Raw genomic sequence first — 119,898 nt, forward strand, 5'->3', positions numbered from 1 at the left:
GAGGCTCAGAGGAAGAGACCGGCTTGCTGCATGCAGACTCGCTCTGAGTAGACGGGATTCTAGTGATTGACCTGCCACCGTGGGAATAAAGTTGGGTATAAACCCTTACACCCCAAGAACGTTCTGTCATTTCTTTGGTCTCATTGAATCCAAATGAACTTGTCCAGGGCTGAGACTCATCAGCAAGACATCTTTGTGGGGAAGTTGAGGTTCCTATGGCCAGGATCCTCACTGAACTTAAACCACCTGATGATGTAACTGGCCTGTTGCTAGGCTACCACTTCCACACCTTTAGGAATAAGCTATTATTGTGCTATGTAGAGAGCTCAGCCCAGTGCTCTGGGCAGATGCAGAGATGCTAGTGCTCGACCTACTGCAGGGAGAACCAGCCGGGTAATAAACCCTTTCACCCCAAAGGACATTTTGCTGTAAATTTCTTTGGTCACACTGAATCCATAGTGAACTTGCCCGGGGCTGAAACCCATTGGCAAGACAATTGGTGAAAGTCGGCAGGGTTTACTGTTGACCAAGGAAAAGGACAAGCTGCCCTTATGGGAGGGGTGCTTCAGCGGGCTGCCCCTGTGAATGGGGAGACAGTGGATCGTCCCCCAATGAGTATGTGGTCTGAGGTGGCTTGCCTCCTAGAGGGCTGGGCCCCACCCCAGGACTGGAGGCAAGTGGAGGTGACACCTGAGACTGTAGGGGTGGCCCTTGGTAGAGTAAGCAGATCCTTTGAGAAGCAGAGTGCCCGGGAGGCAGTGGGGACTGTGGGTTGGATGCTTCTCACAGTATTAAAGAGGTCTACAGAGGAGACCCAAGAAATGGCGGCTCGAGAACGTGAGCTGCAAACCTCTGTGGATTCCCTGAGGAGGGAAATGGCACTGATGCGAGAAAAAGGTGCCATCAGCCCCAGAAATGGAGGAGCTGGGTAAGGATGAAGGGGTGGTGCTGGAGGCACTGGTCCCTCCTGTACTGAGAGCATGCACAGTGGTTGTAAAGAAAAGAAAGACCCAGCAGCTGAAAGTTCCCCAAGGAGAGGAGCAGCCCCCTCCCCAGGTCGTGGAGCACTCTATGGTCCAACCCTATACTCAGGCTGAGCAGTGGCTGTGGGACTTAGGGGTAGATGGAATTGTTCTGTCAGGATCAGAGGTGGGAAAGCTGTCTTCCCTGACAGTGAAGCCCACCTTGAGGCAGCGATTACTAAACGCGAGGTGACACATACAGTAGCTGATGCAATGAGAACCCGGAAAGAAATAAGACCTGTTACTCATGGGAGGAATTTGAGGGGCCCCGTGAGGGTTATGATGACCCAGATGTGGGTTGATTTAATATGGGCAGGAGTAGATGGAAGGAAATTAGACAGGAAGTCAAATAGGACCTTACTGGAGCTATGACAACTGAAACCAGAGCAGCAGCTCCAGCCATTAAGACCAAAGAGGCAGAGGTCAGAGACAGAGCCACGAGTCTGGTCTGTGTGTCTGTAAGACTTTTTGCTGGAGAGGCTGGAGAACAATGTTCGAGCTTCCTTGCACAGGGACCATTGCAGAGGACTAAGGGCACATAGATTGAGCTGGACGTTCATGTCACTGAAGAAGGTTATGGCTGGGGTCTCTGGCAGCAGCTTGAACAAACTCACAAACCTATTGGGCTCTGGTCACAACTCTGGAAAGGGGCAGAGCTACAACACACTTTGATAGAAAAACAGCTGGCTGCCATGTATCATGCCTTGCTGGCTACAGAACCCATCACTGGAATGGCCCCCATAAAGGCAATAACCACCTATCTCATCTTGGGGTGGGTATGAGACTGGACCCAAAAGCCAAGGAGTGGTGTGGCACAAACACCCACACTAGCCAAGTGGGTGCTTACCTACAGCAGTGTAATGCCCTCTCTAGTAGCCCTTGAGTGAAGAACTCCAACACTTGTTGGGGCCAGTGACATATACTAGTGAAAAGCAGGAAGAACTTGCTTTTGAACCATTAGTAGCAGAGAGCCCCTATTAGGAGGGCAGAGCCCCTATACCCGAAGATGCATAGTACACAGATGGCTCCAGCCATGGGCAGACCCCAAAATGGAGGGCCACAGCTTTCTATCCTAAGATTGAGACAATATGGATGGAAGATGGTGAGGGGAAGAGCAGCTAATGGGCAGAGTTGCAGGCTGTGTGGCTCGTGATCAGCCAGGAGCCCTCCCGTATAGTTGTCTGCACTGACAGCTGGGCTGTCTATCGGGGCTTGACCCTGTGGCTACCAACCTGGTACCATGCCAACTGCCTGGTTGGTCACCAACCCCTTTGGGCACAAGAATTGTGGCAAGATTTATGGGCCTGTGGTCAGACTAAAGTAATTACAGTACACCATGTGACAGGTCATTTGCTACCGGCATCCCCAGGAAATGATGAAACAGATAAATTGCCCCAGATATGTTGGTTAGAAGGAAAGCCTGCCTCTGATGTATCAGCGTTTGTTGCATGTGGGGCAAAAGACAATGTGGGCTGTAGCCCGTTGGTGGGACTTGCATTTGACCTTCGAGGTAGTAGAGCCCAGCACGAGTGTGTCGTGTGCTCCAAAAGGGACTTACGTCAAGTTCCACAGCAACATGGGACAATAGCTAAGGGACCTATACCCCTCGTCAGGTGGCAAATAGACTATATTGGGCCTCTACCTGTGTCAGAAGGATATCTGTATGCGATGACTTGTGTGGACTCAGCTACTGGACTTCCGGTTGCTTTTCCTACCTGTTGTGCAGACCAACAGATGACCAAAAGAGGCCTGGAGCATCTCTTTGCTGCCTATGGCCAACCACAGGTAATTGAGAGTGATCAGGGCACCCATTTTACTGGACATACACTGCAGGAATGGGTGCGACAGCTGGGAATCAAATGAAAGTTTCATGTGCCATACAATCCTTCCACAGCAGGCATGATAGAGAGGCACAGTGGCTTGTCAAAACCCAGACTAAAGTCAGATACCAATAGTCTGCAGGGATGGTCAGTCCGCCTATGGACTGTGCTATGGTGTTTGAACAAGAGACCCCGAAAGGGAGCCCTGAGCCCTGTAGACATGTTAACACATATGGCTGCCTCCCCCTTGCAACTGCAAGTACAAACCAAGGAAGAATCACTGAAGCCAAGGGTTGGCCACCAGAATAACATCTTGCTGCCAGCACCAACTGCACTAAACCCCAGAGACTCCATTGAGTGGACGTGGCCTTGAACCTTTCGACACATGGACCAATGATGGCTGGCTCTCCTGGCACCTTGGGGACAAGGCCTGGAAGCTGGCCTCCTGTGTATTCCTGGAATAATGGCAGAGTGGCTGCTAAAGATCACAGTAATATGTCCTGAATGGCCAGAAGCTAGGATCATCTTACTGGGGAGTTTTGTTTTATCATTATGGCCAGTGCATGCACCTCCAGTAGCACTATATATAGACCCTTCAGTAACCCCCACGGGGAGAGGAGTAAAAGTATGGTATACTAGACCTGGAAGGACCCCCCTTCCTGCTACAGTCCTATCACAGGACCACTCTCTTGCATGTATCCTACCTGATGGACAAGATTTGCCTATGTTGGTGGCATTAAAACACGTGTCTTATTGCCCCTAAAGTCTTTGTGGATTGGGAACTTCCTCTGGTTTGAGGATTATTATAATTTTTGTTATTAGGAATCTCCTCTGGTTTGAAAATTATAATTTTTGTTACTTGTATCAAAATCTTGCTGTATCTTAATTTTTACTATCTCTAAGTTGTTGTTATCCTCTGTTGCTATTGTGGAATCTGGTTACAGTGCTCCAGCTTTCTCACACAGAGACCGTTGCGGAATATTGGAAGCGTGTAGATTGTAAGGTGAGAATCCTGGAGGGGTGGAGTGTGGGGAAGTTGAGGTTCCTGTGGCCAGGATCCTCACTGAACTTAAACCACCTGATGTTGTAACTGGCCTGTTGCTAGGCTACAGCTTCCACACCTTTAGGCAAAAATTATTATTGTGCTATGTAGAGAGCTCAGCCCCGTGCTCTGGGCAGATGCAGAGATGCTAGTGCTTGACCTACTGCAGGGAGAACCAGCTGGGTAATAAACCCTTTCACCCCAAAGAATGTTTTGCTGTCAATTTCTTTGGTCACAGTGAATCAATAGTGTAATTGCCCGGGGCTGAATTCCATTAGCAAGACATCTTCCACCAGCCATTTTCTCAGACACCGTAGTAGAATCTTCAGTTACCTTGTGCCAGGCATTTTTCATGCCACACATTCCACCTAGGATGGGACATCCCCCACCAGCCAGATGGTTGGTGAGTGACCTACTGTCTTGCTGGTGGGTTTCAGCCCCAGGCAAGTTCAGTGAGACTGAGAAAGGACAACAGAACATTCTTGGGGTGTTAATAACCGGCATTATTCTCCCAGCAAAAGGTTAAGCACAAGAATCACATCTGCATCCAACAGTCTGCAGGTCTATAATCCTCCATTTCTGCCTTCACCCAGAGCCCTGGACAGAGCTCTTTATATAGTGACTCAGTCAACAATAGCTTATTGTCTTCAGGTGTGTAAGCAGCAGTATAGCAGCAGGCCAATTATATCAAGTAGTTTAGGGTCAGGTGAGGATCCTGGCCATAGGAACTTCCATTTTCCCCACACCCACTCCCAAACCCCATTGTTTCATCTGCTTCTGCAGATGGTTTCCTGGTATTCGGGATCCAGCTCAGGTACCCTGATGTCTTGCCTAAGGGATATTGCCCTGGGAAAGTTCACTCTGGATTCAGTGAGGCAGAATAACAACAACAGAGCATTAGGGGAAAAAAGGTTTATACTGAGCTTTATTCTCATGGTGTCAGGTCAAGTGCTGGAATCACATCTGCCTCTGAGACATTCACAATTCATCTCAGTGTCTGCCTCCTGGCAGAGCACTGGGTACAGCTCTTTATATAGTAACACTAACAGTAATGGCTCTTTGCCGACAGGTGCATAACCAATTGCCTATGCAGTAGGCCAATTACATCATCAAATAGTTTGGGTCAGGTGAGGATCCTGGCTGTAGGAACTTTCATTTTTCCCTTCACCTGAGAAACAGATGCATGACAGAATCAGATATGCAGATTTATTTGGGTACAGGCTTTGGAAAGATAAACCAGAGGGTGGGATGAGAGGAATGCAGGTCTGATGCTATAGAATAAGGGGAAGGGCCAGCAGGAGCATTGCAGATGAGGCTCAGCTGCAGTGGAGCTCTGAGGAGAGCTGGGCCAGGCCAGTGGGGGCCAGAGCTGATTGTGCTGTAATCACCCTCCATGTTTCCTTGCTGAAAGGACTCATAGGGTTCCACCAGATTATACTCTTGGCTTTTATTGTTGTTAGACTTTATCTTTTAAAGCAGTTTTAGGTTCACAGCAAAATTGAGGGCAAGGTATAGTGACCCCACATGCCTCCACTCCACACACAGTACATTTCAACATCCTCATCAGAGTGGACATTTCCTACAACTGATGAACAAACAGCAACACATTATTACAGGGTCCACAGTGGATACTGGGGTTCCTTCAGCACAGAAGTTTTCTATAGGCAAAGGGTATGGGGCAGTGACAGCAGAAGTCATGCAACAAAGGGGCTGCAGATCTCAAGCCCAGGTTTCTTCATCCCCCACTGTGAGATCACACAGGATGGGCTTTGTCTCCAGGTCTCAAACTATCATTGGTGCATGTATCAAGAAATCTAAAATTGACTCAAGGTGGGTATCTTGCCAATGAGTTTCAGCCCCAGGTAAGCTCACTATGGATTCAGTGAGACCAAGGAATGACAATGGAATGTTCTTGGGGTGAAAGGGTTTATTACCTGCCTTGTTCTCCTGGCGATAGGTTGAGCACTAGAATTACACTGGCATCCAACAGTCTGCAAGTCTGCAATCCTCCTTTGTCTCTGTTCTCTGCCTACAGCTCTTTATATAGTGACTCAGTCAATAATAGCTCATTGCCCATGGGTGTGGAAGCATTAGCCTAGCAGCAGGCCAGTTACATCATCAAGTAGTTTAGGTTCAGGTGAGGATCCTGGCCATAGGAACCTTCACTTTATTCACAGTGGGAAACTCCTAGAGTGAGGTGATCATGTAGGCATATTCCAACTCCATGACCAGCCTCAATCATTGAAATCCCCAAAGTTCCACCAAAGAAACAACTAAACAATGTTGGCAGACTGGTATGTCCTGCTCCCCAAACAGTCTCCAGGCCAGTGGTCACAGAACATCATTTAATACCTTCCATGGTGTCTTACCTGAGGGTTTCAGCCCCAGGCAAATTCAGAATGGATTTGGTGAGACCAAGAAATGACAATGGAATGTTCTTGGGGTAAAAGGGTTTATACCTGGCTTTTTTCTCAAGGCAGTAGGTCAAACACTGGAATCATATCTGCATCCAGCAGTTTACAGATCTGTAATCCACCTCCATCTCTGCTCTGGGTGGAGCTCTTTACATAGTGACTCAGTCAATAACAGCTCATTGCTAACAGGTGTGGAAGCATTAGCCTAGCAGTAGGCCAATTACATTATAAGGCAGTTAAGGGTCAGGTGAGGATCCTGGCCATAGGAACTTCCATTTTCCCCACACCCTACCTTGGGATAATCTATCATAACTTTTTCATAGTTCATAACACAAGCTATCTGGTGAAAGAGGTTGCTTTTATTCCTTGAAGAACGTGTTGTTCTTCCTTAGCTTTGGCTCCATTTCCAGACTGAAAAAGAGACACCCCTCCCCCTAATCCAAACAACCTGGGGTACATCAGATTTTGCATAGCATAATGTCCTTAGAAGTCGTGTCTTCAGAAATTCAACTAACATTTAGTTCCTTCTGGGTACAATTTAGGGAAGCAGGGTTTCCCCCGCTCTCCAGCACCGCTCCCCCTGGCAGAGGCCTCACCTCTGACCGGCGCCCCCGCCCGCGGGCGCCCCCTCGGGCGCCCCCTCCCTCCCGTCCTCCCCGACCGGGGGGCCCCCTCCTCCCTCCCCCCTCCCGGTGGGCGCAGCCCGAGCGCCGCCTCAGCCGCCGCGGCCGCGAGTTCGCATTCGAACCTCCCTCTCAAAGCCTGTCCCCGCCCCACAATGCACCGCGGCGGGCAGCCTTTGAAAAAGCGGCGCGGCTCGTTCAAGATGGCGGAGCTCGACCAGTTGCCTGACGAGAGTGAGTAGCACCTCGAAGCGCCCCCTCCCCGCCGGCCGCCTGCCCCCGGGCCGCCCGTCCGGGCCGGGCTGCCGCGCCCTCCGCTGGGCCCGTGGGTGGACTGCCAGCCCTATCGCGGCCCCCAGTCCTCCCCAGGTGTGGCCCGCGTTGCCGCCTTTGTTATGGTGTCTGTGTGTTGGTTTCTGGGGTGGTGTGAGCGCCAGGGCCGGAAACCGAGAGCCCGGGGCCCGGCGGAGCCCGGGAGGCGGCGGCGGCGGCTCCCAGCCCGACGCGGGCCCACGGCCGCTGTGTGAGGAGCGGGCCCGGGCGTGGGGCTGTCCTGGCCTCCTGCACGCCGCCCGGCGCTTTATGTAACTCGCAGGGCCGGGGGCAGGGGGCTGTGGGGTGGGGGGGCTCGGGCCGGGCGAGGTGGCCACAGCCCCTGCCCTGGGCCCCGCCCCTGGGCTTGTCTTGTCAAGGTTCCTGCCTCCACAGGCACTTGTGATCTTCACCCCCACCTCCCCTCGCTGTGACTACCCCTGGAAGTGTTTCCGTGTCAGAGGGCTTGCCCCTTCACCTGGGACCACAGGTGGCTGTGGACCTGTGCATAGAGAGACCGCACTGGCTGCACAGGTATTCAGGTAGCCCCCATCCTCAGACTTTATTCTGTGTGGATGCGGCCTAAGAATCGTGGGGTACCCTTACACAGGGATGTGACCGTCACAGCCTGCACATGCAGTCATCTCCTGAGACCCGGCCCTGTGCACGCCTCACTTAACCATGTTTGCTCGCCCTGCCATCTCAGACGTGTGTGCTCACCCGTGTTCAGTAAGTAAAAGCACCAATTCTGTAGTTCAAGCACAACAGGACTTAATTTTGTAATTTACAGTAGTATATAAAGTATACGAAAAGGCAGATATTTTAGGTACTTATAGAATGGTCCACACTCACTATTCAGTTTATACATAACTCTTGTGTTGTGAGAGTTGTAGTATAACAATAACAAAATGTGCAATAGCTGTTAAATTTGTGCAAGAAGCATATACACACTTTTAAAATGAGAGCTAAACTCAGCCAATTCTGTTTTCTTTGTGGGATCATATATTCTTAATGTGTTATAAAATTAAAAATCCAAGTTTGCAAAACTGGTGAAAAGTTGTATTAAAAGAGTTTGTGTTTTAAATTTGCGCTAGTACTAAGTACTAAGTTACAATAGAATTTCCTTGTTGCTGGAAATGTTCTATTTTTCAGTGTCGAATAAGCTAGCCACCAGCTGCATGTGACTGGAACTCTTCAGATGTGGCTAGAATGACCAAGGAACTGAATTTTAAATTTTGTTTAATTTTCGTTAATTTAAATATCCACATCTGGCTAGTGGCTATTGTATTGGACAGGGTGCAACTGTAGACCATCCATGAAATTTTACTGTTTCTTGTTTGGAGAATACAGTTGATGCTGACTTAATGATGCTCCCAAATAGAAGGGGGGCCACTAAGCACAATGTGCTTGTCATCTGAAAATCCTTGCTATCTTTATTATAAAGATGTTTTATTATCTCTTAGAAGTCACAACCACTAGAGCTCTTACTTTGGTTACTGTAGTCATTCTGTAGAACTGAGGTGTTTTAAGTGGCTTTCTTTTCACTGTCATTTGGAATATTTGCCCATCATCATTAAACAGTTACTGTGCACTTATTTTCGTTCTTTGTAGAGACTTGGGACTCATACTAGGATTCAAATTCCAGCTAAACTCACAAACTATGTAACAGTCACTTATATTTGTGACATCTCTAATACATTGGGATATGTATGCATGCCCATGTGTTTGTGTGATACATGTCTTGTTTAGCTAGACCATAGCTTGTTGATAGCAGGGATTGCCTTACCTCATTTGTCACACAGTGCCACAAATCATGTATACATAAATACTTGATTAATATTGAGAGAGGGTAAGAGGCATTACTAATGAAACTAGAGCAGAGTCTTGATACTAGAAATAGAAATATGTTTCTTTGCCATTTTCAATCAAGGGGGCTAGTAAGTTAACCAATAGCCAGTATAACATTATCAGGAATAAAAGCTACCATTTTTTGAGTGCTTGCTATGAACCAAATACTGTGGAAAGTGTATGATATACACTTGCTCATTAAATCCTCATTTCAACTGAGGTAAGTATTCTTACTAGTTTGATTCTGTATATGAGGAAACTGAGGCTATCTTAACCCAGATCATTCCTCTGAGCTCCTGTTCTTGGCATATCGCCTCTTAGATGCCTCAAAGGCCACTCAAACTCCACAGGTTCAAGATTGACTTTATAATTCCACCCCAGGAAAGAGAGATTTCAGCAGTCCCTCTGTTAATGAATTGCTTCACTGTATATTCAGCTGAAACCTGGGTTATCTTCATACTTCCTCACTTCCCTCTTTTTCATTTCTCATATTTAAGCCTTTGGTAAGTCTTGTAACTTTTACCTTATAAATCTTTCTCAGTTCTACCTACTTCTCACCAGCACCCTAGCCCAAGGTGTCACCATCTCTTCCCTGCACTAATCTCTTCAGCCCACATGGGTCACTACATCCAGCCTACATACAGCCAGAGTGATCCTTTCAAAATCTTTATATGTCATACTGCTGCTTAAAACACTTTAGGACCTACAAGACCCTCTGTGGTCAGCAAGCCTCACCTGTCCAGCTTCATTTTGTACTCTCTTCCTCTCCTTCTGTCCCTCTGAGCTAAGTGGGCTGCTTTGATTCCCTGTACTCACCAGCTTTCCTTTTCGCAGAGCCTTACATGCTGCTCTCTGCCTGGAGTGCTACTTCTCCCCCTCGCTTCCGCTAAACTTCTACTTATCCTTTAGATCCCATTTTATGCTTCTTCAGAGAGCTGTTTTCTGTCCTCCCTCACAAAGATGACATTTTATTAAATCTTCTCATGCCACTGTGTACCTTCTTAGTGGCAGCTGTCACCATTGCGGCCTTATATTTGTTAGTGTAATTGTTGCTTAGCTTTGACTAGAAGCCCTACAGAGAAGGGACCATTTCTGGTTTACTTCATGCTTGTGTGCCCAGTTCCATACATAACACCTGGCTTAACTTCTCTGCCCTTGTTTAATACTGCTCTTCCCTTGCTAGCTCCTCCTCAAGCACAAGGGCCTTTTTTCCTGTTCCTGGAATATTCTAAACATTCTACCTAAGGGCTTTTATAACCTGTTGTTTCTTCTGCCCAGATGCGTTGTTTTGACCTGCTCTCTCATGACTAGTCCTTGACAAGTTACCTCCTCAGAGAAGCCTTCCTTAACCACCCTATAGAAGGTAACTCCCCCACACTGAGATGACCGTGGTGATTTTCCTTACAGCAGCTGCCATGAGTGTGATTATCATTTCATGTACTTGTTTATTGTGTGTCTCTTCCCACTAGAATGTAAACTCTGAGAGCAGAGCCTTTGTCTATCTTTTCCTTCACGTAATCCCATCCAGTAGAATAGTGCTGTGGCAGGCATGCAGTGAATATTTGTTGAATGAATAAATGAACATACCCAGTTAGAGTGGGATTCTAATTTAATCAAATTCACCTGCCTATAAAATCCATGTTCTTAACATAATAGGTTTTTTGATAGATCGAAGTAATAAGAACAGGCAGCATGATAGAAAAACTAGCCATATGCTATATGCATTTTTCTCTAAGCACTTTTACATATATTAACTTCTTTAGTCCCCATTTGACAGATGAAGAATCAGCTCAGGGAAGTTAGGTAACTTGCTAAAGAAAGTGGCAGATCCATAATTCAAACACAGTCTCCATGTATGCTCTGACCACAATGCTGTACTGCCTCTAAAAAAAGAAAAAAGGTTAAAAATGGTAGGTGAGAACCCCCAAGCGATAGTTCCTGCCTTCATGAGCAGGAATGGATATCCTTGCAGCTCACACATCTTTGTCAGATCTCTGCTCAGATACCAACTTTCAGAGAAGATAATCGTGAACACCTTGTAGAAAAATAGTCTTTCCTCCCCAAAGCCCCACTCCACATTCCTCTGCTTTCTTTTTTTTTTCCAGTAGCTCTTATCATCACTTGGTATGTGTATTCGTCTCTCCTCACTAGAATTTAAGTCCATGAGAGTAGAGACTTTGGATATTTTTCGTGCCAGTTTTTCTCAAATGAACCATATTTCTCTTGGTAGCAACATGGGTATGTGCCCTGACTACTAGTGCTGCTTTCCTTCTTCCAGTTGTGTTGTTTGAGGCTTTTTAGCAAGACTTAATGGCATCTCTCCCGACTTCTCCACTGCCTTTGTCCATTAAACTTCAGTTTGCCCTACAGAAGCTGTTAAGGTGTCCTATTAACCATTCCCCACACCTAGGCAAGAGAGTAGGGTGAAAGCAAGAGTGGCCTCAATGTCGATGGGTTGTCTGTTCCATAAGCCTCTTGTACTGCCCTGCAGACGACAGTCAGTTGAGGTTTAGGGATCTGAGATGCATAAAAATGTCATAGCCAGAACTGTCATACTCTATTTGTTGCTTCTCATTTTAAGTCTGTTGTCTGTTTACAGGAGCTGTAAATCATTGCTGCTCTTGTTAAACACCAAGGAGAATTAATCTGTCTTTCTGACTTCTCTGCCTAATTCATGTTGTTCTTTATCTCCAAGATAATTCTTTCTTTTTTTTTTTTTGTATTGTGTGTAATGTCAAAAGGGACTGGCTCCTTAAAGATGCTTACACACATTTTGAACATGCCATTTAAAAATTTGTCTTTTCTCAATGCAGATAAAATGACCAGCCTTTCAAATAACTACTGCCTGATTGGGTTATATTCTTTCAAACACAAATGGGTGTCACAGTAACAGATGAGAAGTAGCTGGTTATAAAATAAGTTAAAAAATGAGGAATGATTAAAAAAACAATAATTTGTAGTGGAAGATAAAAGGTGTTCTAAACAGTTTTTTAAAGGTGAAAGATTTTACTCATGTATAATTCTATGAATAATTTCTATTTTGGAGCATAGAAAGGTTTTTTTTCCCTCTATTAATTTCTTTTTTACTTGAGATAAAATTGACATATAACATTGGATTAGTTTTAGGGGTAAAACATAATGGTTTGATATATGTATATATTGTGAAATAATTATCACAGTAAGTTTAGTTAATACTCATCACCATACATAGTTATAATTTTTTTCTTTTAAGATCTTTTCTTAAGATCTATTCTTTTAGCACTTTTCAGATGTACAATACAGCATTGTAACTACAGTCACTATGCTCTGCATTACATCCCCAAGACTTATTTATCTTATAACTAATAGACTGTAACTTTTGACCACTTTCACCTATTTTCAACACACACACATGAACCTGCATCCCTGTCAAACTACCAGTCTGTTCTCTTTGTCTATAAGTTTGGGTTTTTTGTTTTTTGTTTTTAGATGCCACGTATAAGTGAGAGAGATCATCCTTTGTTATTTTTCAAATGACTTGGAGTTCTTCGCAATACACATATCCAATTCGGAGATTTTCAGTTTAGTGTTCTCCGTCTCTCATAAAAACCTTTCCCTATTTTTCTCCTACTTCCCCTCCGGAGATCCTATCCTTTATTCACACCAGAACCTGTAATGTTTCTCAAAGTGGGCTTGAGGGTTACCTGCAATGGAATCCCCTGAGGACCTTTATTAATCGCACAGATTCTGCGTGTAGAAGGAGCTTCTTGGTTATTCTAGTATACACTAAGGTTTGTGTTTGTCAGCAGACCCCTCGACATTATGCCAGTCCCTCTCGGCTCTTCTAAACCCCTTCTCCAGCTTGTGTCTTCACATGTTGCACATCGCTATGCTCTGGACCTCCAGGGGGCTTATTGCCTGGTACACAACCCCTGGGTCATCTGCACCTCCTTTTTTCCCCAACCTGTTACCACCTCTGATCTTTGCCTCAATAAACAGTCCACATTCTCTTTGCCTTCTCCAACACCAGTGCACTTCTGGGCAAGGATCCCAAATGGCTTCTGTCCTACTCTTCCTCCTTCTTCAGCTTCTGTATTTTTTTATCTTGAAAAGGTCCCAGTTGTCACAAGTCAAGAAGACTCCCAAATTTCGCTCTCCAGTTAATCCTTTCCTAGTCTGTAGCTTGAATTGTCCACTAGTTATTTCTAACTGCTCATCCCACTGTCACTTCAGACTCAGCATTGCTGAAACTAAATGGGTCACTTTTACCCCTAAACCAAGTTCTTTTGCTCTCACTTTGCTTATGAAGTAACACTGATTCCTTTTAATTGCAGGCTCTTCAGCAAAAGCCCTTGTCAGTTTAAAAGGTAAGAATCATAGCATGATTCTTTAGATAGGGCATAAACTAGAAATTTAATTCATTAAATTAATTTGGATATAGTGTTTCTCTTTTCTAAGTTATGCTTCATTATAGCTTTTAAGTATTGGTTTTCACTGCGGGTAATTTTAAATTCATTTGCTGACATAGGAGAATTTGGTCTTTGGTTGTCAAAAATTAAGATATTTTTTTCCCCCTAGAATTATTAATTAAAGAACTTTGTAACTAAACATTCCAGACACAGCTTACTAGATTTAAAGCATTTATTAAAACAGCTGTGCTAAGCTATATTTTTGCATAAGATTTTACTTTTTAAGAATCTTGCCTTCTCAGTAATAATGCAAGTCTCTTGAAGTAAAAAAATGGTAATGCTTTTCTTTTTCTGAGAAAAGTTTAGACGTGTTCCTTGGTCTTGTTATTTCTTTAAGTATATTACTAGAGCAATCCTTTTAATATAGTTGTTTTGAAGTTTTACCTCTTGAACAAATTCTACTCAGTAAGTAAATTTGAAACCAAACTAGATAGTCTCAAAGGTTAATTAGTACTTTTAATTTTTAAGGCTACTGTGTTGTGCTTTGGTTTGGTAATTTTTAGCAAATTAAGTCCTAACTAAGAACAACTATCTTCTCGAATTACCCTAATTTATTTCACTAGCAAGATAACCCACTCCACATCTTGTCTTTTGTACTTCTTAAAATGTATGTCTGAAAAAGTGTTGTATTTTCCCAATATTAAAACCATTTCTCTTTTTAAAAAATATGTACAAGTGATATAAATTTCTAACAGAAAAAAATAAGAAAATTCTGATGAGCAACTGGAAGGAAATAAAAATAACTGTCTTGTATATATATTCAGTTTTCTATGTCTTCCTATATACAAACATACCTTTTTATAAAAATTAAACTCATCCTTACTTATTTTCATAATATGTCTAAATCAATGACTTGATTGAATTTTTTCTGTTTACATACAATGCTGAAGAGATTTCTTTGAATTAAGGAAATAAAACACCACACATTTCATTTTTGGATACCAAGAGTTTCACATATTAAAACAGGAATCATTTAGAATACACTACAAATTAAAAGGACTTTTCTTCCATTTTTTTCTTTGCCCTGCTTTCAATCAGATTGTAATTACAAGATAGTTCTTGGCAAATTAGAATAGAGGTATTATTTAAAACCAAAAAGAAAGAAGCCATACATGATTTAACATAAAAATTTTATACTTTCAAGATGCATTACATTATCAAATTATTTAAAGAGTTTGATGAAAAAATACTGAAGAGATTTTTTTCATTTGTAATAAACCAAAATTATTACAGTCAGTGTATTTTTTTCCATATTGGTTAATATTTCATATATTGTTATTAATAAAAAGGCAATGCTCATAGTATAAAATCCTTTGAGCTAAACTTAAATCTTACTAGTAATAATTATTTATTACAGAGGGAAGCTTATCTAACACATGGAATGAAAAATACAGCTCTTTACAAAAAACACCTGTTTGGAAAGGCAGAAATACAGGCTCTGCTGTGGAGATGGTAAGGAATTAGTTTTTCTTACACTTTAGAAATGATAGCTAAATTGTATTACATTGTCATGTGCAAGTTCTTACAGCAGAGTAAAAATTTTCCAAGGTTTTTCCCCCACTCCAAGCATTTGAGTCTTTAAATGTCATTGAGTGGTGTTTGATCATTCCTACATAAATAGTCTTACCCTGTAATAATCTGGTCATCGTTGTTAAGTAATTGTAGTTTCTTTAAATAGGCAAAAACAAAAAAAAATCCCAACAACCCGAACAACTGTTCTTTTATTAGAATGTAAAAGTTTTACATGGCTCTGATCCCTGCAAAAAGATACATAAATAAGTGGTAAGATAAAAAATCTTGTGTAGGTCAAGGGTATATGCATTTGAGGGGTGGGAGTTAGAGATGAGCACGTAATTGGCATGACTAACGATTTTGGGGGCCTCTGTTCCTCGCTCAGGCAGAAGGTTTTAGGGGTCAGTCATGAAACAACTCTGGGGCTGGGATAGACAGCAGCAGTCACAGTAGCCTGGGCAGCCGGCCAGAGTTCACGTGCAGGACATTCCGCACTCTGTCATTTCTGTCACCATGGTTCTTCCCCCTCTCTGCCCATGTCAGGGGCAGGGAGTGGGGGAAGGGACTTCTCAGAGCTGTGGAGTGTGAAGACTGCGAGCAGGTTTACTTTCAAAAGCCCATACCTCTAGCCTTCACCCCTATGGGATGCTGCCCTCTGCACCTTCCAACGAGGCATAAAGCTTTATCTTGAATAGTGAAAGAACGATTTGAAAAAGGATGTGAGTGCAGTTGGGATATTTTTTTTCTGTTTTTCTTCTCGATTGATGAAGTCTCCGAACCAAGAGTAGTCTGTAAATTTTTTATATTACAAACCTGTAAGCATATAATGTACTTTAGATACTTAAACAAAATTTTAGTTCCACAGGCACTTATCAAATATCTGTTACAGGTATCTCATACTTTTATTTGCAAAAGAAAATTCAGTTGATTTTTGAGAGAAGGAATATAACTTATACATATAGATTTACACTCTAGCATGATCTAGCAGCTTTGTCCCAGCCCAGCCTCTGCAACAGACATCTCATGTTATACACCCAACTGGCATTAATCCAGGTACCAATATGAGAGCAGGAATTTTAGAACCTATTTTCCTATCTTTACCATTCAAAGCTGCCAGGGTACTAACGAGACTTGGGTTCTTGTTTTAATCATCAGCTACATGTTGCGTCTGTAACAAATTGCATAAATATGTATCTTACTACATTCTAAATCTAAGATTATTTGTACTTGATTTTGTTTACTTTGTGTTACCCATACTTTGTCCTTCCATACTGCCGATAATCCAGAGCTAGCTGTATTTTCCAAGTACAGAATTGTATTTTGGAACAAAAATGGGACATGTTCAGCTTTTTCATTAAATAAAATATTTCTCTCATAGCCATCCAGAAATTCAAAACGAAGTCGACTATTTTCTGATGAAGATGATAGACAAATAAATACAAGGTCACCTAAAAGAAACCAGAGGGTTGCGATGGTTCCTCAGGTATGTGTGTGCACAAAGTTTCTTTCATGTGAAAGGAAGTGAGCAACTGCTGGACATAATAAAGTTTTTATCTATTATTCTGTTTCATTTTGAGTAACATTCTTTACTTTAAATCAGCGCTCCAGCCCAGCTCCTATATTAGTTACCTAGAAAAGGACATTATTTTATTGATGGACTTTGAACCAGAATAGAAAGCCAGTCCTCAATTTTACAAATCCACACTTTTCTTATAACCATGAGATAGTGGACATTAAGCAAATGGATTTGGCAATATGGAATCCCTTTGGAGTTTTGCATGGAAATGAGAGGAAAAAGGAGGGAAATATGTTGAAGGCTTTCTGTATCCAACAGAGGAAAATATATAGCATGAAATCATATCTTCTTCTTAATTTTGGCTTTTTTTTTTTTTAACTCAAAGTAGACATATCAGAATCAAAGGGATGAATGAAAATTGGATAAGGAAATACTAATTTCAGGAATAATGTTATTTTCTCCTATCAAATTTATTACTTTTGATAGTTAATCCCTACTTCCCTTTCATTGGTTTTTCCAAAAGTGTTACAAGATTTTTCTAATAGGATGAGTCATAGTAGAGGTGATTTTCTCAATCAAGGATTTGACATCAAATAAAGGCATGGCAAGCAATATGCCCTACCAAGAAAAAAAACCCCAAAAGTCTTACATGCCTTTATGATGTTTTAAAATAGCAAAATATTTTCATGTTCTAGAAAATGAACAAAAATGTATTTTGAACTTTTTTTTAACATCAAGGACAAGTGTACATAAGCGTCTATAATTCAAATTTAAAAATTTAACCCACTTGAAAGTAATACACAATGTACATTAGCTTAATAGGGTGAATGAAGATAGGAAATAGTTAAATTTTAACAACTATTTCTTGTATTGATGATAGTAGAGCTATTATTAGGATAATTTTGGTGATTTAACTCTGTTTAGATTTTAATTGCCAAATCTGGATTTTTTTATTAAAGTTTTTTTTTCCTCCAACATTTATTATGAAAATTTGCTAACATAGAGACTCTGAAACCATCTTGCCCCAACTCTATCCACTCCTCTCTTCCCCAGGCACATCATTCTTTCTAGGTCTATTTTACAAAGGCCTTTCTACTTGCATGCAATGCAGAACAAATGTAAGACAGACATGGCATGAGACTTATTCAATTATGTGAAAAGTTTTTATATCCTCTGAGTTTCCTCTTTTCTAGTCTTAACATGCCTAGTTCTTTCCGTTTTCATTTACATGACTTGGCTTGTTCCTTTACTCTCCTAGTCACATGCTCTGAATTTGTTGCATTCTTTTCCTTGAAAGAGTACTGTCCAGAGCTAAAAAATTATAAGAACCAACTTTTATATTGAGTATTTAGTATGTGTTATATCCTCTTATAAGCACTTCCTATGTATTATTTTGATTTACTCTTGAACAACCCTGAAGAGATAGGTTACTATTTTATTATTTCCCATTTTTCAAATGAGAAAAACATGTTTCAAGATAATGTGCTCAAGATCACAAGGCTAGAAAGTGAAGGCTAATACTAAAATGGCAGGCAGTCTGTCTCCAGAGCCCTGCTTATTTGTTGTTCTAACAGCTTTATTGAGATATAATTCACATATATAATTCATGTACTTGAAGCGTAAAATTCAGTGTTTTAATATGTGTACAGAGTTGTGCAGCCAATTTTAGGACAGTTTCATCACCCCAAGAGAAACTCTGTACCCAGGAGCAGTTACTTTCCATTTTCCATTTATGGAATAAACCCTCTGATGAGTAATTCCTATAAGAGTATTTACATCTGAATTTAAGAAGATGCTACTGGATAATCCATTCATAAAAGTTGTAACAATTTATATTTCCACTAATTTTGAATGTATTTCCCCACGCTCAATAGAGGGATCTTTAATACAGTTTTATGTTTAATGAGCCACTAATATCCTATTTAAAAATCTAGGTCAATAATTCAATTGAAAGAAAAATAGCAGTTTTTCTGATAATAATAGCTTATAAATATTTGGTTATTATGCTAAACGACTCCTGGCATATAAAAAATTTTTTTACATTAAAAAATTAATTTTCTAAGTACAGTGTAGTATCTTGAGTTGGATTCTGGGACAGAAAAAGGATGTTAGTGGAAAAATGAGAAATTTAAGTCTATAGTTAAATTAATAGTATTGTACCAGTGTTAATTTCTTAGTTTTGACAAACCATGGTAATATAAGATGTTAACATTAGGGAAAACTGAGTGAAGGGTGTATTTGGACTTTGCTATCTTTGCAACTTTTCCATAAATCTACAATTTTTCCAAAGGAAAAATTTATAATTTAAAAGAAAAGTTAATTTTGACCTTCTCCTACCCTCCAGATCTACTTCCTTCATTAATTGGTAACCACTGTAATTATTTTGATTGTCCTTTTAGACCTTATTAAAAACATTTTTCTAAAACTTTATATATGTATTTGTAGAAAATGCATGGTATTGCTTAATGTATATAGTTTTTAAATTACATTTATAGTATTTTCACAATCATATATCCTGCATCATTAATTTAGTTTTTCATTCAAAAGTCTGTTTTTGAGATCTGGCCATGCTGAAAGAGATAGATGGATGGGTGGATGGATGGACGGACGGACGGACAGACGGATGGATGGATGGATGGATGGATGGATGGATGGTTGGTTGGATGGATGGATGGATACTGATTGAAATAGATAGGTGATAGATAGATAGATAGGTAGGTAGGTAGATAGATAGATAGATAGATACCGATTGATAGAGAGATAGATAGACAGACAGACAGACAGACAGACAGACAGAAGTGTTTCTGTTACAAACAATGCTGTAGTGAACATCCCAAGCGTATTTGTATAAATTTGCAAGTGCTTTTCTCGGGCAGATGCCTAAAATGTAGAATTGCTGGATCATAGGATATTATGCACATTTAAAATATTTAAGGAGTGCCAAATTATTATCCAATGAAATTGTACTGTTTTTTACTGTCTACAATCAATATATCATAGTGCCTGCTTTTTCCCGAAATCTCGCCAACTCAGTATATATAACCAGACATATAGATTTTTGCTAATCTGAAAATAGCATCTCACTTGTTTTAGTTGGCAGGCATTTCATCTGTGCATTATGTTGAGGTATTTTCCATATATATTTAAAAACCATTTCCTTTGCTGTAAACTATTTGTCTTTTTCTCATTTTCTGTTAAATTATTGTTCATATTCTTACTTGCTTGTAAGAATTTTGTCTAAGGAATATTGGCCCTTGGGCTGTCTATATTGGTTGTAATTTTTTTCAGAGTTGGTACTTTTGACTTAGTTTCTGTATTTTTCCCCATGTGGGATTGAAAAAAAATACTAAAGGTAAAAAATATAGGTATCTTTCCTTTTTACAATTTCTTGAGTTTATGATCAGAAAGACCTTCCCTAATCAAAAAATACAGTCTTAGAATACTTTATTTCATTTTTTAATGTTTAAAATTTCAAACCATCTGGAATTTATTTGGGAGTAAGGAATGAGGTAAGACTGCAACCTAATTTTTTTTTTCCAGAGGACAACTTAGTCAACACTGATTTGAAATGCTGTTTGCACCATAAGCTAAATTATTGTATATTTGGGGTTGTTTTTATTTTCTATCTCTTTATCTCTTACTGTCAATTTTTTTATGTGGTTTATATTGCGTTTTAATGTTTGGTAAAGCATTATTACTTACTCTTTTATTAGCTTCTCCTAAGTATTCTTGCACATTTGTTTTTCTATATTAACTTTAGATTCAACTTGCCTGGGAAAAAGCCTGTTGGGGTTTGCATTTGTGTTGCACTAATACTTTATGTAAATTTATGGGATGTGACATAGGTGTAACATGGAGGCTATCTACTCAAGAACTGGTTGTCATTTCACTTATTGTCTGTAATGTCCCACAGTAGACTTTAAAAACTTTTTTCCGTCTGAGTCTTGCACATTTCTTAAGTGTATTCTCTAGATAATTAATACTTTTGGTCGTGTCATTTTTTTTTTTGGTCTTGTCATTTTTGCTTTCATAAACAGAGTGTTCCTTCTGCTTAATTGTCCAAACAGTTCTCACTTACATACAGAAAAGATAGTGATTTTTTTAAAGATACTGATTTTGTATGTCAACTTTATATTCACCCACTTGTATTAAATTACTATTTTTAATGGTTATAATTGATTTTCTTGAGTTTTCTGGGGCAGTCTGTCACCTGCAAATTGTGGTAGCTTTGTCTACTCCTTTATAATTTTTATCCCTCTTGTCCATTTGGCTAATTTCATCTGAAACTGTGTTAAAAAAAATAGTGGTGATTGTCTACATCTTTGTCATACTCTTTCCTTTAATGAGAATGTTTTTAGTATTTTGACATTGGGTATACTGACTTTTGGATTGGAATGGGGAGAATGTGTTTTACAGGTTAAGAAAGTATCCATCTATTTTTATTTTCTTGCTCAGTCTACTGAGGTTTGTCAATTTTGTTGATCTTTTCAAAGAACTTTTGGTTTCATTGATTTTTCTTTATGTTTTTTCTGTTTTCTATTTCATTTATTTTCAATCTAATCTTTATTCTTTTCTTCCTTCTGCTTGCTTTGAGTTTGCTTTTCTTTTTATAGTTTCCTAAGGTAGAAATATAGGTTATTTATTTGAGATCTCTCTTTTCTAATACAGGCATTTGCCCTAGTAGAATAAATTTCCCTCCAGTCACTGCTTTAGCTGTATCATTTAACTTTTTGGTATATTGCGTATTTTCAGTTGTTTGATGTATTTCTATTCTATGAGGAGTTTTTTAGTGGATATTGTAATTTATCAAATGTCTTTAGCATCAGTGGAGGTCATCATAGGATTTTTATTGTTTGATATTATTAAAAAGGCAGCTTATACTAATAGTTTTCTAACACTGGACCCTCCTTGCAATCTTCACACAAATTCTACTTGATTGTATTAGATTCTTTTGATGTTCTGATGGTGCTTATCATCTGGTAACTTTTTTTTTAATCCTTTAAAAAATTGAAATATAATTGACATATAACATGTAAGCTTCAGGTGCACAACTTAGTGATCCAATATTTGTACATATTGCAGAATGATCAATACAATAAGTCTAGTTAAACATGTGTCACGATATTTAAAAATTTTTTTCCTTGTGATAAGAACTTTTAAAATCTACTCTTGTAGCAACTTTCCAATATGCACTACAGTGTTATTAACTATAGTCACTCTGCTATACATCACATCCCCATGACTTATTTATTATGTAACTGGAAGTTGGTACCCTTGGGACCCCTTCACCCATTTCACCCTCCTCTCCATCTACCTCCTGTGCCATCTGTCAGTCTGTTTCCAGTATCTATGAGTTTGGGTTTGTTTTTGTTTTTGTTTTTGTTTTAGATTCCATGTGTAAGTGAAATCATACACTGTTGTCTTTATCTTATTCACTTAGCATAATGCCCTTAAGGCCTTTCTGTGTCGGCACAAATGGCAAGATTTCCTTATTTTTTATGGCTGAATAATATTCCATTGTATAAATATACTGCATTTTCTTTATCCATTTATCCACTGATGGATACTTAGGTTGCTACTGTGTGTTGGCTATTCTAATAATGCTGCAGTGAACATAGGGCTGCAGATATCTCTTCGAGTTAGTGTTTTCATTTTCTTTGGATACCCAGAAGTAGAATTGCTGGATCATATATGGTAGTTCTATTTTAAATTTTTTTGAGGAAATTCGTCCCATGCTCTTGGATAGGCAGAATTAATATTGTCAAAGTAGCCATCCTGCCTAAAGCACAGTCTACAGATTCAATGCAATCCCTATCAAAATACCAACAGCATTCTTCAACAAACTGGAAGAAATAGTTCTAAAATTCATATGGAACCACAAAGACCCTGAATAGCCAAAGCAATCTTGAAAAGGAAAAACAAAGCAGGGGTGATCTTGCTTCCCAACTTCAAGCTCTACTACAAAGCCACAGTAATCGAGACAATTTGGTACTGCCACAAGAACAGACCCATAGACCAGTAGAACAGAATAGAGAGCCCAGATATTAACCCAAACATATATGGTCAATTAATATACAATAAAGGAGTCATGGATATACAATGGGCAAATGACAGCTTCTTCAACAGCTGGTGTTGGCAAAACTGGACAACTACATGTAAGAGAATGAAACTAGATTATAGCCTAACTCCATACACAAAAATAAACTCAAAGTGGATCAAAGACCTGAATGTAAGTCATGAAACCATAAAACTCTTAGAAGGAAACATAGGCAAAACTCTCTTGGACATAAACATGAGCAACTTTTTCATGAACATACCTCCCCGGCCCAGGGAAACAAAAGCAAAAATGAACAAGAAGGACTATATCAAGCTGAAAAGCTTCTGTACAGCAAAGGACACCATCAGTAGAACAAAAAGGCATCCTATAGTATGGGAGAATATGTTCATAAATGACATATCTGATAAGGGGTTGACATCCAAAATATATAAAGAGCTCACACACCTCAACAAACAAAAAGCAAATAATCCAATTAAAAAATGGGCAGAGGAGCTGAACAAATACTTCTCCAAAGAAGAAATCCAGATGGCCAAGAGGTACATGAAAAGATGCTCCACATCACTAGTCATCAGAGAAATGCAAATTAAAACCACAATGAGATATCACACCAGTAAGGATCGCCACCATCCAAAAGACAGACAACAACGCGAGGTTGTGGAGAAAGGGGAACCCTCCTACACTGCTGGTGGGGATGTAAACTAGTTCAACCATTGTGAAAGCAGCATGGAGGTTCCTCAAAAAACTCAAAATAGAAATACCGTTTGACCCAGGAATTCCACTCCTAGGAATTTACCCTAAGAATGCAAGAGACCAGTTTGAAAAAGACATATGCACCCCTATGTTTATTGCAGCACTATTTACAATAGCCAAGAAATGAAAGCAACCTAAGTGTCCATCAGTAGATGAATGGATAAAGAAGATGTACATAGACACAATGGAATATTATTCAGGCATAAGAAGAAAACAAGTCCTACCATTTGCAACAACATGGATGAAGCTAGAGCATATTATGCTCAGTGAAATAAGCCAGGTGGAGAAAGCCAAGTATCAAATGGTTTCACTCACCTGTGGAGTGTAAGAACAAAGAAAAAACTGAAGGAATAAAACAGCAGCAGACTCACAGAACCCAACAGTGGACTAACAGTTACCAAAGGGAAAGGTACTTGGGAGGATGGGTGGGAAGGGAGGGATAAGGGGAAAAGGGGCATTACGATTAGCACACATATGTAGTGGGGGAGGGGGTATGGGGAAGGCAGTATAGTGTGGAGAAGACAAGTGGTGATTCTATAGCATCTTGCTACGCTGATGGACAGTGACTATAATGGGATATGTGGTGGGGACTTGATAATGGGGGGAGTCTAGTATCCATAATGTTGCTCATGTAATTGTATATTAATGATACCAAAATAAAAAAAATTATGGTATCCCCAACATATAAATATGGGTGAATAATAACTGCAAAAGCAAGGCTGGCCATTGATGTTTCCAGGGATCCACATAATAAATAGGCACAACCAGAAAAAAAAAAATTTTTTTTTTTTGAGGAAATCTCCATGCTGTTTGCCATAAAGGTCCCAATTTACATTCCCACCAATAGTGCATAAGGGTTCCCTTTTCTCCACATCTTCACCACACTTGTTTTTTCTTGCCTTTTTGATAATAACCATTCTAACAGGTGTGAGTTTTTATTTTCATTTCCCTGATGTTTAGTGATGTTGAAGACCTTTTCATGTATCTGTTGGTCATCGGTCTGTCAAATGTTTATCCAGATCCTCTGCCCATTTTTTAATTGGGATTTTGGAATTTTTTTTTTTTTTTTGCTATTGAGTTGTATGAATTCTTTACATATTTTGGATATTAACCCCTTATTAAATATTTGATAACAAATATTTTCTACTATTGGTAGGTTGCCTCTTCATGTTGGTGGTTTCCTTTGCTGTGCAGAACCTTTTTAGTTTGATGACATAAACAAATAATACTTGTTAATTTTTGCTTGTGGTGTCTTTACTTTTGGTGTCAAATTCAAAAAATCATCACCAAGATCAAAGTCTTTGAGCTTATTGCTTGTTTTTTTTTCTAGGAGTTTTATAGTTTCAAGTGTTACATTCAGGTCTTTATTCCATTTTGAGTTAGTTTTTGCTTATGGTGTAAGACAGTGGTCCAGTTTCATCCTTTTGTATGTGGCTGTCCAGTTTTCCCAACACCATTTATTGAAGAGACTATCCTTTACCCATTGTATAGTCTTGGCTCTTTGTCATAAATTAATTGACCATCCATGCATGGGTTTATTTCTGTACCTTCTATTCTGTTCCATTGTTCTATATCTCTCTTTTTATGTCAGTTCCCTACTTTTTTGATTAATATAGCTTTGTAATATAGTTTGAAATCAGGGAGTGTGACACCTCTACTTTTGTTTGTTTTTCTCAGGATTGCTTGGGCTATTGGGAATCTTTTGTTCCACACACATTTTAGGATTGTTTGTTCTATTTCTGTGAAAAACTTCTTAGAAATGACTGATTTTTTTCTGAGGTTTTCTTTTATTATACTTTGGCAGATTTCATATTTGTTAATGCTGTCTTTACAAAAATATTTGGGAAGCTTTTTTTCTTAAGTGATTTTGAAACACTTTAATAGCATTGGAGCTCTCTGGTTTGATACAGAATTCATTGGTGAAACCTGGGCCTAGTACTTGCATTCCCTCTCTGTCTCAATAGTAGCTGAATTCTTACTTATTAGCTTTTTTTGGCCTTAGAACTCTAGGAATATTTCTCACAAGTATCTTCTTGCTGCATACCTGAACTGAAATTGTGCTGCAGTACAACCATGGTGGGCACAAATATTTCATCTCCCTTGTCAGAATACGTTATGAAACTGGAAGCTTTAACTTTGTAAGAAATAATCAGAATGTTTGTTAAATAATAAAAAATCCATGTTGAATATTGTTGAATCCTTTTAGTACTTAACCGTAATCTACCTTTTAATAAATGTATTCAATATTATAGATGTTCATTTTTACTTAATGGGACTGTAATTAATCTCTTTTTTTAATTGTTTAGAAATTTACGGCAACAATGTCAACACCAGATAAGAAAGCCTCACAGAAGATTGGTTTTCGATTACGTAACCTGCTAAAGCTCCCCAAAGCACATAAATGGTGCATATATGAGTGGTTCTACTCAAATATAGACAAGTATGTATTGTGGCTTATTTCGTGAATATTTTTGAAACCAGCAATTTTTTTTCAAATGTTACAAACTATATATAACCTTTTCTGTAGGTTGAATTTTGATTCTTTTTTTTTTCCTGAACTCCTTTTTGTATTCTTCATTCTAGTTTGATCCATGACCATTTCTCATAGTTTTCTTCTCCCCTAGTACCCTTGGAAAAGTTGTTATACATTTTTCTGAAAGGTCAAATGCAAGTACAATTTCTCTGTTGTAATTTACAAAGACTGTGGAATAGAGATATCCTAAAACAAAGCAACATTCTTTGCAATGAATGAGACTTGTTTATAAATCTTGAGATTTTAAATGTGAGTACAGTAATAGAGAAATAATTACTAATGGTAGAAATGATTCAGTAAGATTTTTGGGGGTATAAGCTTTCTATTTGGTGGATAGTATTTATGTTCTTTAGTTATATCTGAACGTTTAAGTAGGACAGAGTAACAGATTTGGGTGAAATCCAATTACTCAATAACAGAACTTTCTGAGGAAAAGTTCCGATTTCCAACCCACCATGATCTAACCTCACCATGCTGGCCACTGGTGCTTTTCTAGCTGCATCCCTTGCTTCCCTTCTCTGCTTTCCAAACTAGTTGCCTCTGAAGCTTGTGACTCTCATGGTTATTTAAGCCCAAGACATCATATGTTGTTGCTAAGACTGGTTAATGGTTTCCCAAACTCATGAATAAAATTGTTTTATTTTTGTCCACAGATTTTTCTGCAGGCTTAGGACAGGGTGTCCCCATGTGATATGAGTTCTTGTGAATTCCTAAGAACCAAACTCACCCACCATAGTTCTCTAGTTTTCTAAAACTGAATTAATCTCAAAGAGGACTCCTTGGTGATGTGATGGACAAAGATTCCTGGCAGCTAATATTGTTTATTCTCACCAGATGTGATGAGTGCTAGGATCGCCTCCCAAAGGATATATTCATATAGGAGATTTTAACAAAACTCAGTGTCTTCTGGACTGTCAAACACAGACGGTATTTCCTGAGTAACTTTTACACATTATTTGTTTAAAAGTGCCAAGAATTTAGTTTAGTTTTAGCACTTAAATTTGCACCTATTTTGTATGTCTTCGGTAGAATGGAAGTTTGGCGGTTTCTGATTAGTATGATGAAAACAGGAATGCATATTTAAAATTTTATATCTCAAGTACCTATTGTATATTAACTATTAAAATACCATTTCTCTTTCACAGACCACTTTTTGAAGGTGACAATGACTTCTGTGTGTGTCTAAAGGAATCTTTTCCTAATTTAAAAACAAGAAAGTTAACAAGAGTAGAGTGGGGAAAAATCAGACGGCTTATGGGAAAACCAAGGAGGTAAAAATAATATTTTTGCTTAAAATAAAATTAATGAATTAGTTTGTAGTAGTATTATTACATTTATTTTTTATCTTCAAAAGGACTAGTAACAAAACAACTTTTTGGATTAATTAATTATATGTTAAATATATTCTGTTAACCAACTTTAATGTAGGGGCTCTTTATACTTACACATCTCATAATTAAATGTATGATTTCATTTTTGTTCAGGTCATGGGCTTCAAACATAATTTTCTTTTATTAGCTATGCCCCACTACGCTCCAAAGCATATTTTAAAATGCACTGAGAAGTATTTAGTGAAGCTGTAAGATTATATGTACATTGTTACTGTCTTTTGTAAAATTCTTTGTCACTTTAAGAGCCTTCCACAATGTATTTTACTTATATAAAAACAGGGTGGGAAGGTACGTGAAATGGGTAAAGGGAGTCAAAAGGTACAAACTTCCAGTTATAAAATAAGTAAGTCATAGTGATGTAATAAGTACCATGGCAACTATAGCTAATAATACTATAAAGCATGTTTGAAAGTCGCTAAGAGAGTAGATCTTAGAAGTTCTCATCACAAGAAAAAATATTTTCTGTGTATAGTGACAGATATTAACTAAATTTATTATGTTGAGCATTTCATAATATATACAAATATCGAATCATTATGTTGTACATCTGAAACTTACATAATGTTATATGTCAGTTATACCTCAATAAAATAAAAGTAGACCTCCTATCTCAAAACAAAAACCAAAAAACAGAAATCAGGTGAATCTTTCCAATATGTCCTTCTGAAAATTACTTTTCATGTGAGATGACTTTTCTTTTTCTAGTGTAACCTAACCCTGCTTTATAACACTTTTGGAAACCTTATATTTTGAGTGAAATTTTGAAATATGTTAGATCATTAGTTCTCATCTTATGTCTGCTGCCTAGTAAAAGCATGCACAAGACTTCATTTTAAATGGTGGGAAAATTCAGGAAAGGCCTAGAAATATAAAGTAACTTGGACAAGTAGAAATGGAATTTTGTTTTAATGATCTCTATAGATAGTGATGAAATGCAAGGAGAACTTTTAATTGAGCTGGTAATACTTATTTTGTCCCTTGTATTGAAAAGCAACCTTGCTGATTTTTTTTTTTTAGTTGAAGTATCATTGATATTCAATCTTATATTGGCTTAAAGTATACAACACAGTGGTTCAACAGTTACCCATATTATTAAATGCTCACCCCCAAAAGTGCAGTTACTATCTGTCAACATAGGAAGATGTTACAGAATCATTGACTATATTTTCCATGCTGCACTTCCACGCCTGTGATCAACTTATATTATGATTGAGAATTTTTGTGCTCCTTTATCACCCTCACTCTCCCCACCCGCCCACCCCAACCCCTCGCACGTGATAACCACCAGTCACTTCTCAGTGTCTGTGAGTCTACTGCTATTTCATTCATTCTGTTTTGCTTTGTTTTTATATTCCACAAATAAGTGAAATCTTATGTTATTTGTCATTTTCTGCCTGGCTTATTTCACTGAGCATAATCTCCTCAAGATCTGTTCATGTTGTTGCAAATGGCAGGGTTTTTTTTTAATGGCTGAATAATATTCCATGGTGTATATATAACACACCTTTTTTATCCATTCATCTATCAATGGACACTTAGGTTGCTTCCAAATCTTGGCTATTGTAAATAATGTAAACATAGGGATGCATATATCTTTTCAAATCAGGGATTTTGTTTTCTTCAGGTAGATTCCTAGAAGTGGAATTACTGGGTCAAATGGTATTTCTATTCTTAGTTTTTGTTTTTGTTTTTGTTTTTGTTTTTTGTAGATAATTATTTTTTATTGAAGGGTAGTTGACACACAGTATTACATTAGTTTCAGGTGTACAACACAGTGATTCAACATTTATATACATGATAATTCTAGCTACCAGCTATCACCATACAAAGTTGTTACAACATTTTGACTATATTCCTTATGCTATACATTACATCCCAGTTACTTATTTATTTTACGATTGGAAGTGTGTATTTTTTTTTTTTTGAGAGGGCATCTCTCATATTTATTGATCAAATGGTTGTTAACAACAATAAAATTCGGTATAGGGGAGTCAATGCTCAATGCACAATCATTAATCCACCCCAAGCCTAATTTTCGTCAGTCTCCAATCTTCTGAAGCATAACGAACAAGTTCTTACATGGAGAACAAATTCTTACATAATGAATAAGTTACATGGTGAACAGTACAAGGGCAGTCATCACAGAAACTTTCGGTTTTGCTCATGCATTATGAACTATAAACAATCAGTTCAAATATAAATATTCATTTGATTTTTATACTTGATTTATATGTGGATACCACATTTCTCTCTTTATTATTATTTTTAATAAAATGCTGAAGTGGTAGGTAGATACAAGATAAAGATAGAAAACATAGTTTAGTGTTGTAAGAGAGCAAATGTAGATGATCAGGTGTGTGCCTGTAGACTATGTGTTAATCCAAGCTAGACAAGGGCAGTAAAACATCCACGGATGCAGAAGATTTCTCTCAGAACAGGGGGGCTGAGGTTCTAGGCCTCACCTCTGTGATCCCCAGTTTCTCACCTGATGGCCCCCCTGCGACTGTGCCTGTCTTAGGTTGTTCCTCCCTTGAGGAATCTTACCTGTCTCTGGCTAACCAGTCATCTTCCGGGGTATTCTTAGATTTTTTGAAGAACCTCCATAATGCTTTCCATGGTGGCTGTACCAATCAGCATTCCCACCAACAGTGTAGGAGTGTTCCCAGCTAATGATGTTTTAGTAATTCCTTCATTAGAAAAATAAAATTAAAATGTGATATCTTAGTGTGTTTCATACTAGTAATTTATGGTCTTTACTAGTAATTTATGGTAATTATGTCAGGCTCTTTTGGGGCTTTTTGCTGGAATTTATGTGTTTGAGTAAATGAAGCATCACTATTTCTAATTATTTTCAATCAGTCATTATTTTATTGATCTGTTAAAATTCTGCAGTTTGTTTTAAAGTGTCATTATAATATTTCTCTTGTTAATTTAACTTCTGTTATCTTGCCTATCATTGCTTAATCTTTGTGTCCTTTACTTAATCAAGGTTAATTAACAGTTACAATGAAATCTTTCTTTTCAATGAAAGTTTGTTGTGTTTCTTTCCTCTGAGGAAATCAAAGTACAATACAAATTATTGACACAACACACTTTTTAAAATACCTTAAAAAAAAAGATAACTAGAAGGGAACTTAACAGGAAACGTGCAAGAAACAAATGAGGAAATGGGAAGACATACATGATCTTTGATAAGAAAATTCAACCTTCTAACATAATCTGTAAATTAAAATCAGTCCCAATAAAAATATTAATAGGCCTTTTTTTTTTAACTAGATGAATAGTTCTAAAATTCACGTTTATGAGAGGAGAAATCAAGCAGAAAGATCCAGGAAAACTGTTAAGAAGCAAAGTAATGAAGAGAGACTCCATTTATCAGATATTAGGATAGATTATAAAAGCAATCATAATTAAAATAGTGTGGTAGTAGTGCATGACTAGAAAGATGAATTTGAAAAGAGAAAGTCCGATAGAATCACAGATGTCTATAGGAATTTAACATATTAACAGTGGTTACATCTGTGTACATGGGTTTTAAGGGGGTTAAATTATTTATTTAATGGATATTGAGATCACTCTGTAGCAATCTAGAGAGGAAAAAAGCTGTCTTACCTTACATAGGAAAATTTTGAAAAGAATCAGATTTATTTTAAAAATTGAAGAAACTGCTAGAGGAACCTTTTTTTTTCCCCATGTAATGGTACAAAATGCAAATGCTGACTTGACATATACTCACATACAACTTTCTCTGCTCAACAGATTGGTGAATCCAAAGGAAATGCTGTAATCACTTTGTGGAACATACTGTATCAGTATTTCAGAAGTTTATTCCAACCCATTTTTCTCTTATACTCTAAAACATCTTCATTTTGTTGCTTAATGAGTTGGAGAAGGGCTTTTTAACAGGCCTCAAAGTTGAAGCCATGAAAGTAAACAATGTCTGAAATGTACAGGATTAAGCAACCAAGTGTCCCTAAGGCTTTGGGGAAACTTGCACTCTTACTTGCTTCTGATGGGAATATAAAATGGTGCAACTGCTTTGGAAAATGATTTTTTGAGAGAAGTTTTAGGTTCACAACAAAATTGCAAATGAGAAATAGAGATTTCCCATTTACCCCCTGTACATTTTCTTCGGTGATATTTGGCTTCTTTGGTTTCCTAAAAGGCTTAATGTACACTGACCATATGACCCAGCCATTCCACTCCTAGGTATTTAGTTGTAAGAAATGAAAGCATATGTTTATACAAAGACTTTTACCCAAATGTTCGTAACAGTTTTTTCTGATAGCCAAAAATGGAAACAAGCCAAGTAAATGTCTACCAGCAAGTGAGTGAATAAACAAATTGTGACATATCCTAGGAATAGGCTACTGTTCTCTGATAAAAGGGATTGGCTGCTGGTACATGCAACAACTGGATGAATCCTAGAATAATTATGCCGAGTGAAAGAAGTCTCACAAGAGAGTTCATATTAGAGATCTCATTTATATAAAATTTAAGATGTAAACGTAATGACAGAAGCCTAGTGATTGCGTGAGAAGTGGGGGTATAGAAATGGGAGGAATGCAAGAAGAGATAATGAAGTGGCACAAGGAAACTGAGGGGTGATTTATGTCTTTATACACTCATTATCTTGACTGTGGTGATAGTTTTATGGATATATATTTTATGGCATGAAAGCTATGTTCAAGTACCTTTGGTTCATCCTAAAATTTGAAAACAGAAGTAAGACAGGCCCAAAAGATAGGAATAAATTCGGTATTCATACTTCAAGGCAGGAAGCATGATTCAAAGTTTATACAGTAGCAAGTCTCATGTTTAATTCTATATTAGTATGCTCACTGGGTCACAGGGAAAATATGTTCTTCTGAATAGAATATTGAAATTGAACTTTGTCCTTAAGAGGTACCCTGGGATCCAAAGCAATTTTGTCAAAGAATGGTGAACAAATCCTCCTGCTTTATAGGAAGGGATAAGGTAGACTTCCTTATATATCTTTGAGTCTTGCAAGGTTCTGTTTTTAAAAAGATAGAAAGGTAGTTTACTTTAAAGAGAAACAGTTACTATTTCTAAGTACCCATTTTTAAATACAGAACTCAAAAGAATGAAAGGAATAAAGGGAACAGTGAGATGGATGAAATTTTTGTATAGGATAGTTATCAGTTTATATGATTTTTATAATTTATTCTAGATGTTCTTCTGCATTTTTTGAGGAAGAGAGATCAGCATTAAAACAGAAACGGCAGAAAATAAGGCTTTTACAACAAAGGAAAGTTGCAGATGTTTCACAGTTCAAAGATCTACCAGATGAAATTCCTTTGCCCCTGGTTATTGGAACCAAAGTTACAGGTAAGTGAAGATAAGCTTATTACTATTTTGACTTGTAATTTTTTCCAATATAATCTCTAGTAGAGAAATGACTTTTAAATTTAGAAAGCTTAAACTGTAGTTATATGGCAGTATACTATAGAGGTTATTGTTTCTTCAACTGTGAAGGCTGGCTTTTAAAAGTAATTGGAAAAAAGTGTACTTGCTCAAAGCCATGTGTATTACACCATAAACTAAAGCAAACTGCCAGGAAGGTGAAATTTAAATGCACTGGAATAAGAATAGCTATATATTGTTTACATTTTTGAAAATTGCAATTATTCTTTTTTTTTGCTTCCACCTCATTTATTTTCCTGAGTAACCAGTTTTATCTGGTTGGTTCGCAAACACCATTGTTTTTGTGACCTTTAGGTCTAGAAATGGTCCATTTTTAATGACTGAATGAAACTGAACTCTTCAGTAGTTAGTTTGCTCAAAATTTTGTTGAAAGCTGTAAATTCCATCAGTTTGTAGATGTGATTCCATGTATTCCTTGTGATCTATATGCAGGCAGAAATTTCTTGGATCTGACAAAGAAATTAACAAAAAAGAAAAATAAAGATGATTTTTAGGTTTAACTTAAAAACTTCTGCTCATTAAAAGCCAGCATTAGAAAATAAATAGGCAGCCATATACTGGGAAAAAATATTTCCAAAACACATATCTGGAAAAAGACTTAATCTAGAAAATATAAAGAACTCTAACAGTAATAAAAAGATAAATAATCTAATTTTAGAAATAGACAAAACACTTGAGTAGACACTTCCTAAGAAAAGATATATGAATGGCCAGTAAGGACATGAGAAAGTCTTCAACATCTTTAGGCATCAGGGAAATACAAATTAAAAGCATAATAAAACACCACTGCACACACCAAAATGGCTAAAATTAAAACAACTGGTATCCTCAAATGTTGTCAAGGATGTGGAGCCACCATAATTCCAGTTCACTGTTGGGGAAATTATAAAATGGTTTGGGGAAAAAAATGGCATTTGTTACATACTTAAACATATGCCTGCCCTGTGACCCAGCAGTTCTGCTCCACAGTGTTTACTTAAGAGAAGTATGTATCCACAGAGGATACATACAAGAATGCTCATAGCATCTTTGTTCATAATTTTATAGCTAAAACCTGGAATCAGCAATAAGACAATGGAGAAATGTAACATGATATTTTCTTTGATGGAATACAAATCAATAAAAAGGAACTAACTACTGACATAGATTAGACTATTTGCTGGGCAAAATAAGCTGAAAACTAAAGAATGCATATTGTATGGTTCCATTAATACGAAATTATAAAAAACAGGCCAAAATAATTTAACAGTGGAAAAATCTAATCAGAAAAGTGGTTGCTTCTGAAGAAGGAATTGACTGGGAAGGGAACTTTCTGAAATGGCAGGAATAGTCTCAAACTTAATAAAGATATATTTTAAATGGATATATTCATTTGCAAAAACTTTTAGAATAAGACACTTATATTTTCATTTCACTGTATGTAAATTTTATCTAGAAAGGAAAAATATCATAAACAAAATTCTATATTCCTTACTGTGAAAAAATTTTTAGTAAGCAAGGAATAACAGATTCTTCCTCAAAAAACAAAAGGAACTTAAAAAGTAAGTATGTTAGGGATTTTGCAGGAGGAATAAAGGTGTGTAAAAAGTGACGGGACTAGGGTATAGCCAAGATGGCAACGTGAGTAGAGCAGCAGAAATCTCATCCCAAAACCATATATATTTTCGAAAATACAACAAATACAACTATCCCTAAAAAAGACACCAGAAGATACAGGACAACAGCCAGGCTACATCTACACCTGCAAGAACCCAGCACCTCGCGAAGGAAATAAGATACCAGCCACGGCCCAGCGGGACCTGAGCGCCCCTCACCCCAGCTCCTGGAGGGAGGAGAGGAGTTGGAGTGGGAAGGGGGAGGGAGCCCAGGACTCCTAAACACCCAGCCCTAGACATCCGCACCGGAGTGCAGACACACAGTGCATGAGGTGCTGGATAATAGGAAAACGGGACAGTAAAACCTGTGAGTGGGTCCCACAGCCAGCGCCCCTGGGACAAAGAAAAGCAAGTGCTCTTTGAAAGTCTTAAAGGGACAGGGACCCAACAGCTGAATGGAAACGTCCCGGGACACATAGCCCAGCAGCTGGGAATCACGGGGAACTCCGGGCGCCCTAACCCCCTGGGCCGCAGCGCAACTCGGAGGCCCCTCACAGAGATAAACAGCCTCCCACCGGTTTCCCCTCCGATGCTGCTCCACCATAGTACAGCAGCAGCCTGAGGCTGGCCACGCCCGCAGCAGCAGGGCAGAAATTCTTTCACAGCAGCCAGGCAAGAATTAGAAACCCCGTCTGCACACAGCTGTCCAGCACAAGCCACTAGGGGTCGTCGTTCTCCCAGGAGAGGAAGGCCACAAACCAGCAAGAAGGAACATTCTCCCAGCCAACACATGCACCAGCTCCCCACAACTACCTCTATCACCATGAAAAGGCAGAAGAATTTGATACAGACCAGACTAACCCAGACATCCTCCCCTGAGAAGGGATCTGGGAGACAGACCTAACCAATCTCCCTGAAAAAGAATTCAAAATACAGAGATCATAACCATGCTGATGGAGCTGCAGAGAAATATGCAAGAGCTAAGGGATGAAGTCCGGAAGGAGATTACAGAAATGAAACAATCTCTGGAAGGATTTATAAGCAGAATGGGTAAGATACAAAAGGCCATTGATGGAATAGAAACCAGAGAACAGGAATACATAGAAGCTGATGCAGAGAGAAATAAAAGGATCTCCAGGAATGAAACAATATTAAGAGAGTGGTGTGACCAATCCAAAAGGAACAATATCCTCATTATACAGATACCAGAAGAAGAAGAGAGAGAAAAAAGGGATACAAAGTGTATTTGAAGAAATAATTGCTGAAAACTTCCCCAAACTGGGGGAGGAAATAATCATACAGACCACAGAAGTACACAGAACTCCCAACAGAAGGGACCCAAGGAGGACATCACCAAGACACATAATAATTAAAATGGAAAAGATCAAGGACAAGGACAGAGTTTTAAAGTCAGCTAGAGAGAGGAAAAAGATCACCTACAAAGGAAAACCCATCAGGCTATCATCAGACCTCTCAACAGAAACCTTACCGGCCAGAAGAGAATGGCATGATATATTCAATGCAATGAAACAGAAGGGCCTTGAACCAAGAATACTTTATCCAGCACGATTATCATTTAAATATGAAGGAGGGATTAAACAATTCCCAGAGAAGCAAAAGTTGAGGGAATTTGCCTCCCACAAACCACCTCTACAGGGTATTTTAGATGGGAGCACTCCTAAGGCTAAACAGATGTCACCAGAGAAAATAAAATCACAGCAAAGAAAGCAGAACAACCAAATACTAACTAAAGGCAAAAAATAAAATCAACTACCCACAAAAGCAGTTAAAGGAAACACAAAAGAACACAGAATAAAACACCTAACATATAAAGAATGGAGAAGGAGGAATAAGAAGGGAGAGAAATAAAGAATCACCAGACAGTGTCTATAATAGCTGAATAAGCGAGTTAAGTTAGACAGTAAGATACTAAAGAAGCTAACCTTGAACCTTTGTTAATCACGAATCTAAAGCCTGCAATGGCAATAAGTAGATATCTTTCAATAATCACCCTAAATGTAAATGGACTGAATGCACCAATGAAAAGACACAGAGTAATAGAATGGATAAAAAAGCAAGACCCATCTCTATACTGCTTACAAAAGACCCATCTCAAACCCAAAGACATGCACAGACTAAAAGTCAAGGGATGGAAAAAGATATTCCATGCAAACAAGAAGTAGAAAAAAGCAGGTGTTGCAGTACTAGTGTCAGACAAAATAGAATTCAAAACAAAGAAAGTAACAAGAGATAAAGAAGGACATTACATAATGATAAAGGGCTCAGTCCAACAAGAGGATATAACCATTATAAATACATATGCACCAAACACAGGAGCTCCACCATATGTGAAACAAATACTAACAGAACTAAAGGAGGAAATAAAATGCAATACACTCATTTTAGGAGACTTCAACACACCACTCACTCCAAAGGATAGATCCACCAGACAGAAAATAAGTAAGGACACAGAGGCACTGAACAACATGCTAGAACAGATGGACCTAATAGACATCTATAGAACTCTACATCCAAAAGCAACAGGATACACATTCTTCTCAAGTGCACATGGAACATTCTCCAGAAGAGACCACATAATAGGCCACAAAAAGAGCCTCAGTAAATTCAAAAAGATTCAAATTCTACCAACCAACTTTTCAGACCACAAAGGAATAAAACTAGAACTAAACTGTACAAAGAAAGCAAAAAGGCCACAAACACATGGAGACTTAACAACATGCTCCTAAATAACCAATGGATCAACGAACAAATTAAAATGCAGATCCAACAATATATGGAAACAAATGACAACAACAACACAAAGCCCCAACTTCTGTGGGATGCAGCAAAAGCAATCTTAAGAGGAAAGTATATAGCAATCCAGGCATACTTAAGGAAGGAAGAACAATCCCAAATAAATAGTCTAACATCACAATTATCGAAATTGGAAAACGAACAAATGAGGCCTAAAGTCAGCAGAAGGAGGGACATAATAAAGATCAGAGGAGAAATAAACAAAATTGAGAAGAATGAAACAATAGAAAAAAATCAATGAAACCAAGAGCTGGTTCTTTGAGAAAATAAACAAAATAGATAAGCCTCTAGCCAGACTTATTAAGAGAAAAAGAGAATCAACACACATCAACAGAATCAGAAGTGAGAAAGGAAAAATCACGACGGACCCCAAAGAAATACAAAGAATTATTAGAGAATACTATGAAAACCTGTATTCTAACAAACTGGAAAACCTAGAAGAAATGGACAACTTCTTGGAAAAAAACAACCTTCCAAGACTGACCAAGGAAGACACACAAAATCTAAACAAACTAATTACCAGCAAAGAAATTGAAGCAGTAATCAAAAACTACCCAGGGGCAAAACCTCCAGGCCAGATGGATTTACCTCAGAATTTTATCAGACATACAGAGAAGACATAATACCCATTCTCCTTAAAGTTTTCCAAAAAACAGAAGAGGAGGAATACTCCCAAACTCATTCTATGAAGCCAACATCACCCTAATACCAAAACCAGGCAAAGACCCCACCAAAAAAGAAAACTACAGACCAATATCCCTGATGAATGTAGATGCAAAAATACTTAATAAAATATTAGCAAACCAAATTCAAAAGTATATCAAAAGGATCCTACACCATGACCAAGTGGGATTCATCCCAGGGATGCAAGGATGGTACAACATTCGAAAATCCATCAACATCATCCACCACATCAACAAAAAGAAGGACAAAAACCACATGATCATCTCCATAGATGCTGATAAACCATTCAACAAAATTCAACATCCATTCATGATAAAAACTCTCAGCAAAATGGGAAAAGAGGGCAAGTACCTCAACATAATAAAGGCCATATATCATAAAACCACAGCCAACATTATACTGAACAGCGAGAAGCTGAAAGCTTTTCCTCTGAGATCGGGAACTAGACAGGGATGCCCAGTCTCCCCACTGTTATTTAACATAGTACTGGAGGTCCTAGCCACGGCAATCAGACAAAACAAAGAAATACAAGGAATCCACATTGGTAAAGAAGAAGTTAAACTGTCACTATTTACAGATGACATGATATTGTACATAAAAAACCCTAAAGACTCCACCCCAAAACTACTAGAATTGATAACGGAATACAGCAAAGTTGCAGGACACAAAATTAACACACACAAATCTGTAGCTTTCCTATACACTAACAATGAAACAACAGAAAGAGAAATCAGGAAAACAATTCCATTCACAACTGCATCAAAAAGAATAAAATACCTAGGAAAAAACCTAACCAAAGAAGTGAAAGACCTATACTCTGAAAACTTCAAGTCACTCTTAAGAGAAATTAAAGAGGACACTAGCAAATGGAAACTCATCCCATGCTCATGGCTAGGAAGAATTAATATCGTCAAAATGGCCATCCTGCCGAAAGCAATATACAGATTTGATGCAATCCCTATGAAACTACCAGCAACATTCTTCAATGAACTGGAACAAATAATACAAAAATTCAAATGGAAACACCAAAGACCCCGAATAGCCAAAGCAATCCTGAGAAAGAAGAATAAAGTAGGGGGGATCTCACTCCCCAACTTCAAGCTCTACTATAAAGCCATAGTAATCAAGACAATTTGGTACTGGCACAAGAACAGAACCACAGACCAGTGGAACAGACTAGAGACTCCAGGCATTAACCCAAACATATATAGTCAATTAATATTTGATAAAGGAGCCATGGACATACAATGGCGAAATGACAGTCTCTTCAACAGATGGTGCTGGCAAAACTGGACAGCTACATGTAAGAGAATGAAACTGGACCATTGTCTAACCCCATATACAAAAGTAAATTCAAAATGAATCAAAGACCTGAATGTACCTCATGAAACCATTAAACTCTTGGAAAAAAACATAGGCAAAAACCTCTTAGACATAAACATGAGTGACCTCTTCTTGAACATATCTCCCTGGGCAAGGAAAACAACAGAAAAATGAACAAGTGGGACTATATTAAGCTGAAAAGCTTCGGTACAACAAAAGACACCATCAATAGAACAAAAAGGAACCCTACAGTATGGGAGAATATATTTGTAAATGACAGATCCGATAAACGCTTGATGTCCAAAATATATAAAGAGCTCACACACCTCAACAAACAAAAAACAAATAATCCAATTAAAAAATGGGCAGAGGAACTGAACAGACAGTTCTCCAAAAAAGAAATACAGACGGCCAACAGACACATGAAAACATGCTCCACATCGCTAATTATCAGAGAAATGCAAATTAAAACTACAATGAGGTATCACCTCACACCAGTAAGGTTGGCTGCCATCCAAAAGACAAACAACAACAAATGTTGGCGAGGCTGTGGAGAAAGGGGAACCCTCCTACACTGCTGGTGGGAATGTAAATTAGTTCAACCATTGTGGAAAGCAGTATGGAGGTTCCTCAAAATGCTCAAAACAGACTTACCATTTGACCCAGGAATTCCACTCCTAGGAACTTACCCTAAGAACACAGCAATCAAGTTTGAAAAAGACAGATGCACCCCTATGTTTATCGCAGCACTATTCACAATAGCCAAGAATTGGAAGCAACCTAAATGTCCATCGGTAGATGAATGGATAAAGAAGATGTGGTACACATACACAATGGAATACTACTCAGCCATAAGAAGAGGGCAAATCCTATCTTTTGCAGCAACATGGATGGAGCTGGAGGCTCCATCTTATGGCTGAGTAGTATTCCATTGTGTATTATGCTCAGGGAAATAAGCCAAGCGGAGAAAGAGAAATACCAAATGATTTCACTCATCTGTGGAGTATAAGAACAAAGGAAAAACTTAAGGAACAAAACAGCAGCGGAATCACAGAACCTAAGAAAGGACTAACAGGTACCAAAGGGAAAGGGACTGGGGAGGATGGGTGGGTAGGGAGGGATAATGGTGGGGGAAGAAGAAGGAGGTATTAAGATTAACATGCATGGGGGTGTGGGAGAAAGGGGAGGGCTGTACAACACAGAGAAGGCAAGTATTGATTCTACAACATTTTGCTATGCTGATGGACAGTAACTGTAAAGGGGTTTATAGGGGGGACCTGGTATAGGGTAGAGCCTAGTAAACATAATATTCTTCATGTAAGTGTAGATTAATGATAACAAAAAAAAAAAAAAAAAGAAAGAAAGAAAAGGGGGATTACTCCCTGATAGGATAAAACTAACTGTAAATCAACAATAAATGCATGCTTTAAATATCCTTAATTTTGATCACTTAAAGGGTTTCAGATGATCGGCTATGGAGGTACATTTTTCTGATAATATTCCTTTCTCTTAAAAAAAAAAAAAAAGCAGTTCCTGGGTGGTGACCTCCAATGAGTTCTACACAGTGGTATAAAGGGCATATCAAAGTGTGGGTAAAGGGTCTGTTTGTGTTTATACAGAGGATCAAAGCCTAATTTGGCTACCCCGAAAATGAACTAAGATACGATATGAAGAAGAACTTCCAACATCAGCACTCTCTGGAAGACTCATACCAGAAGATGATCATCAAAAAACCTCAACAAAGATCCAGGCGCTGCTACAGTTGTTGCTGCATTCATCCCACCGGTTCCTGGACTTGCCATGGGAATGAAGAAGGAGATATCTAAGCTGGCCTGTGCATACAGTAAAACAACAAATTTGACTGGACCTATACTGTCGGAACTCAACCAAGAATTAGGAGAAGTGCAAGTTGTAGCACTCCAAAATCTTATGACTACAGACTATCTACTGTCAAAAGAACATATGGAATGTGAACAGTCCCCAGGAATGGGTTGTTTTAATTTGTCTGATTTCTCTCAGACTGTTCAAGTTCAGTTGGACAATATCCACCATATAATAGATAAGTTTTCACAAATGCCTAGGGTGCCTAACTGGTTTTCTTGGTTTCACTGTAGATTGCTGGTAATTATAGGTCTGCTTTGGTTATGTAACTGTATTCCTATTATGTTAATGTGTGTACGCAATTTAATTAGTAGTTTAAAACCTATACATGCTTAAGTTACTCTACAAGAAGATATGTCAAAGAAATTATCAATCTTCCCATGTTTTCTTCCATCTGCTACTCCTATAGCTTTTCTTCTTCCTTCCTAATTACAACCCTTAAATAGAATTCGTGCCTCATATAGAATTTACTGAGTATCATAATTCTTCCAAGTGGTAAAGATACCTCAAGACAAATACTGGGCATAGAAGCCAGAGGGCATAAATCTGCAAAGAAGTAAAAAGCTAACCTTTTCAAACAATATTGCCTCTCTCTCACTTACCAACTTTACATTTCCCTGTATGGCCCCGGAAGATGACTGGTTAGCCAGAGACGGGTAAGATTCCTCAAGGGAGGAACAACCTAAGACAGGCACCGTCGCAGGGGGGCCATCAGGTGAGAAACTGGGGATCAACAGAGGTGAGGCTTAGAACCTCACCCCCCCTGTTTTCAGAGAAATCTTCTGCATCCGTGGATGTTTTATTGCCCTTGCCCAGCTTGGATTAACACATAGTCTACAGGCACACACCTGATCATCTACATTTGCTCTCTTACAGCACTAAACTATGTTTTCTACCTTTATCTTGCATCTACCTACCACTTCAGCATTTTATTAAAAATAATAATAATAATAATAATAAGGGAGAAATGTGGGATTCACATATAAATCAAGTATAAAAATCAAACAAATACTCATATTTGACCTGATTGTTTATAGTTCATAATGCGTGATCAAAACCGAAAGTTTCTGTGATGACTGCCCTTGTACTGTTCATCACGTAAGAACTTATTCACTATGTAAGAATTTGTTCACCATGTAAGAACTTGTTCGTTATGCTTCAGAAGATTGGAGACTGACGAGAATTAGGCTTGGGGTGGATTAATGATTGTGCATTGAGCATTGAGTCCCCTATACAGAATTTTATTGTTGTTAACAACCATTTGATCAATAAATATGAGAGATACCCTCTCAAAAAAAAAATCGGAAAGTTTACATTAAAATTTAAGACTTAGGAAAAAAAAAAAAAAGACAAAACCACATGATCATCTCCATAGATGCTGATAAAGCATTCAACAAAAGTCAACATCCATTCATGACAAAAACTCTCAGGAAAATGGGTAAAGAGGGCAAGTACCTCAACATAATAAAGTCCATATATGATAAACCCACAGCCAACATCATACTGAACAGCGAGAAGCTGAAAGCTTTTCCTCTGAGATAGGGAACAAGACAGAGATGCCCACTCTCCCCACTGTTATTCAACATAGTACTGGAGGTCCTAGCCACGGCAATTAGGCGAAACAGAGAAATACAAAGAATCCAGATTTGTAAAGAAGAAATTAAACTGTCACTATTTGCAGATGACATGATATTGTACATAAAAAACCCTAAAGACTCCACTCCAAAACTACTAGAACTGATATCGGAATACAGCAAAGTTGCAGGACACAAAATTAACACACAGAAATCTTTGGCTCTCCTATACACTAACAATGAACTAATAGAGAAATCAGGAAAACAATTCCATTCACAATTGCATCAAAAAGAATAAAATACCTAGGAATAAACCTAACCAAGGAAGTGAAAGACCTATACCCTGAGAAATATAAGACACTCGTAAGATAAATTAAAGAGGACACTAGCAAATGGAAACTCATCCCATTCTCTTGGCTAGGAAGAATTAATAACGTCAAAATGGCCATCCTGCCCAAAGCAATATACAGATTTGATGCAATCCCTATCAAATTACCAACAACATTCTTCAACAAACTGGAACAAATAGTTCAAAAATTCCTATGGAAACACCAAAGACCCCGAATAGCCAAAGCAATCCTGAGAAGGAAGAATAAAGTCGGGGGAGATCTCACTCCCCAACTTCAAGCTCTACTACAAAGCCATAGTAATCAAGACAATTTGGTACTGGCACAAGAAGAGAGCCATAGACCAGTGGAACAGAATTGAGACTCTAAACATTAATCCAAACATATATGGTCAATTAAAAGATGATAAAGGAGCCATGGACTACAATGGGGAAATGACAGTCTGTTCAACAGATGGTACTGACAAAACGACCACTACATGTAAGAAAATGAAACTGAATCACTGTCTAACCCCATACAGAAAAGTAAATTCAAAATGGATCAAAGACCTGAATGTAAGTCGTGAAACCATGAAACTCCTAGAAAAATCATAGCCAAAAATCTCTTGGGCATAAACATGAGTGACTTCTTCATGAACATAACTCCCCAGGCAAGGGAAACAAAAGCAAAAATGAACAAGTGGGACTATATCAAGCTGAAAAGCTTCTGTACAGCAAAGGATACCATCAATAGAACAAAAAGGTACCCTACAGTATGGGAGAATATATTTATAAACGACAGATCCAATAAAGGGTTGACACCCAAAATATATAAAGACCTTGTGCACCTCAACAAACAAAAAGCAAATAATCCAATTAAGAAATGGGCATAGGAGCTGAACAGACAGTTCTCCAAAGAAGAAATTGAGATAGCCAACAGACACATGGAAAGATGCTCCACATCGCTAGTCATCAGAGAAATGCAAATTAAAACCACAATGAGATATCACCTCACACCAGTAAGGATCACCACCATCCAAAAGACAAACAACAAGAAATGCTGGCGAGGTTGTAGAGAAAGGGGAACCCTCCTACACTCCTGGTAGGAATGTAAGTTAGCTCAAAGATAGGGGGCATTACGATTAGCATGTATAATGTGGGGGGGGGCATGGGGAGGGCTGTGCAACACAGTGAAGACAAGTAGTGATTCTACAGCATCTTTCTACGCTGATGGACAGTGACTGTAATGGGGGGTGTGGAGGGGACTTGGTGAAGCAGGGTCCCTAGTAAACATAATGTTCTTCATGTAATTGTAGATTAATGGTAACAAAATAAGAAAAAACATTAAATGAAGAGACACTGAAAAAAAAAGTGACTGGACTTTGTAAATGATTCTTAGGCACACAGTAAAGTGCATGAGTTCTGTCAAACACCAAGGTACTCAAAATAATGGAAAATTTGAATAGTGGAGAAGTTCTGGGGAAATGTCTAGACATGGTACTTTAGCCACATTGTACATGAATAGTTCTAGAACTAGAGCTCTGTGTAGTCAGAGAAGTCGGTATAAAAAGAGATTTTAAAATTCTTGGTTTGTTAAGAAGTTGTAAGAATTTGAACTGTCCTTAAAAGTAATACAGGTTATCTAAGTCAAAGGGGTAGAGGGAAAAGAAATTGTCAAAGAGACGTGAAAGCTGTGGTTTACAGATATAAATGTAGAAGAACGATTTGACAGTGCTGGTTACCCAAACTCTGAATCCTATCCCGTAGCCAAGGCTCTCACCAGTAATCTTTAATGCTGTCCCTTGATGTTTGTAATGAAATTACTTTCCAGACTTGGATTTTTTTTGGATGCCATTAGGTATGTTTGTTCACCAGATTCCCAGCAAATCCTCTGTTATGCTTGAAAAAGTGTATCTTTTACTTGCATGGTGCATTTGACCTTACACACATTCAAAGAAGTAGAGTAACCATATAATTTACACCCAGTTGGGCATATTTTGAGAGTAAAAGAGGAGGGAGGGGCTGTTAATAAATGAACTAGGATAATGGACATAAATGGACATTGTCCTGAGCTAATCAGGAAACAAGGATTTATGGTCACCCTACTTAAAGGATGTTTTATTTTTCTTATAAAATAATCTTAAAGCCTTAAAATGTTTTTCCTGACTTTCCTGAACTTGGCATTCTGACCTAGAGTCTGTTTTTTTTCCCCCTGAGTAATCATATATACTAATGTAGGTTGCCACTTTTGTTTTTGCTTTTGTAGCTTTGCATTGTGAACATAACTTACCCAATACAGAAATGGCTGTTAAGGAGAAGTATACATTAGAGACAAAGAAGTTTAAACCAAAATATTTTTTAAAGTCTTTGAACCAGTTAAGTAAAACTGAGTAGAATTTAGTCATCACTTGAACAGATTAGATATCCCTGTAGTAACAGGGTCGCCTGACTTATACTTCAAATATAGATCTGTGGAAGAGAGGCATAAATGCCATCCATAGATAATCTATTAAAAATGTGGAAATTGATTTACAAAACTGATATAGAAAAAAAGAGAATATATTCATAAATGACATATCCGATAAGGGGTTGACCTCCAAATTATATAAAGAGCTCACGCACCTCAACAAACAAAAAGAAAATAATCCAGTTAAAAAATGGGCAGAGGAGATGAACAGACACTTCTCCAAAGAAGAAATTCAGAGCCAACAGACACACGAAAAGGTGCTCCACATCGCTAATCATCAGAGAAATGCAAATTAAAACCACAGTGAGATATCAACTCACACCAGTTAGGATGGCCACCATCCCAAAGACAAACAACAACAAATGTTGGCGAGGATGTGGAGAAAGGGGAACCCTCCTACACTGCTGGTGGGAATAGTTCAGCCATTGTGGAAAGCCGTATGGAGGTTCATCAAAAACTCAAAATAGAGATACCATTTGACCCAGGAATTCCACTCCTAGGAATTTACCTTAAGAATGGTACTTGTCTTTCTCTGCCTGGCTTATTTCACTGAGCATAATATTCTCTAGCTCCATCCATGTTGTTGCAAATGGTAGGATCTGTTTTTTCTTATGGCTGAGTAATATTCCATTGTGTATATGTACCACATCTTCTTTATCCATTCATCTACTGATGGACATTTAGGTTGCTTCCATTTCTTGCCTATTGTAAATAGTGCAGCATCTTACTATGCTGATGGACAGTGACTGTGAAGGCGTATGTGGGGGGGACTTGGTGAAGGGGGGAGCCTAGTAAACATAATATTCTTCATGTAATTGTAGATTAATGATACCAAAATTAAAAAATTTAAAAAAAAAGAATGCAGGAGCCCAGTTTGAAAAAGACATATGCACCCCTATGTTTATTGCAGCACTATTTACAATAGCCAAAATGAAAAATGAATAAAAATAAAACCCACAGATGTGTAGAAAGTGACTATCCCTTAAAGTGTTTTTTTTTTTTTTTGTATCATTAATATACAAACACATGAGCAACATTGTGGTTATTGTTACCATGGCTTACCTTTTTCCATCCTTTTACTTTCAACCTGATTGTGTCTTTGACACTAAAGTTTGTTGAGGTGCATGAGCTCTTTATATAATGTGGCAAACACTGATGTTTCGGCTCAGTTTTTTTGTTTTTTTGCATGGCAGGATTTTTTTTTTGGTATCATTAATGTACAATTACATGAGCAACATTCTGGTTACTAGATTTGCCCCATTATCAAGTCCCCACCACATACCCCATTACAGTCACTGTCCATCAGCATAGTAAGATGCTATAGAGTCATTACCTGTCTTCTCTGTGCTATACTGCCTTCCCCATGCCCCACCCTACATTATGTGTGCTAATCATAATGTTCCTTATTCCCCTTCTCCTTCCCTTCCCACCCAATCCCCCAGTCTCATTCTCTTTGGCAACTGTTAGTCCATTGGGTTCTGTGATTCTGCTGCTGTTTTGTTCCTTCAGTTTTTTCTTTGTTCTTATCCTCCACAGATGAGTGAAATCATTTGGTACTTGTCTTTCTCTGCCTAGCTTATTTCACTGAGCATGATGCCCTCTAGCTCCATCCATGTTGTTGCAAATGGTAGTATTTGTTTTCTTCTTATGGCTGAATAATATTCCATTGTGTATATGTACCACATCTTTTTTATCCATTTATCTATTGATGGATACTTAGGTTGCTTCCATTTCTTGCCTATTATAAATAGTGCTGCAATAAACATAGGGGTGCATATGTCTTTTTGAATCTGATAACTTGTTTTCTTTGGGTAAATTCCAAGGAGTGGGATTCCCGGATCAAATGGTATTTCTATATTTAGTTTTTTGAGGAACCTCCATACTGCTTTCCACAATGATTGACCTAGTTTACATTTCCACCAGCAGTGTAGGAGGGTTCCCCTTTCTGCACATCCTAACCAGCATTTGTTGTTCCTAGTCTTTTCTATGTTGGCCATCCTAACTGGAGTGAGGTGATACCTCATTATGGTTTTAATTTGCATTTCTCTGATAATTAGCAATGTGGAGCATCTTTTCATGTTCCTGTTGGCCATCTAAATTTCTTATTTGGGAGAAGAATCTGTTCATATCCTCTGCCCATTTTTTAATAGGGTTATTGGCTTTTTGGATGTTGAGGCACATGGGTTCTTTATATATTTTGGTTGTTAACCCTTTGTCAGATATGTCATTTATGAATATATTCTCCCATACTGCACGATGCCTTTTTGTTCTGCTGATGGTGTCCTTTGCTGTACAGAATATTTTTAGCATGATGTAGTCCCATTTGTTCATTTTTGCTTTTTTGTTTCCCTTGCCCAAGGAGATGGGTTCAAGAAAAAGTTTCTCATGTGTATATTCAAGAGATTTTTGCCTATGTTTTCTTCTAAGAGTTTTATGGTTTCATGACTTACATTCAGGTCTTTGATCCTTTTCAAGTTTACTTTTGTGTATGGGGTTCAACGATAATCCAATTTCATTCTCTTGCATGCAGTTGTCCAGTTTTGCCAACACCAGTTGTTGAAGAGGCTGTCATTTCCCCATTGCATATCCATGGCTCCTTTATTGTATATTAATTGACCATATATGTTTGGGTTTATATCTGGGCTCTGTAGTCTGTTCCGGCAGTCTATGGATCTGTTCTTGTGTCAGCACAAAATTATCTTGATTACTGTGGCTTTGTAGTAGAGCCTGAAGTTGGGGAACATAATCCCTACCCCCCACCCTCCAGCCCCACTTTATTCTTCCTTCTCAAGGTTGCTTTAGCTATTCATGGCCTTTTGTGGTTCCATATGAATTTTAGAATGATTTGCTCTAGTTCATTAGAGAATGCTGTTGGTAATTTGATAGGGATTGCACTGAACCCGTAGATTGCCTTAGGCAGGATGGCCATTTTGACAATACCAATTTTTCCTATCCATGAGCATGGGATGTGTTTCCATTTATTGGTATCTTCTTTAATTTCTCTCATGAGTGTCTTGTAGTTTTCATACTATAGGTCTTTCACCTCCCTGGCTATGTCTACTCCTAGATATTTTATTCTTTTTGATGCAATTGTGAATGGAATTGTTTTCCTGACTTCTCCCTCTGCCAGCTCATCGTTAGTCTATAGGAATGCAACAAATTTCTGTGTGTTAATTTTGTGTCCTTCAACTTTGCTGAATTCAGGTATTAGATCTAGTAGTTTTGGAGTGGATTCTTTAGGGTTTTTTATGTACTGTATCATGTCATCTGCAAACAGGGACAGTTTAACTTCTTCTTTGCCAATCTGGATGCTTTGTATCCCTTTGTGTTGTCTGATTGCCATGCCTACGACCTCCAGAACTATGTTGAATAAAAGTGGAGAGAGTGGGCATCCTTGTCTTGTTCCTGATCTTACTCTGCTCAGTTTTTAAATTCCTATATTTGTTTTTAAGTTTGGCTTCCTAAGGGTCACCCCTGTCTGTGTAACTAAGTGGTCAGTGACTTGGGCAGAATTTGTGCTTGAACTTCTTATTCCAGATGGGCCTCCACTTGGTCTGTGTGTGAGTTGGGAAATACATACGAAGTTGCTGTCAGTTTTGCAGTGATCGTTAGATTTTACTTTTTACCAGATTCTTTTAGTCTTCACCACCCATTCACATAGGTTTCCAGTTAACCAGGGACTTACGGAGTGCTTATTTTAGCCCTTTTGTGGCTCCCTAGTTTCCACAGTCTTTCTCTTAAACTTCAGTCTATTCCACCATTCACCTCAGTCATGGTTACACCTTGGGCTTACAAAGCTATGGCTTTTCTTATTCTCTCCTGATTGAGTTCACCACTTTTAACTGGCAGAGTTGCAAGCTTTATCCACTGGTCTACATCAGGTTTGCCCCCTCTGGCAGTAACACAGCTGTTTTTCAGGACCTGCCATACACTTGTAAAACCATTCTCACCAAACAAGTTGGTGGTGATCATGGAAGTGTGAATAGCCTCATGCAAAAAGACCACTGACTTCCCTTGTCCTTAATTGAAGCTCTGTCGGTTTTTAAGCAGTAATTGTGTCAAAGAACCGAGAATATTTTAGTCTCCTGCAACTGAGGGTTTTTTTTTTTTTCATATCTTTAATGTACAATTACATGTGCAACATTATGGTTAGTAGACTTCACCCTTTATCAAGTCCCCACCACATACCCCATTATAGTCACTGTCCATCAGCACAGAAAGATGCTATAGAATGACTACTTGTCTTCTCTGTGTTGCAGTGCCCTCCCCGTGCCCCCTCCCCCTACACCATGTGTGCTAATCATAATGCCCCCTTTTCCCCTTTATTCCTGCCTTCCCACCTATCCTCCCCAGTCCCTCTCCCTTTGGTAACTGTGAGTCCTTTCTTGGGTTCTGTGAGTCTGCTGCTGTTTAGTTCCTTCAGTTTTTTCTTTGTTCTTATACTCCACAGATGAGTGAAATCATTTGGTACTTGTCTTTCTCTGCCTGGCTTATTCCACTGAGCATAATACCCATCTAGCTCCATCCATGTTGTTGCAAATGGTAGGATTTGTTTTCTTCTTATGGCTGAATAATATTCCATTGTGTATATGCACTACATCTTCTTTATCCATTCATCTACTGATGGACACTTAGGTTGCTTCCATTTCTTGGCTATTGTAAATAGTGCTGCGATAAACATAGGGGTGCATCTGTCTTTTTCAAACTGGGCTGCTGGATTCTTAGGGTAAATTCCTAGAAGTGGAATTCCTGGGTCAGATGGTATGTCTATTTTGAGCTTTTTGAGGAACCTCCATACTGCTTTCCACAATGGTTGAACTAGTTTACATTCCCACCAGCAGTGTAGGAGGGTTCCCCTTTCTCCACATCCTCGCCAACATTTGTTGTTTGTCTTTTGAATGGTGGCCATCCTAACCGGTGTGAGGTGGTATCTCATTGTGGTTTTAATTTGCATTTCTCTGATGATTAGCGATGTGGTGCATCTTTTCATTTGCCTGTTGGCCATCTGAATTTCTTCTTTGGAGAACTGTCTGTTTAGTTCCTCTGCCCATTTTTTAACTGGATTATTTTCTTTTTGTTTGTTGAGGTGCATGAGCTCTTTATATATTTTGGATGTCAACCCTTTATTGGATATGTCATTAATGAATATATTTTCCCATACTGTAGGATGCCTCTTTGTTCTATTGATGGTGTCCTTTGCTGTACAGAAGCTTTTCGGCTTGATATAGTCCCACTTGTTCATTTTTGCTTTTGTTTCCCTTGCCCGGGGAGATATTTCATGAAGATGTTGCTCATGTTTATGTCCAAGAGAGTTTTGCCTATGTTTTCTTCTAAGAGTTTTATGGTTTCATAACTTAACATTCAGGTCTTTGATCCATTTCGAGTTTACTTTTGTGTATGGGGTTAGACAATGATCAGTTTCATTCTTTTACATGTAGCTGTCCAGTTTTGCCAACAGCAACTGTTGAAGAGGCTGTCATTTCTCCATTATATATCCATGGCTCCTTTATCATATATTAATTGACCATGTATGTTTGGGTTAATATCTGTACTCTCTATTCTGTTTCAGTGCTCTATGTCTCTGTTCTTGTGCCAGTACCAAATTGTCTTGATTACTGTGACTTTGTAGTAAAGGAGCTTGAAGTTGGGAAGCGAAATACCCCCTGCTTTATTCTTCCTTTTCAGGATTGCTTTGGCCATTCGGGGTCTTTTGTGGTTCCATATGAATTTTAGAACTATTTGTTCCAGTTTGTTGAAGAATGCTGTTAGTATTTTGATACGGATTGCCTTGAATTTGTAGATTGCTTTAGGCAGGATGGCCATTTTGACCATATTACTTCTTCCTACCCAAGAGCATGGGATGAATTTCCATTTGTTAGTGTCATACTTGATTTCTTTTAAGAGTGTCTTGTAGTTTTCAGGGTATAGGTCTTTCACTTCCTTGGTTAGGTTTATTCCTAGGTATTTTATTCTTTCTGATGCAATTGTGAATGTAATTGTTTTCCTGATTTCTTTTTCTGCTAGTTCATCGTTACTCTATAGGAATGCAACAGATTTCTGTGTATTAATTTTGTATCCTACAACTTTGCTGAATTCAGATATTGTAGTAGTTTTGGAGTGGATCTTTTAGGGTTTTTTATGTACAATATTATGTCATCTGCAAATAGTGACAGTTTAACAACTTCTTTACCTATCTGGATGCCTTGTATTTTTTTGTTTTCTCTGATTGCCATGGCTAGGACCTCCAGTACTAAATTGAATAAAAGTGGGGAGAGTGGGCATCCCTGTCTTGTTCCCAATCTTAAGTGAAAAGCTTTCAACTTCTTGCTCTTAAGTATGATGTTGACTGTGGATTTGTCATATATGGCCTTTCTTATGTTGAGGTACTTGTCCTCTATACCCATTTTGTTGAGAGTTTTTATCATGAATGGATGTTGAATTTTGTCGAATGCTTTTACAGCATCTATGGAAATGATGATGTGGTTTTTGTCCTTTTTGTTGATGTGGGTGTTGAAAGATATTCGAATGTGGTACCATCCTTGCATCCCTGAGATGAGTGCCACTTGATCATGGTGTATGATCCTCTTGATGTATTTTTGAGTTCAGTTTGCTAGCATTTTGTTGTGTATTTTTGTATCTATGTTCATTACGGATATTGGTTGGTGATTCTCTCTTTTGGTGGGATCTTTACCTGGTTTTGATATTAGAGTAATGCTGGCTTCACAGAATGAGTTTGGAAGTATTCCTTCCTCTTCTATTTTTTGAAAATCTTTAAGGAGAATGGGTATTATGTCTTCTCTAAATGTCTGATAAAATTCAGCAGTGTATGTGTCTATCCTGGGGGTTTTGTTCTTTGGTAAGTTTTTGATTAGCAATTCAATTTCATTGCTGGTAATTGATCTGTTTACATTTTCTGTTTCTTCTTTGGTCAGTCTTGGAAGGTTGTATTTTTCTAGAAAGTTGTCCATTTCTTCTAAGTTATCCAGCTTGATAGCATATAGATTTTGATAGTATTCTCTAGTACTTCTTTGTATTTCTGCGGTGTCCATCGTGATTTTTCCTTTCTCATTTCTGATTCTATTTATGTGTTTAGATTCCCTTTTTCTCTTAACAAGTCTGGCTAGGGGTTTATCTATTTTGTTTATTTTCTCAAAGAACCAGCTCTTGGTTTCACTAATTTTTTCTATTGTTTTATTCTTCTCAATTTTATTTATTTCTTCTCTTATCTTTATTATGTCCCTCCTTCTGCTGACTTTGGTCGCATTTGTTCTTCTTTTTCCAGTTTCAATAATTGTGACTTTAGACTATTCATTTGGGATTGTTCTTCCTTCTTTAAATAGGCCCAGATTGCTATATACTTCCCTCTTAGAACTGCATTATCTGTGTCCCACAGAAGTTGGGGCTTTATGCTGTTGTTGTCATTTCTCTCCATATATTGCCTGATCTCTGTTTTAATTTGGTCATTGATTCATTGATTATTTAGGAGCATGTTGTTAAGCCTCCATATATTTGTGAGGTTTTTTGTTTTCTTTGTACAATTTATTTCTAGTTTTATACCTTTGTGATCTGAGAAATTGGTTGGTAGAATTTCAATCTTCTTGAATTTACTGAGGCTCTTTTTGTGTCCTAGTATGTGATGTATTCTGGAAAATGTTCCGTGTGCACTTGAGAAGAATGTGTATCCTGCCACTTTTGGGTGTAGAGTTCCGTAGATGTGTATTAGGTCCATCTGTTCTAGTGTGTTGTTCAGTGCCTCTGTGTCCTTACTTATTTTCTGTCTGGTGGATCTATCCTTTGGAGTGAGTGGTGTGTTGAAGTCTCCTAAAATGAATGCATTGCATTCTGTTTCCTCCTTTAATTCTGTTAGTATTTGTTTCACATATGTCGGTGCTCCTGTGTTGGGTGCATAGATATTTATAATGGTTATATCCTCTTGTTGGACTGAGCCCTTTATCATTATGTAATGTCCTTTTTTATATTGTTACTTTCTTTGTTTTGAAATCTATTTTGTCTGATACAGGTACTGCAAGACCTGCTTTTTTCCTCCCTATTGTTTGCATGAAATACCTTTTTCCATCTTTTCACTTTTAGTCTGTGTATATCTTTGGGTTTGAAGTGAGTTTCTTGTAGGCAGCATATAGATGGGTCTTGCTTTTTTATCCATTTTATTACTCTGTGTCTTTTGATTGGTACATTCAGTCCATTTACATTTAGGGTGATTATCAATAGATATGTACTTATTGCCATTGCAGGCTTTGGATTTGTGGTTACCAAGGGTTCAAGGGTAGCTTCTTTACTATCTAACCGTTTAACTTTAACTCACTTTTTAAACTTTTATAAACACAGTCTGATGATTCTTTATTTCTCTCCCTTCTTATTCTTTCTCCTCCACTCTATATATGTTAGGTATTTTACTCTGTACTCTTTTGTGTTTCCCTTGACTGCTTTTGTGGATAGCTGATTTTATTTTTTGCCTTTCGGTAGTATTTGGTTTGTCTGCTTTCTTTGCTGTAATTTTATTTTCTCTCGTGACATCTATTTAGTCTTAGGAGTACTTCCATCTAGAGCATTCCCTTTAAAGTACCCTGTGCAGGTGGTTTTGGGGGGCAAATTCCCTCAATTTTTTTGCTTATCTGGAAATTGGTTAATCCCTCCTTCAAATTTAAATGATAATCTTACTGGTTACAGTATTCTTAGCCAAGGCCCTTCTGTTTCATTGCATTAAATATATCATGCCATTCTCGTCTGTCCTGTAAGGTTTCTGTTGAGAAGTCTGATGATAGCCAGATGGGTTTTCGTTTGTACGTGATCTTTTTTCTCTCTCTGGCTGCCTTTAATACCCTGTTCTTGTCTTTGATCTTTGCCATTTTAATTATTATATGTCTTGGTGTTGTCCTCCTTGGGTCCCTCGTGTTGGGAGTTCTGTGGGCTTCCATTGTCTGAGAGACTATTTCCTTCCCCAGCTTGGGGAAGTTTTCAGCAATTATTTCTTCAAAGACACTCTCTGTCCCTTTTTCTCTCTTCTTCTTCTGGTTCCCCTATAATGCGAATATCGTTCCGTTTGGATTGGTCACACAGTTCTCTTAATATTTTTCATTCCTAGAGATCCTTTTATCTCTCTCTGCCTCAACTTTCTGTATTCCTATTCTCTGGTTTCTATTCCATTAACAGCCTCTTCCACCTCATCCAGTGTGCTCTTAAGTCCTTCTGTTGATTGTTTCATTTCTGTTATCTCCCTCCAGACTTCATCACTTAGGTCTTGTGTAATTCTCTGCAACTCCATCAGCATGGTCATGACTTTTATTTTGAATTCATTTTCAGTAAGATTGGTTATATCTATCTCGCCAGGCCCTCTCTGTGGTGGTGTTTGAGTTATTTTGGACTGGAACATGTTCTTGTGCCTTTGCATGGCAATAGAAGTGATCGCCGGCAAGTGATGTGTGTGTCACCTGGAAGAACAAAGTCCCTTCCTGCTTGCTGGTCGCCTTGTCCTTCTCTGATGCCTGTGCCGGTTACCCACACACTGGGAACAGTCTCTGGGTTAATTCCCTGAGCTGCTGTGGACGGGGTGACCCTCAGGTTGGCCTAAGGCACTGCTAGGGGTCACAGACATGCCAGCTGTGTTCTCCTGTGAGAAATGTGCTCCTTTGTGCCTTCCGGACTTTGCGCCGCCTTCCTCTGCCTGTGCCAGACTGCTGCATGATTGTAGCAGCCTCTGGGTCTGGCCCAGTTAGCTGCGTGCTGGGGGAGGACTCTGTGGTTACTGTGGGCTAGGCTGCTCCCCGGCTGGTCCACCGCAATAGTGAGTCAGCCGGTTTGCTTGCAGCACTGGCGGGGAGAGTGAACGGCAGGCTGCTTATCACCGTGAGCGGCTTCAGAGCTGCGTTGTCACCCAGTGGGATAGGGTGCCTGAAGTTCCTTAAGATTCCCAGGCTGCTAGGCTGAGTGTGCCAGGACGATTTTGTCCACCTATTATACACTTGTCCCTTTAAGACTTTTAAAGCACATGCTTGCTTTTGTTCCAGGGGAGCCAGCTGTGGGGACCCGCTCGCAGTCTCCGTCTCAGATTTTACTTTTCCATTTCTCTAATATCTAGTACACCATGCAGTGAGTGTCTGTGCTCCTGGTGCAGATTACTAGGGCTGCTTATTTAGCATTCCTGTTCTTCCACTCCCTCCCCACTCTGATTCTTTTCTTCCCGCCGGTGAGATGGGTGGGGGGGAGTGCTCGGTTCCCACTGGGTCACAGCTTTGTGGGACCACAACCTTTTCGTGGGATGCTGAATTCTACCAGATGTAGATGTAGCCTGGCTGTTGTACTGTATCTTCTGGTCTCTCTTTTAAGAATAGTTGTCTTTATATTTACTGTATTTTCAGAATATATATGGTTTTGAGAGGAGATTTCCGCTGCCCTGCTCACGCCGCCATCTTGAGCCCTCTGCAGTTGAGTTTTGTTGAGCCTTTTAAGTAGTTTTGCACTGAGTATTTATGTTCTATTAAAATGACACCGTGTTTTGTACTTTTTTGTCTATATACAATGTGTCACTTGGCCTAGTTTAATACCTTCAATGCTACTGTTACATTTTTCACTTAGCTGGATGTTTCCTTGTATTTTCCCAATGTTATTTCAGACTGGCTTTAAATAATAGTGATACAAGTATTCATTTGTGTGAGAAGTCCCCAAGATTACCCTCAAGTTTGGTGATTCACTAGAAAGACTCCAAATACTCAGCATGTAGTCGTATTCAGTTTCATGGCTTATTATGGAGAAGGATACAAAGCAAAACTAGCAAAGGGAAAAGGTGCATGGGGCAAAGTCCGGAGGATACCACTTGCAAGCTTCCAAGAATCCCCTCCCTGTAGTATCACATAGGACTTTCTTAATTCCTCCAGTGACAAATTGTAACAATACTTGTGAAGTGTTGTCCACCAAAGAAAGTAATTAGAGACTCAGCCCTCAAGTTTTTATTAGGGGCTGGTCACATACACATCCTCTGCCTAGCACATACTAGAATTCCAGACTCCCCAAAGGACAGCAGGTGTACAACAGAAACTACATTGTTTGCACAGTCTAGGCACAATAAGCCTCCTGTATTAGTATAGGGAGAGTGGAAGCACTCTTGCAATTCAAGTTCCCATATGCTAACCTTGTAGGCCTACCTTTCTGAGGAGAGCAGTCTCAGACTTAGGATATTATACTCTTCTGCACAGCATCCTTGTTTTTTTGTTTTTAGTTGAACTGGTAGTGTTTCACTCATGAATATTCCAACCCAAGTTCTGTTGACTTTTTTTGCAATTTGGAGTTTAAAACAATGATTTGAAAATATTTTCCCCTTGATTTGGAAGATAACATGATTTCATTTGTATATCAAATTAGGATCATCATACATAGTTTTGCTTTTTGTTTCAAAACTCTTTTGTTGTTTCTCTAAACCTAAGTAAAGTACATGCTTTTTTGAAACTATAATAGATAATACTGTACTTTCTGTATTTTAAATTACATGCTTGTAGCAGTTTTATATTTGACAGTACTTTGTATCTCCCAAACATTAATGCCTTTTTGTTTCTTTTCTTAGCACGATTACGCGGTGTTCACGATGGTCTGTTCACTGGACAAATAGATGCTGTGGATACTCTTAATGCTACTTACAGAGTAACTTTCGATAGGGCAGGGCTTGGAACCCATACCATCCCTGACTATGAAGTTCTCGTAAGTGTTTCATACTACATTTGTGTTTTATGCCTATTAAGTGTTATAGAGATGTTACTAGAGATTACATTTCATGGTAGAGTTGATCAAATGATTGGTAAAGTTCAAGTCTAATAGATTTTCTCTTCCCAAAGAGTAATGAGCCTCATGAAACAATGCCCATTGCTGCCTTTGGGCAAAAACAGCGGCCTTCTCGATTTTTTATGACTCCACCACGATTACATTATACCCCTCCTCTCCAGTCACCAATTGCAGTAAGTAACATTTTAAAAATATCATTGGTAATTTAAATGATTACTATGAATGTGAACTATGTTCTTAGGAAATACACATCTATTACTGCAACTTCAGGAGGTGCACACATTGTGTTATCAGATATTAAAATAAGTAGTTACCTCAATCAACTCTGTTCCTTTTGGTAGGATTTTTAATTATAATGGAATTTTCTCTTTATCTAAAAATAAGACACTTCATTTTGACAGGCAATAATAAAATGATTCTCTTTTATTCACATAGGATAATGATCCTTTATTAGGACAGTCACCTTGGAGAAGTAAAATTTCTGGCTCTGACACTGAAACATTAGGTGGTTTTCCAGTAGAATTCCTTATTCAAGTGGTAAGAATTGCTCTGAATATCTTGACTATTTGTTAAAAAAAAAAACTCAGTGTCTTTTGTGGGGTTTTGTTTTGTTTTTTAGTTTTGATTTTTTTTTTAATTAATGTTTTGTTGATGTACAGTCTTATATTGGTTTCAAGTATACAGCACAGTGGTTCAGCAGTTACCCATATTATTAAAACCTCACCCCTACTAGTGCAGTTACTATCTGTCCACATAGGAAGATTTTACAGAATTATTGGCTGTATTGTCCATGCTGTACTACCATCCCTGTGCTTAACTTATATTATGATTGAGAGATTTTGTGCCCTTTTATCCCCCTCCCTTTCCCCACCACACCCCCCAACCCCTCCCCCATGGTAACCACCAGTCACTTCTCAGTATCTGTGAGTCTAATGCTATTTTGTTTACTGTTTTGTTTTTATATTCCACAAATAAATGAAATCATATGGTATTTGTCTTTCTCTACCTGGCTTATTTCCACTTAGCATAATAAAGTCCACTCATATTATCACAAATGGCAGGCTTTCTTTTTTGTGGTTGAATAACTTTCCATTTATGTATATGTATCACATCTTCTTTATCCATTCATCTTATCAATGGACACTTATGTTGCTTCCATACCTTGGCTATCATAAGTAATGTGGCAGTAAACATAGGGGTGTATATATCTTTTTGAATCGGGTATTTTGTTTCCTTCGAGCAAATTCCTAGAAGTGGAATTACTGGGTCATATGATACTTAAAATAGAACTATTTTTAGTTTTTTGAGGAACCTCCATACTGCTTTCCACAGTGGCTGCACTAGTTTACATTCCCACCAACAGTCCACGAGGGTTCCCTTTTCTTCACATTCTTGCCAGCACTTGTTAAATTTCTTGTCTTTTGGATTAGTGGCCATTCTGACTGGTGTGAGGTGATATCTCATTGTGGTTTTTATTTGCATTTCCCAGTGATTAGCAATGTGGAGCATTTTTTCATGTGCATGTTGACCATCTCTGTTTCTTCTTTGGAAAAATGTCTGTCTTTTGTGTTTTTAAAGTTGACAATTTTTCCAGTACCAAGGATTTTTTTTACATTTTTTTAAATCAGTATGTTGGTTTTAAGAATGCTGATTTTTTTGCAACAAAGCTTGAAAATAAAAATTATAACAGCCAAAAAAGATTTAAAGGTCTTTTATGGTGGGCTTTTCTTGGGTTTGGTCGTATTTTGCAGTGTTAAGGACTCTAGCATTCTAGCATATGCTCTGTGTAACTGAATGGTTAGCTGTTAATAATTTATGTAAGTATGAAGGCTTTTTTTTAAATTAAGGTATCATTGATATGCACTTTTATGAAGGTTTCACATGAAAAACAATGTGGTTACTACATTCACCCATATTATCGAGTCCCCCTATACCCCATTGAAGTCATTGTCCATCAGTGTAGTAAGATGCCAGAGTCACTACTTGTCTTCTCTGTGCTACACTGTCTTCCCCATGACCCGCACACACACCATGTGTACGAATCATAATGCCCCTCAATCCCCTTCCCCATTCCTCCCCTTTTGTAACTGCTAGTCCCTTCTTGGAGTCTGTGAGTCTGCTGCTGTTTGTTCCTTCAGTTTTGCTAAGTATGAAGGCTTTTGTTTAGTAACTTCATTGCATCCTGCCATTATTAGTTCAACAATTATGATGTGTTGACTAGCTATATGCTTAGGAGGAACTTTATTTCTTTCTGAGACTAGAAATAGCTATTAACTTGGTAATTATTTAGTGATTAAACACTAAGAAATCTAAGCTTAATTTGAAACAAGTATAGAGCTACTATATAGAATAATTTCCTGAACAGCCTGACTCTTTAAGGATAAAAAAAAAACTGTTTTGAAAATTAGATTATTTAGTTTGAATCCTAGTCTAACAATGTTTGATTTGTTTCTTTTCCTTTTTTTTTGAAAACTACTTTGCCTTGGAATAGTCTTTATAAATAAAAATGTTTGTAACATAGTCCAGTAAAATATTCATAAGTGTTACCTTTTGCGATTGATGTTATTTTGAGGAAAAGTTCTTGTTATTGTGTGCATGTGTATAGAATTTCGTATTCCTCAATCTTATGTTGTTAATTATCCTTGCAATATAAATTTTTTATGCCTTTTGGCTTCCAAAGGTAGAGAAAATATTTCTATGTAAAAGTTGAAATTATGCAAAGAGGTAAGATTATCCTTTTTACAAGTTAGGATATTTGATTTTTAAAGAAATCATTTCTTTTAAATACTGGAAATAAAAACAATTCTAAACATGTGTGTGTGTGTGTGTGTGTGTGTGTGTGTGTGTGTGTGAGAGAGAGAGAGAGGGAGGGAGGGAGGGAGGGAGGGAGGGAGGGAGGGAAGGAAGGGCCTACCAGCAGGGCCAGGGAGCGCCAGAAGCTAAGTGCTACAGCAGTACTTCTGAAATATTGTTATTTTTATTGATGCTTAAAGTTTGATTTCAGTGCTTAATTTAACTTCAAAATTTATGTGAAAAGCCTAGTTAAAACAATACTTTATTTTTTCAAGCTATCTAAGAAGTAAAAATGTCTTTATGTACTAGTCTTTTGCAATATGTAAGATTTTTTGAAACTCAAGTATGCTCTTATTACTAACCTTTGAATCAGATGAATATGGTTTTGTCATTTTTCTGTTCCTATATTTTTTCTCTTGACAAACATTAAAATTTTTTGCAAGTTTCATAGTTCACAGTTTACCATAAGTTCTCTTTCTGAGGGAACATTTTATTTCCTGGGGTTAGGGATTTTGAAGAATGTAAAAAGGCTGTTCCACTTTCATAGAGAGGATTCCGTTTTGAAAAGAATTAGAAGAAAACAGCATGATTTTCTATCAAAAACAACACAAAACTGAAATAGAAACAGAAGAAGGGAGAGAGACTATTGCCTTCATCCCATCTTTTACTGATTTCAACTCTGAGGAATCACAAAAGTTTAAAGAAAACCCCAACAACTTTGAGGAGAGGGAAGACCAATCCAGAGCTCTGAACCTAACTGAGCATTAAATAAAGGTCTCTGTGAAAAAGTATGTAACATATCTCACCAGGTCTTCTGCCTGTATCAACCTAGGCCAATTTTTAAGTTTTTTAAAAAATTATTGACAATGTAAACATATAAAAGGCGATTGTACCATGCACCTCTATATGCTCATCTTCTAGTTATAAGGGTTATCAGCAACTTCTGGCCAGTGCTATTTCGTCTGTTCTGCCACCCATTTTATCCCTTTTGTATTATTTGGAAGCAGATACCTGACATCATATCATTATCTGTAAATATTTTATTATATATCCCTAAGAGATAAGGGCATTTTTAAAAAATATGAGCATTACCGTAATTATTCCATGTAAAAACCTAACAAAAATGTCTTAATATTATCAAATGTCCAGTCAGCATTCAAATTTTCAAGTTGTTTCTTAGATATTAAACGATTTTTTTCCCCATACAACTTATTTGTTGAAGAAGCTGGATTATTTGTCCATAGAATCTCACACGGTCTGGATTTTGCTGATTGAATCCTTGTGGAATCATTCAGCACATTTTTTTGTCTTCTGTATTTCATCTAAGTTGCTCATTGGATAAATAGGTTTGATTAGATTTGGGGGTTTTATTTGGTTTACTTGTTTTTATGTGACTACTTTTATAGGTGGTTTTGTGTTCTACTTGCAGACCCATCCTATTTTATCTGGGCTTTTTTAGATAATGTTAGCTGCCACTGTTTATCAAGGCCTAGATCCATTCATTAGGATTGCAAAAGGGTGCTGCTGTCTCACTCTCATCATTCTTCCTTCATTTACTAACCGAACTAGTTCTGTAACCAACAACTTGCACTTATTTGTTATTTGGTTACCTAATGGCTCAGTTAATGTAGGAAAGGCAGGATAAAATACTTGATTATTTCTCTGTTTTCCAGTTATGAAATGAGTTTGGCCACTATTGTTTTCTAAAAGTGGTTGATTTTTTTTTTAAGTATCAATAAGAACTCATGGATTTTAGCATATTTGTTGTTCAATTCATTACAGTTACTATTTCTATTGGCCCACAAATTGTCTCATTTTGGGCCAGTGAAAACTTACTCAGGTTGACTCTTTAGTCCTTTTGACATGTCCTAGTTACAGTGGATTTTAAAATCATATTTTCCTATCAGCCAATCAGATTTATAAAATAAAATGCCTGTGCTGTATTTATAGTGCAACACTAAAATCTATTAAATATCTTAGTGAAAAATTGGAAATTTGATGTCTAAGCGATACACTTAGATACCTGTATTTATTCCAAAACATCTTTTTCTTTGTAGACCAGATTGTCAAAAATTCTTATGATTAAAAAGGAACATATCAAGAAATTAAGGGAAATGAACACAGAAGCAGAAAAATTGGTAAGGATGTTTCTTTTTCTTTGCTTAATTTTTAAATGGTGGGGTCATTTATATCAAAGGATTTTTAAATATTTTATGGAAGAAGACCTTGAGATAAATGTTAGTTTAAAATCCTCTTTTGCTTTCACCAGTTCTTGTTCTACTAAACACATGCTAAGTAAATTAGCAGTGCAATGCAGTTCATTACTCCAGACCTCATATGCCATTCACTGTGCAGTTGAATAGGATTAATGGATGTATTAGATTCATTGACAGTTTATATGAGTTTACAATCCCTAGCATTGGTACCTTTAACTAAGGAAGTCATATTAACAGAGGTTATTAAAAGTGATTCACAATAAGTAAATCAGGAAATACATAAATTGGCTTCATCGGATTACCTTGACAGAGTTTAAATCCTATTTTACTAACCTAATCAATCCAAAAAAAAATGATGGGAGTCAATTTTATTTATAGGACAGAATTATCAGAGCTTTTAAAAGATGCAGAAAATACTGAGAAAGTTTATGAATTGTATTGAAAGTCATAACTTGCTTATAGGTGGCAAATAGATTTTATCTCAAGTACCATCTTCAGTTGATTGAAAATGGCCACATAGAAGTATATAAGTAAGGGAGAGCTCAGTGACTGGACCCAGAGGGGGCAAAGTGCAGTGGCCAATTACCAGCATCTGTCATGAATGTAGGGCTAGGGAGTCGTGGCATTAGTCATCTCTGGTATGGATTGGGTAGGTGTGGATTAACAGAGGGACAAAAAAATAGCTAACTGAATGAGAAAAAAACAGTCCTCTTTTCAGATTATAGAACTAAATCTGAACATGACTTTGAATTATGTAATTTGAACCCATCATTTTATGGAATTGGAAACTGAAGACTAAAGATATCAATGATTTAAGTCTAAAATCATACTGCTACTTAGTAGTACAGATACTAAAACAGGCTTTTTGGGCCCAGTTGAACTCACTTAGGCATGATATGAAATTAGTATTGTCAGATACACAGATTAACAAAAATTGGAAAAAATCAGCTGCGACCTACTGTCATTACATATCCTACACGTTAAAATGTAGGTGCGTGCTTTTTTTCCCACCAGACTCTTAATTCTTATCTTGGTTTCCATCAGTTCTGCTTCTTCCCTTTAGTCTATACCTTTCTTTTTTCTTCTTCTTTTATTTATTTATTTTTTGGTATCATTGATGTACAATTACATGAGCAACATTATGGTTACTAGACTCCCCCCATTATCAAGTCCCCACCACATACCCCATTATAGTCACTGTCCATCAGCATAGTAAGATGCTATAGAATGACTACCTGTCTTCTCTGTGTTGTACTGCCTTCCCCGTGCCACCCCCCTCTACATTATGTGTGCTAATCGTAATGCCCCTTTTTCCCCCTTACCCCTCCCTTCCCACCCCATCCTCCCCAGTCCCTTTCCCTTTGGTAACTGTTAGTCCATTCTTGAGTTCCATAAGTCTACTAATCTATGCCCTTCTGATGCTCCCCCACATCGCTGATCATTTTATCATCTCTTCCACCTTTATCCTTTATGCATTATTAAATTGTTTCTCTTTCACATCACTAGCTTAGGACTTTACCCCATGTCTAGGTTCTGTGCCTTAAAGTCCTGGGCTTGCCGTCGCCTGGTGAATGTTACATACTTTTAATAGAGGCTGTTTTGATGTTGGCTTGGGTGCTTGACATGTGAGAACTTTGTAGAAGTCTAGTTGGCTTGATAACTTTCATTATTTGTTCTGTTTTATTTATCATTAAAAATTTTCATTAAAAAAAAAATCCAAATACTGTAAAACTAGTGAGGAAAACAGTAGCTCTTCATAATGCCTCCCCCCCTAGGTAAAAATTATTTAGCATATGCTATCAATATGTTGATATTTATATCATTTCTTCTAGGCATATACTAACATGTGGTTTTGCAAATTGTTTTCCAGCAATGGAATCAGGTCAATACATACATATCAATCTTTTAAAATTTCCGTTTTGTACTGTAATTTAAATATAATGGTTATTTGGGTTATTTCCATTATTTTAATAACATAGTGCTACAGTAAATATCCTTATCTGTGTAACTTTGTGCATTTATTTGTATCTGTCTTTAAGATAAATTTTCTTTTATTTATTATTAAAGTATCATTGCTATACAATCTTATGATGGTTTCACATATACAAAACAATGGTTTAACGTTCACCCATATTTATCAAGACCTCACCCCCTCCATTGTGGTGGTTGGTCACTGTCTATCAGCATATTAAGATGTTAATAGAGTCATTAATTGTATTCTTCGTGCTGCGCTACCATACTTGTGAGCAACCTGTGTTGTAACTGAGAATTATAAGACCCCTTAATCCACTTCTCACTCTCCACCCATCCTCCTGTATCCCTCCCCTTTGGTAACCACTAGTCCCTTCTCAGTGTCTATGAGTCTACTTCTATTTTGTTCCTTGTGTTTCGCTTTTTTTTTTATTAAGGTATTGGTAAACACTCTTATGAAGGTTTCACATGAAAAAACAATGTGGTTACTACATTGACCTATATTATCGTGTCCCCCATATCCCCTTGCAGTTACTGTCCATCAGTATAGTGAGATGCCACAGAGTCACCATTTGCCTTCTCTGTGCTATGAGAGAGAATTAGGATCCTCTCTCTATAATCCCCACCACACCATGTGTGCCAATCATAATATCCCTCAATCCCCTTCTCCCTCCCTCCCCACCTGCCCTTCCCCACCACTCCCCTTTGGTAACTGCTAGTCCTTCCTTGGAGTCTATCAGTCTGTTGCTGTTTTGTTCCTTCAGTTTTGCTTCATTGTTATTCTCCACAAATGAGGGAAATCATCTGGTACTTGTCTTTCTCTGCCTGGCTTATTTCACTGAGCATAATATCCTCCAACTCCATCCATGTTGTTGCAAATGGTAGGATTTGTTTCTTTCTTATGGCTGAATAGTATTCCACTGTGTCTATGTACCACATCTTCTTTATCCATTCATCTACTGATGGACACTTAGGTTGCTTCCATATCTTGGCTATTGTAAATAGTGCTGCAATAAACATAGGGGTGCATATGTCTTTTTGAATCTGAGAAATTATATTCTTTGGGTAAATTCCTAGGAGTGGAATTCCTGGGTCAAATGGTATTTCTATTTTTAGTTTTTTTGAGGAACTTCCATATTGCTTTCCCACAATGGTTGAGCTAGCTTACATTCCCCCCAGCAGTGTAGGAGGGTTCTCCTTTCATCCTCACCAGCATTTGTTGTTCTTAGTCTTTTCTTGTAAGCAGCATATAGATGGGTCTTGTTTTTTTAATCCATTCAGTGACTCTATATCTTTTGATTGGTGCATTCAGTCCATTTACATTTAGGGTGATTATCGATAGGTATGTACTTATTGCTATTGCAGGCTTTAGATTCATGGTTACCAAAGGTTCAAGGTTAATTTCCTTACTATCTAAGAGTCTAACTTAACTCACTTAGTATGCTGTTACAAACACAATCTAAAGGTTCTTTTCTGTTTCTCCTCCTTTTTCTTCCTCCTCCATTCTTTATGTATTAGGTATCATATTCTGTACTTTTTGTCTATCCCTTGATTGACTTTGGGGATAGTTAATTTAATTTTGCATTTGCTTAGTAATTAGCTGTTCTACTTTCTTTACTGTGGTTTTATTTCCTCTGGTGACAGCTATTCAACCTTTGGAACACTTCCATCTATAGCAGTCCCTCCAAAATAGACTGTAGAGATGGTTTGTGGGAGGTAAATTCTCTCAGCTTTTGCTTATCTGAAAATTGTTTAATCCCTCCTTCAAATTTAAATGATAATCTGGCTGGATAAAGTAATCTTTGTTCCAGGCCCTTCTGCTTCATGGCATTAAATACATCATGCCACTCCCTTCTGGCCTGTAAGGTTTCTGCTGAGAAGTCTGATGTTAGCCTGACGGGCTTTCCTTTGTATGTGATCTTATTTCTGTCTCTGGCTGCTTTTAACAGTCTGTCCTTATCCTTGATCTTTTCCATTTTAATTACTATGTGTCTTGGTGTTGTCTTCCTTGGGTCTCTTGTGTTGGGAGATCTGTGGATCTCCATGGCCTGAGAGACCATCTCCTTCCCCAGATTGGTAAAGTTTTCAGCAACTACCTCCTCAAAGACATTTTCTATCCCTTTCTGTCTGTCTTCTTCTTCAAGTATCCCTATAATGTGAATATTGTTCCGTTTGGATTGGTCACACAGTTCTCTCAATATTCTTTCATTCTTAGAGATCCTTCCTTTTTTCTCTCTGTGCCTCAGCTTCTTTGTATTTCTCTTCTCTAGTTTCTATTTCATTTATCATCTCCTCCACCATATCCAACCAGTTTTTAATACCCTCCATCGTGCTCTTCAACGATTGGGTCTCCAACCTGAATTCATTCCTGAGTTCTTGGATGTCTTTCCGTACCGCCATTAGCATGTTGATGATTTTTATTTTGAACTCCCTTTCAGGAAGAGTCACGAGGTCCATATCATTTAAATCTTTCTCGGGAGTTGTATTAATAATTTTACTCTGGACCAGGTTTCTTTGGTGTTTCATATTTGTATTTGGCGCCCTCTAGTGTCCAGAAGCTCTATTCTGGTGCTGCTCAGCCCCTGAAGCAATGTCGGGGGTCTCAGGGGAGCAGTATTGGTGCCTGCGGGGAGGAAAGAGCTGTTCTCCACCTCCCGGCTGCTGTCCCTGTCTCCACTGCCAGAACCAGTGGGCAGAGCACACAGATATAAGCTTTTGTCCCAGAGCAGCCAGGTATGGATCCCTGCTTTCCACAAGTGGCTGGAATCCCAGTTCTCCCAGGAACTCTGCCTGTCCCAGTTTTCAACCCTGTAATCAGAAGAGTATGATGAAAGCACCATGAAATGTAGGTTTGTGCTCCCAGCGCAGATCTCTGGAGCTAGGTATTCAGCAGTCCCAAGCCTTCCACTCCCTCCCTGCTCCGTTTCTCTTCCTCCCGCTGGTGAGCTGGGGTGGGGGAAGGGCTCGGGTCGGTTACCCCGTTCGGTGAGGTCTGCTCTTTTCACCAGGTGTGTGCAGTCTGGCATGGTCCTCTTTCCTTTTGCTCTCTCAGGATTAGTTGGCCCAACTATATTTTCTAATTGTATCCAGTTTTAGGAAGATCCCTCTGTCTCTCCTCTCATGCTGCCAGCATATTTTCATTGCTTTGTTTTTATATCCCACAAATGAGTGAAATCATTTCGTATTAGTTTTTCACTGAGTATAATACCCTCTAGATCCATCCATGTTGTTGCAGATGGCAGGATTTCTCTTCTTTTTATGGCTGAATAGTATTCCATTGTGTATATGTAAATACATCTTTATCCATTCATCTATTGATGGACATTTAGGTTGCTTTGTGGCTATTGTAAATAGTGCAGCAATAAACATAGGATTACATGTCTTTACTAATCAGGGATCTTGTTTTCTTCAGGTAAATTCCTAGGAGTGAAATTACTGGGTCAAATGGTAATTCTATTTTTAGTATTTTGAGGAACCTCCATAGAGCTGTACACAGTGGTTGAACCAATTTACATTCCCCCCAGCAGTGTAGGAGGGTTCCCCTTTCTCTGAATACTCATCAGCATTTGTTGTTATTTGTCTTTTGGATGTTGGCCAACCTAACTGGTATGATGTGGTATCTCATTGTGGTTTTAATTTGCATTTCCCTGGAGCATATTTTCATGTGCCTGTTGGCCATCTGAATTTCTTCTTTGGAGAACTATCTGTTCAGGTCCTCTGCCCATATTTTAATCAGATTATTTGGTTTTTTTGGGTGTTGAGGATTGTAAGTTCTTTATATAGTTTGGATGTTAACCCTTTGTTGGATATGTCATTTACGAATATATTCTTCCAAAAAAGGATGCTTTTTTGTTCTACCGACGGTGTCCTTTGCTATATAAAAGTTTTTAGTTTGATGTAGTCCCATTTTTTCATTTTTGCTTTTGTTTCCCTTGCCTGAGGAGATGCGTTCAGGAAAAAGTTGCTCATGTTTATATTCAGGAGATTTTTGCCAATGTTTTCTGCTAAGAGTTTTATGGTTTCATGACTTATATTCAGGTCTTTGATCCATTTGGAATTTACTTTTGTGTATGGAGTTAGACAATAATCCAGTTTCATTCCCTTACATGTGGCTGTCCAGTTTTGCCAATACCAGTTATTGACCAGGCTGTCATTTCCCCATTGTATATCCATGGCTCTTTTATCGTATATTAATTGACCATGTATGTGTGGGTTTATCAGGGCTCTCTATTCTGATTCAGATCTGTGGGTCTGTTCTTGGCTAGTACCAAATTGTTTTGATTACTGTGGCTTTGTAGTAAAGCTTGAAATAAAGGCACATAATCCCCCCATCTTTGTTCTTTCTCAGGATTGCTTTGGCATTTCGGGTCTTTTGTGGTTCCATATGAATTATAGAAGTATTTGTTCTAGTTCCTTGAAGAATGCTGTTGGTATTTTTATAGGGATTGCATTGAATCTGTAGATTGCTCTAGGCAGAATGGCCGTTTTGACGATATTAATTCTTCCTCTCCATGAGCATAGGATAGATTTCCATTTACTGGTGTCATCTTTAATTTCCCTCATGAGTGTCTTGTTTTTTCAGAGTAAAGGCCTTTCACCTACTTGGTTAGGTTTATTCCTAGGTATTTTATTCTTTTTGATGAAAGTGTAAATGGAGTTGTTTCCCTGATTTCTCTTTCTGCTCATTCATTGTTAGTATATAGGAATGCAACAAATTTCTGTGTATTAATTTTGTATCCTGCAACCTTGCTGAATTCAGTTAGTCTAATAGTTTTTTTGGTGGACTCTTTAGGGTTTTCTATGTATAATATCTTGTCATCTGCAAACAATGACAGTTCAACTTCTTTCTTACCAGTCTGGATACCTTTTATCTCTTTGTGATGTCTGATTGCCATGGCTAGCACCTCCAGTACTATGTTGAATAAAAGTGGGAATAGTGGGCTGGGCATCCTTGTCTTGTTCCTGATCTTAGAGGAAAAGCTTTCAGCTTCTCACTATTAAGTATGATGTTGACTGTGAGTTTGTCATATATGGCCTTTATTATGTTGAGGTATGTACTCTCTATACCCATTTTGTTAAGAGTTTTTATCACGAATGGATGTTGGATTTTTATAAAATGCTTTTTCAGCATCTGTTGAGATGTATATGTGATTTTTATCCTTCTTTTTGGTAATGTGATGTATGATATTGATTGATCTATGAAAATTTTACCATCCTTGGCTCTGTGGAATAAATCCCACTTGTTCATGATGATCTTTTTGAGGTATTTCTGAATTTGGTTAGCTAATATTTTGTTAAGGACTTTTGCATTTATGTTCATCAGGGATATTGGTCTGTAATTTTCTTTTTTTGTTGTGTCTTTGCCTGGTTTTGGTATTAGAGTGATGCTGGCCTCATAGAATGAGTTTGGAAGTATTCCCTCCTCTGACTTTTTGGAATACATTGAGAAGAATGGTTATTAGCTGTAAGATAAATTCTTAAAAAGTAGACTGACTGGGTCTTTATATGAACATTTTAAAGATCTAATGAAACTTCTAGTTTAAGATGGTAGGCTGAACATGTTTTCTTCCTGTGCCTTAAAATTCCACACAAGATAAGAAGTACAAGAAGAAATTAAGCAGACTGCTTAACAATGTCTGAAAGATTTTTTTTTTAATTTTCTGACATGTTGTCAGATGAAACAAAAACCATGGCTGAGAGAGTCTGCATGTTGGGACCCTGAAGAAGTTCCAGACCCAGAGTTGCAAATGTGGTGGTAGAAGGCAGAAGTGAGATGCGGTATTTAAAAGGGAATTGATTAATTGTTCATTTCCTCATTCTCCTTCTTCATCCCAGTGACAGAAATTAAATGTGGCATATACACAAGTTAAAAGAAGCAGTCCTCTAAAGAATTTGAATTTACTATTTTGAGAAAAGTTAAGGCTGCTTCTGTTTTGGTAATGGTAGACTAGATAGTTTGGATTAACCTTCCTAATCAAAATAGTTGAGAACTATTCCTCTAGAATAAAATATGAAAATAACCTGCTTGAAGACCCTGGAGCCATTAACAAACCCTTAAAAAACTGTAGATAGGATAAGTTATGGGAAAAGAACTAAACTCAAAAGGGGGAACTGATGTTTCAGCTTGCTTTTTCCTTAGGGGCTTCTGCAGGTTCCTGAAAAGGTGGCTGAGAAGCTGAGGGGCATACCTGAAAGGCTTGGAGGGGTGGGGAGGGCAAAAATTAGAGTCCAGCAACTCATGAAGGACTGGAAGAAGCTGTCAAACCTTTCATGCTCATAAAAGATGAATAACTACCAATAATGAATAATTAGGGAGAGGCAGGTGGAGAAATGGGACAATAACAATGTTTCATCTGTCCAAAAAACAAGAAAGGGGAGAAAAAAAATGATACCAAACAGTTGGGACAAATAAGGAATAATAGAATGGTAGATTACAATCTAAATATATCATTAATACTATTAAATGTAAGAAGAATAATTTTTCTGAATAAAAGGCAAAGATTGCCAGACTGGATGAAAAGTAAGACCCAACTCTGATGAACATAGAGATGCATTTAATATAAAAGTATCCTGAAAAGACAAAGATTTTAATGTGTGAAAAGATATAAAGTACAAAATTTTTAAATAACAGAAGGTATTATAGCTATGTTAACATATGACAGTAAAATTCAGGACAGCAAATATTACTGGATATGAAGGGGTGTGCTTCCTAATGATGAAAGGAATAATTTCAAAATAATAATTTGAAATTCTTGTGTAGCTAATAACTGAGCTTACATATACATAAATCAAAAGTTGGTAATACATAAAGGAAAAAGCTAAATTTGTCATAATGGGACAATTTCCATAGCCTTCTTAGTAACGAATGAAACAGTCAAAAAATCAGTAAGGATATAGATTTAAAAAATACAGTTAACAAACTCAATCTCATTGGTATGTGTAGACTATTATACCTACCACCTGCAGGATACCTATTATTTCCAAGCCCACGTGGGATATTTGCAAAATTTAATTTTATGCTGACCAATTTTCAACAAATTTCAAAATGATTAGAATTCTCAGGAATATGTTCTCTGACCACAATGCAAATAAACTAGACATTAATAATAAAAGGATACCAAGAAAAAAAAACTCTTATGATTGAAAATTAAAGAATGTGATGCTAAATACAGTAGATCAAGGAACAAATTATAAGGGAAATTTAGAAAATGTTCTGAATAGTATTGAAAATTAATATATCAAAGTTAGGATGCAGCTATGCCTTTTTAGAATAAAAGAACATTTGAATTGAAGGAAGACTGAAAGATCAATTAAGTTAAGCATCCATCTCAAGAAGTTAGAATATGAGTAAGAAATAAAAAATAGAGTAAGAAGTATGACTATATTGATGATGGGTAATTCTGCTACCAGGGTATCATCCTCAAGAATCAGTCATATATATATACACAAAGATGTGCATACAAGGATGTTGATTGCAGCATTGTTTGTAGTAGCTAAAAAACGTATGTATATATTAAATGTCCATTAAAGAGGATGGGTCAGATAAATCATGGTATAGCCATTCTGTTGGAGAACTATGTAGTTCTTAAGAGGAACAAGCTAGACCTGTCTGTATCAACAGCTCTCCAAGATACATTAAGTAATTTGGACAATTGTAGAACAGTATTTCTGTAGGATACCATTTTTATAAAAAAGCTGTACTTATATGCGTTTGAAATGCCTTGAAAATTTGACTGAAAGCTGCACACTAACTTGACAGTGGGCAGTGTGGAGTAGGCACAGACAGATGACTAGGGGCTTCCCTGTTATGCTCTATTTTTATGTTCTGTCTCAGAATGTATTGATGAACTACTTATATAAAATATTTTCCAATTTAATTTTAAAAGATCCCTTTCTTCCCTTGAGCCATTTTTTATATCATATGATTCTGAATCCCTTTACAATTCTGCTTCTCCTTTGGTTTTTATTCCTGTTTGTCTTAAAATGTGGAACCCAGATTGGATCTAATATTCCAGATTAAATCAGACTAATACTTAGCACAAAGAAATTATTATTATCCACTATCTGGACACTGTGTGCTTACTTTGTAGAGGTTGGCATTAGCTGTATCACAAAGTGGCTTATATAAATTTATGGCCAGGTAAAACCCCCATCTGCTCACATATGAACTGCTAAGTCTGGTATTTTCTGTTTTCCCCTCTAAAGGCATGTCTATAGAATGTTTGCCTTCAACATCAGCTTATAAGCCACACAAGAAAAACACTCATTACTCTATCATACCTTGTTTTTGGCCCAAGCTGTAGTAGGTGTTAAATTGTTATATGGTTCAACCTAATATCTGACTTTATGCCTCAATTTGTTCATGCAGACCTAACTCAATACCCTATTTTTGGTTTTTAAAAATTGCCATTTTTATTGAACGTGATATATGTTTTTTCTTTATTCATTTTTGTACATAAAAGTACCTATAGAATATATACTGTTGGGGTTCTTTTGGATGGGCGTACATTTTTCTTTTTATTTTGGTATCATTAATCTATAATTACAGAAAGAACATTATGTTTTCTAGGTTCCCCCCCTTCACCAAGTCCCCCCCACATGCCCCTTCACAGTCACTGTCCATCTGCGTAGTAAGATGCTGTAAAATCACTACTTGTCTTCTCTGTGTTGCGCAGCCCTCCCTGTGCCCCCCACGCACTATACATGCGCTCTTTCTTTTTCTCCGCCCTTATTCCTCCCTTCCCACCCATCGTCTCCAGTCCCTTTCCCTTTGGTAACTATTAGTCCATTCTTGGGTTCTGTGATTCTGCTGATGTTTTGTTCCTTCAGTTTTCTTTTGTTCTTATACTCCACATATGAGTGAAATCATTTGGTACTTGTCCTTCTCCGCCTGGCTTATTTCACTGAACATAATACCCTCTAGCTCCATCCATGTTGTTGCGAATGGTAGGATCTGTTTTTTTCTTATGGCTGCGTAATATTCCATTGTGTATATGTACCACATCTTCTTTATCCATTCATCTACTGATGGACATTTAGGTTGCTTCCATATCTTGGCTATTGTAAATAGTGCAGTGATAAACATAGGGGTGCATCTGTCTTTTTCAAACTGGAGTGCTGCATTCTTAGGGTAAATTCCTAGAAGTGGAATTCCTGGGTCAAATGGTATTTCTATTTTGAGCATTCTGAGGAACCTCCATACTGCTTTCCACAATGGTTGAACTAGCTTACATTCCCACCAGCAGTGTAGGAGGGTTCCCCTTTCTCCACAACCTCGCCAACATTTGTTGTTGTTTGTCTTTTCGGTGATGGCGATCCTTACTGGTGTGAGGTGATATCTCATTGTGGTTTTAATTTGCATTTCTCTGATGATTAGCGATGTGGAGCATCTTTTCATGTGCCTGTTGGCCATCTGGATTTCTTCTTTAGAGAACTGTCTGTTCAGCTCCTCTGCTCACTTTTTAATTGGATTATTTGCTCTTTGTTTGTTGAGGCGTGTGAGCTCTTTATATATTTTGGATGTCAATCCTTTATCGGATCTGTCATTTATGAATATGTTCTCCCATACTGTAGGATACCTTTTTGTTCTATTGATGGTGTCCTTTGCTGTACAGAAGCTTTTCAGCTTGATATAGTCCCACTTATTCATTTTTGCCTTTGTTTCCCTTGCCCAGGGAGATATGTTCATGAAGAAGTCACTCATGTTTATGTCCATGAGATTTTTGCCTATGTTTTCTTCTAAGAGTTTTATGGTTTCATGACTTACATTCAGGTCTTTGATCCATTTGGAGTTTACTTTTGTGTATGGGGTTAGACAGTGATCAGTTTCATTCTCTTACATGTAGCTGTCCAGTTTTGCCAGCACCATCTCTTGAAGAGACTGTCATTTCCCTATTGTATGTCCATGGCTCCTTTATCGTATATTAATTGGCCATATATGTTTGGGTTAATGTCTGGAGTCTCTATTCTGTTCTACTGGTCTGTGGCTCTGTTCTTGTGCCAGTACCAAATTGTCTTGATTACTGTGGCTTTGTAGTAGAGCTTGAAGTTGGGGAACGAGATCCCCCCCACTTTATTCTTCTTTCTCAGGATTGCTTTGGCTATTCGGGGTCTTTGACGGTTCCATATGAATTTTTGAACTATTTGTTCCAGTTCATTGAAGAATGCTGTTGGTAATTTGATAGAGATTGCATCGAATCTGTATATTGCTTTGGGCAGGATGGCCATTTTGACGATATTAATTCTTCCTAACCAGGAGCATGGGATGAGTTTCCATTTGTTAGTGACCTCTTTAATTTCTCTTAAGAGTGTCTTGTAGTTTTCAGGGTATAGGTCTTTCACTTCCTTGGTTAGGTTTTTTCCTAGGTATTTGGATGGGCGTACATTTTAAAAATAAACGTTATGCTAAGTCATATTCTGCTTCTCACTTCACAATATCAGTAAATGTAGATCATCATTTCCAATCCTAGATACTTTAAGATTCTTACATTGTTAGCAATTATGGATGAAAAATAAATAGCTCATTGATTTATTTTGCATTTGTAAGGCTACTAGAAAATCTTTTGAGCATCTTTTTATGTTAGTTGGCATGTGTATATATATATATTTTTTTTATTGAAAGATAGTTGATAACATAATCTTATATTGGTTTCAAATATACAAACAACAGTTCAGCACTTACCCACATTACTATATCTTCAGCATGTATATTTTTTTAACTTTTTTTCCTAATGTTATAGTATAGAAAATTTCAATTTTAATATAGTCATTTTAGTATTTTTCCCTCTTTGAGTTTTTGTTTTTTGTATTTTGTTCAAATGTCTTCTCTACCTCTTGTTGATAAACATATTCTCCTCTATTTTCTTGTAATACTTTACAGGGTTTTTTTATATGTTTAGATCTTCAATCCATTGTAAAATTACTTCTTTGAATGATGTAAGCTAGAGATCTACCTTATTTTTTCCCCCAAATCGATAATAGTCCCAATTTATTAATAGTTTGTCTTTTCTTACTGATTTGAAAGGACAACTTTTTTATACACTAAATTCCCATTACGCACACACACAATATGTACCAGGCATGTATTTTTATATATGTGGTGGTGTGTGTATACATACATACATACACATGCATGCACACACTGTATATTAAAGACTGCTCGCTCTTCTGTGCCTTGATATACTTGTTGCCCATGCTTCTATCACACTGTTTAGTTGGACATCTGCAGTACAAGTTCCCTGTTCTCTTTTTTCAATATTGATCATTCTTGTACATTTTTCTATATTTTCATAATTTGAATATTTAAAAATGTAAGGGAAAATATTTGCCATCATTAAGGATATTCAGAAAGTTGTACCAAAGACTTTGAGAACAGTTTCAAAAAAGGGAGCGCCAAAAACATTTTGATGCATATATGTAAAATCCTTATATGTCTTTATTTAAATTTGTCATAAATATGTTGAACACAAAAAAGTAAGGATCAAGGTTTTTGATAATGCATGCTGTGCAGGGTGATACAGAAACTTTAATAATTTTGGTTTGATTGGTTCTGAGTCTGCCAAAATACACACTTATCCTCAAAAGAAAGATTTGATCAAATGCTTAGCTAACCTCAACACTATGTCCTCAGTAATCCCCAATCCAGCCCAACAGGGAAAGAAAGCTAAATTCACCATGACCTGTTCATCCTGCATTCTTACAAAATACTGATCTTCTGGTAGTGCAGTGGGCCTTAACTCCACAAAAACTGAGACTTGAAAGGGAAAGCAGTTAAGGAAGCACCAGTGATAGCTTAAAGCAGAATGTGCTAGATATGGTTCCAGTCTTCAGTAGAACTTACCCCTTCCCTGCTCTCCCTGTGACACTCTTTCCCCTCCTCATCTTTCTCTGCATCAGATCCACAGTGGTGGAGGAATGCTGAGCAGTTCAATCTGGCTTCAGATAGTGCACATGACTGGCTGTGCATGGGCCTTTGCCTCCTCCACATGTAAAATGGGGTGATCTCATGGGGCTGCTATGAGGGTTCAGGGAGACCCCATGGAACACTTAGAACAGTGCTTTCATGTTAGTCAGCTGTGGTCAATACATGTTAGCCATCTTCTTCTTTATTACTAAGTCATCAATACATTATTAATAGTGTGTGCTGTTCAGCATGCCATTTAGCTTTCCTTGGCCTCAACTCTCAGCTATAAAGCAACAAGGCTGAACTAGATGTGGCTAGCGTTTTGGCAGGCTCAATTACAATTCTGTGATGGGTGCTTGTGGACACAGTGTCTCCCTGTGCAGTCTAGGTACACCTTCCTTCCTTAACTGTACTTCCTGCGAGGAGCAGCTGTGATCCCCGGTACATGATGATCTGCCATCTCAGAAACCCTCTGAAAAAAGAAATGTGGTTAAATTGGCTTGACTGAGGCATTTGTACCTGGAGTGGAATGGATAGCGTAATTTATTGTAGGTATTGTGGAGAGAGGAAAACAAATGGAAAAAAAGTCTATTTATACTTATTGGTAGGAAGCAGATATAGAGTGATGGCAATGATGATAACAGTTAATATTTGTTGAGCATTTTCTATGTGGGAGGCAGTATGCTAGCATGTATTATTTCGTTTAATCTTTGCCATAGTCTACTTAGTTATACGCTCTTATTCCCATTTTGCAGGTGAGGAAACTGAGTCATAGAGACATTAAGAAACTTTCTTAAGGTCACACAGCTAGTAGGTGATAGAGTTGGGACTTAAACATATATAATCTGCTTCTAGCACCCATGGCTTCAGTCATTACCATATAGTAAATAGAGTTCAGATGGAGAATCAAGTGAATTTAAATAACTAGAATACTTGAAGTGAGAGCAAACAGTTTTTACTGACTTTTATTTTGAAATATGACAAACTTTTGAAAAAATGGAAAGACTAATTTTGCTTCATTTAATTTCTCTGTGTAACGTGTCCTTTTTGAAAAAGTAAATGGTGGATGTCATGGTGCTTCTAAGAAAACAGGCAATCTCCTAAATAACAATACCATTATCACACTCAAGAAGAATTGCCTTGTGTATAGACACTTTTAGTAGCCTTCAGTTTGTTTTGTGTAAGTCAGCTCTCCTAGTACATAACTGAATGCACTGCTCAAAAATCCCTTATGAAAATCTGATTGTTTTTCTTCTTAGAAATCATATTCCATGCCCATTGGCATAGAATTTCAGCGGAGATATGCAACAATTGTTCTGGAGCTTGAACAACTGAACAAGGACTTAAACAAAGTTTTGCATAAAGTTCAGCAGTACTGCTATGAGGTAGGTAGTATGGGAATCTCCCCTGAGGGGCTGTGCCCCCCACTATTTTATTTGAAGTTTAATACTTTCACATTTTATAAAATCCAAATTAAGCTGAGCCTTTAGGAAAACCGTATTTTACATGTATTTTTACTCCTTAGAGTCAGTGTTGGAGATTATGCACAGCAGCCATCAATTATGTTGATTAGTTTTTTTGAATTACAAAAGATATAGGTCAAATTTTAGAAAAATCCCAAAGAAAGAATTACTCTTAATTCCACTACCCCAAAGACTGTATTTTGGTTTATTTCTCCATAGTCTTTTTTAATATATATGTGCATGCTTTTCTCACACAAGTTATGATCATGCTGTGCATACAGTTTTGTTTCCTCTTTAGAGGAACTTTGGGTGGTTGAACTTCAAAGACACGCATCATAGGGGTTATTTGTGAATTGTCATTATGATTATCATACACATAACTTAGTATATATGAAAGTGTTTCAACCACTTTCTTGGAGTGGAATGGATTAGCAGTTCTGAAACTCTATCCTAGGATTGAGCAAATGAGTCAATAAGTAATGGAGGATCATGGGAGCCAGGTTTCAGCTTGGAGAAGGAAGTTCGGAAGAATGGGAGGACTAGAGTGAATCCTGTGGTGTTAGATTACAAGAGGAGGAATCAGGGTGAATCGACGGTTCATCTTATTTTTATAACATAGAGATAAATAAGTGTGGGTATCTGCCGAGAGAGCCTAGAAGCAGTGACACCACATAGCAAAGAACACACCAAGCACCCAGGTCTTGTTTCTAAACATTCTTCTCCATTAAAGGGAAGCAGGACTGCTTGAAAATGATACTGATTCCAGAGCTAGAGCAGAGAAATGAGATGAGCCTGGCCCATGTTATTGTGCCAGGGAAGTAAAGTGTGCCCCCAAATTACGGAGACAGCTCAACAGGTTCCCACAGGCCAAATTTGGGATGCTCTGAGCTTTAGCATAAGTAATTATGATAAGTAATAAGAAAGAGATTATAACACACTGAATAAGAATCCATGAACCCAAACTAATATTAATTAATTAATTGATTATTAAGAAAATGTTCTTGTAGTAAAATGCCAAGGAAAGATAACGAGTGAGAAAAACACTATTTGGCAACCATCATAGTAATAATTGGTAAAGGCAAGAATCTTCAGGCAGTGCTAAGTGGGTGAGTAAAGGTTCAGTGGGGAACAATCCCTATATAGTGTCCACATAACCCTTGACAGTTACTTACTGATTACAAAGGGGACCCTTACTGTGGGGAAATCTGGCAGCCACTCACCTACCTTAACCAAGTGATCGAAAATGACACACCAATAACAGGATGGATCAGCACCACATGCCCTCATGATCATGGTGCACCGAGAACCCAGCCTCACTTCTGTGGTATTCCTGCCAGAAATACACAACCTCGTACTCATCTTGAGAAAACAAGCAAACCCACATTGAGGGATGTCATCAAAATAATTGGCTGGTACTCTTCAAAAATACCAAGTCATAAGAAACTGAGGAACTTTTCCAGAATGAAGGAATCTGAAGAGATATGACAACCAGATGTATTCAAAGGGAAATGCCATGTGCAAGAATGGTTGGACAGCTGATGAAATGTGAATGTGGACTTCTAGGCAAGGGCTTATGGCAGTGTGGAGTTTCCTGGTTGTGATCATTGCACTAGGTTATACAGGAGAACATCCTTGTAGTTAGGAAATATAAACGGGAGTATTTGGGTGTAAAGAGGCAGTGTTTGCAACTAACTTGCAAATAGTTACATGAAAAAAATAATATGCACACAAATTGACAGATCATGTTAAGTCAGTTGGAGTAAACGAAAAAACAGTTAATGAATCTGGGTGAACAGTTATCAAGAGTATTTTGTTCTATTCTTTTTTAGAAGTTTGAAATTATATCAAAATTAAAAATTATCAAAATATAAAGCAGAAAAATAAAACTCTTACAGAAGAAAAAACTCCTAAGGCAAGAGTAAGCATCATTTTCATTATAAATGCTAGTTTTGTAAATACCAATCCTAAAAAATCAGGGCACAAGTGCACAGAAATTATTCTGTCCTCATGAGTGTTTCAATCATCTGTATTCAGCTTGCTCCAGACCAGGGGCTTCAGCCTGCAGACCAGCCAACAAACATGAGGCGAAGGTGTGAGGAAGAAGCCCAGGAAATTGTTCGGCATGCCAACTCCTCAACAGGACAGCCTTGTGTTGAAAATGAAAATTTGACTGGCTTAATTTCCAGGCTTACAGCTATTTTATTACAAATTAAGGTAAATTTCAGAGAAAGTATTTTCTTAATTTTGATAACTAAACAAATTATGCTAATTTATTGCTTAAAAATATTCATCCATAGATTATATCAAGTGCCTTTTGTCTGTATTTGAATTTATAAGTCAGTTAAATTTTGAAATAATTTTTTTCCTTTAGTGTCTAGCAGAAGGAGGAGACCTGAATTCCTTTGAATTCAAATCACTTACAGATTCATTAAATGATATCAAGAGTACAATAGATGCTTCTAATATCAGGTAATTCATTGGCTATACCCTAAACATTTTTTTATTCAATTCATAGTGATTTCCAGCACAGGTTTTAAGAATTATGCGTATTTGTAAAGTAGTCATATAGTTTTTACCCTTTAAATTGTAAAAGCTTGTCAGTTAAAGAAGTCATTTTGGAGTAGCTCTACATTAATTTGAATGATGCTTAGCACATTTTGGGGGCTCTCTATTGATAGAATAGAGATTTCACACAGATTTTTTTTTATATAAAGGAATCAGAAGACATACAACATTTAGGTTTTGGTTTAGGATGGAGGTTCATCTGAGATCTTCCCCCATCAGACACCCATCCTCTCTCCAACATTCCCGCAGCCCCTTGGCTTCTTTTGAGCATAATTCCTGTCAATTACCATGGAAGTGGAATTATTGCTGATGTAAACAGGGGATTTATTCCCTCCTTGGGGTCATTATCATAGCTATTTCCTATCTAAAATTCAGTTCTTCCTATTTTAAAAATTGTTTGTTTTTCTTAATTTTGTGAAATAAAGCAGTTAACTATGTTTCTTCTTTCTTTAGTTGTTTTCAGAATAATGTAGAAATTCATGTTGCACATATTCAGAGTGGCCTGAGCCAGATGGGAAACTTACACGCCTTTGCAGCAAATAACACCAACAGAGACTGAGTAGATGTAATTAATTCCAACTGCATAGGATATTGTTTTTGAGAAGTTATTTTCCTTATATAGGCTTCCAACACCAAATAATCTAACTGCTGGAAAACAAAGGAAATTTAAATCTCCAAATAAGGCATTTTAATATACTCTACTGCTTCTTAAACCAGCATTGCTCAGCAGCATTATATTTATTTTTCTTTGTTATTCAGCCACAGTAGCATTGCTTATGTTACATATGCTTTTAGCAAGTATTTTTAAACTGAAAATGTCTGAACATTATAGAATTTCATGGAAGAATATGTTGACCATTTTTTAATGTGCATGAATTCATCCTAAGACTTGTAGACAACTATTGCAATGGAGAACATGAAGAAACTTGGTCTTTTTGTGCATATATGTGGCAATGTGGGAAGTCCATCTAGAAAATTACAACTCAAGTTCACTTAGTTGATAAGCATCTGTCTTCAAAAGATAACATCATGAGCTACAGAAGTCCTTGTTTGAAGGAGGGCACTGGGATATAGATGGGAAGTTATGGACTTTACAAGTATATATGACATATACTTGCAGTGTGACATGGTTCTATAGATCATTTTATAATAATAAATGTTTTAATTTATCATAATTTATAAAAGAAGCCTTTGTTGTTTGTCTGTTGAAAGAAAATGAAGGAGCAGGAAAAAACATAACTTGCAAAATGCTAAATTTCAGCAGGTGGATTTGGCATGTCTCCCTTCAGTTCAGGGCAAAAAGTGCTATTGTTAGGAGATTCATTTTTTTAAAAAAACACTGATAACACACTATTTTCATATTTTTTGTTTATTTGCACAACTTCTGAACCAGATTACTGGTTAAAATCCAACAATACATGATTTATAAAGTAACAAGATTTTATAAGGAAAACAAATATAACAAGTGCTATAAAATGCAGGAAAATGGTTTGTATTTGCTTGTGGGGGTTTTTTGTTTTTGTTTTTCTAAGAAAAACCCTGCCTAAAATGTTAATCTTGTAAAAAGTGTATATTTGAAATTTTCTGTTTTAATATAGAATATTATAAAGTCAAAATATAATTGTTTTCAGATTTGAAGTTTAAGATATAACTGTAGAAGGGACTTTGATTCTTTTAGATGTCTCATAAAATGAGACTTTTTATATGTTAATGTGTAACAAAACCGAAGCAAGATAATTTTCCATATGAAGTTTTTGTATAGTTTAAAAATGCTTCCATATTCTTTGTTGGTATTGTACCACTGCAAAACTTCAGTGCAAGTTTATATTTAGCTAAACTGTTATGTTAATTAAGAAATGTGTAAATCCTTTATTCTTAATATTTGCAATTAATTCTAAATAAATTGATCTATGAAAATTGTCTGTTTTCATTTAATACAAGTTGATAAGTATTCCTTTTTTAAAAGTTTTGAAGAATGTAATTTCCACTAAATTATATTTTTGAGGAAACAATACCGATTAATAACCAAGTCATTTTAAATTACAAAATCATCAAATTTAGAGTTTTTTTCCCATCTTTGTAAATCACAGTGGAAAACACTAAGTTAGTTGGCTTAGTATAGACCTAGTGAAAGGTTGATTTTAATATATTCTGCCTAGAATTAGGTAAGCATTTTTTACATTTGTTTTTACAGTTCTTGAGGCTTACTTGGCTTACTTGTCACACTTAGATGAGTCCTCATTTTGCACATATTAAGCTGCATCTGTGTCTTTCAGTGCCATCTTGTGTTGATGGCCAGAACTGTACCTAAGAATATTTTGGGATTTTTTTTCTGTTTAGGGAAGAAGAAATCTATCATTTAAAGTAGTCATGTTGGAGTAGCTCTACATTAATGCCAGGCCAACACAGGAGGTGGTGAATGGAATGAGTTAGTCCTAGATTTCCCAGCCATCAATTAACTGTGTGATTGTGAACTACTAAAGTTACTTGATCCTTTAAGTGAAACGACTGTAGTCCCTACCTTAAATGATAATTGTCGAGGATTAATCATAATGCCTATGATACATTTAGATTTAGGGTCTTAAAAGACTTTGAGGTGCAGACTACTGTTCTTGATGGACCCCACAATTTTTAGAAATCAAAATTTGACAAGATTTAAATATTTGCAGATTTCTGAATTGTTCACTGAGGAAAACATAACCATATAAATGCAATACAATTAATAAGCTAATTCCAAGACTTACTTTTAAATGTGACACTTGGACTATAAAGTGTTCTGTTTCTCTGTCTTGTGAATGTATTTGTGTCATCTCATTGCCAAGTCTAATTTCAAAGGAAGCTCTGATGTGCACCCTCCTGGCCACACCCCCATGGGCCTTGAGCACAGTATTTGGTACATAGCAAGCACTTAAAATAATAATAGGTAATGTTGATCATCTCAGTTTTGGTTTCAGTTTAAGGGTTCAGAAGTCAAGTCTCCTACTAAATCCTGAACTCTATGTCTTGGTTGCTTTTAAGAGTGGATTTGCTACTTTGAAAAGTGCAAGCCATTTGAAAATTAGGGCAACTGACATGTATAATCTCTAAGACATTTGGGTAGCTCAGCTCCTGGTAACCAGCAAGACATGCATCCTGGCCCTGGCCATGGCTGCTCCCCAGCCTCTTCCAAAGCTCAGTTTACAAAGAAACCACACCTATGGTTACCTCCTCTACAAGTTCCCTTTGGTCCTTGGGAGCTTGGAAATCCTCAAAATATCAAAACAATATTTAAACGTATCTTGGGCTAACTTAGGAACAGTGATTTACAGAGATCCTTAATGTATAAATTGGGAAAGAGAAATCTGAAACCAACAGACTCATGTTACTAAACTTTGGACAAGCCAAAGTCAGGTTTTTAACCAAGTTAAGGAGCTCAGCACAGTGGCCTGCTGATACAGTGATTACTGGCTATAAACTACCTTTGCAGAAAGTTTCTTTGAGAAATGTTTTCATGGCCACGTAACATGTCCTGAGTAAATGTGAGTGAAGCAACATACTGAGTGCTGCCTAAAGGACGGTTCCTTTAAAGAGAATCACAATACAGCATGGGTGGTAAATTTTTACTAGTCCGCTGGCATTGCCCAGAGGCATAGTGACCCATGCTAAGGGAAATGCTGGAGCGGCTGAAGGAACAGGCACAAATCAGCACAAGAAGTAGTTTCATTCAGAAACGGAGGTGTCTTGAGTGTTTCATCACAGGTTTCAGAAAGACAGGTATTCCTTTGGTTCCAAAACTGAAAGCAGTGGCTTTGAGACAGAGGCATTTTGGGGGATGGGTGACATTAAAAAGATCTGCATAATGCCCTGTAGGCTGTGGATGAGTTATCTGGACATGTAACCAGAAGGTTTTTATAATTTGGTAGCAATTGGAGGCTCCTTCAAATTTCTAAACAGTAATTTTTTTTAAAACTGAGAAGCCAGAGAAAGGGTTCTCTTGAAATAATCTGGATGCCACAAGTGTAAAGATGACAGGCCACACAAAAAAGCGAGTAAATCTCCATGACAGGATGAGGACTGGAGGAGGTGGGTCAGAGTGAGGAACCATGGGAGGATGGCAGCTGCCAACCCCAAAGGGAAAGGGGGCCCAGCTGAGGAGCCTGGTGAAGAAAACAGGTGTTCTGGAAAACTAGTCCAGAAAATAAGAATAGGACTGGTAAAGACAGGCATGTGCAGATTGGGAGACGCATAGGAGGAAATGAAGGCCGAACTCCCAGGACAGTGCCTCAGAGAAAGAACGGGCTTAGGTGAAGGTTCATGGGCCAAAGGGGAGGCATCACAGGTGACAGATGACTGTCCAAACATCATCAAGGTCATGGAAGCCAGAAAGGACAGCATTCTGATGTGTGTCTCTCTGGCTGCCAGCCGTGGCTCCTCTGAGCTTCTCCAGAATTCTCCCAGGTGCCTCAACAGTTCCCGAAAGCAGGAAAGATGTGTTCCTCCCATGAGTCCAGCTTTGAACCAATGTCTTCAGAAGGAGGAGAATAGGGTTCAAAATTCTGACCTTGGGAGCGAGGGTCAGAGATGCCATATCCAACCCTGTTGGGAGCGGGCAGGCAGTTCACATCTACCTCAAGAGGTAGCTGGGGCTTCAAACATTTCGCTTCAGTTCCATGAGCAGAGCGGTGCAGGAAAGGCTCCGGCCTGGCTGCAGGTTGAAAGGATTTCCCACTCTGCCGCCGTGACTTAGCTCGCCTGTTCTGGAACCACACCTGGAAGAGGGGAGGAAACACCTGCTTTGGGTTGTGGACCTTATGCTACTTTACCTGCACAGGTCATAATCCAGTTTAACATGCCTTGGCTCTCTGCTCCAGAAACCTTGGGTTTTCAGAAACCTCTTGGGCAGGTAGTTAGAAGTTCCCAGCACCTGGCTTCTTCTACCTCGCCATTCCCACGTGCAAGATTGGAATAATGCCTACTTCTATCTAGCGTTAGATAGGGCCCTTTGCAATGAAAAATGGAGCCACGGAAATAGAAGCACTTAGAATTTGAGGGGAAAATGCTGCTGTGCTTAATGATCATAGGCTTTAAAATAATTTAGAAAATCCATTTTTTTCTGAAAGTGTGGCCCCTCATCAAATTAATGAAGGTATTTTGCTCAGTGCCCTTCATTCCTGTGAGAAAATTTTGCTGCTCACTATTTCCCAACAAATACTGAGGGTGTCCTGCTTAGGAAGCCCCTGTGCCCAGCGTCAAAACTGCCGGAGGCATTCCTCCCGAGACGAGACGCGGAGAACCTAGGCGGCCGCTCCCCGGTGTAAACGGCGCGGGACTGATTTGTCTCCACTACGTTCCATCCAGCGCTCTGCTCAGGATTGCTTTAGGCATAAACGCCCCTTGCACTGCATTTTCCAGCCATAACAAGAAGCTCCACGTGCTTCAGACTGTACCCCAGACGCTACAGCCTCTCAAGCAAAAATCCCAGATCCAATCCCCTCCCAGAAAGTGGCCGGGAGTAACTTGGTTTGCCAGCCCTTGCGGGGCTCAGCTACCATTCTCGTAGCAGCCGAAACCGACCTGTGCCTCGACGTGGATGACGGACACGTGTGGAAGGACTTGCTGTCACCTTCCTCCTGAGAATTTGCCCTCTGACCACTCAAGCACCCAGCTGGCCTCTTACGAAAGGCCTTTACTACCCCTTAACGGCGAGAAGCTAAGTCGCCGAGAGCCGCCTGGGGCAGTGAAGCCTCCACCTGCGCGCAGGTACCGCGACGCGCCCACAGGCTGGACGCCGGACTCCAGGAACCGACTGTCGACAGCGCGGCGGGCGCGGCTCACCTGGATCCTGGACTCGGGGAGCACCGTGAGCGCCGCCAGGCGCTCGCGCAGGTGAATGTCGGGGTACATGGTCCGGCGGAAGACGAGCTCCAGCAGCTGCAGCTGCTCGGCGTTGAACGATGTGCGCTTGCGGCGCTGCTGTGCTGGAGGAGCGGCCGAGCCTCTGGGGGGCGAGGGGCCGGCAGGTGCGGGGAAGCTCGCAAGGACGCCAGGGGACGCGGAGGTTGCGGGGCCCGCCCCGACCCGGCGTGCTTGGGGCTGCGCGGCGGCCATGGCTGCGGCCCGGGGGTGGGGGCACGTGCCGACCCCGGTTATAGGCTGGACCGGGGGCGGGGCGGCGGCGCCATCAAGGGGCCGCGAAGTGCTGAGTCTTCGCCGGGCGAGCCCGCCAGACACCACTGGGAGTAATCGCTTCCGCTGCCGTGGACCGCGGGGACGACCTGCTGGCCGTCCCTCCCATCCCTCCGCCCGCCGCCCCGCGGCCGCAATCAACATCCCCAAAGAAAGGGGGCTGGGGCAGGGCGCTCCCCGGAAGGGCTGTGTCCCCACGCCGGGGCAGTGACCCGTGCCGCTGTCTCTACCATCGTCATCAAAGATCTGTATTCCCCCCTGCTATGCGCTAGACCCGGTCCCAGGTTGGCCCAACAGCCCAGCCCCTGGCCTGCGGAGTCAGGAGGGGTTGCAGGTAAAGGCACCTGGATGCAGGGCAGTGAATCCACCTGTGCGAGGTGGGGGGTCTTGTCTGGCAAGTCCCAGGGGGCCTAGGAATAAGGGCGCCCCAGGCACGAAGGGCTGGAAATGTACCGTGTGTGTGAACACTCACTAGCCTTTCTGGAGACCCTGGCCAGCTGGGACGGAGGGGACAGAAGGGCCACCAGAAGTGGTCCTGTCGCCTCTGCCCTTGGGCCTGGTTCCAGGCTCCCATTTTATCCTGATGTGTACTGTGGTCACGTCTGTATCTGCTTCCCCCGAAGTTATAAAGTTATGGAGAGCAGGAGCCCATCTTACTGGAGTCTAGTGTCTGCTCTGCATGCCCACCATGCATAAGGCACAGGACTAGCACCTCAAGGGATGTCTGTGGAATTGGATGCCCTGAATTCACTTTACAGAAAGAGAGAACTGCTTGGGCCAGTGTGGGGCCGCACCTGCACGTGCAAGTCCTGGTCAGAGGCACCAGGGACAGGTTGGCTCCCCCACCCACCCAGCCGGAGCCCTCTTTCTCCAGGCCCGTTCACTGTCACTACCCAGCAGGCTCTGAGGGCAAAGTCTTGCCCAGCACAGTCCCCACCTGCTTCTCCACTCCAGAATGCTATGAGACAACCCCAGGAAGAGCTTGGATATTTTCATCCTCGATGGACCTTCCTGTCAAAGCAGAAAGTATTCTTGGGGCAGCTGCCTAGGGCTGGGGGTGAGGGGTGCTATCCATGACTGTCCCAGCCACCTGTGCAGCCTCTGAGGCTTTTCTGGGTAGCCTGCCCTTCTCTCAACCTGCTTCTCCACCTCCACCCCTTCTTTCTTTCCCCCATCTCCCCTCCTTTCCTCTCATTCCTTAGCAGGGTCATGAGGTTTCTCAGACAGAGAGTGAGTGGGATAGGAGGTCAGACCCTCTATTTGACTGGGCTTGTTAATTCATTCTTAACTCAGGAGCCATTAGGACCCAGTACTATGCTGGGCCCTGCTTACGCATGTTCCTGTGAAGTAGGTATTCCTACCCCAGTTTCACAAATCAGCAAACACTCCACAGTCCAGACAAGGCCCTAATGAGTCCAGAGCCACTGTGCCAGGTGGCCTCCAGACATGGCTCTGTACTCACTGATGAGTCCCCCGCCACCTCCAGGAGTTGGCAAAGGCCCTCTCCGATCCTGGGGCTGCTGTCCTGGCACACGGAGCTCACTGGGCTCCAGGCACAGGCCATGTAGAAGCCAGACCTGTGCAGGCTGAGTTCCAGTGCTTTAACTGCGGGAAACAGGAAGACAGCCTGGAGGAAACCAGAGGTTTGCTGGCTGCTGGCTGCCACTGGAGGTTTAACAGCCAGAGATGCTTTGGCAACCCAGACACTCTGCCCAGGGGTCAGGACTCATAGGAGCCCCCGGCCTCTGTGGAAATTTCCCCGAGTCCTCAGTCCAAGCCTTTCATCTCGTGCCATCTGCTCCCTCGTGAGGCCCAAGCCTGCCTGCCCTGCAGAAGGCCAAGGAAATGGGCCTGCTGAGCCTGGTGATGTGCCTGATCCTAAGTGGAAACTGGTTTGCTGAAGCAGTCTGTGTATGTGAGATGGCTCCAACAGTCAGTTTGTGACTTGATAATCCTCCAAACTGGGGAAACCAGCATCATCCCCTCAGGACTTCTTCTGAGACAGTGGGTGGTATTATACTCTGGGTTGAAATCAGATTCCAGGCTTTCCTCTTCTGTCCACCTTTTGCCATAAAATGAAGTTTGAATCATATGTGCTGTGTACATACCTAAGCAATAACCTCAGTGAGGAGAGTGGAAAGCCAGGGTTGGGTTTGGAGTGAGGTGAGGAGACTTTCTCTTATACCTTTTGGTGCTGCTTTATTATTATTATTTAATCCTGTGCATGTATGGTTGTTATAAGTATATTTTTAAAGTTCAATTTTGTGGTGACTAAATGCAGTGTGCTAATCTGGGTTGGATCCTCAGAAAAGAAAATAGGACAGCAGGAAAATGGATGAAATATGATTTTTTTTAAACCAACTTCTTAAAACTGACACAGAGGATGCAATGCAGGTTTATATGGAAGGGATCTGACTTCTATGTGGGAAGGATTTCCCAGGCTCCTGGGGTTTTTGCTGATGAGGAGATGTAAGGAGATAGGGCTCTTCAAGAACTCTGGTGTGTACATTCATTCAAAATGAAAGTTAATGTCTGTCTGTTGTTGACAGGCACCTATGAAATTATAAGTGGTTTTCACTAAATCTAAGATTCCTTAATTACCCAGCTGCAAACATACAATGAGTATTTGTTCATTCTTCCATACCCATTTCCCCTCATGGAAAACAGTAAGAGCCTGATGTTTGGTAATATCTTTAAAAACTATTACTGCAAGTTATTTTCCCAAAATAGATCATCTGAAATTTAAGCACATGTTAAACAGGCTTCTACTGAAGCAAGTCAGTTTACTAATTTCAGAACAGCAAGCTGGAGTTCAGGGTCAGCTGTCTGGAGGCCAGGATCACTGAGTCAGGGTTTGGATGTCCCTCGCCAGCACCCACTCTCACCTCCTCACCACTTGCGGTGCTCAGAGCTCTTGGCCTGATTTATGGTTGGCTGTCTTTGCCATCTGTTGAAACAGATAACAAGGAGAGGGTAAGGTGAAATAAAAGTCAGTCCTCAGAGGTACTTGTTGTACATGGGGAAAGGCCAGTAAATATCAGTGAAGGCAGAAAAGCAAGTTAAAAAAACATGTTATCTGGAGGAGCCCAGGTAGGGGAGGATGGAGCCCAGGTGGAAGAGGATTGAGCCATTCGGGGTCATGGTCCTGCTCTGCAGCCCATGGCTCCTGTCCCTGACATCACAGAGGCCTGCCTTTCCTCTCCAGGTGCTAAGTGCTCTCTTCCGGCTTTGTTGTTTAAGCCAGGCCCTCTGCGCTGCCCTAGCCCGGCTAGGAGCCCTGGGTGTTTATTAGAACCAGGAAGAGACGGTGGAGGGTGTCGATGGCTCACTCTCACCTTGCGGATCCGGAGCTGTCTGCCTTTTGATCCTGGCCTCACTTTGATTCCTCTCCTCTCACTGCCCAGGCCTCTGCAGTGTCTGAAGTTTATTCCAGAACCACCGGTCACAAGAGATTGACAGACAACACCCCCAAAAGATATTGTGCCAGGAAAGTGGTAAAATGTTAAGGAGCTTTTTTGCTTAGTCAGCACCATATACATTAAAAAAACCAACACAGAACAGATTTTGAACCCCTATATGTCAACTTTGTTAAAAGGATGCTGATTAAAGGTTTATGACACTGAAGTTTCTTCAACATTGTCATTTCATTCTGATCATTTTATTTTCTTCTGGTGTTACAATGAAACCTAAATTGAGAAATTCTCTGACTCTGTGTGGGATGTGGCAATGGTATTGAATTAGCAAATTTCACACATCTTGCATGAGGTTTTGCTGACCAAGGACAAGTAGAGGAGCAGCATCAGAGAATGCAGAATCTGCCAGTACCCTCTTTTCTAACCCCCAAATAATTTATTAAAGGGTTGGCTGGTACCCAGAGTAACCTAAGATCAATTCTGTACTTAGTGTCCCAGCCAACATGTATTGGGTGTGTATTTCCAAAACACTGCGTTTTACTGGATATTATAAGCCTATAAAAGCTGAGATATCTGTGCAGGGAAAACTCCACCCTCATGGGGTCCAATAAAACACAGCCTCTTGATGGACACAGGATACAATCAGGCATATTCAAATAGGTTCTGTCTTATTTTAGGGTGCAACAGGAGGGGTGGTCCAGTCACTCAGGCAGTCGTGCACTGAGCTTTCAGAGTAACCTGAACTTTGTGCTCTTGAATGGAAAGAGCCACCTCAGCCTTTCTTGGCCACCTCCTCTTTCAGACTGCACTTACATGCTCTGAGCACCAGCTCCACACCGGCACCATGCAGCCCAGGTGACAGTCTCCTTGCTGCTGGGCCTTCTGTTTAGCAGCCTGGCTTCTTGGGCGAGTGGCTATCCTGTACTGATGAAGTCCTCCCAGTGCAGCTAGCTGGTTCACCACTCCGGTGAGCCAGCAATGCCAGCCTCAGCCCACTCCCATATATTTTTCTGAAAATATCCTTTTGTTCTGGGCTTGTTGCTTGAATAATAGTGCCAACAAGGGCCCTGCTTTCACCATGGTTGCTTATTCTGGGATTATTTAAACTCATGAGCACTCAGACTTTGGTCTCTGCATACTGTTTCCCATCAAAAGCAAGAAAACTGGTCCACTGAGAAATGACTCATTCTAGGCCTGGGACAGCAAATGTACAAGTCTGAAATATTTAATCATATCTGAAAATGACAAAACTGTTGAGCACTTCAGGTAGCACTCTAAAGAAACAATTTGAAGAAACTCCCACTGGCCAAACAGGATGATGTGCGAGTCAGTAGGAATAACCAAAGTGATAGATTGAAGCACATCAAATTTGTTAAAATCCATTAGTTCATAAATAGATCATAAGGAACACAAATTTGTTACCTTTGGAAGGTTCTAAGGAACAAACCCTTTGTGCTGGAAACCGATAAAGAGAAAGAAGCAAGTATTTATCCTGGCTTTTTTGCATGACTGTAACTCTAGGTAAACAAAGGGTTGATACAAGTGTCTCCTTATAGAAGTACTCTGCTGACAAATGAAGAAGAGATGATAGAGCCAGACTATCCCCATGTTGCAACCTCTAAGGAAATAATGAACCTAAGCAATGAGCATCATGGCTGCTAAGCCTACTTCCTTGCAGAGATAGACATCACCACCTATAAGTGAATCATTCTTGCCAAAATATAGAACCAGAACTAATTCAGCCATTAGAACTCAAAAGAAATACAGGGAACAGCAACAGGGCAGCCATCCTCAGGGGATACAGCAACAAAACCCAGACTGTGGGAAATTTAACAGGACAAGTAGCTGGCTGCTTCATGAAATAAATTGCAGAGACAGAGGAAACCTATAGACCTGAAGCGGCCAGAGAGGTCCATCAGCCCAATGTGCTATTTGGATCCTGATGCAAACAATCATCTGTAAAAATAAGTTGGGACACAGATACATCAGATGAGAGAATATTAAGGAATTGTGGTTAATTTTTTTTAGTCAATAGCAACTTTGCGTTACTTTTAAAGATACTGTCTTTTAGAAATACATGAAAATACTGGCAGATGAAATAATATGTTTGGGATTTGCTTAATAATTATCTAGTTTGGGGTATAAGGAAGAGTGGGAAATATAGCAGAAGCAAGATTGGGTACAATCTGATAATAGTTGAAGCTGGGTCATGATTGTTCACTGTACTATTCTACTTTGACTTTTGTATATGTTTGAGACTTTTCCAGAATAAAAACTTTTCCAAAAAAGCAATAGGCACCCCTATCCGGGATGGGGTATGCTTTGGGGGCTTATGATGCTCAGGGGGCCCATCCCCTCTGGTGTACTTGGCCCTGGGCCCCCCAGGCAGGAGTGGGGCAGGGGTGGCAGGGGACCTTTCCTGGTGGTGCTGAGCTGAGGAGACCATCCTTGGATGGTCTGGAAAACTCTGGAATTTTCCAGAATAGGGAAGACCACCTTTGTTCCACAGCAGCCAGAGAACCCTACAGGTTGCCTCCCATAGGCCTCATAGAGGATTACCAGGCATGGCCCAGAGGGAGGCTTTAAAGTGTCTGTGCTCACATACAGCCATCACTGCTAAACTCTCATAATCTTCCCTTGCACTGGGTTTGAAAAGACTCAAATGTAGCCGGGATGCCTGGGGGAGGTCTTCAGGTACTCCGGTCCTGGGAAGACCCTGCTCTTCAGGAGCCAGCCCTGCTCAGAAAGCACTTGCCACTGGCTATGGAGGAGGGAGACTAGTTTTGTTCACTCCAAAGAGGGCCTGAGGGAGAGCTGGTCTGAGGCAGGGCCTTGGGAACAGACTTTGTCTTGACCCAAAAGTGTTTCAGAAGCCTTTAGGTCAGGAGAAGATGGGAAATGTGAATCTCTGCCTCTTGGCACATCCAGAAAGCAAGTGAAGTTGCCTGGGATGCACAGCTCGTGGATGAGTTTACAGCTCCTAATGGGGGATCCGTGGAAGGGTGCTGGCTGAGGCTTTTGGGAAGCATCCATCTTAGACCCTAGAAGCCCTCCCCGTTTCAGCCCCACCACTATCCCTTGCAGCCCGAGCCTGCTCAGTGGCAGTACTAACCTGCCGGTGCCACACTGCACAGCCTGGGTGCAGCTGCTCCCACACAACCCATCCCAGGATGCCCCTTTCTTCTGCAACTTGTCAGAGCTCCTGACCTGAGCTGGACAGCTGTCACTCTGTGTCCCTAAAAGTGTGGGTATGAACTCCCAAAAGGAGCCCTGACCCCAAGTTCAGGTCAGGGGCTTCTGGGGAACAGCACAGCCTCTCGTCTCACTCCCATCTCATATGCCAGGTTCCCTGTGGGACCATCAGAAGCTGGATCTGACTTGCCCAGTGTGGATAAAATGAGAGTTCCTGTGGCCAGGATTCTCACCTGGCCCTGGCTAACTAGCTCACTGCACACCTGTGGGCAATACATGGCTGTTGACTCTATAAAAAGGGCTCCGCCCAGTGCTCTGTGTATGACACAGTGGCAGGGCTGCAAGGCTACAGGAGAGCAGAGCAGAAAGCTGTAGTGGTGGCAGCGCCGAGGACAGAGGCCCGGAGGACAGCTGTGTGCATGACTGTGGAGAGAGGCCCAGAGGACAGCTGTATGGACAGAGGGGCCCAGAGGCAGAGACCGGCTTGCTGCACACAGACTCGCTCTGAGTGAATGGGATTTTAGTGACTGACCAGCCACCTGGAAATAAAGTTGGGTATTACCCTTTCACCCCAAAGAATGTTTTGCTGTCATTTTCTTTGGTCACATTGAATCCATAGTGAACTTGCCCGGGGCTGAAACCCATTGGCAAGACACCCACTCCCCCAGCACTGGCCCCTGGCACCTATCAGAGGCTCCCTGAACATGTCATTGTGAGTAAACACACAGGGGTTCTGGGCACCTCTGTGCTACGTGAACTCAGGCAATCCCCACTCCCTCGGGGTCAAGACCAGGAGGGGTGCATTTCTTGAATGTGTTTCACTTTAATCCTTCATCAGTTGTTGGCCTTGGTAAGTCCCTCAAACTCTCTGAGCTTTGGTTATCTCATCTGCAAAACAAGGAGCAGAGGAGCTTACTTGAGGAGAGAGCTCTCCAGGCCAAGCGCAAGCCTGCTGTGTGCTAAGGAGCAGGCGCAGTGCACTGCCCTGGGCCTGGCTACCTCCTGCACCTGCTCCCCTGCAGAGCCCAGTGGGACCAGGTGCACCCTGGCCCCACCCACGCCACCACCCTCCGTGGCCGCGCCCACCTGTCACGTCTCAGGCACTGCTCTGCAAGGTTAGTTTTTCCAGGTGTGCTTGCTCTCTAGGCGCCATCTGGCCTGTGAGCACCTGGCAGGCAGGGCCCCAGGTGTGTGCTGACCTGGGTGGGTGGAGGCAGGTGGTGGTTTAAGAGAGGCAAGATTGAGCTGCCAGGCTCAGAGGGAAGGAGCCTGGCACCCATGCGAGGTGCTGGACACACAAGGAGGAACCGTCTGGTTCACAACATCCTTCCGGAGGACTCAGTGGGGTTTCTCGCAGCCTTATAGGTTTCTGTCCACTGACTTATCTCAAGAGGAACTGGAGGACTCATGGGGCCTCGGTTTTGCCAGCAGTGAAATGGGGAAAGTGTCTCCTGCCTCCTATCTTCTTCCTGGGGGTTCTTTGATGGTTGAAACCTTTCGCTGCACTTTAAAGGCTAAGATGAAAGCACTGACAGGATGAAAGGGCTGTGGTAAGTTTCTCTGCAGTTCCTGAAGTCTAGGAGGAGCTGTGGGAGAAGAGGTCAGCTGACAGGTACTAACGAAGCCTCCGGGAGGGTGCTGCTGGGAGCATTAACATGCCAATCAGCCACACCTAGGGCGGGAAGGCAGTGGGGGAGCGCGCCTTATCAGGGATGGAAATCCATCATTTCCCTGAAGAGGGGCTGGGGTGACAAGCTGAGGACTTGACCAGGGCTTGGGGCCAGCAAGACAGAACCAACAGCCAGGCAGGCCTTCGCCTTCTCTGGGCCTCAGTTTCCTGATGTGAAAAAGGGGGAAACTGAGTAGAGTAGAGGTTCCCAGACTCAGCTGCCTGTCTAATCACCCAGGGAGATTTTTAAATCCTGGCCCCAGGCTGCACAGCTTCCCAGGTGCAGTGTGTTTGAGGACTGAATGGGGGTTTCTGGAATTCTGTGGTCATAAATCAGCTCCTTTCCTTGCCCATGAGGAGTCTCTGAGATTGGGTGGGAGATTCAAATTTTAACCTGCACACTGAGCCTTTCAGGGCACCTCTATGCAGGACTCCTGGATTAATTTGTTCCCAACCATTTCTTGGTTGTACATTATGGGGCAGGCTGTGGCCAAACTGAAACCCGTACGAAGTCCTTCTTGTGCTCCTAGTCAGGTTTTGTTCACCACCTTGGCCAATTCTTTCTATAAAAACAGCTGGGAGTAGAAAATCCTCTCAGACCATTCTGAGTCTTCAACCTCCTCCCTCTTACAGATGCTCTGGTGGAAACCCAGTGAGCAGTGAGATCTGATCTGAACTCAGCGGCCAGGAGGGAGGCAACGTGAGGGCAGCAAATGATCAGACCTGTGGAGTAGGAGGGCTTTGGGCCTGAGGCCTTCTCCTCTCCTCCTCAGAAACCTTCCTCCCCACCCACAATAGACTTGGAGGGACACTGATTTTAGATCCTCACTGAGTCCCAAGATAGGGCTCTGGACCTGTCCTGGGCCCTGGGTGTTCAGAGGGAAAAGCAGGGCCTGAGGTCTTGTGTGACCAACTTTGGTCAGGCTCCTGAACCTGTTCCTGAGCCTTCTCCTAGGCCCATTTGTGCACTTCACTGTCAAACCCAGTTTGAGCAAGAACCCTGCTATGTCAGTTTAGCAAGAATGCCTGCCTGCTATATCCCATCAGGTCCTCCACCATCCCTCAAGTGAGGTCTGGTCCCCTGGCCAGCCTTCAGTAAGCAATCGGCTAGGTCTATTGAGCTAGATCCCCCTCCCACTGAGTTTTCCTCCTAGTAATTTTCATCCACTGACCCCACTCTACCCCTTGGCTATAAACTCCCACCTGCTGATGCTGTATTCAGAGCTGAGCCCAATCTCTGTCCAACTGCAGAATCCTGTTGCAGTGACCCCTTTCCCCATTGGGATGTCTGAGTGATGTCTGCCTCACCATCTTTAGCAAGTGTCATAAACAATTTTTTCTTTAACACAGAGGCCACTTCAGAGGAGAAGACCTTGGCTCTGACCACTGTAGGGCACACTGTGAGGGCCCTCTGGCTCAGGCCATCTGCCCCAAACAGCTGAGGCAGTGAGAAAACATGGCGTTTGGCATTGCAGGATTAGAGCAGACAGACAGAGGTGGCCACATGCCGCTGGGGTTTTACACCTGTGCCAAGTTCTTTCGCCCCAGCACCTCATCCTGCTGGGATCACTGCTTGCCCCAGTTACTATTCTGAAATCTTCCTCCACTTCCATGTCTGAGGCGCTGTAGCAGGTCTGAGCTATGTCCCGGTGTGGGCCACATCACAGGACAAGGCTCTGGTAGGTAGAAGGCGGCCCCAGCTGCCCTGGCAGCAGTCCCCATTTCCACCTCCCTGTTGGAAGATACAGCCACGTTTTCATTTGATTGCTGATAAAAACCCTTGGGATGTAATAAACTGGGTTCTTTTTTTTTTATTCATTTTGTTATCATTAATCTACAATTACATGAAGAACATTATGTTTACTAGACTCCCCCTTCACCCAGTCCCCCCCACCAACCCCATTACAGTCACTGTCCATCAGCGTAGTAAGATGCTGTAGAATCACTACTTGTCTTCTCTGTGTTGCATATCCCTCTCTAAGACCCCCCCACATTATACATGCTAATTGTAAGGCCCACTTTCTTTATCCTCACCCTTATCCCTCCCTTCCCACCCATTCTCCCCAGTCCCTTTCCCTTTGGTAACTGTTACTCCATTCTTGGGTTCTGTGAGTCTGATGCTGTTTTGTTCCTTCAGTTTTCTATGTTCTTATACTCCACATATGAGTGAAATAATTTCGTACTTGTCTTTCTCCACCTGGCTTATTTCACTGAGCATAATACCCTCTAGCTCCATCCATGTTGTTGCAAATTGTAGGATTTGTTTTCTTCTCATGGCTGAATAATATTCCATTGTGTATATGTACCACCTCTTCTTTATCCATTCATCTACTGATGGACACTTAGGTTGCTTCCATTTCTTGGCTATTGTAAATAGTGCTGCAATAAACATAGGGGTGCATCTGTCTTTTTCAAACTGGGCTGCTGGATTCTTAGGGTAAATTCCTAGAAGTGGAATTCCTGGGTCAGATGGTATGTCTATTTTGAGCTTTTTGAGGAACCTCCATACTGCTTTCCACAATGGTTGAACTAGTTTACATTCCCACTAGCAGTGTAGGAGGGTTCCCCTTTCTCCACAACCTCGCCAACATTTGTTGTTGTTTGTCTTTTGGATGGTGGCCATCCTTACTGGTGTGAGGTGATATCTCATTGTGGTTTTAATAATTTGCATTTCTCTGATGACTAGCAATGTGGACCATATTTTCATGTGTCTGTTGTCCATATGAATATCTTCTTTGGAGAACTGTCTGTTCAGCTGCTCTGCCCATTTTTTTAATTGGATTGTTTGCTTTTTGTTTGTTGAGGTGCGTGAGCTCTTTATATATTTTGGATGTCAACCCTTTATCGGATCTGTCATTTATGAATACATTCTCCCATACTGTAGGGTACCTTTTTGTTCTATTGATGGTGTCCTTTGCTGTACAGAAGCTTTTCAGCTTGATATAGTCCCACTTGTTCATTTTTGCTTTTGTTTCCCTTGCCTGGGGAGATATGTTCATGAAGAAGTCACTCATGTTTATGTCCAAGAGATTTTTGCCTATGTTTTTTCTAAGAGTTTATGGTTTCATGACTTACATTCAAGTCTTTGATGCCTTTCGAATTTACTTTTGTGTATTGTGTTAGACAGTGATCCAGTTTCATTCTCTTACATGTAGCTGTCCAGTTTTGCCAGCACCATCTGTTGAAGAGACTGTCATTTCGCCATTGTATGTCCATGGCTCCTTTACAGTATATTAATTTTGATCGTACATGTTTGGGTTAATGTCTGGAGTCTCTATTCTGTTCCACTGGTCTGTGGGTCTGTTCTCATGCCAGTACCAAACTGTCTTGATTACTGTGGCTTTGTAGTAGAACTTGAAGTTGGGGAGCGAGATCCCCCCCTCTTTATTCTTCCTTCTCAGGATTGCTTTGGCTGTTCGGGATCTTTGGTGTTTCTATATGAATTTTTGAACTATTTGTTCCACTTTGTTGAAGAATGTTGTTGGTAATTTGATAGGGATTGCATCAATCTGTATATTGCTTTGGGCAGGATGGCCATTTTGGCGATATTAATTCTTCCTAGCCAAGAGCATGGGATGAGTTTCCATTTATTAGTGTCCTCTTTAATTTCTCTTAAGAGTGTCTTATAATTTTCAGGTTATAGGTCTTTCACTTCTTTGGTTAGGTTTATTCCTAGGTATTTTATTCTTTTTGATGCAATTGTGAATGGAACTTTTTTCCTGATTTCTCTTTCTATTGGTTCATTGTTAGTGTATAGGAAAGCCAAAGATTTCTGTGTGTTAATTTTGTATCCTGCAACTTTGCTGTATTCCGATATCAGTTCTAGTAGTTTTGGAGTGGAGTCTTTAGGGTTTTTTATGTACAATATCATGTCATCTGCAAATAGTGACAGTTTAACTTCTTCTTTACCAATCTGGATTCCTTGTATTTCTTTGTTTTGTCTAATTGCTGTGGCTAGGACCTCCAGTACTATGTTGAATAACAGTGGGGAGAGTGAGCTATCCCTGTCTTGTTCCCGATTTCAGAGGAAAAGCTTTCAGCTTCTCACTGTTCAGTATGATGTTTGCTGTGGGTTTATGATATATGGCCATTATTATGTTGAGGTACTTGCCCTCTATACCCATTTTGTTGAGAGTTTTTATCATGAGCAGATGTCGAATTTTGTCAAATGCTTTATCAGCATCTATGGAGATGATCATGTGGTTTTTGTCCTTCTTTTTGTTTATGTGGTGGATGATGTTGATGGAGTTTTGAATGGTGTACCATCCTTGCAACCCCAGGATGAATCCCACTTGGTCATGGTGTATGATTCTTTTGATGTATTTTTTAATTTGGTTTGCTAATATTTTGTTGAGTATTTTTGCATCTACATTCATCAGGGATATTGGTCTGTAGTTTTCTTTATTGGTGGCGTCTTTGCCTGGTCTTGGTATTAGGGTGATGTTTGCTTCATAGAATGAGTTTGGGAGTATTTGCTCCTCTTCTGTTTTTTGGAAAACTTTAAGGAGAATGGGTGTTATGTCTTCTCTGTATGTCTGATAAAATTCTGAGGTAAATCCATATGACCTGGGGATTTTGTTCTTGGGTAGTTTCTTGATTACTGCTTCAATTTCTTTGCTGGTAATTGGTTTGTTTAGATTTTGTGTTTCTTCCTTGATCAGTCTTGGAAGGTTGTATTTTTCTAGGAAGTTGTCCATTTCTTCTAGGTTTTCCAGTTTGTTAGCATATAGGTTTTCATAGTATTCTCTAATAATTCTTTGTATTTCTATGGGGTCCGTTGTGATGTTTCCTTTCTCATTTCTGATTCTGTTGATGTGTGTTAATTCCCTTTTTCTCTTAATAAGTCTGGCTAGAGGCTTATCTATTTTGTTTATATTCTCGAAGAATCAGCTCTTGGTTTCATTGATTTTTTTCTATTGTTTTATTCTTCTCAATTTTATTTATTTCTTCTCTGATCTTTATTATGTCCCTCCTTCTGCTGACTTTAGGCCTCGTTTGTTCTTCTGTTTAAAATTTCTATAATTGTGACATTAGACTATTCATTTGGGATTGTTCTTCCTTCTTTAAATATGCCTGGATTGCTATATACTTTCCTCTTAAGACTGCTTTTGCTGTGTCCCACAGAAGTTGGGGCTTTGTGTTGTTGTTGTCATTGTTTCCATATATTGCTTGATCTCTATTTTAATTTGGTCATTGATCCATTGATTATTTAGGAGCATGTTGTTAAGCCTCCATGTGTTTGTGGGCCATTTTGCTTTCACTGTACAATTTAGTTCTAGTTTTATACCTTTGTGGTCTGAAAAGTTGGTTGGTAGAATTTGAGTCTTTTTGAATTTACTGAGGCTCTTTTTGTGGCCTAGTATGTGGTCTATTCCAGAGAATGTTCCATGTGCACTTGAGAGGAATGTGTATCCTGTTGCTTTTGGATGTAGAGTTCTATAGATATCTATGAGGTCCATCTGTTCTAGTGTGTTGTTCAGTGCCTCTGTGTCCTTACTTATTTTCTGTCTGGTTGATCTGTCTTTTGGAGTGAATAGTGTGTTGAAGTCTCCTAAAATGAATGCATTGCATTCTATATCCTCCTTTAGTTCATGGCATTAAATACATCATGCCACTCCGTTCTGGCCTGTAAGGTTTCTGCTGAGAAGTCTGATGTTAGCCTGATGGACTTTCCTTTGTATGTGATCTTATTTCTGCCTCTGGCTGCTTTTAACAGTCTGTCCTTATCCTTGATCTTTTCCATTTTAATTACTATGTGTCTTGGTGTTGTCTTCCTTGGGTCCCTTGTGTTGGGAGATCTGTGGATCTTCATGGCCTGAGAGACTATCTCCTTCCCCAGATTGGGGAAGTTTTCAGCAACTACCTCCTCAAAAACACTTTCTATCCCTTTCTCTCTCTTCTTCTTCTTCTGCTATCCCTATAATGCGAATATTGTTCCGTTTGGATTGGTCACACAGTTCTCTCAATATTCTTTCATTCTTAGAGATCCTTCCTTTTTTCTCTCTGTGCCTCAGCTTCTTTGTATTCCTCTTCTCTAGTTTCTATTTCGTTTATCGTCTCTTCCACCGTGTCCAACCTGTTTTTAATACCCTCCATCGTGCTCTTCAACGATTGGATCTCCAACTGAATTCATTCCTCAGTCTTTCTGTACCTCCATTAGCATGTTGATGATTTTTATTTTGAACTCCCTTTCAGGAAGAGTCATGAGGTCCATATCATTTAAATCTTTCTCAGGAGTTGTATTAATAATTTTACTCTGGACCAGGTTTCTTTGGTGTTTCATATTTGTTTATGGCGCCCTCTAGTGTCCAGAAGCTCTATTCTGGAGCTGCTCAGCCCCTGAAGCAATGTCGGGGGTCTCAGGGAAGCAGTATTAGTGCCTGGGGGGAGGAAAGAGCTGTTCCCCACCTCCTGGCTGCTGTGCCTGTCTCCACTGCCAGAACCAGTGGGCAGAGCACACAGATATAAGCTTTTGTCCCAGAGAAGCCAGGTATGGATCCCTGCTTTCCACAAGTGGCCGGAATCCCAGTCTCCCCAGGAACTCTGCCTGTCTCAGCTTTCCAACCTGGTAATCAGAAGAGTATGATGAAAGCACCATGAAATGTAGGTTTGTGCTCCCAGCGCAGATCTCTGGAGCTGGGTATTCAGCAGTCCCAAGCCTTCCACTCCCTCCCTGCTCTGTTTCTCTTCCTCCCACCGGTGAGCTGGGGTGGGGGAAGGGCTCGGGTCCCGCCAAGCCACAGCTCTGGTAGGTTATCCTGTTCAGTGATGAAGGGCCCCCACCCATAAGATGGCAAAATTCCTGCTTCTCTTCCAGGTCCTTGGTTCCCACCAGTGCCACCTGAACCCCAATCACCCCTCACCCCCCTAATCCCAGCACCTAGCCAATAGCCACCAGCCCCGTAGAAGTGACACCACAATCACCCCATGCCCCTTCCTATATAACCCAGCACCTTTCCCTAATAAAGCGGAATTCTCCAGTGAATTGCTGCTGTGTGTCGCTCCTTTCCTTTCAGGTGAGGTCTGCTCTTTTCTCCAATTGTATGCAGTCTGGCGCCATCCTCTTTCCTGTTGCTCTCTCAGGATTAGTTATGCCAACTATATTTTCTAATTGTATCCAGTTTTAGGAGGAAGCCTCTGTCTCTCCTCTCACCCTGCCATCTTTAATCCTCCTAAACTGGGTTTTATTATTAAATCTTTTCATGGTCTCTGACCAGTGGTGTACTTCCTGTAGACCCACGTTACAAACCTTATGAGAGTGATCTCCCAAACATATCTACACAGAAACCAGTGGTGACTCAGTCTGATCCAGTGGTACCCTTCCTAGCCTATTGGAAGGAGTAGCAAAGAGGGTCCTTGCTGGGCCAGGCACTTTTCTAGATTCTATGAACATATTACCTCCATTAATTTCCTAATAATTCACTCTTTATGCACATTTTCTTCCATTTTACATGGGGGAAAACTGAGGCTCTGAATGTAAATGACTAGCCCAAGATCCTAGGCCTGTCTGTATGGGGGTGGGTCTGACTGTATCTTCCAGCCCCGCATGAGCCCTGCTGCCACCCTTAGGGCTCCTGGCACTCCTCTGGGGCCCTGGGAAGCTGGAGCCGCCTTCCTCACTGCCTTCCCTGCTCTCCTCCTGCCATCTAGAAGTGTCCAGGAGTCAAACTGTTCCCTCCACATGGACCCCAATGGGGGTGAGTCCGGAGGTGATAACCCTGTCCAGAACACCAATGTCAGGACAAACCAGATGTCCCCTGGCTCTGCTGGAGCCTGCCATCTGGCCAGAATGCTCTCCCTCCTGCCCTTGCTCAGCAGCCTTGCCCCAGGAGTTTGGGATTACTGAGCCTCTGAGGTCCCTTGGGGAGTGTCAGACACTCTGACCTGCTGGTGACCTGAATCTCTTAGAAAACTTCCCGGCTTCCTGAGCTGACTCACTCAAAGGTCCTCCTGAAGAACATGGCACGAGCACTGTCTGAGGCCAGGGGCACAGCTGGGAGCCAACAGCAGAATTCTTGGGTGGCAGGGCTCAGGCTCTGAGAGGAGATGGTGAACGGAATGAGGCGTTGGTTATGCAGGCCTGTAGTGTGGTCTGACCCCACACTGCTAGAAGTGGTGCAGGGGAGAGCGGGGAGGACAGGCATGGGGAGGAGGACAGGAGCCCGGGAGGCAGTGGCCCGACTGGTTGGGCCTGGCCGCGACTGGCCTTTGGCTTTCCCTGCGAGATGAGAGCGCTGAAAGGCTCTGCTGGGAGCAGGGACTTGTGACAGTGGCTGACCTGAGTCTTCTGTGCTGAGTTCAGTGCTTTCTATCCTCTAGCTCTGGGGGCCCTTCCGACTGCCCCACGTGGTAAGTACACCTATTGTCACCATTTATTTTGTATCTTCCATGGAGGTGAAATTCACAGAACATAAAATTAACCAGAGTGTCCCATTCAAGGGCCTTTGGTACAATCACAATATCAGGCCATGTCACCTCCACCTGGTTCCAAACAATTCCGCAACTCCGAGGAAGACCCCTGCCCATTAACCAGTTACTCCTCCTTCCTCCTCCCCCAGCCCTTGGCAGCCCCCAATCTATTTTCTTTCTCTAGGGCTTTGCCTAGTCTGGATATTTTATAAAAACGGAATCAGGCAATATATGACCTTCTGTGACTTCCTCTTTCACTTAGTGTAATATTTTCAAGGTTCATCTAATGTGGCATGTACTTCGTTCCTTCTTAATGGCTGGATACATCCCACTGTGTGGATATCACCATTTATTCTACAGAGGAAGCAAAAGAGGCTGTGGGGATAGGACTACATAACTCACTCAAGAACTGCTTACCCAGGCTGCTTAATGGTTGGGCCTGGTCTGGAAACCGGGTCTGCCTGACACTGCGGTGTATCCTGCACCCTGACAAAGCTTCATCGCTCCCTCCTCTCAATGCCTGCGCATTTATAATTGCCCAGCAGAGTGAGTGACACATGGCCTCCGGTCATTCTTGTTCTGTATTTGCAGACAATTGGTTTCCTGAAACATGCTGGGCACAGAGGAGGTGTGCAAGAAACATGTCCCTTCTATAGCTGATTTGATTATAAAGCAGTCATAAGATAGAATACTATGCAACTGTTAAAAACTGTGTTGTGAAATAACATTTATTGTCATGAGAAAATGACATGTGGCTGAAGGGGAAGAGCAAGCTACATGACAAAACAAGATGGGAAAGATGCTATTTTCTAAAAATACAATAATTAAAAATTTTTAAATACACACTCATATATATACAGTAACAGAAAAATTTCTAGAGGGTCATCTTCCTGACGGTGCCTGCCGTCGAAGTCGAACAGTCCAAAGGGGAGGCATGGAGCTGAATATATGTACAACTCACTCTGAGAGGACACCCCACGTTGGGTGCCAGATGTAATGTGCCGCATGTTTTCTTTGGGTGAAATGAGAGAACAAAAAACACAGACAACACAGACAGACAGACAATGGCTGCAGCCCCGATGTGGTGCAGCACCTTTGTTTTTATACTGCCTTTCTCGGACCTCAGCCAAGTGCTATACTCATCTTTCCCATCTCAGGGGGGGACAGGCCAGAGCACCTTGTTGATTTTCTTAGAAGCTGCCTGGTAAGCAGGGGTGGTGTTTTCACACATCCTCAAGGTCTCCCTATTTTCAGAGTGAGGAGTCTTGGCTCGTCTTCGAGGACAAGATATGTTTTTGTGGGCAGATAACTTCCAAGGACTGCACTGGTTGTTCTCAAGCTTGTGCTTTCCCATGCTGCATTCAGACCTGCGGGAAGGTGCTTTCCCATTCTGCCTACAAACATATGAGAAGACAAAGGCTGTCCCCAACATCTTCCAAAATATTTACTTTGCCTCTTTTTAGATAATGAGATTATAGTTAGCACTCATTAAATTGGGGGAGAAAAACTACAATAAACATTATTTTAAAAATCCGTCAGTCAGATGGATTCACTCCCCAAAGAAGTTACCTTGAAGCCCAATTGGTGCCCCTCCTGCAATTCTCAGCAACGCACAAGAGGCGGGGCCCCCTCGGTGGTTTCAAAGCTCTCCCCAGACCAGGAGAATGGTCCTTCTCTGATGGAAGGTGGGGAGGGCCTGACACCTTCAGGAGAGCTGGTGAGTCAGCTAGGCTGGGCACTTGGCATGTATGGCTTCTCCCACCAGTTGGCAGGGACTTGGGCCACCCCTCCACCCCTCAGGTATCTCATCCACAGAGTGTGAGCATTATACTCCTAGGTCCCTTCCAGTTCCATGACCCAAACCCTCACTTAGCTGGCACTGGGAGAACGGATAATTAGACAACACAATCACTTTCTGAACATGTTCCCTCTGCCTGTTAGAGCCCCTGTGAAACTCTGCATAGGCAAGTTCATGTATGCTGTGGGTGCCTACCCCTGGGTGAACAAAATGGTATCCACTGGTTCAAGGAAATCTAGGCCCAGACAAAAAGGATTTGTACCTCTAAATGTATTGTTGCAGAAAGAAGTCCCCCAAGATATTATGAAATGGAAAAGGCAAATTGCCAAATAAGATGTATACCAGAAGCACATGGGTATGTTTTTTTAAAAGCTCTATGCTGTATATACATGCATATATTTGCATATGCATAGAAGAAATATCAGGAAAGGATACATGAGAAATGCTGACCTCTGGGAAATGGGGCTGGGGAATTTAGGGTGGAAGAAGGGAATTGTACTTTTTACTTTATACCACTCAGTGCTGTGTGCATTTTTTTTTTTTAATTGAAGGGTAGTTGACACACAGTATTACATTGCATTAGTTTCAGGTGTACAACACAGTGATTCAACATTTATATACATGATAATTCTAGGTACCAGCTATCACCATACCAAGTTGTTACAATATTTTGACTATATTCCTTATGCTATACATTACATCCCAGTTACTTATTTATTTTACAATTGGAAGTGTGTTTATATATATATATATATTTTCTTTTTGTGAGGGCATCTCTCATATTTATTGATCAAATAGTTGTTAACAACAATAAAATTCTGTATAGGGGGGTCAATACTCAATGCACAATCATTAATCCACCCCAAGCCTAATTTTCGTCAGTCTCCAATCTTCTGATGCATAACGAACAAGTTCTTACATGGAGTACAAATTCTTACATAGTGAATAAGTTACATGGTGAACAGTTGTGTGCATATTTTTTAACACAAATATGTGTTATGTTGTGAATAAGTATATTAGAAGCAAACAAGGAATGAAGAATTTTGCTTTATTAAGGACTAATGATTATTGATATTCATATAATTAGATTAATGATTATATTATATGGTTTATAGTTTGTATTAATTAAAATACATCATTTTTAGATGTATTAAGTATAATTCATATTAGCAAAGATTGATAAATAACATTCATAAAGAATAAAAAATAATAAGAGGAAATATTCCACTGTCTGGCTATGACTGTCGATAGATTATCTGGGGCTCTCACCTTGTTCAAGTCCTGACACTAGAGCTACAGTAGCCCTGCTTCCCAGGCAGCTTAAAAAGTGTTACTTTTTAAATAAATAGATACAGCTTGGCACACAGTGCTGTGACATGCGGGAGATCATAGCTGACACACTCGTACTTATTTTAAGGTCCTTTATAATGGGGGTTTATTTGCTTATCACCTTCATATCTGCCTCAGCCAAATCCTGCTGTCTGGCACCTAGAAAGCCAACACTGAGTCCCTGCTCTGGGGCTTGCACACCACATTTTTCTTGGGTGTCAGGACTCCCTGCTGTTTGAAGGTATGCAGCATGACTGGGCTGGTTCTGCCTCTTCAGAGTTACTATCTCTGAAGCCTCACAAGGCTGCCCTGGCCATAGTGTTCTCAAAGGGCAGCCAGTGTCTCTCCTCCAGGCATTTCTGCTTTTCAGCCATGGAGATAGCAGCACATAGCAATCGAGGGTGGGAACATAGATGTCCTGCACTGCATGGACAGTTCACCTATCTCCCACGTCCCTCTGCATGGCCATGAAGACAAAAAGCCAGCCTGTAATGATCTGAGCACATACAGAAACTGAATTTTACAAATAAACACAGTGAATTCCCACATGCTTTTAACATACACTAAAATTTCCAGGGAAGTATCCCTGTATAAACTAATTTCTTTCTCAAGAGTTTTTCATATTTCAAAAACTGTATCATTAAAAGCAACACCATTTTCCATCCACATTTGTAGTGGATTTTTCAAGGTGGTCTGTGCACAGGTGCAAGCATCTGGCCACTTCACTATTGTCCTAGAAGCTGTGCACAAGCATCCAGTTTTGTTCCTCATCACTTTCCCTGCATTTCTCCTTTGTATTACACTTACAACATTTTTAAAGAAATGATTGTGTAGATATGCTGTTTTATCTATGGACTTCTTTCAGATAGTATAAGGGATGCTAAAAATGATCCATTTTGTGAAGAGGCTTTGGGTGGAAGAGGGTTGAGATCCATGTCACCTGGACTTCCAGGTCCATTTGAACAGGTACTAAGTCTGTTTTGCACACCTCATTAGCCCCAGCACCTGGAGTACATATGGTATGTGCTTAATAAATGTTTGTTGAATGAATAACGTAACTATGCTGTGTCTCGTGCATACAGTAAGTGACCAATAAATGCTTTTTAAATGAATGTGTGAAATGGTTGAGCTTTTGGGTAGAAGGGGAAGGCTGTCAAGTTTACATTTCAGATAACCCTGTCAGTTATCCTGCTCCTCAGAGGTTGTAGGGGCTGAGCTCTACTTATGTAGTGAATTTAATTCAGGAAATGTTCTCTGTAGGGAAAAAAGGGTCAGAAAGAAAAGCTCCCAACCTGTTTAGCAAATTTACTCATTCATATAATAAATGTTTATTCAGTATCTGCTTTGTGTCAGGCACTAGGAGGGGTAACGGTCATTGTAGAAATAGCGCCTGCCACTGCAAAAAGCCCTACCATAGGTTTTGAGAAAAGATTCTTTTTCTAATACAGAAATAGAAGATTCATGTACGTTTTTTTTAGTGCAGGGAGACATGATAGAAAGATTTTTAAAATTAGGCACAATCTTCCTTCCCAACAACCCTCATTTTTAAATCCTGCCCTTGTAAGATAAAAAATTCAAACAGTACAGAAAAGGAGGATGTGACAGGTGAAAGCCTCCCTCACATAGCCCACATGTATCGATTCTTTTAACTATAGAACAAGAGCTAAAAGAACCATGCTAAAAACACGGCTCCACACCTTGCTCCTGTAACATAGTAACAGTTTTGAGATCCTTCCATGTTGGAACATCTTTATTAACAGCTACTGGAACTCCAGTGAGTGGATGTACCACTGTGTATGCCACTTGTCCCTTATTGCTGGGACAATTGTTTGCTACTAATTTTGTTTTCCATTATAAACATGTTGTCGTAAACATTTCTGTGCACATATCTCAGCACCCTTTTGAGGAGTCTCTGCACCCCTCGCCGAGACACTGGAGTCAAATTGTGTCCTTGCCTGGCCAGTCCAAGGCAAAGCCAGGGGAACAGGGAGGAGATTTTGTCTCAGAGAGCAACCTCTGCTAGGCTGTGCCAGGAGAGCCCAGGAAACTGCATTCCCCTCATGGAAGCTGTATTAATGGTGGCTCTCTGGTAGCATTCTGCATGATTATTTTTCTTTCTGTTATTCTATGTTGACAAAATTTTCTACAACAAATGTACTTTTACATTAAGAAAAACAAACAAGCAAACAACCTGGACTGGATGAGAAGCCATGTCATGGTACATCTCACCTGTCTTTCTTGGTGCAGTTTGCCTGGGACTTTCGCTCCAGCAGCCTGGATGTGGGGTGGGAGCCGAGGGGGTCTCACCATGTTTTGGAGGTTTAGTGATGAGTATTTCTTCCCTTTTGTTGACTCAAGATTCTGGGAGGCTTCTATAAAAATAGTATGAATAAATTGCTGGCCTAAGAACAACATATGCTGGTGAGGATGTGGAGAAAGGGGAACCCTCCTGCACTGCTGATGGGAATGTAAGCTAGTTCAACCATTGGGGAAAGCAATATGGAAGTTCCTCAAAAAACTAAAAATAGAAATACCATTTCACCCAGAAATTCCACTTCTAGGAATTTTTTCTATTTTTTTTTATTTTGTTATCATTAATGTACAATCACATGAGCAACATTATGGTTACTACACTCCCCCCATTATCAAGTCCCCACCACATACCCCATTACAGTCACTGTCAATCAGCGTAGTAAGATGCTATAGAATCACTACTTGTCTTCTCTGTATTGTACTGCCTTCCATGTGTCCCCCCTTTACATTATGCGTGCTAATCCTAATGCCCCTTTTTCTCCTTTATCCCTCCCTTCCTACCCATCCTCCCCAGTCCCTCTCCCTTTGGTAACTATTGGTCCATTCTTGGGTTCTGTGAGTCTGCTGCTGTTTTGTTCCTTCAGTTTTTCCTTTGTTCTTATACTCCACAGATGAGTGAAATCATTTGATACTTGCCTTTCTCCACCTGGCTTATTTCACTGAGCATAATACCCTCTAGTTCCATCCATGTTGTTGCAAAGGGTAGGATTTCTTTTCTTCTTATGGCTGAATAATATTCCATTGCGTATATGTACCACATCTTCTTTATCCATTCATCTACTGATGGACACTTAGGTTGCTTCCATATCTTGGCTATTGTGAATAGTGCTGAGATAAACATAGGGGTGCCTCTGTCTTTTCAAACTGGGCTCCTGCATTCTTAGGGTAAATTCCTAGCAGTGGAATTCCTGGGTCAAATGGTATTTCCATTTTTAGTTTTTTGAGGAACCTCCATACTGCTTTCCACAATGGTTGAACTAGTTTACATTCCCACCAACAGTGTAGGAGGGTTCCCCTTTCTCCACATCCTCGCCAACATTTGTTGTTATTTGTCTTTTGGATATTGGCCATCCTAACTGCTTGAAGTGATATCTCATTGTGGTTTAAATTTGCATTTCTCTGATGTTTAGAGATGTGCAGCATCTTTTCATGTGCTTGTTGGCCATCTGAATTTCTTCTTTGGAGAAGTGTCTGTTCAGATTCTCTGCCCATTTTTTAATTGGATTATTTGCTTTTTGTTGAGGTGCATGGGCTCTTTATACATTTTGGATGTCAACCCTTTATCGGATATGTCATTTATTAATATATTCTCCCATACTGTAGAATGCCTTTTTGTTTTATTGATGGTGTCCTTTGCTGTACAGAAGCTTTTCAGCTTGATATAGTCCTTCTTGTTCATTTTTGCTTTTGTTTCCCTTGCCCGGAGAGATATGTTCATGAAGAAGTAGCTCATATTTATATCCAAGAGATTTTTGCCTATGTTTTTCTCAAAGAGTTTAATGGTTTCATGACTTATATTCAGGTCTTTGATACATTTTGAATTCACTTTTGCATATGAAGTTAGACAATGATCCAGTTTCATTCTCTTACATGTAGCTGTCCAGTTTTGCCAACACCAGCTGTTGAAGAGGCTGTCATTTCCCCATTGTATATCCATGCCTCCTTTATTGTATATTAATTGACCATGTATGTTTGGGTTAATATCTGGACTCTCTATTCTGTTCCAGGGCTCTGTGGGTCTGTTCTTGTGCCAGTACCAAATTGTCTTGGTTACTGTGCCTTTGTAGTAGAGCTTGAAGTTGGGAAGCGAGATCTCCCCTGCTTTATTCTTCCTTTTCAGGATTGCTTTGGCTATTCGAGGTCTTTTGTGGTTCCATATGAATTTTTGAACTATTTGTTCCAGTTCATTGAAGAATGCTGTTGGTATTTTGAAAGGGATTGCACTGAATCTATAGATTGCTTTGGGCAGGATGGCCATTTTGACAATATTAATTCTTCCTACCCAAGAGCATAGGATGAGTTTCCATTTATTAGTGTCCTCTTTAATTTCTCTTAAGAGTGTCTTGTAGTTTTTAGGGTATAGGTCTTTCACTTCCTTGGTTAGGTTTATTCCTAGGTATTTTATTCTTTCTGATGCAATTGTGAATGGAATTGTTATCCTGATTTCTCTTTCTACTAGTTCATCGTTAATGTATAAGAAACAAAAGATTTCTGTGTATTAATTTTGTATCCTGCAAGTTTGCTGAATTCAGACATTAGCTCTAGTAATTTTGGAGTGGAGTCTTTAGGATTTTTTATGTACAATATCATGTCATCTGCAAATAGTAACAGTTTGACTTCTTCCTTACCTATCTGGATGGCTTATATTTCTTTGTTTTGTCTGATTGCCATGTCTAGGACCTCCAGTACTATGTTGAATAAAAGTAGGGAGAGTGGGCATCCCTGTCTGGTTCCCAATCTTAAGTGAAAAGCTTTCAGCTTCTCACTATTAAGTATGATGTTGGCTGTGGGTTTGTCATATATGGCCTTTATTATGTTGAGGTACTTGCCCTCTATACCCATTTTGTTGAGAGTTTTTATCATGAATGGATGTAGAATTTTGTCAAATGCTTTTTCAGCATCTATGGAGATGATCATGTGGTTTTTTTCCTTTTTGTTTATGTGGTGGATGATATTGATGGATTTTTGAATGTTGTACCATCCTTGCATCTCTGGAATAAATCCTATTTGATTATGATGGATGATCTTTTTGAAGTATTTTTGAATTGAGTTTGCTAATATTTTGTTGAGTATTTTTGCATCTATGTTCATCAGGGATATTGGTCTGTAATTTTCTTTTTTTGTGGTGTCTTTGCCTCATTTTGGTATTAGAATGATGTCGGTCTTGTAGAAAGAGTTTGGGAGTATTCCCTCCTCTTCTACTTTTTGGGAAACTTTGAGGAGCATGGGTATTAGGTCTTCACTAAATGTTTAATAAAATTCAACAGTGAAACCAGCTGGTCTAGGATTTTGTTCTTCAATAGTTTTTTGATTACCAATTCAATTTTGTTGCTGGTAATTGGTCTGTTTAGATTTTCTGTTTCTTCCTTGGTCAGTTTTGGAAGGTTGTATTTTTCTAGAAAGTTGTTCATTTGTTCTAGGTTATCCAGCTTGTTAGCATATAGATTTTCATAGTATTCTCTGATAATGTTTTGTACTTCTGTGGTGTCTGTTGTGATTTTTCCTTTCTCATTTCTGATTCTAAGTGTAGATTCTCTTTTTCTCTTAATATGTCTGGCTATGGGTTTATCTATTTTGTTTATTTTCTCAAAGAACCAGCTCTTGCTTTCATTGATTTTTTTCTATTGTTTTATTCTTCTCAATTTTATTTATTTCTTCTCTGATCTTTATTATGTCCCTCCTTCTGCTGACTTTGGGCCTCATTTGTTCTTCTTTTTCCACTTTCAATAATTATGACTTTAGACTGTTCATTTGGAGTTGTTCTTCCTTCTTTAAATAGGCCCGAATTGCTATATACTTCCCTCTTAGAACTGCCTTCGCTGCATCCCACAGAAGTTGGGGCTTTGTGCTGTTGCTGTCATTTGTCTCCATATATTGCTTGATCTCTGTTTTAATTTCGTCAATGATCTACTGATTATTTTGGAGCATGTTGTTAAGCCTCCATGTATTTGTGAGCCTTTTTGTTTTCTTTGTACAATTTATTTCTAGTTTTATACCTTTGTGATCTGAGAAGTTGCTTGGTAGAATTTCAATCTTTTTGAATTTACTGAGGCTCTTTTTGTGGCCTAGTAGGTGGTCTATTCTGGAAAATGTTCCATGTGCACTTGAGAAGAATGTGTATCCTGCTGCTTTTGGGTGTAGAGTTCTGTAGATGTCTATTAGGTCTATCTGTTCTAGTGTGTTGTTCAGAGCCTGTGTGTCCCTACTTATTATCTATCTGGTTGACCTGTCCTTTGGAGTGAGTGGTGTGTTGAAGTCTCTTAAAATGAATGAATTGCGTTCTATTTCCTCCTTTAATTCTGTTAGTATTTGTTTCACATATGTCAGTGCTTCTGTATTGGATGCATATATATTTATAATGGTTATATCCTCTTGTTGGATTGACCCCTTTATCATTATGTAATGTCCTTCTTTATCTCTTGTTACTTTCTTTGTTTTGATATCTATTTTGTCTGATACAACTACTGCAAGACCTGCTTTTTCTCCCTATTGTTTGCATGAAATATCTTTTTCCAACCCTTCATTTTTTGTCTGTGTATGGTTTGAGGTGAGTCTATTGTAAGCAGCATATAGATGAGTCTTGCTTTCTTATTCATTCTATTACTCTGTGTCCTTTGATTGGTGCATTCAGTCCATTTACATTTAGGGTGTTTATCAATAGATATGTACTTATTGCCATTACAGGCTTTGGATTCAGGGTTACCAAAGGTTCAAGGGTAGTTTCTTTACCTTCTTTACTATATAACCATCTAACTTTACCTCACTTATTATGCTATTATAAACACAGTCTGATGATTCTTTATTTCTCTCCCATCTTATTCTTCCTTCTCCACTCTTTATATGTTAGGTGTTTTATTCTGTACTCTTTTGTGTTTCCTTTGACTGCTTTTGTGGATAGCTGATTTTATTTTTTGCCTTTTGGTAGTATTTGGTTTGTCTGCTTTCTTTGCTGTAATTTTATTTTCTCTCATTACCTCTATTTAGCCTTAGGAGTACTTCCATCTAGAGCAGTCCCTTTAAAGTACCCTGTGCAGGTGGTTTTTGGGGGAAAATTCCCTCAACTTTTGCTTACCTGGAAATTGTTTTAATCCCTCCTTCAAATTTAAATGATAAATCTTACTGGATACAGTATTCTTAGCCAAGGCCCTTCTGTTTCATTCATTAAATATATCATGCCATTCTCTTCTGTCCTGTAAGGTTTCTGTTGAGAAGTTTGATGATAGCCAGATGGGTTTTCCTTTGTACGTGATCTTTTTTCTCTCTCTGGCTGCCTTTAATATCCTGTTCTTGTCTTTGATCTTTGCCATTTTAATTATTATATGTCTTGGTGTTGTCCTCCTAGGGTCCGTCATGTTGGGAGTTCTGTGGGCTTCCGTTGTCTGAGAGCTATTTCCTTCCCCAGCTTGGGGAAGTTTTCAGCAATTATTTCTTCAAAGACACTTTCTATCCCTTTTTCTCTCTCTTCTTCTGGTTCCCCTAATGCGAATATTGTTCTGTTTGGATTGGTCACACAGTTCTCTTAATATTTTTCATTCTTAGAGATCCTTTTATCTCTCTCTGCCTCAGCTTCTCTGTATTCCTGTTCTCTGATTTCTATTCCATTAACAGTCTCTTGCACCTCACCCAGCCTGCTCTTAAGTCCTTTTATTGATTGTTTTATTTCTGTTATCTCCCTCCAGACTTCATCACTTAGCTCTTGCATAATTCTCTGCAGCTCCATCAGCATGGTTATGACTTTTATTTTGAAATATTTTTCGGGAAGATTGGCTATATCTATCTTGCCAGGCCCTCTCTCTGGCGTTGTTTGAGTTATTTTGGACTGGACCATGTTCTTCTGCCTTTCCATGGTGATAGAAGTGATCTCCAGCAAGCGGCATGTGTGTCAGCTGTAAGAACAAAGTCCCTTCCTGCTTGATGGTCGCCTTGGCCTTCTCAGCTGCCTGTGCCGGTTACCTGTGAGCAGTCTCTGGGTTAATTTCCTGTGCTGCCATGGGTGTGGCAGCACTCGGGATGGCCTAGAGCACTGCAGGGGGTTGCAGGAGTGCCAGGTGTGTTTTCCTGCAAGAACGGTGCCCCTTTGTGCTTTCCAGACTTTGCGCTGGCTTCTTCTGTTTGTGCTGAGCAGCTGCATGCTGGTGGCAGCCTCTGGGTCTGGCCCTGTTAGCTGTGTGCTGGGAGAAGACTCTGTGTGATTGCTGTGAGCAGGGCTGCTCTCCAGCTGGTCTGCAGCAGTGGCGGGTCAGCTGGTTTGCTTGCAGCACTGGCAGCAGGGAATGAACAGTGGGCTGCTTTTGCTGTGAGGGGCCTTGGAGCTGCATTGCCACCCAAGGGGTTGCCTGAAGTTCCTTAAGATTCCCAGCCTGCTGGGCTGAGTGTGCTGGGATGATTTTGTCCACCTGTTAAACCCTTGTCCCTTTAATAGTTTTAAGCCACTCACTTTTCTTTTGTCCCAGGGGAGCCTGCTGTGGGGACCCTCTCGCAGTCTCCATCTCTGATTTTACTTTTCCATTTCTCTAATAGCCAGTACACCGTGCAATGTGTGTCTGTGCTCCCAGAGCAGATTACCAGGGCTGGTTATTTAGCAGTCTGTGCTTCCACTCGCTCCCCACACGGATTCTTTTCCTCCCCCCGGTGAGCTGGGTTGGGGGCAGTGCTTGGGTCTCACCAGGTCATGGCTTTGTGTCTTACCGGGTTTCATGAGATGCTGAGTTCTCGCAGATGTAGATGTAGCCTGGCTGTTGTACTGTATCTTCTGGTCTCTTTTAGGAATAGTTGTATTTACTGTATTTTCCAAAATATGTATGGTTTTGGGAGGAGATTTCTGCCACCCTACTCATGCTGACATCTTGAGCACCTCTGATCCACTCCTAGGAATTTACCCAAATAATACAACTTCTCGGACTCAAAAAGACGTATGCACCCCTATGTTTATCACAGCACTATTTACAATAGCCAAGGCATGGAAGCAACCTAAGTGTTCATCAGTAGATGAATGGATAAAGAATATGTGGTACATATACACAATGGAATACTATTCAGCCACAAGAAAGAAACAAATCCTACCCTTTGCAACAACATGGGTGGAGCTGGAGGGTATCATGCTCAGTGAAATAAGCCAGGCGGAGAAAGACAAGTACCAAATGATTTCCCTCATGTGTGGAGGATAACAATGAAGCAAAACTGAAGGAACAAAACAGCAGCAGACTCACAGACTCCAGGAAGGGACTAGCAGATACCAGAAGGGAGGGGTTGTGGAGGGTGGGTAGGGAGAGAGGGAGAAGGGGATTGAGGGGTATTATGATTAGTACACATGTGTGGAGGGTATCCTGGGGAAGACAGTGTAGCACAGAGAAGACAAGTAGTGACTCTGTGGCATCTTACTACACTGATGAACAGTGACTGCAGTGGAGTATGGGGGGACTTGATAATATGGGTGAATGTAGTAACCACATTGTTTTTCATATGAAATGTTCATAAGAGTGCATATCAATAATACCATAATAAAAAAACTGTAATAAAAATAATTCCTGGCACTTATGGAGAATTTATTGTGCCAGTTGCTATTCTAAGTGTGGCCATGTGTGTTAACACATGTTCTGATAAGCTTCTATTACTATCATATCATTTTGCAGCTGTAGAAACTGAGGCATGGAGGGGTTATGCAACCCACTCAGCCATGATGGTGGTAGAACTGGCTCCAAATTGTGCAGATTGGCTCTATGCACTAGCGTGCTTAGTACTATACTTTCTCTTCTCTGTTATTATAGATCTCCCTGACTCTCTGTTTTCCCCTTCTGTAAAGTGAGTTCATAATATCAACTTCATAAGATTTTTGAGAAATAAACAGCAAAGCATGTGAAGTGCCTGAGGCATACATAGCATGTGTGAAATAAATTGACTGTTATTAGCATCCTGGGAAGTCCTGCATTTACCAGGATGGCCATTCCAGAGGGCATTCTCTGTAGACCCTGATCTTGCAAGGACACACCCCCTTGAGGACCACTCTTGATCTGCTCTGCAGTGGGAAAGCCATTGCTTATGATGGTTTAGGCTCCATAGTAGCAACATTCAGACACAGAGAAGCTGTGTCCAAACTGGCCATTGGAGACTCAGACCCATGTCCTCTCACTACGGCTGCCCTTCTCTCTTTGTCAGCCAGGAGGTGGCCACAGGGACATGGATGAGGAGGCCACTGGCAGCCTCAAGAGCACAGGACAGGAGGAGGGCATCCCTCTGGGGCAGCACCGCTGCTTCTGGCCAGCAGGTGAGGCTGAGAGGCCCGGAAGCGTCAGCATTAGTCTCTCAGCATCTTTTGAACAGATTGTTGGAATCAGGCACCTTCTGCCCTAAACCTTTCACCTCTTTTTAAAGTAGAGGCCATTACTTAATAATTATTATCAGTATTATCATTATTTGGATATTATTATTTGCAAGACAAATGGAAAAATGTACCTCACATTTTTAATGTTGGTTAGAGCACAGTAATGGGATTATGGGAGACTTATTTTTTAAATATAAATTTCTAAAAGACTTTGATTGCTTCTATTAGACCCATTTTTACTTTTGTATCTGAAACTGAAAAAATATACACAATTTCATGACGTACAGTGGCACTTAGGAGTGTTTTGGGTGTGGAAGCCAGAGTGATGGTGTCCATTCTGTTCAGGTGTTCTACAGCATCCAAAGCACATTCACAAATATAACTGACTTAGGCTCATCAACATCTGTGATGGAACTAAGGCAGAAAAAATTTATACCTTTTTTATATAAAGAGACAAGCATCCAGAAAGTGGACCTAAGGCCACAACACCTAGAAAGTGACACATTGAGTCCTCTCCCCCCCTCCTCTGGCTGGCTCTGTGGCTCTGCGGCACCTCTCTTTGGAGACCATGCCTTCCTTATCTCCCACGCTGCTCCTCTTCAGGTCTCCTAGTCCTTCCTGGGCTGACTACAGCCCCCACTTTGAGATCCCTACTGCCGGCTTCCCCTCCAGACTCTCCTTTGCACAAAATCCTTCAATGACTCCCTGCTTTCAGGACAGTCTCTAACTTACCTTTTGGGCCCTGACCTTCTGGCCCCTGCCTATGTCCTCACACTCTTCTCCCGGCATTCCTTCCCTTCCAGTACCTGCCCAGGCCAAGGCTACCTGCTCCTGTCAGGCTCTCTGAGGCCTCAGGGCATTAGTGAAGGCTATTCCTCTTGCCTAGAATGTCTTTCTATATTCTTCAAATGTAAACAGTGGTCACAGAATTAGCTCCTCTCTGAAGCCATCCCCAAACCTTCCAGGCAGTCTGCCACTCTCTTTCTTCTATTTTAGGGAATTACAGACACAAATGCCTACAATGGGCAGGCAGGTGACTATAAGTTGGTGTAAAATGATCATTAGCATAGATACAAGCCCATGATAAATAGCAATAGTCTCTGACAATGGGCCAGGGGACTGGTACAAACTTGAGAGCACATGTCCCTTCTCAAGGAGACAACCTTAACAAGCTGCAGCTCATCACTGTCTAGCACCAATGCCAGGTGTCACCAAATTTCCTAGCTTTTTAAGGTAAGTCAGAAATCTGGATTTTTACATTAAAATCCCATATTTTAAAATGCCAACAGCCAATTCAAACTTAAAGCACTGTAGAGGCCAGCTCTTGCAAGCCAAGTGAAAGACATTAGTGGGCAGTCTTTATTCTGTGAACCTCCAGTGTGCAACCTCTCTTCTACATTTTAATGGAGCATTGTACATAACAGTGGCCAACATATGAAAAGCCCACTACATGCCAGGCCAGCCCTTTTCTAAGTGCTTTATGTGTACCCATACATCCAGTCTTCTTAGCAACCTGGGAGGTGGACACTATTATTATCTCCATTTTACAAAGGAGGCAACAGACGTTAAGTAGCCTGCTGAGGGTCACTGAGTTGGTAAGTGCATTCCGGTGCTAGCAGCGCCCCCAATCTAGTGCTTCTCTCATGATGTCACCTACCAGTCCACGGCTCCTTGGGTTCAGACACCACAGCCACTCACCTTATTTCCTATGGTGTCTGGCCTATGAGGGACTCCTTAACTGTACGTTGAGCTGAACTGGTATGGTATGTAATAGATGTAGTTACACCGTCATTCATTCACTCAGTAAAACATCTGGAGTGCCTACCACTTTTCCTGGACTGTGGGAGTCCTGAGAGGTGGCCTTTACCCTCCAGGTGCTTGCAGTCAAGATGCACAAAATAACTATCACTACTGAAGCACTGCATTGCTAAAGAAGACCAACTGAAATTTTTTACTGAGTACTGATTACTAATTCACCAGATAAAGCAGGAAATACACGATTGAACTCAATCTCTGGGGATCTAGCAATATTTCACAGAGAAGAAAATATGTGGAGAGAACAAAGGAAAAGGTTGATTTTAGGGAAAAAACTTCAGAAAGCATTTCAGAATGTGGCAAATGACTGGTTGAAATGGAGCTTAACTGAAGTTCACATTAGCAAAGGCGGTTGGTTGAAAAGTACCTTCTTTGGTATAGGGACAGACTTGGGAATGTATTGAAAAGGTTTCAGAAAATACACCATTTTACTCACTCTGTATGTCTCTTCATGTACAAAAGACAGGTATGGAAACACAGGTAGTTTCTCTAAACTGTGTATAGAAGGCAGATTCTACTGTGACATGTAGTTACAAATGTGTCTCTTGAAAACAAATGTCTCTTAGGAAGCCTTGCGGGAGGGAGGGACTAACGAAGGGATGATGGAATGTTTGTTACCTTGATGATAGTAATGGCTATACTGATATATGTGTTTGTCAATTAGAAATGCAGACCCTCAGGCCCCCCTCTAGATTCCTTCCTGGGTCAGAATCTGCAGTTTAACGAGCCCCTCAGGTGAGTCTCATGCCCATAAATGTTTGACTTATTATTATAGTGACTGTCTGTAACCCATTTCCCACAGTGAGTTGTTAAAGAGAATTCCCTAATCTATTTTAGGTCACTAAGAGCAACTATCTACAGGACATTTTTTGATGGTTGTTAGGAAGAGGTTTCAATGTGTGATGGGGAGGATGTGCGGATTTTTCAAGAATAGTCAATATGTTAAGCTCCAAAACAATAAAAAAAATCAATAAAGGTTCATTATATGTTACCTATCTTCCTAACGGTATTCTGTGGGTTTTAATGTTTATACTGTCTAAAAAACTTTGTTTCTGATTACAAAAGACATTCTTTTTGTAGAAAACTTGGAAAACAATCTAGGATTCCATGAAGTAGAGTTATATTTACCCATCTTGTGGGCACCTCCAAGTTATTGAATGCCAGAGGCAGAACACTGAACCAGACGCAACAAAATAATATATTTATTGGAGTCCTTGGAGGTTAGACTTTGTGATATGCTTATTTTTAAGGTAATTAAAGCTAAATTTAAAGATCCAAGTTAAATGGAAAAAAATCACTGGGCTTAGAGTTGAATTAGTTTTGAGTCCCCTACAACCAGAACTGAGTTTACCATAATGAATTAATGAAACAAGCTTCAAAGCCCTAGTAGTGTACTTACCTAGTCAATGTTTCCATAGAAGTTTCTAAAGTAAGATATGTGTGACCACTGTATCTGCCTACTTTCCATCACTCCTCCTCTGCATTAGGTGATTATAGGGAATGGCCATGGACTTTTTTGGGATCTGGCTAAAAGGACAATGATTGAATAAAAGATACATTTAACTTGCGTGTAGTGACATGCATTTATGTGGTTTGCCATCATTTCCATGTACTGTTAAATTATTGCTCATGTGGGTGTAGGAATGGCTTTCTGGAA

At 39.8% G+C, this 119,898-nt stretch overlaps 2 protein-coding genes across 7 annotated transcripts; one reads left to right on the top strand and one right to left on the bottom strand.

The window, feature by feature from the left end:
- The first annotated feature begins 7,076 nt into the window (after positions 1-7,076).
- LIN9 (lin-9 DREAM MuvB core complex component) lies at positions 7,077-81,422 on the top strand. Of its 6 annotated transcripts, XM_036903861.2 has the most exons (16): positions 7,106-7,155; positions 10,360-10,444; positions 13,395-13,427; positions 14,887-14,981; positions 16,420-16,524; positions 25,672-25,805; positions 27,044-27,169; positions 32,481-32,638; positions 56,973-57,106; positions 57,241-57,360; positions 57,623-57,724; positions 62,038-62,118; positions 77,329-77,454; positions 79,567-79,746; positions 79,904-80,001; positions 80,551-81,422. In XM_036903861.2, the coding sequence occupies exons 4-16, from the start codon at positions 14,979-14,981 to the stop codon at positions 80,654-80,656; spliced, it is 1,473 nt and encodes a 490-aa protein (XP_036759756.1). In that variant the 5' UTR covers positions 7,106-7,155; positions 10,360-10,444; positions 13,395-13,427; positions 14,887-14,978; the 3' UTR covers positions 80,657-81,422. The 6 variants fall into 6 exon arrangements, with proteins under 6 accessions (XP_036759663.1, XP_036759756.1, XP_036759881.1 ...); XM_036903768.2 differs by lacking the exon at positions 10,360-10,444 and having other exon boundaries at positions 7,077-7,155; XM_036903986.2 differs by lacking the exon at positions 14,887-14,981.
- An 845-nt stretch (positions 81,423-82,267) lies between these two features.
- Positions 82,268-86,535, bottom strand: MIXL1 (Mix paired-like homeobox). Its single transcript, XM_057506642.1, has 2 exons — positions 85,912-86,535; positions 82,268-84,845 (listed from the first exon to the last, which is right to left on the bottom strand). Exons 1-2 carry the CDS (start codon positions 86,404-86,406, stop codon positions 84,540-84,542), a joined length of 801 nt encoding a protein of 266 aa, XP_057362625.1. The 5' UTR covers positions 86,407-86,535; the 3' UTR covers positions 82,268-84,539.
- Between the last annotated feature and the right edge of the window lie 33,363 nt (positions 86,536-119,898).

The sequence above is a fragment of the Manis pentadactyla genome, chromosome 9 (assembly GCF_030020395.1).
Source record: "Manis pentadactyla isolate mManPen7 chromosome 9, mManPen7.hap1, whole genome shotgun sequence".
NCBI lineage: Eukaryota > Metazoa > Chordata > Mammalia > Pholidota > Manidae > Manis > Manis pentadactyla.

Excerpts from the sequence above, each read along its gene's own strand:
- LIN9 (XM_036903768.2), top strand. The coding sequence starts at position 7,077 with ATGCACCGCGGCGGGCAGCCTTTGAAAAAGCGGCGCGGCTCGTTCAAG. Across the intron at positions 7,156-13,394 it reads CGACCAGTTGCCTGACGAGA|GCTCTTCAGCAAAAGCCCTT; the intron begins GTGAGTAGCACC and ends TTTTAATTGCAG. Across the intron at positions 25,806-27,043 it reads TTCTACTCAAATATAGACAA|ACCACTTTTTGAAGGTGACA; the intron begins GTATGTATTGTG and ends TCTCTTTCACAG.
- MIXL1 (XM_057506642.1), bottom strand. The coding sequence starts at position 86,406 with ATGTTGATTGCGGCCGCGGGGCGGCGGGCGGAGGGATGGGAGGGACGG. Across the intron at positions 84,846-85,911 it reads TCCCCGAGTCCAGGATCCAG|GTGTGGTTCCAGAACAGGCG; the intron begins GTGAGCCGCGCC and ends CCCCTCTTCCAG.